This window comes from Balaenoptera acutorostrata, chromosome 19 (assembly GCF_949987535.1).
Source record: "Balaenoptera acutorostrata chromosome 19, mBalAcu1.1, whole genome shotgun sequence".
In the NCBI taxonomy this organism is placed as follows: Eukaryota; Metazoa; Chordata; class Mammalia; order Artiodactyla; family Balaenopteridae; genus Balaenoptera; species Balaenoptera acutorostrata.
In genome coordinates this window covers 51599268-51743446 of record NC_080082.1, presented here as the reverse complement: position 1 = coordinate 51743446, position 144179 = coordinate 51599268, and the positions used below count along the sequence as shown (strand labels likewise).

The window sequence follows — 144179 nt, the reverse complement described above, 5'->3', positions numbered from 1 at the left end:
TCGCTGGGACCCGCACGCTGCCTTTGGGTTGGAGCATCCAGAAGGAAGCTCTTATAAGGTGCTGGGAATACCGGTGTGCCGGCCGGGGCTCGGTGCTGACAGGAATCGAGACGATCCTCGCTCTGGACTAAGTATCTCCAACTTCGTAGCACTCAGGTTAATTCCTTACGGAAGTCGGCCTTGCCAGTGCGGAGTGGCTGTGCCTTTCTCCGCTGGTCGTCGGCCGCTTCACTTCGGTTCCTAGCGGCGGAGGCGTGGTGCTATCAGCTGTGTTCCTCTGCGCCGCAGGTATGAGTGTGCACTTGGCGTCGCTCTCCGCCGGCAAAAGCGGCGCTGTGACTTTGGTTCCCGGCCAACGGGAGCAGGGAGATGTTATCATGAACGTTCCACAGTGCTGGGTGTGTGAGTGTGCGCGCGCTTTTGTGGCCGCGTGACGGGCTCACCTGCCGCCTTCTAACGCACTTCGCTGCTGTGCCCCTTTAGTGACTGTGTACTCTCCCGCCGTGAGACAGGGACAGAGTCTCTCCAGTTGAGAATCGCGCGGTTCCAGGTGCCGCAGTTCCAGAGAACGAGGCTATTCTGAAGATGCCCCTACAATGAGAGTTTATGCCCCAGGAAGGCAGAAGACCACCCTAACAGGATGCCCCATTCTACTTTGAGAGCCCTATGGGGAAAAACTGATCCCTCTCTCAGCCTGAAGTTGTTGTGGGAATTGGTCCTAAACTGTTTGGTCGGCTCTGGGAAAGGCTTGATATCCTTTGATTCTTTTTTCTCTGTTCTACTTTTTCCAACAGAAGCGTACAGAGGAAAGGAAAAAAATATTGCACAGCTAAAAGTCTTTTCTAAAATATGTTGCCATTTTCTTTCTTCTCTCAAGTTTCTTCTTTTCAAGATGCTGCTACCTCCTGCAACATCTTCCTAAGGAGAAACCTTAGGAGAAACCAGTGACTGTCCTTAGGCATTGCTATCCCTGTGAATCATGGCGCTCCAGGGATGGCCTCACCAGTCTACTCTACTCACCAACCACACCTGCACCTCTCCTTTTCCACCTGATGACAAATCAGCCCTTTCTGGTCTAAGATTTTTGATGAAAGATAACTATACTTTCTGGAGGAAATGTAGACTTTTGTTTTAACTTTGTATGGAAATTTTCAAGCAGGGTAGAAAATAATATGACCCCAATGTGTCCAACGCTCAGCCGTAATTTAACACATTTGCAAATATCCTTATACCTATCCATCCCCCTTTTTTCTTTAGTATTTCAGTGTATTTTAATCACATGTATGCTTATGTAACCAAAAGGACATATTTTAAAATAACAACCATGATGCTATCTCAACTTTAAAAACTAAGTCATTCCATAATATCATATACCCAGTATATATTCAAACTTCCCCAATTCTTTGGAAGATAGATTTTTTTTACAATTGGTTTGTTCAAATCATGATTCAGATAGGTCCACACATTACATTTGGTTGTCAAATCTCTCTTTTTATTAAAAAAAATTTTTTTTTAATATTTTGGAGGACTGGCATGTGGGATCTTAGTTCCCCAACCAGGGATTGAACCCTGGCCCCCTGCACTGGAAGCATGGAGTGTTAATCACTGGACCGCCAGGGAAGGCCCTGTCAAATCTCTTAAGTTTCTTTAATCCATAACTCTTTTCTCTATTTTTTTGTTTTTATTTTATTTTAATTGTTGCCATTGATTTGTAGAAAAACTAGGTTATTTGTTTATAGAACATTGTGCATTCTCCTTTTGGCTAATTTCTTCCTTGTGGTATCATATAATTAGTTCCCCTATGCTACATATTTCTGTTAAGGGGTAGTTAGATCTAGAGCCTTGATCAGATTCAGATCATATTTTGCCTAAATCACATTTTCAGGCAAAAATAATTCATAGGGCATGTTGTGTACTTCCTGTGACATCACATCCTGAGGTTTTTAAAAGTCTGATGTCCCACTTCTGGTGATGCCATGTTGATTGGTGTTCAAGTGCTGTCCACTTAATTCTTCCTTTATAAAATGCCCTCTTCCTCTTTCACCTAAAGCATGCATTCTCAATGGCAGAAGGAAGGGTATTGCCCCCACGGGGGTGAAACTTGGTTCTTGGCAGGAAGGGAGACAAAACTCTTACTAAATATTATAATGGTTTGTGGACACAGTACATAAACACATATACAGTATATCTGTGGCATTAAAATTTCATAGGTAAGTGGTATCAGGAGAAAAGTTGTCTTAAAAGGCTTTGGGGGAACTAATAATGAAAAAAAAGGGTAAGAAACACTGACGTAGAGGTTATAACATCCATTTATGATTGATGCTGAGATCTATTATTTTATTAAGGGTTACATATAGTGATTTTTTAAAAAAATTCTCTCAATTCCTTCTGCATTTCTTAGCTGGAGTTCTATAAATAAGAACTTTTCTTCATCAACTATTTGGTTTTCCTAACTTAGCAAATTTCTGAGTAATAGGAGTGTCTTTTGTTATTCGTAATGAACCCCTTTTGATCACACCTGAATTTATGCTAATGAGGTGGCTTGGAATGTGGCCCCTAGATAGCTTCAGGATGGAGCTGATCACCAGAAAGACCAAATGATTAGAGGGTTGGAACTTTCCAACCCACCCACTGACCTGACCTCCAGGAAAGGGGAGGGTGGGACTGGTTAAGCCCTATAAAAACTCTCGAACTAGATTTGATGAGCTTCTGGGTTAGTGAACACCTTGAGGTGCTTTGAAGGTGGCAATCCCAGAGAGCACTGGAAACTCTAAGCTCCCCCTCCGCCATACCTTGCCCTATGCATCTTTTCCATTTGGCTGCTCCTAAATTGTATCCGTTATAATAAATTGGTAAACATAAGTGAAGTGCTTTCCTGAGTTCTGTGAGCCATCCTAGCAAAGTATAGAGCCTTAGGAGGGGATTGTAGGAGCCCCCAATTTATAGCTGGTTGGTCAGAAGTACAGTGGCCTGGGATTTGCGATTGGCTTCTGAAGTCAGGAGCAGTCTTGTGGGCCTGAGCCTTTAAGCATGGGAGCAAAGCATCCCACTTAGAATGTGGGCCGTGGGGAAGCGCTGCTCCCCAGGGCTCCCTGGGTACTCCCCTATCCTAGAGATGTAAGATGCCCATGGAAACTGGCAACCTCTGGGGTCCTGTTCAGCATCATGGGGATTAAGGAAAAGTCTGGCCTGAATTCCCTCTGCTCTATCTGGATTCCACTGGATTTGTAAGAGGGCTGAGATTTTCCCAAACTTCCCTCAAAGAGGGGAAATAAAGGTAGTTCCAAGGTGCTCATTTTGTGGGCTCTGAGGCAAGCTTGTTCTCATGGCTTTGTTTTCCTTCTCCAGCCCTGCTCTCCTCTTAGGACTCTGCACATCTCCAGGAGAGGAACCCAGAAATTTGATCAGTTCTGACAGTTCTCAAAACCATGCCTCACGTGAGTTGCTGTTTCTTCTTTCCTCCCTGAAGTGCAATCATTTTGTTGGGTTATATGAACACCAGATATATTTATTCCCATATTTTCTGCCTTGCTTAGTCCTGTAAAGGAACTGCTCCCAAATTTCTCCCATTCCAGTGAGTGATCGTAGCAAAGAGCTTCATTCTTCTCTAAATGTTTTTCCCTGCACCAGATGGTTTTCTGCCAGGAGCCCTGAGAAAGCAGAAATATCTCCCCTTAAGAGTAGTATTAGCACAGTGGTTTAGTGAGGTAGTTAAATGAGACACATGACAGACTTTTATCTCTACAAACCTCAGTTTTCCACTTGGAAGTGACAACATTTCTGCTGGTTGTTCCCAATCTCAGTGTGTGGTGAGATTTTTTTGTGAGGCTTTTGAAATTGGTTGGGGAACTGAGTCCTGAGAAGAAAGAGATCTTGCCTCTTGTACAGTTTCATGTTGCTGCTGTAACAAATTACTACAAACTTAGTGACTTAAACACAAACTTACTGTCATACTTCTGGAGGTTGGAATCTGAAATCAGTCTTATAGGGCTAAAATCAAGGTGTTAGTAGATCTGTGTTCCTTCTGGAGGTTCCAGAGGAAAATCTATTTTCTTGCATTTCCAGCTGCTAGAGGCTGCTCACATTCCTTGGCTCAAGGGTCCCCTCAATTTTCAGAGCCAGCAATCACATCATTCTGATCTTTGCTTTCATTATCACATCTCCTTCTCTGACTCTTCTGCCTCCCTCTATCACTTAAAATACCCTTGTGATCCCATTGGGCCCAACCAGAAAATCCAGGATAATCTCCCCAAGATTCTTAATTTAATCACATCTACAAAGTCCCATTTGCCATGTAAGGTAACATACTCACAGGTTCCAGGGATTAAGATATGGACATCTTTGCAGGGTCATTAGTCTACCTACCACATCCCTCTTGCCAAGAAACCAATGAGAGGCAAGGCTTACCTTAGAGTTGGCCAGAATGTGTCAGAGTGATGCCTGTGTGCACCTAGACTGGCATCCATCAGCCTGCTGTAGCCTAGGAACACAGAAAGTAGGAGCAAATAAAATCTGCCAGATGTATACTCTTTTGAGAATTTTAGATTCCTAGAGGTAAAGACATTAAAGAACATTAAAGACATTAAAGAATTTGTTTTAAATACTCCCAAATAAGCAGATCATTACATCCATAAAATGAAAATACTATATGTCCATTATATTTGGTGACATAATATAGTGACTTAATGAACTTGAATCTTCAAAAAGATTCTAAGTTATATCCAAATTCTATGTTCCAGTCCAGAGGTTTGTTAAAAAATTGTTTGGAAAGATTTCATCAATTTTGTTTATCCTTTTCTTTAAAGAGAGAAGATAATTTCGGAAAGAACCCATTCGTTGAGAATTTATTTATTATTTATTGAGAATTAGAAAGCTTAAAGTGCTGTGTGATTGCATACAATATTTCATTTAATTGGGAAACTGCAATCATCTGGCCTTTTGTATTCCCAGACCTTTCTGGATAATGGAATTGTCCTAGTATACATAGGAATTTTTGTCTGTGGCAATAGCAGTGATCAAGGATCATGTTGACACTACAGTTCAGGCACCCAATTTCCTTCAATGTTACAGGGGTTCGGCCATGGCATATTGTTTATTATATCACCCCCTTCCTTCAATGCCCTCCTCCTTCTTATCTCATTTCACCTCAAAATCTTCATCATATTTTCACAAATAATAAATGGATTTGTTGTTTCAGTGGTTGGTAACTTTCAGGGATGTGGCCATCAACTTCTCTCAGGAGGAATGGGAATGCCTTGACCCCATTCAGCGGGATTTGTACAGGGAGGTCATGGTGGAGAACTACAGCCACCTGATCTCACTGGGTAAGATCATTTTACACAGTTTTCAGAATTTGTCTCCCATACTTTCTGCCTCCTTCATTGTGAATTTCTGATTTCTATTCCCTAAGGAAATGTTTGAGTTTTTTAAAAAGTAGAAGTAGATAGCCCCACTGTGTACCTTTTTATTTCTCACCCTTCGGACCTTCACATCTTCCTTCATCACTTCCTGTCAATTTCTCTTCTTTGATGACCAATGGACTGGATTTGAATCTGGGACTCTTCATCCCATGACCATGTCCCATTTCTTTTCTTTTAAGCTGGATGTTCGATCCCTAAGCCAGACGTGTTTTCCTTACTGGAGCGAGGGAAGGAGCCCTGGATGGTGGTGAGAGCCATGACAAGATGGAGCTCAGGTGAATAAGAGCTGGCCACACAGGATCAGCTATTGCTGATAATAATACAGCTGCTTTATGAAGTGACAACACTTTGCGATGTTTGTGTGAAGCTCCCTTCAAAGGCCTATGGAAAGAAGACCTGAGACCTAGGGAGAGCAGGAAGGTGATATCGACATGAGTTCCCAAAGGAACTTCCTTTCCAACTCCCATTTACCGCTCTTCCTCCTACATTCACCCCACCCTTTTTTTAAAATTTATTTATTTATTTATTTATTTATTTATCACTTTTGGCTGCGTTGGGTGTTCGTTGCTGCACGTGGGCTTTCTCTAGTTGCGGTGAGTGGGGGCTACTCTTCATTGCGGTGTGCAGGCTTCTCATTGCAGTGGCTTCTCTTGTTGCAGAGCACGTGCTCTAGGCGCCCAGGCTTCTGTAGTTGTGGCGCCCTGGCTTAGTTGCTCTGCGGCATGTGGGATCTTCCCAGACCAGGGCTCGAACCCATGTCCCCTGCATTGGCAGGCGGATTCTTAACCACTGTGCCACCAGGGACGTCCCCCCCCCCTTTTGCTTTAATGAGGAAACTACCTTTGGTTTCTTCCAAGACAGTCCTTTTTTCTAGTTCTTGATTGAGTTTTTTCCCAGTTGTTCTTTTTTATTTAGCTAGGTATCTCCAACCAGCAAACGTTTGTTGAGAGCTTATTGTGTTCTTAGATTAGGATGGGCAGGGATGATCTCTCAGAGGAGGTAACGTTTGAACTGAGACCGGAAAGAAATTAGCTGTGTAAAAATAAGGCAAGTGTGTGTTCAGGCAGAGAGAACAGAAGTGCAAAGGCCCTGAGGAGAGGCTGAGCTTCCTTTATTTGAGGATCAGCAAGAAGGTCAGTGTGGCTAGAACAGAGTGAGTGAAAGTGGAAATTAGAGATGAGGTCAGAGAAATAGGCAGAGATCAGATCATATGAGGCCTTGTAGGCCATTTCAAGGAGTGAGGTTTTATCCTAGGTATGATAGGGAGCCCTTGGAGACTTTTGTGCAGATGAGTAGGGGACTATTGTTTAAAGATCACTCTGGGTGTTATGTGTAGGAAGATGGTAAGAATGGAAGCAGAAGACCAGTTAGAGGACTGGTTCAAGAGTCTATATTAGAGATAATAGTGGCTTGGAATGGGGTTTAATATGTGGAGGTGATGAGAATGGGTTAAATTCTGGTTATGTTTTAATGGTAGGATTAATAGGATTTGCTGAAGGATTGCAAATAGAAAGAGGCATCAGAGTTTGGAAGCCTGCAGATGGAAGTCAAGAGTTACGCATTTGAGATGCCCATTAGATATCTCCATAGAGAAGTTAGACATACATTTGAAAGCCTGCAGGAGGGTAGTCAGGACTGAAGAGATAAATATAGGATTAATCTCTGTATGATGGGACGAGATGAGATTATGGAGGGATTGGTTTAGATGGAAAGCAAGGTAAATAAAGTCCAAGGGCTAAACCATGGGGCATTCCAACATTTAGTTGGGAAGAGGAAAATGATCCAGCAAAGGAAATTGAGGAGCTTCCTGAATAACCTGTGATCTAGGAAGTAATTGGGAATTCAGTGTACTGGAAGCCACGACAAACACAAGGAGAGAGTGGTTAACTGTGAAAGATACTGCTAAGAGCTCAAGTAAGATGAAGGCTAAGAACTGACTATTGGATTTGGCAAGATGAAGGATATTGGTGACCCTGACAAAGTAGGTTTGGAAATGAGAGGAACAAAACCCTGATTGTAGAGGATGAAAAAGAGAATGAAGAAGAAATAAGTCAACAGTAAAAACTACAGTGGGATAGTGAGTTAACTCACCAGGCAGTGTGGAAGGCCCATTTGAGGAGCTCTCAAAGGTACAAACAAAGTTTTTAAATGCTTTAGAAGTTTTAAATAACAGTATTATAATAGTGAGGAAAAAGAAGTATGATATAATAATGAGGAAAAAGAAGTTTGATTCAAGTTTGTATATGTAACTACATAAAAGTGCAGGGAAAAAACCTGGAAGTAAATACAGCAAAATGTTAGTTATGAGGGGAGTAAAGGGGAATACAAAGTATAGACAGGAAGTATGACAACTCTTTTGAGAAGTTTTGCCAGGAAGGAGTACAGTAAATGGATAGGAGCTGCAAAGTGAACCAAAGAATCAAAGGAGAGGTTGTTTTGTTTTGATTTCAAAGGAGAGTCTTTAAGATGGAGATAAATAATAGAGAGATGGTATAAGGTAAATGAAATATGGGTGGTAGTGGTCAAAAGGATGATTGCTCGAAACTGAACTTTTAGAGGTGTTGTGATTATTGGTAACAAGAAGGTCTATTATATCTGCTATGGGAGAGGGTAGGTGGAATGAAGTGAAGGAAAACAGTGTTTCAGGGGAAGCAGTGTGCTCAAGGTTTCAATCAGAGCAAGAAGGTGAAGAGGATAATCAGAAGGGAGGCTGAGGTTAGAGTACTTCTGGAAAGTATACTGTGAGTTCCAGAAGGTCTGTTGGTTAGCATGCAGTAGAACATTGGGTCATAACAGAGGATGTCCAGACCTGGATTGGGATGAGAGTCTTAGTGATGACCAAGGACCCAGGAAGCCAGGGCTTTTCAGAGGTAATTGGATACCCAGAGATGTCAAGCATTACAGGATTGGTCCTGAGTGGTCTCTTTGGGGAAGGTGGGTGCTTATTTCTGTTACAAACTAAGAGTGATGGGACTGTCACACTAAGAGTTTATGGAAATCAAGACCTCCCAGGAGAAACCAGCCTTAATAGCAGGATGTGGAGGTCTTACCAGCACCAAAAGCTATGGGGGCCTTTCTTATAGGCTGCAGTGAGTGGAGTGGTTGTCTTAATAGAAGAAAGAATTGTAGGGGCAGTGTTGCTAGAAGTCTGGGTTTGGGGAAGGCTTTTCAGGAATTGCAAAGGTCTGTGACATTTCAGATGAGCCCTGAAAGGATGGAAAGCCAGTAGGGAGGCTGAGGGTAGAGGGAAGAGCATTCCTAGCAGAGGGAACAATGTACTGAAGGCTATAAGAGGATAGAGCCTGGTGTATATGAGATATTCAAAGAAGACCCTTGTAGTTGGAGCCTAGTAAGGGAGAGGTACCAGGTGTGAGTTTGGAGAAGCTGGCAGAAGCCAGGCCAGGCAGCACCTTCTAGGGGTTATGAAATGACCTGATAGGCTGTGAGCAGCATTTGTTTTTTGTTTGTTTGTTTTTTAACATCTTTATTGAATGTGAGCAGCATTTGTTTTTATTTTTTGGTTTAGTTTTGTTTCATAAATAAAATAAAACAGAAGAGAAAATAAAATAAAATATTAGAATGCATCACATGTAAAAAAGATAATTTCATGACCTATTTGTCTTGTTTATGTTTGTGCATGTGTACTCACAATATAACATGCATAATAATATAACATGCATTTCTTATTGTGAGGTTGCAGTCAAAAGCAGTTTGAAAAATGCTACTAACAAGTTTGAATTTTATCCCAAAAGCATTTGCAAGCTTATGAAGAATCTTATATAGGACAGTGACATAATGTGATTTACACTTTTAATATATTACTCTGACTGCCAGATGGAGATTAGAAGGATGGGTCTCATGACGTTACTGAGTAGGTTATTGTCGTGGTTCAAATGAGAGTTGCTTTGGGCGTCCTCGGAGTGTTGGCAGTGGTGTTGGGGATAAGGAAACAGATTCAAGAGCTATTTAGGAGATAGACTCAGTAGGACTCGAGGGGGTAAGAGTGAAAGGGGCCTTTCAATATGCCTTCTGTTTTTCAGACTCCATTTTGTTGTCTTCAGCCATCACCCCTTTTGCAGTTTTCCCAGTTATTCTTGCATTGATTTAATGACAATAAAAAGAACTACTTACTTGAGTACCTTTTCATACATACTCCTCACCCTCAGAAAGGTTTTAAGATTTGGGTATTCTTATCTTCACTTTCTTTATCCCACTAGGTTGTCATTTAGCACCTTACCCTGTGTGGTCTCACAGTGCTTCCCACCCCAGAATCATTAGATTTATATTTCTTCCCATTTTTATTATCATGTTACTATAACATGGAGAGCAGTTTGGAATCTAAACTGGATTTATCTGGTTCCTTACACTGTTCCGTTAATCACCATATTCCAGTTGGTTTCTTTCCTACTGTCTTGTAAACCATATTGTGCTTCTCTGACAGAAAGTAGAAGCCAGATACTCTCATCCCAGTACATTTTGCTGACGAGTTGGTGTTAAATTGAGCCGTGTGGGGGTTTTTGTTTACAGTTTGCAGTTTCATTGTACTTTACAGTTTGCAGTTTCGTTGTACTTTAGAGTTTACAGTTTCATTGTACTTTTTAGCAAAAGCACGTTTTCCTCAGATTTCTGACTCATTTCTAAAAGACCGTTTGAACTTGAATTTACTGATATATGTTTATTTTCTTTCCCACTACCATCCTCTATTACACTCTACAGCCTATATGCAGTGTTGCCAGAGTGTGCCTGGGGCTCCAGTCACAGTGGATAGTGTTCTTCTACATTTGAAAATTTACACCCATCTCTCAACTTTGTTCAGAATAACATAAATTTTTCTTTAGTGTATGAAGTTGTCACTATTTCTAGAACATTATAGAACCTTATGCTTTTCTGGGAAATATGAGAACATTTGGCCTTGAGTAGAAGATACTGGAAAGAAAGACCTGAAAAAATACATGAAGGGAAAAAGAAAACACTGTGTTTGCTTTCTATGTTCTGGGGAATAGCTATAAAGAGGCGTATTTTTCCTACACTTGAAGCTTGAGGAATAGGAGGATCAACATAAATAAAGAAAATGTAATTCTAGAATTGCAAAGATTGAAACAAGAATGAAGAAGAAGGTGCAGATATAGAGAATAAGGACATGGCATGGACCCAATTAGAGTTTTCAGTGATAGTCTTTCTGAGCAGCTGGCATTTAAGTTAGTACGTTTTAGACGAAAAGAAACTGGCCTTGCAGAGAGCATTCGTGGCAGATGGAACAGCATGTGAGGGAGTCTAAAATGCATAAGAATTTGATAAGAGGCTATTACAGTGAGAGATGGGTGGCTTGGCCTAATGTGGTTGTAGTGGATGTGGTCAGATATTTGATAAATTTTGACAGGAGAGCTAATAGGATTTGTTGATAGATTGGCTATCCACCCAGGCATTTGTTTGTTTATTTCCAGGGGTGTTTTTGTGGTAATTTTATAAGCTTCCTTGGTGATTCTAATCCACTCCAAAGTTTGAGAACCACTGACTTAATCTGGTTTCTTAATTAATTTTCCCCCTATAAATTCCCCTCATTCTATGTTCTCTCCTTGTGCCTTTTTTTAAATTGCACAAAATTTTTAGCAATGTTTAAGCCATTCTGTTCTTATGAGAATTATCATTTTATCTGCCATTTTTACCTTAGAAGGTTTATTTTTTCTTACAAACAAAAACAGCAGGAATTTGCTTTCTTGTTATTTTACAGACTTGAAATACAGCTGTGAGACCAAAAAGTCATGTCCAGAAAAGGGAACTTATGAAATAGAATCACTGCAATGGGAGAATATGAGGAAACCTATCAGCCATAACCTTGAGTGCAATGATCTTGGAGAAAATACAGAGTGCAAAGGCAAGTTTGAGGATCAACAGAGAAGTCAGGAAAGACCATACATGCACATGAAAATTACCTGTAAAGAAGAGGCCACTCAAAGCCATTCCATGTCCCCTATTCTTCATCAGATAAATCCTACCAAGGAAAAATTGTACAAATGTAAAGAATGTAAACAAGCTTTCAGCTACTTGTCATGCCGTATTCAACATAAGAAAAGTCATAATAAAGAAAAACACTCTGACGTTAAGAAATGTAGGAAGATCTTCAGCAAAAAGCCAACCTATATTCAACATCAGAGGATTCAGAATGGTGAGAAACCTTATGAGTGTATGGAATGTGGAAAGGCCTTTGGTCGTAGTTCTGATCTGATTCAACACCAGAAAATTCATACTAATGAAAAACCTTATCAATGTAAAGCATGTGGGAAGGCCTTTATTCGTGGTTCACAACTCACTGAACATCAGAGAGTTCATACAGGAGAGAAACCATATGAATGTAAGAAATGTGGGAAAGCCTTTAGTTATTGTTCACAATATACACTCCATCAGAGAATTCATAGTGGTGAAAAACCTTATGAATGTAAGGAATGTGGGAAGGCCTTTATTCTTGGCTCTCAGCTTACTTACCATCAGAGAATTCATAGTGGTGAGAAACCCTATGAGTGTAAGGAATGTGGAAAGGCTTTTATTCTTGGTTCACACCTTACTTATCATCAAAGAGTTCATACTGGTGAAAAGCCTTACAGATGTAAAGAATGTGGGAAGGCCTTTTTATGTGCCTCCCAACTTAATGAACATCAGAGAATTCATACAGGTGAGAAACCCTATGAATGTAAAGAATGTGGAAAGGCCTTTTCTCGTGGCTCACAACTTACTTATCATCTGAGAGTTCATACAGGTGAGAGACCCTATAAATGCAAAGAATGTGGGAAAGCCTTTATTTCTAATTCTAATCTTACTCAACATCAGAGAATTCATACAGGTGAGAAACCTTACAAATGTAAGGACTGTGGAAAGGCCTTTATTTGTGGCAAACAACTTAGTGAACATCAGAGAATTCATACAGGTGAGAAACCCTTTGAATGTAAGGAATGTGGAAAGACCTTTATTCGTGGTGCATATCTTACTCAACATGAAAAAATTCATGGTGAGAAGCATTATGAATGTAAGGAATGTGGGAAGACCTTTTTTCGTACCACACAACTTACATATCATCAGAGAATTCATACAGGTGAAAAACCCTACAAATGTAAGGAATGTGACAAAGCTTTTATTTATGGCTCACAACTTAGTGAACACCAGAGAATTCATAGAGGTGAAAAACCCTATGAATGTAAGCAATGTGGGAAGGCCTTTATTCGTGGTTCACACCTTACTGAACATCTAAGAACCCATAATGGTGAGAAACCCTATGAATGTAAGGAATGTGGGAAGGCCTTTAGTCGTGGCTCAGAACTTACTCTACATCAAAGGATCCATACTGGTGAGCAACCCTATGCATGCATCCAGTGTGGTAAAGACTTTAGACGTCATTCACAACTTATTCAACATATGAGGCTTCATAATTGAGAAAGATTTATATATGATTTAATATAAGAAAGCCTTCACCCATCTTCAGCAGCTCTGGAATATTAGAGAACTCATATTATGTTTGTAATGAATATAGGACATCCTTTTGATTGTGTTCAAAATCAACTCATTTTTAGAAAGCTTATATTAACTTCATGAATGCAGAAATAAATGACTTCTGGAACCCATTAAACATTTTAAAAAATCTCTATAACCCTGGAATGTAATGCTGAATTATATCCTTTATTGAGCACCATCTCTATTTTAATATTTCCTAACTGTGAAATTGGATAGGTTACTTAACTTCTCTGTGCCTCCATTTCTTTATGTGTAAAATACTATAATGGTATAATAATGATCAAATTGTAAGTGATTAAACACATGTAACTCCCTTTGGACAGTATCTGATATTCAGTGTTATTATCGTTATTATTATTATCATTATTATTATCATCATTATTAATGCTATTAGAGAAGTCAAATGGTGGAATATTTTATAAGTGCCATAGAAAGATGTAAACATTCTATTACCATCTATCCCCTTTTGAACCCAAATAATTTATTCTATGACAAGAGCTTTAGAACATAATAAGAGTATGAAGGCCTCTATTTTAGAGCTCATAAATTTTGCTGCACCAGAGAATTCATACTGGAAAGAAACTCTATGGAAGAAATTTCTTTATGGTTGTAGAGCTTTTTTATAAAATCAAGGAGAGGTGATTTTTCTACAACAAATTACAAAAGCAGAAGTCATTTTCCACATTTTCTAATTACTACTTTAAGGATAAAAGAATTTACCAACAAAATGATAGCCAAGTTAATGCCATTAAAAAAAAACCTATAAAATATTGTCTTAAATGAGAAATCAAAGCAAAATTTACCAACTACAGTTTTTCCTCATTATCTGAACCTAATCTATTCCTGATAACATGTTGAACAGTAAATTTTCTGATGCCCAAACTTCAGAGCCTACCTACATCCCATTACTTCAAATGGGAAAAATAATGTTTCCAACCCATTCAAGTACCCTAACCAATTTTCCCAAACATAATTTAAATTCAAGTTAAACCACTTACATGACTTCTCTCAGGGATTTCTGAATAATATAAAACATTTAAAACCCAGTTAACAAGTAATTAATTAGCAGACATGTTTGTGCATGCAATTATTTTGAACATTATAAAGTATGAATTATGTTTTTCTTCTACAATTCAAGGAACAGATACTATGATGATATATAATGAAATGTATTAGTACATAATGGAAATAAATAACAATTAGTAAAATAAAAGAAAATAATAATAAAAGTAAAATAAAAGACATTGATAGAAGAATTGATACAAAATTTCCCAAGACAATGCTTTTCCATATGCGAGGCACTCTGCTGTTTTCTATTACATAGTCTGTAATGAACACTGCAGCCCACTTAGTTGTCTTCACAACTTAATATTGTTCATTATCCCCACTCTAAAAAACACTGGTTTTACATATATATTACAAAATTATAATCTAAATGTTAATCCACCATTTTTTAAACAACAACAAAAAGATAAGTGTGATTGAGAACCATTAGAACACTCTGAATCATTAGTGTAACCACAGTGATGCCAATGCAGTCATGCATTCTCCGCTCAGATTAGACAAACTGTGCCATCATTGTTTCCAATTCAGGGACTACCATTATTGCCCAACTAAATTTAAAGAAAATGTAAATAATGGAATGTAAGTAGAATGTTATGTGCTACAATGATAATAAGTTATTGATAATACCTCTGACAAGTAATATATATGCATGTTAGCAGCCTTTTGTAGAAAATACCCAGAACCAGATTTTCCTAAGATACATTCAAGAAATAATAATCTCCAAAATACCGTTGGAGATGAAGTGTTCTGCCTCATTGCATATAAGGCCATGCATAACCAAATTTTCTTATTGGCTTAATGAATTCCACTTTGAAGAAGCCAAATTAAAAAATTGTAAGAAGTCCCGCAATAAAGAAAATATTACCTTGTTTAACCCATTGTTTCCCAGTCCTGACCATGAATCCCTTCTATTCCATAATACTTAATATTTTGTGTTGTGAACACACTTCGAGAAATCTATTCTTGACCAAAAGGAATAATTATAAGAGGAAATTTAAGGCATAATTGCAGTTATTTAAATTTAGTGGGTGGCATAATGCTTTTCTGTTCTACAATCAGTCACTAACCTATACAGGGACAATCCTTCTAGCTTAAATTTTCACAATCGTTTCCCTACTCTGTCATCTTAGATCAATTTAGTAAGGTTTTTATTCTTGATGCTGTTGTTACAAGATTGTTTAACAGGAGAAACTTGAATGAATGCTAATTATTTCAGCACTGTTACGTTTATTTCATAAATCAAATTTTTAAACTTAGGGTTTACCTTTTAAGGTAGTGGGAGGGGATAGGAATGTACACTAATCAAAGGATTATTAAAGACAAATGGAAGTCGTGGCTGCAATACTGGTTTAGTTGCTACTTTAAGATATATTGATACCATCATAACTGTTCAAAATTAAGCTTTATTTCCCTTACATGCATATAATTCTTTTCAAAAGTCATTACATTCCTCTTACAACATTCCATATTAAAGTTTACGCCAGGGCTTCCCTGGTGGCGCAGTGGTTGAGAATCTGCCTGCTAATGCAAGGGACACGGGTTCGAGCCCTGGTCTGGGAAGATCCCACATACCGCGGAGCAACTAGGCCCGTGAGCCACAACTACTGAGCCTGCGCATCTGGAGCCTGTGCTCTGCAACAAGAGAGACCGCAATAGTGAGAGGCCCGTGCACCGTGATGAAGAGTGGCCCCCACTTGCTGCAACTAGAGAAAGCCCTCGCACAGAAACGAAGACCCAACACAGCCAAAAAGAAATATAAAAATAAATAAATAAAATTTAAAAATGGGCCATGGATCTAAATTTAAGGAAAAAAAAAAGTTTACGCCATACCAAAGAAATAGTGCAAAAAATTAAAAAATAGCTGAGTAATATTCCATTGTATATATGTGCCACATCTTCTTTATTACTCAGCTATAAAAAGAAATGAAATGGAGGTATTTGTAGTGAGGTGGATGGAGTTAGAGTCTGTCATACAGAGTGAAGTAAGTCAGAAAGAGAAAAACAAATACAGTATGCTAACACATATATATGGAATCTAAGGGAAAAAAAAAAAAGGTCATGAAGAACCTAGTGGTAAGACGGGAATAAAGACACAGACCTACTAGAGAATGGACTTGAGGATATGGGGAGGGGGAAGGGTAAACTGTGACAAAGTGAGAGAGTGGCATGGACATATATACACTACCAAATGTAAAATAGATAGCTAGTGGGAAGCAGCCGCATAGCACAGGGAGATCAGCTCGGTGCTTTGTGATCACCTAGAGGGGTGGGCTAGGGAGGGTGGGAGGGAGGGAGATGCAAGAGGGAAGAGATATGGGAACATATGTATATGTATAACTGATTCACTTTGTTATAAAGCAGAAACTAACACACCATTGTAAAGCAATTATACTCCAATAAAGATGTTAAAATAAATAAATAAATAAATAAAAATTAAAAAATAAATCACCTTCACTATCTCCCAACCATCTACTGTTAAAACTTTGGTTTTTATTTTTTGTTGTTTCCTTCTGTTTTCAAATATGGTCCACAGCTGAATGTAATAAGAGTATGTTTTAATGGGATAAGTACCCATTTATCTGTAACTTGCTTTATTTTGTTTAAACTTAAAAAAAATATTTATTTATTTATTTATTTAGTTGCACCAGGTCTTAGTTGCAGCAGGTGGGCTCCCTAGTTGCGGCTCACTGGCTCCTTAGTTGCAGCATGTGGGTTACTTAGTTGCGGCATGCATGTGGGATCTAGTTCCCTGACCAGGGATCGAACCCGGGCCCCCTGCATTAGGAGCGCAGAGTCTTATCCACTGCACCACCAAGGAAGTCCCTCTTTAAACTTTTTATTGTAGAAAATTTCACATGTATACCAAAATAGAATAGTAAAATGAACAGCCATGAACTTACCACATATTTTTAATAATCACCCATTTTTTGCCTTTCTTGTTTCGTCTTCCAAATATTTTTGGCTAGGATATTTTAAAGCCAATCCAGTATATTATGTCATTTGCCCTCTACATATTTCAGTGTGTATCTTGAACAGCTGACTCATTTTACAAATTTTATTAATTATAGTTGGTTTATTTGAGTAGGATTTAAATGAGTTCTGCACATTGCATTTGGTTGGTATGTCTCTTGTGCACTGTGCTTTTCTTATTTAAAATGCCTACAATAAAACAGGAACATTGTAACAGCAATGCCATGATATATCCTACCCATTCCCCCCAAGCTGGGTATTCAGGTTCTTTCTTTCTTTTTTTTGTTTGTTTGTTTTCAATGTACAACCAGGAGATTTTTAAATTCATGGTCATTTTTGGGGGTTTTTTGTTTGTTTTTTGTTTTATGGTGTGTGTGTGGTTTTTTTTTTATTGGAGTATAGTTGCTTTACACTGCTGTGTCAGTTTCTGCTATACAGCAAAGTGAATCAGCCATGCATATACATATATCCCCTCTTTTTTGGATTTCCTTCCCATTTCTAGGTCACCACAGAGCACCGAGTAGTATTCCCTGTGCTATACAGTAGGTTCTCATTAGTTATCTATTTTATACATAGTAGTGTATATATATCAATCCCAATCTCCCAATTCATCCCATCCGCCCTTCCCCCTTGGTATCCATACATTTGTTCTCTACGTCTGTGTCTCTATTTCTGCTTTGCAAATAAGATCATCTTTAACATTTTTCTAGATTCCACATATATGCATTAATATACCATATTTGTTTTTGTGACTTAACTTCACTCAGTATGACAGTCTCTAGGTCCATTCCCATCTCTGCAAATGACACAATTTTGTTCTTTTTTATGGCTGAGTAATATTCCATTGTATATATGTACCACATCTTCTTTATCCATTCCTTTCAAGTTATTTCTTTGTTGCTGCAAACCAGTGCAATAAATATCCTTATATGCTTATTTTTGCATGTTGGTTTTTTATTTCCATAGAATATATTCCTACAGATTAGACTGCTAAATCAAATTATGTGTACTTTTTTTATATTAACAGATTATGCCAAATTTTAAAACAGTAAATTTACATTCTCATCATTAATGTATGAGAGTATTTGTTCCCCATAACATCAGCAGGGGCAAAAAATATGGAATTCCTTTGGAGTCATGATGGAATAACAGGTTTGGACAGGACCTGATCCCTGATTGAGAGAAACAAATGAAGTGAGCAACATGATCACACCAACTTTCCACCTAGGGACACATTCTGGATAATGAGAAAGGCGGCCCCAAATAGAGAGCATCCTGCTGTTACTGTGTTGAGAAGATGAGGACCATGAGACTGACATGCCTGCAAGTTGCAGGGCAGTTAGGTTAAGGAGGGAGCTATGCAGAGAAGAGTTTCAGAAATGTACAAAAAAGTACTTTTTAATCTTTCCTAAAAGAAGTAGGGTGTGATCCTACAAGACCGGGCAAAGAGTAATTAAGGAGCTGCTAGTTGTAAAATGCCCAGAGCTGATACAGAGCAAAGATATGTTCTAATTCTGACCCTGATGGGATGGTCACCCATACTATTTATTAGGTAGCCCAGAAGAGTTATGTATTAGGAGTAGAGCTAAACTATCTGTAAAGCAAACACTTCAGACCTATCCTAAACTGCTTTTTAAAGGCTTCAAAAGAATCAAGCCAACTTGCAAGTAATGTAACTGCCTGCAGAGCAAAGCTCAACACTTTAAAAGAATAACAATAACCACCATTTAACAATGTAAATTTAACAATGTCCAGTATCTATATGATGAAGTAGAAAAATGTGACAAAAGACCAGGAAGAATCAACCAGTTGGCCCAGACTGAAATGGCAGGGAAAATGGTATTAGTATAACATTATTAAAGAAGCTGTTATACTCGATATACTGAAGACTTTTTAAACCATAAATATAATGAAAACAGAAATGGAAGATATATAAGAGAACAAGATGGAACTTATAGAAAAGAAAACTATCCAAGAAGAAAATTTTATTGGAGATTAAACACAAGAGAAGAAAAAAATCAGTGAATTCAAAAACATGCCAGGAAAAATGAAGCACAGAGAGAAAAAGACTGAAAGAAGAGATCCCCAGTGACCTTTGGGAAAATGTAAAGAAGTTTAAGATACATATAAATGGAATGTCAGCAATATGGTGGAACAGGATGTCCTGGGCCCTCTTTTCCCCAACAAACCCACTGATTCTGCAATTCATGGAAAAATTCTCTTTGTGAGAAATCTAGAAACTAATTGACAGGCTTCTGCACACCAAGAAAATGCAAAACCCGACTGACCAAAACTTGTAGAGAGGTATGGGACACCATCCCGCCAAAGTCTCAGTCTCTGGTGCAATACCAAATGATCAGTGAGAAACCCCCTAGCTACCAGCCTCACACAGGGAAGGAAAGCAGATAGTTCATACATCCTGCATTCTAGGGAGCTCCCCAAAATACTGGCTACTGTCTTGCCAGTCATGGAGCTCCGACAGGTCCAGCAAAGTCTAGTCACCCAGTGGAGAATGGAGATCGTGGCTTTGGCTGGTAGACACCATAGATCATTGCCTTTGTTCAGCAAAGTGAGCAGATGTGAAATACCAGCCCTCAACTTCACTGTGGGGAAGGAAAGAGTTGATACATGTGTTCAGTACTCCAACTTTGCTGGGGCTACCCAAAGAACTGGCATCTTACATAACAGTCTTAGAAGTCTGACAGGTATGACACAATTATCCAACTGGGGGAAAACAGACACTGGTTTGTTTTGGTAGATACCATAACTCCCCATCCTCAGCTCAAGAAGAGTGAGTGGGCGAAAATCACAGTTGTCTACTTCTTCCTTGGGAGGGAAAGAGTATGGAGAGCCTCCCCCAGAATATCTGGACAGGCTGATTGATAGGGGTCTTCTTTTCCAAAGAAGACATAAAAATGGCCACAGGCACATGAAAAGATGTTCAACATCATTAATTATTAGGGAAATGCAAATCAAAACCATAATGAAAGTTTATCTTGTACCTGTTATAATGGTTTTTATCAAAAACACAAAAATTAACAAGCGTTGGAAAGGATGTGAAGAAAACGGAATTCTTGCACACTGCTGGTGGGATTGTAAATTGGTGCAGCTGCTATGGGAAACAGTATACAGGTTCCTCAAAACTTTAAGAATAGAACTGTCATATGATACAGCTATTCCACTTCTGGGTATTTATTTGAAGGATACAAAAGCATTAACTTGAAAATATATGTGCACGCTATGTTTACTGCAGCATTATATACAAGTCAAGATATAGAAATTACCTGTCTCCGTTGATGGATGAATGAATAAAGAAGATATGGGGTACATATATTTATAGGAATACTACTCAGTCATAAAAAAGAATGAAATTTTGCCATTTCTGACAACATGGATAGACCTCGGTGGCTATTGTGCTAAGTGAAATAAGTCAGAAGGAAAAAGACAAATGCCATATAATTGTTACTCATATGTGGAAACTCAAAAACAAAAAGCAAAACAAAAAATGAACAAAACAAAATAAAAACAAAGTCACAGATACAGAGAATAGATTGGTGATTACCAGAGGAGAAGTGGGCTGGAGGGTGGACCAACGGGTGAAGGCAGGCAATTGTACCATGATGGATTGCGACTACATTTTTGGAAGTGACCACTTTTTAGTGTATGGAGATGTTGAATTATAATGTATACCTGAAACTTATATAATAATTTTTAAAAAGAAGATGAAGAGAGAGAACAGGGCAGAAAGACTATTTCAAGAAATAATGTTTGAAAATTCCCAAATTCAGTGAAAAACAAATCTACACATTCATTAAAGAGATCCACATTCAGAGACACCATAAACTGTCAAAAGCTAAGACATAAAGAGAGAATCATGAAAGCAGCAAGGAAGAAGAAATTCAACATGTACAAGGGATCCTCAGCAAGACTAACAGCTGTTTTCTGATCACAAACAATAACTGCCAGAAGGCAGTGTGATGATATATTAAAAGTGCTGAAGGAAAAATACTGCCAACCAAGAATTCTTTATCCAGTGAAAGGTAACTACACAGGCAAATATAAAAGACAAAATAAATGTACATTTTGTTTGTAACTCTTTTTTTCTCCTATTTCATGTAGAAGACAACTGCATAAAGCAAGAGTTACAAATACATTTTTGATCAGCATGCTATGTATAAAGATGTAATTTGTATGACAATAACAGCACAAGAGAGAAAGAAGAAAATGGAACTTAAGAGAAGCAAGTTTTTAGATACAATTGTAATTAAATTGCAATTAATTTGAAACAGACCATTATAAATAAAGATATTTATTGCAATCCCCACAAAAATAGCTGAATAAAAAGTACTAAAAAATGACAATGGAATTATAATGACACGATAGAAAAATGTCTAACACAAAGGAAGGCTGTAATGGAGGAACAGAGGGGAAAAAAGATGTAAGACATAGAAAACAAATAACAAAATGGACGTTCTTTCTCATGAGTATAGTAAAAGTCATTAGATTAAGCACTCCAATTAAAGGTAGAGGTTAGCAGAGAATTTAAAAATATGATTCAACTATATGCTGAATACAAGAGACACTTAAGATTCAAAGATAAAATTTCAGAACTGAAGGACAGAAAAAAAGATATACCATGCAAACAGCAGAAAAACAAAACTGGAGTGGCTATACTACTACCAGATAAAACAGACATTAAGACAAAATTATCAGAGACAAAGAGGTACATTCTATAATCAAAAAGTGTCAATCCAATCAAGAAAACATACAATTAGAAGCACATATGCAGGGACTTCCCTGGTGGTCCAGTGGTAAAGAATCCACCTTCCAATGCAGGGGACGTGGGTTCGATCCTTGGTCAGGGAGCTAAGATCCCATATGCCACGGGGCAACGGGGCAACTAAGCCCACGCGCCACAACTACTAAGCTCGTGCACCTCAACTAGAGAGGCTGCGTGCCGCAAACTACAGAATCCATGGGCTCTGGAACCCATGTGCCATAGCTACAGAGCCCACGTGCCCTGGAGCCTGTGCTCACAACTAGAAAGAAGCCCACGTGCCACAACGAAGAGCCCCCATGCCTCAACAAAGATCCTGCGTGCTGCAACTAAGACCTGACACAGCCAAAAACAAAACAAAACAAAACAAAAAAACCATATATGCACATAACCCAGCAACCCAAGTGTCCAGCACTAGATCAATGAATAAACAAAATGTGGCAGATACATAGAATGTAATATTATTCCGACTTTAAAAAGAAGGAAATTCTGACACCTGCAACAATATGGATAAACTTAAAGACAAAATGTCAAAATATATGAAGCAAAAACTGACAATTAAAGGGAGAAATAGATAATTCAACAATAATACTTGGGGATATCAACAGTTCACTTTCAATAATGGATAAAACAACTGGGCAGAAGACCATCAAGGAAACAGAAGATTTAAACAACATAACCAACTAGACTTAACAGACATATATAGAAAACTCCAACCAATAAGAGCAAAATACACATTTTCCTCAAGTATATATGCAATTTTTGCTAGGATAAACCATATTTTAGGCTAGAAAACAAGTCTAATTAATTTAAAAGGATTTAAATCATACAAAGAATGTTCTCCAGTCATAACGGAATTTAAGTTAGAAATGAATAACAGAAGGAAATGTGGGGAATTGACAAATATGTGGAAATTAAACAATAGTCTTAAACAACCAATGGGTCAAAGAAGAAATCACAAGAAAAATGAGAAAATACTTTGAAATAAATGAAAATGTAAACCCAACACAACAAAACTGGGAAGCAGCTAAAGCACCATAAAGAAGAAAACTGACAGCTGGTAAATGCTCATGTAAAAAAAGAATAAAAACCATATGATCCAGCAATTTCACTTTTTTAAAAAAAAATGTGGTATTATCTTTAATTAAGTACAAAGACTTTTCCAATCATGTCACCTAGAGATCATTTTATCCACTGCTCTGTTTGGCCACCAGTCTCGTCTCTCTCCTCAGCAGTGATAAGGCGGATACCCTTTCCACGGGGAAGAGAGATCCATGGTTTGTTGCCTTTGCCAATAACAAAAACGTTGCAGAGACGGGTGGCAAAGCTGTTGCCATTGGCGTCTTTCACATGAATTACATCAAAAGAACCAGGATGTCTCTCTTGGTTAGTGATCACACCAATTCTTCCCAGGTTAGCACCTCCAGTCACCATGCACAGGTTACCAGTGTCAAATTTGATGAAGTCAGTAATCTTGCCAGTCTCCAAATCAATTTGAATGATGTCATTCACCTTGATGAGGGGATCAGTGTAGCAGATGGTGTGAGTATCATGGGTCACCAGATGAGGGATTCCTTTTGTCCCCACAAAGATCTTTCTCACTTTGCACAACTTATACTTGGCCTCCTTAGGTGTAATACGATGAACAGCAAAACGACCCTTGGTGTCATAGATCAGACGAAAATTCTCTCCAGTCTTGTCAATGCTGATGACATCCATAAAATCAGTGGGGTAGGTTATATCAGTGCGGACCTTGCCATTAATCTTAATAAAACGCTGCATGCAGAACTTCTTTACGTCATCTCCCGTTAGGGCATCTGTTCCTTAGGAAAATGATTAGGGGGAGATATTCCCTCAGCTTGTGGGGACTGGTAGATGGATGAGGAGCAAACACACCAGTCAGTTTATCCAGCATCCAATGCTTTGGAGCTGATATGCGCTTCAGGTGCTTCTTGGGACCATGAGCCATGGCTACGCTAGGCATGAAAAGAGCCAGCAATTTCGCTTCTGAGTGAAATTATAAGTGATGGTTAGGCCATTTATTTATTTATGTATGTATGTATGTATTTATTTATTTAGGAAATGTATTTAACGAAGAACACTTTTTTAAAATTTATTTTATTATTATTATTTTTGGCTGCATTGCGTCTTCATTGCTGTGTGCAGGCTTCCTCTAGTTGCGGCGATTGGGGCCTACTCTTTGTTGTGGTGTGTGGGCTTCTCATTGTGGTGGCTTCTCTTGTTGCAGAGCACAGGCTTTAGGTGCACAGGCTTCAGTAGTTGTGGCTCGTGGGCTCTAAAGCACAGGCTCAGTAGTTGTGGTGCACGGGCTTAGTAGCTCCGCAGCATGTGGGATCTTCCTGGACCAGGGCTTGAACCCATGTCCCCTGCATTGGCAGGCAGATTCTTAACCACTGCACCACCAGGGAAGTCCTGTACTTGAGAAGTTTTTAAACCATCTTTCTTCAAATATATTTTCAGCTCTGCTTTTTCTCCTCTCCTTCTGGGATTCTGATAAGAATGTTAGATCTTTCATTGTTGTCCCTAAGGTCTAAGAGCTTCCACTTTTTTTTTTCCAATCTATTTTCTCTCTATTGTTCAGAATGGATAATTTCTTTTGATGTATCTTCAAGTTAAGTGATTACTTTCTTTGTCATCTCCATTCTGCTACAGTGCCCATCCCAGTGATTTTTAAAATTTAGTTATTGTATTTTTCAGTTCTAATATTTATATTTCATTCTTTCTTGTATCTTTTCTTTCTTTCCTGGTATTCCCTTTCAATCTTTCTCTCTCATTTGATTCAAGAGTGTTTTCAAATGCTTGTTGCATTTTTACGACAGCAGCTTTAACTCATTATCAGATAATTACATCTGTTTGTTCCCACTCACATTTAGATTTTCCTGGTTCTCGGTATAAGAAGAATTTTTTAATTGTTTCCTTGACATTTGAAGTATTAGGTTATGAGACTTTGGTTCCTATTTATGTGTGTTTAACTTTTTAATTAAAACTGTCAAAATGTGTTCCAAAGTGTTTGTATTATTTAAATTCCCATTAGCAACGTATGAGATTCAGTTTTTCCTCATCTTTTGCAACATGTGGTATATTCAGCTTTTTAAATGCTAACTATTCTAATAGGTGGCATAATATTTACTTATCTGTTTTAATTTGCATTTCTTTAATGACTAATGATGTTGAATATCTTTAGATGCATTTATTTGACATCTGTATATGTTCTTTGGTTATATATTTGTTCAAATCTTTTGCTCATTTTTAAATTGGAGTATATTATTGGATTTTGAAAATTCTTTTGTTTTATAAATTTATTTATTTATTTTTGGCTGCGTTGGGTCTTCGTTTCTGTGCGAGGGCTTTCTCTAGTTGCGCCGAGCGGGGGCCACTCTTCATCGCCGTGTGCAGGCCTCTCACTGTCGCAGCCTCTCTTGTTGCGGAGCACAGGCTCCAGTCATGCAGGCTCAGTAGCTGTGGTGCACAGGCCCAGCTGCTCCGCGGCATGTGGGATCTTCCCAGACCAGGGCTCGAACCCGTGTCCCCTGCATTAGCAGGCAGATTCTCAACCACTGCGGCACCAGGGAAGCCCTGAAAATTCTTTTCATATTAAAATCCTTTATCAAGTATGACTGGAAAATATTTTTCCCAGTTGGTGGCTAATCTTTTCATTTTCTTAAGTGTCTGTTGAAGAACAGAAATTTTCAATTTTCATGAATTATTATCAAATTGTTCTTTAAATTTGAGTATAATGCCCAAGAAAGTTTGGCCTAACCCAAAGTTCTATAAGTTGTATGGTTTTAGGTTTTACATTTTATATCTATGATAAATTTTAGTTATTTTTAATATGGTGTGAGGTATAAACCAAAGCTTTTTTTTGAATATGCATATTCATTTTTTCTAGCACTGTTGAAAAGACCTTTATCCATTAAGCCACCTTTGCACCTTTGCCACAAATCAGTTGTCCATATACATGTTTGAGTCTATTTCTGAACTCTTTTCTGTTCCATTGACATATTTGTTTATCTTGATTACAATAACACACAATCTTGATTAATTTAGCTTTATAATAAGTCTCAAAGTCAGGTAGTCCATGTCCTTCAACTTTGTTATTATTTTTCAAAGTTGTTTTGCCTGTTTCATGTCCTTTGCATGTCCACGTGTATTTTAGAATCAGTTTCCACAAAAAAAAAAAATAAATAAAAAGCTAAAAGCTTCCTGATATTCTGGTTGGAATTTCATTTCATCTACAAGTCAATTTGGAAAGAACTGACACCTTAATAGTATGAAGTCTTCCAATCTCTGAACATAGTCTCTCTCTCCCCCAGCTTATTTAGGTCTTCTTTAAATTCTCTCAGCAGTGTTCTTTAATTTTCATGGTATATACCTTGCACTTTTTCTAGATTTGTCACTAAGTATCTAAGGCTCTTGAAGGTGTTCTAAGTGTCATTTTTAAAATTCAAGTTTCAGATTGTTCATTGCTAGTACATAGAAAATAATTTACATATACTAATCCTTATCCTGCAACCTCACTAAACTCACTTATTAGTTCTAGTAGCTTTTTTGTAGATGCCATCAGAGTTTTTTCATTTAGACATTCACATTTGTTAATGTAGTTTTATTTCTTCCCTTTCAATCTGGATACTTCCCCCATCCCCCTGCACTGGCCAGAGCCTCTAATACAATGCTTAGTATAAGTGTTGAGACCAGACATCTTTCTGTTGTTCCTGGTAGTAGGTCTTTCACCATTAAGTATGATGTTAGCTGTTGGCTTTTCAGATACTCTTTATTGCTCGAGGAAATTCCTTCCTTTCCTCTTAGCTGAGTTCTTCTCATTAATGGATGTTGGATGCCTAATACTTTTTTATTGGATACCAGACATAAATTTTGTCCTGTTAGGTGCTGCATATTTTTGTATACCTATATTTTTTATCTTTATTTGTGATGCCGTTATTTGGAAAGTTTGATTCTTTTGAGGTACACTTTTAAGATTTGTCAGGTGGCCTCAGAGTAGGGCTTAGTCTATGGCAAAATTTCCCCACAACTGAAGTAAAATCCTTTGAGTACTCTACTTGATCCTATGTGAAGTCTCAGGTTTTCCACTTTGGCTGTTGAGAGCAGGAATTATTCCTAGACTTCTATGAGCTCTGTGTAAGTTCCCTCCAATTCTTTCAGATGGTAATTTTTCCCTGGCTTAAGGTAGTTTTTTCACATAAATGTATTGATGAGTACTTAAGGGAAATTCTCTGCAGATCTCTGGAAATCTTTGTGTAATTCTCACCTTTTTGATGTTCTGCCCTGTAAATTCCGATGACATTGGCTTCATTGGGCTCCTCATCCCATTTCAACACTAAGAGATCACTGGGCTCCACCTTGGTTACCCCTCCCAGCTATAAATTGTGCAATGATAGGGGTCATCTCATTTCTTCTCTCAGGGATCATCATCCTTCATTGGAATTGAACATTTAAAAATGTTCAATGTCTTGAAAACCATTGTTTCACCTATCTTGTTCACCTTTTTAGTTATTTCAGCTGTACAAGTAAATCTGGCCAATTTTTCCATCTTGGTCAGAAGCAGTCAACTGTTCAGTCTTTTAATGGTGACTGTTGATTAACAGGATTAATAAAATTAATCCAAACATATCATACTTTTCCTTTCTGTTTAAATTTAAAATGTTTTGTTTAGGAACTATACTGTACTCTGTGGTTACGAAACATTCTCAGATGTTATGTTGTAAAAGTTTTATTTTGTCTTTTGCTTTTAAATCATCAATCCATCTGGAATTCATTTCCATGTATTATTCCATGACTGCTTGATTGCATTCTTATATGGATGCTCAATTGTTCTAGAACAAGTTACTGAAGAGGTGTTCATTCCCCAGAGCTCTGTATTGCCACCTTTATAACTAATTAAGTGGTCCTATAAGAATGGATCTATTTCTGACATCCTTGTTTGGTTCCATTGGTCTATTTATCCATATGCATGATACCATCCTGTATTACTATCTATACATTTATTTCTTAATATATGATAGGATGTTCTTCCCTGTTGTTCTTATTCTTTAAGTGTCTTTCTTATTCATGACCCTTTGCATTCCCATATAAATTTTACAATTAGCTGGTTAAGTTTTGAAAAATTCCTGTTGTCATTTTTTTTATTGGGTTTGCTTAAATCTCTAGGTCAATTTTGAGAACAAGCAACTTTACAACATTGATTCTTTAACATATTACTGGGGTAAAGAGCTCATTTTATCCAAGTCTTTGAAATGTTATCTTAATATGCTTTCATTGTTTTCTGTAGAGGTCTTTTGTTATACTTATTCCTATCAGTTATTTTTAATGCTATTGTAAATGTGTGTTTCTAAATTTTAATTTTCTTTCTTTCCTTAATAGGAGAACCAAGAGAAGAACCCTAGAATTTTGAAGCAAATATAAGACCTCTTCCAGATGCCTAATTTTACCCTAAGAGATATTGCATGGCTAACCAGAGGATAATACATGACCATACATGTCGAATTATTCACCATGAAGTTGGTATTATTTGTTCTTTCAAGACATCTGGGATGCATGCAGAAGTTCATCATTAATTTTTGAAGATACAGTTTCACAAGTAATTGGCTCAGACTCCCATGTGGCATCTATTCTCACTGCTACTTCTCCCACAGATAACATCTATAGCCCCATGGGCAACATGATCAGTTGACTAAGGAAGAAAACTTGAGCATGTTACGTTGGCCAAGCCATAGACTTCTGCAGCATTACATTTCTTCATAAGCACAGAGTATGAAGATATTTGTGTGCTATGTGAATGCTCACCAAAGTGCATCCATTTTAGAGAAGACTCCAGAGAAGTAGATAGAATGTCAGTCAACCTCTTTACCCAGCTCCACTACCATTCACTCAGTTGTAATGAATGGCAGGGATGGAGGTTATACATAGGAACATTGACTTCCTTTCAACAAGGCTAATCTGGATACTGCCACTGCTGAGTGCCCAACCTGCAAAAGTTTAAACAGAAGCCTGATGTCACTTTTCTCTAGAAAAGGCCAGTCACCCTTTTGGTGATATACTGACTACACTTTCATAATGGAGGGGGACATGATGGCCATATGGGGTGGAGGAGAAACAGGTGATTAATTAAGGATTTTCTATTACTATCCACCATTGAGGGACTTACTGAATGTATTATTCACCATCATTATAATCCCATGTAACAGTGGTTCTAAATGAATACATAATTTTAAAGCAAAATAAATAAGGTAGTGGTGACATGACAATGAGATTTACCTGTCTTACCATGGATCCCATCAACCCAAAGTAGTCTGTCTTAATAGAATGGTAGAATAAGTAATTGTAAACTTAAATATGGTGCCATCTGGCAGGAAAAAACCCTTGTTTAGGTTGGAGTACTGTTCAGGATGTTGCTCTTTCTCAAAAAACCAGAATAGATAGGTCTAGGAAACAAAGAACAGAGCAGGTCCTTTCATTATTACATCTCACCAGGCCCAGTAACTAGTGTTCATACCCAACCACTAATATTTTTGCTTTCCATTCCTATTTTGGGCTTTGCTATTTCTCAATTCTTAGTTCCAAAGGAACCTTCTGCTAGGGGACAGAATGACTCCAATGACCTTATAACTGAATCTGCCATTTTGCCATTTGGGGCTTTTATAACAGTGACAAAAAGGCAAGGGAAAGATGTCAAAGAATGACATCCACAGAAAATCATCCTGATTATCAAAAAGGAGGCAGGAAAGAGTATATTTGGAACCCAGAGAAATCCGCTGTGGTGTTTCTAGTACTTCCATGTTCACTGGTAAAAATTAATGGATTACAATAGCAACTCCAAAGAGACAGGATGAATAGCTCAGACCCTTCAGGAACAAAGGTGTCAACCCAACAATAACTCCCAGCTGAAAGTACAATCAAATGTTAATGGTAGAGTCTAGGCAGTGGGCATATGAGGTCTACTGTAATATTCTTTCAGCTTTTCTGTATGTTTGAAAATTTTATAATAAAATCTTGGACAAAAAAAGGGATGGAGGGAATATAATCTGCAATGCTGTTAGCAAAGGGAACATGAAATAAGTATCTGAAGGAAATATTAAATATCAATTATAGTCTCAAGACTTGCAAAAAGGAGAATTATAGTAGCTCTATATTCTTTCTTCCCTGATTTGTAGTGTGTGTGTGTGTAAAAATGATAAATGCTTACTTTTGTTCCTTTACTTATCAAATTTTCAGAATAAGCTGGTACTCTGGCAAGCTCCATAAAAGGTTCTATCAAAAAATTTTTCATTTTGAATTTGGAAGGCTTACCTACAATCACTGTTTCAGTCCACTGCAATAGCTTTTACATGCTCAGATTATCCTACCTTTGGTCAGTTCCTTCAGGTTGACATGATTCTACAGTCTTTGACAGCTTTCTTGCTTTTAGGCATAAAAGATATGTCAGGGTAATCATATATACATCTCCTACCCTTGACCTGTTCATATGCCATTTCTCCAAGGAGCCCTTGTTTCTTTTTATAGAAAACAGAATTTAGGAACCACAGATTGTACACATGAAAACATGGTGCTCACTGCTTCCATGTCACTAATGTTTTTAGACTCCTTCATTGGACAGAGGTAGGAAATGCACACTTTCAATTCACATGAAAGACTACAGGCATTTTACTTATTTTTTATTTTGCAAAAATTGAATCCTCATGAAATTGTTATGTACTTAATTTTGGACTCACCTACAATAATATCAATATTACCATTAACAAAAGGCTAGTAAAGCAAGCATAGATTTCTTTGTATTTCTCTTTGTCCTTGAGATATAGCTCTCCTACTATGTCAAAATATTTTAACATCATTTGAAATTATTCTTCTTTACATTGTTATGTAATAAGCTGATGGTGACTCAAATTCACTGGTTTTGATATTAGGATTGCTATTTCCCCTTTGACTTCTTTTTTAAAATAAAAGTCAGTATGTAAAGTATCTCCACGGATCCAAAGTAAAAATATAAAACAAGGTTCAACCAAAGATAACTACCTTCCATCCTTGCTCCCGCCCAACTGTTGTTTCACTTTCTTTTTGAAAGTATAGGTATATATAGTACTCCTCTCTTCCTTTCACAAATGTTAGCATAATATACATATTATTTTCCACTTACCTATTTTTTCATTTAACCTATCATGAAGATCACTCCATAGAAGTATACAGCTGCACGATATTCCACTGTTACATAAATATGTTAATTAAACCAGTTTATGCTGGACATCTGGATTGTTTCCAGTCTGCTGCACTTATATATAGTATTTTTAAAATTTTTGTGCATACCACATTTTATAATTTTACCAATGTATCTTTAGGATAGAAGCAAGGGTCTGGGTCTTATGGGATATGCATAGAGATTACACATGGACATTGCTCAATTCCCTCCTATAAGAGTTGTACTGTTTTACATTTTCAGCAGCAATGTGAGAGTCCTTGTTTTTCCAGTCTTGCCAATAGAACATTTTAATACCTTGTTGGATTTCTGTCCATCTGATTGGTATGAAGTGGTATCTCAATGTAGTGTTACTTATATTCTCAACTTTTAGACTCTTTATGGTTATTAGTTTGTGATATAGTTGCAAATATCTCCAATTTGTAATTTTCCTGTATCTTTGTTAATATTGCTTTAGTCCTACAGAAAATTGACTTCTTCCTCCTTATTTCTACTGGATTTTTGATTCATAGTTATTCATATCGCAATTCCAAGGTTATAAAGGAATTCACTCATGTTTTCTCACAGTACTTGTTAAGTTTCTCTTTTTTCCCCCCTTTTGGATATTTAGATCTCTTGATTAGCTGGGAATTTACCCTGCTTTACACTGCCAGGAATGAATCTACTTTTATCCCCTACATTTTATCCAGATGCACTAAGACTAATTATAACAAGTTCTTTTCCAACATGGTTGTAGTAAAATGGCTCCTGAGAAGAAAGGTGGTTAGGGAAAAACTAAGGGCTTTCTGTCATCTATAGGATAGGCTAGAGAAGACATTATCAATATTCACAAACATATCAATGGAGTGGAGCTCAAGAAGCATGTACCTCAGGCATTCAAGGTGATCCAGAAATTCACCATGAAGGAGATAGGAGTAGTAGATAATACACTCAACAAGGCAGTCCAGGCCAAAGGAAAACGGAATGTCTCATACTTATCTTTATATGGATGTCCAGAAAGTTCTAAATGTTATTTTTCTCAGTGTACTTGTCACCTTAAAAAAAGTTTAGTCAGCATGAATGAAATAGCTTATTAATAATAAAGCAATATAACAAAATAATTTTTCGTTTTTCCCATGAGTTGTGAAATTCCATAGAAGACAATAATTTGGAGGGAAGTACTGTTCCCTAATACTGTTTCTTTTTTTAAATAAATTTATTTATTTATTTATTTTTGGCTGTGTTGGGTCTTCGTTGCTGTGTGCAGGCTTTCTCTAGTTGCGTCGAGCGGGGGCTGTTCTTTGTTCTGGTGTGTGGACTTCTCACTGCAGTGGCTTCTCTTGTTGCAGAGCATGGGCTCGAGGCTTGCAGGCTTCAGTAGTTGTGGCTCTCAGGCTCTAGAGCACAGGCTCAGTAGTTGTGGCACATGGGCTTAGTTGCTTCGCGGCATGTGCGATCTTCCTGGACCAGGGCTCGAACCTGTGTCCCCTGCATTGGCAGGCGGATTCTTAACCACTGCGCCACCAGGGAAGCCCCCCTAATACTGTTTAACTACTGTTAAATAACTGAATTATAAACATGCTAAATATATGTCCATATATTCACTATTCCTTAATTCATGTAATACCAAAAGGTACCAAGAAAATGCACATAGAATAAACTTATTAAGTACTAAACTGAGAAGGTTACATTTTCATCATATTTTGCTGTTGTTTATACTGTAGAATTACCACCCATCCAGATCAGAGGTTAAACATTCTGAGTAAATATCATTTGACTATCATATTTTTTTTTTCATGTATGTTCATGAATGAAATTATTCTGGAATATGTTGTTCAAGGGCTACATCTAATTTTATTATCAGAATTATGTTATTTAGTCTTTTAGCATGAGTGAACAATTTTTCCATAGGATTTTCTGTTCCTTCAGGGGGTAGCCTATACAATTATCTGGTCCTCCATTTTTTTTTTAAAAGTTTTCTTCCAATTAGCCCTTTTTATTTACTCTCAAATTTTAATCACTTAAGATAATGTTTTCCTAGAAAATAAACTTTATTTTCTACATTTAAAAATTTGTGTCTAATAGTTTATATATATTTACATGACCTTTAAAAATTCCTCTAAACATATGGTTATATCACATTTCTCCTTTCTTAAAATGTGGAGGCATTGCCAAAGTCTAGTAAATAATAATTTTCTTCAAAGAAACATTTTGATTTAAAATAAAAATCCTTTAGTATTGTTCTTTATTTCATGATTTTTCCATTATTTTCATTAAATCTTTCCATCAATTCACTTGGAGCATTTGCTCTTATTCTAGCTTGTTTGAGTAATCATTATTTAACTTGATAAATATTTGGACCCCACAATATGACAGGCACTGTTCTAAGAGCTGGAGATACAGTGGTGACAAGAAATAAACTGCCTTCAATCTTCTTGGTTTTATACCCAGAGCAATTTCCATTGAGAAGTGCTATGGCCACATTCATAGGATTTGATTTACAGGAGTCTCATTATCATTCACATCTAAATTGCCTGTAATTTCACTTTTGATCTACTCATTAATCTGAGAATTGTTTATATATGCAGCACTAAACTTCCAAGAGGTCAGAATTCATTTGGCTATTTTCTAATTTCCAAAATTTAATTGTGGAGATAAAATGGATTATGCCATTTGGCTTTAGAAATTTCTTAGAAACAAATCCCTTCCAAATGCCTTAAAAAATGCTGAGCACTCAACAATCCCACTTTCATGAAAACCATAAGGCTTTCTTTATAGTATGAGTTTTTTTATGTAGAAAATGAAATTAATACTGAATCAAAGCTTTCTTTGCTTCATTCGATTTTACCAGTTTTTCTTCAGAATTAACATTCTGCTGTCCAATAAGACATACATACAGATGGCATATTTGTCTATAATCTCTTAAGGTCTTCCTCTCATAGAAATGGTCTAATACTATTATTAATGATGGTCATTAAGTCATTTAAATCCTCAAACTCATTTAACCCTTACAATCTAATAAGTAAGCAAACATAGTATTAAGTTACTTTCCAAAAAATTAGGAGGTAAGAGGTACTGAAACTAAGACATACCAAATAAGTTGTATGACACAGCTTAAGGCTTTTCCAGATTAATTACAAAACACAAATTCACCTTTGGTGTGATTTTGTGGAACTGCAACAAGATTTAAGTAGTGATGGAAGGTTTCCCTACATGAGTTAGACTTCAGTTCTATGCAGCATAATATCAATGATGTGGAGAATCTTTTGAGAATGATTCAGAAGGGATTCACACTATCATCTTACTTGTAGGACTTTACCCTGATAGTCTATAATTGATAACCAATCAGTAAAGCTTTCCTCTATTAATATAGATTGCATTAGGAATTCTTTGCTGTTGAGTGTGTTGCGTGCTCTGTCAAAAGGTCTTCCAATGTTATTTACACTACAGGCTTTCTCAAAAGAAGGAATTAACTGACATCAATTAACAAGTCATGAATAAAGATTTTTCCTACATTTTTATATCACAAGATTTCACAAGAGTGAAATAAAGTGAGAGTCTGGAGAAAATGCCCTCTCAAAATCTTTACGTTCATAGGATTTCTCAAAAGTGTAAACACTCTGGTGTTGAGCAAAGTATGAGTCATGACTAATGGTGTTCCCATAATCTTTCCATTGATAAAGATTTTCACCACTGTGAATTTTCTGTTCAGCAAAATAAGAATGGTGACTAAAGATCTGGCCACTTTCCTTACATTTATAGGGTTCTGCATCAGTATGAATTTTCCTATGTCGTGTTAGTTGTGAACCCCAGATAAAAGACTTCCCACATTCTTTACATATGTAAGGCTCCTCACCAGTATGTATTCTCTGATGTCGTGTAAGTTGTGAACCCCAGAGAAAGGCTTTTCCACACTCTTCACATTCATATGATCTCTTTCCAGTATGGATTTTCTGATGTCGATTAAGTTCTGAACCACGAAAAAAGGTTTTTCCACATTCCTTACATTCATAGTTTCTCTCACCAGTATGAATTTTCTGATGTCGATTAAACTCTGAACCATGAATAAAGGTCTTTCCACATTCCTTACATTCATACGGTTTTCTCTCATTATGAATTTTCTCATGTTGAGCAAGGTATGAGGCCCATATAAAAGTCTTCCCACATTGCTTACATTCAAAAGGTTTCTTACCAGTATGAATTCGCTGATGTCGAGCAAGGTGTGAACTCCAGATATAGGCTTTCCCACATTTCTCACATTCATAGGGTTTCCTACCAACATGAACATTCTGATGTTGAGCAAGATTTGAACCACGAATAAAGGCTTTTCCACATTCTTTACATTCATGAGATTTCTCACCAGTATGAATTCTCTGATGTTGAGTTAGGTGTGAGCCACGAGTAAAAGCTTTCCCACACTCCTTACATTCATAAGGTTTTTCACCAGTGTGAATTCTCTGATGTTTAGTAAGATGTGATCGCTGACTAAAGGCCTTCCTACAGTCATTACATTCATAGGGTTTTTCACCAGTATGAATTCTCTGATGTCGAGTAAGGTCTGAGCCACAACTAAAGGCCTTGCCACATTCTTTACATTCATAAGATTTCTCACCAGTATGAATACGCTTATGGACACTAAGTTGTGAATGAAATCTAAAGGCCTTCCCACATTCCTTACATTTAAAAGGTTTTTCACCAGTATGAATTCTCCTATGACCAGTAAGACTTGAGCGCAAACTAAAAGCCTTCCCACATTCTTTACATTCATATGTTTTCTTAGCAGTGCAAACTGTCTGATATTGAGTAAGTTCTGAATCAGGAAAAAAGGTCTTCTCACATTCCTTACCGGCACAAAATTTTCCACCAGTGTGAATTAATTGATGTTGAATACAGTCTGTGTCAGAACAAAATGCTTTCCTACACCCTTTAAATTCATTCAGTTTCTTTACTGTATTAAGTCTCTGAAGTAGATTAAAAGTTGTGTGCTGGTTAAATGTGGGAATTTTTTCACAGGTGAGTATCATCTGCTTAAAACATTCTTCCTGGTTTTCCTGTTGTGTTTCCAACTGACCTTTGCTTTCCCAATCACCTTTAAAACATATACATTCAAGGCTATGTTTTTTACAAATTTCCATTATTTCCCATTGAGGTAATCCTCTGTCAAAAATGCCATTTTTTGGTGATGTCTTGGTCTTACACCTGGATTGCATGTCTGAAAAATAAGAAAACAAATTCATACTGTTTTACTGTTCAAAAAGAACTAAAATTTCCAATGTAGATATAAGAAGTAAATCCTAAAATAAATAGAGCAGGGACTTCCCTGGTGGCGCAGTGGTTAAGAGTCCACCTGCCAATGCAGGGGACACGGGTTTGATCCCTGGTCGGGGAAGATCCCACATGCCGAGGAGCAACCAAGCCCATGCACCACAACTACTCAGCCTGCGCTCTAGAGCCCACGACCACAGCTACTGAGCCCATGTGCCATAATTACTGAAGCCCACGCGATCTAGGGCCCATGTGCCGCAACTACTGAACCCATGTGCTGCAACTACTAAAGCCCGTGAGCCTAAAGCCCATGCTCCGCAACAAGAGAAGCCAGCACAATAAGAAGCTGTGCACCGCAACGAAGAGTAGCCCCCACTCGCCACAACTACAGAAAGCCCACGTGCAGCAACAAAGCCCCAACACAGCCACAAAACATAAATAAGATAAAATAAAATAAAATAAAATAAATAGAGTATATGAAATGTGAATGGCTTAAAAATTCTCAAATTCTGGGCAATATGAAAAAAGGGCAAGAAATAAATAGAAATTTAAAGGAAGTAAAAAAGCTGAGGCAGGTGATTAAATATATGAAGTTTTGCTCAGGGACTTCTCTGGTGGTGCAGTGGTTAAGAATCCACCTGCCAATGCAGGGGACATGGGTTTGAGCCCTGTCCCAGGAAGATCCCACATGCTGTGGTGCAATTAAGCCCATGCGCCACAACTACTGAGATCACATGCCACAACTACTGCAGCTCACGAGGCTACAGCCCATGCTCCGCAACAAGAGAAGCCATTGCTATGAGAAGCACACGCACCACAACAAAGGGTAGCCCCCACTCGCCACAACTAGAGAAAGCCCACGTGCAGCAACAAAGACCCAACACAGCCAAAAATAAATAATAAATAAATTTTAAAAAATATATATATAAAGTTTTGTTCAGGTCAATTTCATCTGAGGAGTTCAACAACAACAAAAAAATAAGTGCAGGTACTACCCCAATCATGGGATATCAATTTAAAGACTTAAGAATGTTTTACCCAGTATGGTAAATCAACACTTAGCACATGTTAGGTATTAAAAAAAATTCTGTAAAAAAGAATACAGGGGCTTCCCTGGTGGCGCAGTGGTTGAGAATCTGCCTGCTAATGCAGGGGACACGGGCTCGAGCCCTGGTCTGGGAAGATCCCACATGCCGTGGAGCAACTAGGCCCGTGAGCCACAACTACTGAGCCTGCGCGTCTGGAGCCTGTGCTCCGCAACAAGAGAGGCCACAATAGTGAGAGGCCCGTGCACCGTGATGAAGAGTGGCCCCCACTTGCCGCAACTAGAGAAAGCCCTCACACAGAAACGAAGACCCAACACAGCCAAAAAGAAATATAAAAATAAATAAATAAATAAAAGATTACTATTAAAAAAAAATACACTACACGTCAAAAAAAAAAGCAAAGGGGGGCGGTTATAGGAGGGAGTAAAGGATAATATTACAAAAATCAGGGATCAGGAAGCACAATTGGCATCATGTGATAGCAATGTAATACACCTCATTGTCTAATCCCTTCCATATCTTCTGAAACGAGTACACATAATTCCACATTACTTTCTGTACAGATAAGAGGAAACAAAAGCATATCCATGCTAGCTCAGAGAAATGGAATCATACCTACTTACTCATTCTTCCATTTGCCTATGCACATTTAAATTCTTTGCCCTGCTCATTTTCTCCACTGTGCTTATTAGTCAAGTCATATTTTGTCAGATGATCCCAACCAAGGTGTTTTTGTTTATTTCTTGAGTTTATAGTATTGCTCATCCATTCGATTTTATGCTTTCAAGCCCTTTCTCAAGTGACCTTTACCAAATCTCCATGGGATATCAAATTTATTGGTAAAATATTTTAGAAGAACAAAGCAAGAAAATACTACAACTGCTACTATTTGAATATGCTGAAGGGCTTATCCAATTTCTACTATTGAAATTGTACTGGGGGGCGTTAAGAGGGAGGCTCAATAGGGAGGGGATATATGTATACACATAGCTGATTCACTTTGTTCTACAGCAGAAACTAACACAACATTGTAAAGCAATTATACTCTAATAAAAGAAAAAAAGAATTTGTACTGGTATTAGCATTTGGCTTAGAGACTGACAGAACATATGACATGTTCTCAAGGCTAAAGTAACAGAGATTGGTATCTAGGGTCTGTCTACAGGGGGAATCCTAAACATCTCTCATGATGAGTTATAACTGAAGGACCATAACCTAGGAATGTGGGTAAAACAGAGGTAGACCTACACAGGAACTACAGCTCAATTTCAATTTATCCCAGTGACCAAGGAGGGCAACGGATTGAGATAACAACAAAAATGCTTCAGAACTTGGTAAAAGTGAACAGAAATTCTCTATAAAGGAAGATATCCTAGTGATTAGTTTCACATTTTGCAAACAGTGTCTGGCACGAAATTAAAGAAATAACCAGACAACATGAATATAGAAACTACAGAAAAAATAGATAGCAGAACAACACCTATAAAGATTCTAGATATTGGAGTTATGAGACAGAGTTTAAAAATAACTATGCTCAAGAAGCTAAAACATAAAATTGATCATTTCATCAGAGAACAAGAAACCAATATAGGTCAAAAGAAAAAGTCTATGAGAAAAAGATTGGAAAAGTCATGAGAAACATTATGACATAGAAGATTCAGTTAGGAGATTAAACACAAGTGTAAGTGGAAACTTACACAGAGAAGAATGGAAGAAGCAGCAATATTTGAAAAGATAATGGCTGAGAATCTTAAAAACAATGTCCATGAACAGGTGTAAGAATAAATAAATTACAGCATACCCATGAATGGAATACTACAGAGAAATAAAAAATAAACTATTGATACACACAACAACAGATGAATCTGAAAATTATGCTAGCAAAAGAAACAAGGCCAAAAAGTATACACTGTATAAGTCAATTTATATAAAATTCTAGAACATATAAACTAACTAGAGTTGCAGGGAGCAAGTTAGTGATTTCTTTCGGATGGAGGTGGAAGAAGGGATGGATAACAAAGGGACACAAGGAAATCTGGCAATGACTGAAGTGTTTGTTGTCTTGATTATAGTGATAATTTAATGGATACATACACATGTCAAAACAGATCAAATTGTAACTTCAAATATGTGGAGTTTATTATCTCCAATTATACTTCAATTAAGTTGTAAAATAAAAATTTTAGGACCAAAATAAAAGAAAACTAAAATGCTAAAGAAAACAAATATCATTTTAGTCATTCTAACTAGGCACTAGTGTATTAGTGTTTTCTTTATGTGAATGCCCATTCACACTAAAAATAAAAAGTATTAAGCCAACAAGTGATATGGATAAATCAAGCACAGAGCAGACAGTTATCGAATAAATATGAGTAGCAAATCAGTAAACAACTCAGGGGAAATATTTGCCCTCACTAGAAATCAATAGCCTTTATCCTATTAAATTATTAGAAGGGGGCTTCCCTGGTGGCGCAGTGGTTGAGAATCTGCCTGCCAATGCAGAGAACGCGGGTTCGAGCCCTGGTCTGGGAAGATCCCACATGCCGCGGAGCAACTCGGCCCGTGAGCCACAATTACTGAGCCTGCGCGTCTGGAGCCTGTGCACGGCAACGAGAGGCCGCGATAGTGAGAGGCCCACGCACCGCGATGAAGAGTGGCCCCCGCTTGCCACAACTAGAGAAAGCCCTCGCACAGAAACGAAGACCCAACACAGCCATACATACATACATACATAAAAAGAATGTAAGCAGAAAAGAATATCATTAAAAAAAAAAAAAAAATTAAAAAAAAAAAATTAAATTATTAGAAGGTTTTAATTAAAAATGACCCATTTTTAGTGAGGCTACACTGAAACTTATTTTGTTCCTGACCTCCATATGAACCAATGCCCTCCAATCCTTAAGAAAACACAAGGATTAATGTCCACAATATACAAAAGCATTCAAGTAGTAGCTACCTCTAGGATGCCCATGTGCTTACCATGAATCAGCTGTTTGCTTCCAAACCTGTTTATACCAACTGTTCCTGATATTTTATTTATATTTTTAAATAACATTATGTAAAGAAATATGAGAGAAAGGTTGTCTGTTTTCATGAAAACTAAGCTGAATGCTCTACAAAAACTCATTCAAGAAGGCTACAAATTTTGTTAGTAGTTTAGAGACTCAATCATAAAGACTGGAAAAAAATCAGAGGGCAGCTCAAAATGAAAACATAGGAAGATCCTGAACTCACCTCCTCCCACAGACACATCAAATCTAGTTAAATACAGATACCCTCTGAAAGAGACCTGACACTTAACTGAAAAGCTCTTCCACAGCAAAGGATCAAAGGGCCACACTGAGACAGGCAGGAGAGGTAGACAAGTAGTCTTTCCAAAAACCCCACCCCTGGTGTGGCAACTCACAATTGGGAGGGATCTCACAAATACAGAGTTCCCTATGAGGAGCAAAGGGTTCAAGCCCCACATTAGACACCCCAAACCTTAGGACCTACACTAGAGAGATGAGCCCTCAAAATGCTTGGCTTTGAAAACCAATGGGCCTTATGTCCAGGAAAACCAAAGGGCTATAGGAAATGGGGCTCTTAAAGGGCTTGTGCACAGACTTATTCACCCCAAGACCCAGGGAAAAAGCAGAAGTTTGCAAAGTGCCTAAACCATATATGGAGATCCTTTTGCTAATATTAAAGTATCTGCTGGGATCTGTTGTAACTGTCTCCAGGGATGGAGGTGCTGGCAGGTGCCACTTTACACTCTCCCTCTACTTTGCTAGCACCAGTGGGATGTGCTCCCCACAGTCCCACCCAAGCTGGTGACTGGGCTTGCCCCAGCCTGGTGTGTCCCCACAGCCACACCCAACCCATTGGGCAGTCTTGCCCCAGCCTGGTGCCCTCTGCAGCCCCACCCAACACAAGTCAAGTCAACATGGGGGACGTCCACATACCCAAGCCCACATCCAAGGGGACATCCCTTGAATACCTGGCTCTGAGGGCCAGGCGGGGCTTGTGTTTCTGGGTTCCATGGGACTGAAACAATCAGAGAGTTCTTGGCAGGCTATTACCCCCAGGGTACTGCACAGACAGCAGACTGAAACACAGCCCCAGTCTTCCTATAACCACTCCTTCAAGACTGGGAGAGGTAGCTGTTTCACCTAATACATAGAAACAAAAAAAAAGAGTCAAGCAAAATGAGGGAAAAAGAAATATGTTCCAAATGAAAAAGCAAAATAAAATCCAAGGAAAAATATCTTAATGAAATGAAGATAAGTAATTTATCTGATAAAGAGTTCAAAGTAATGGTCATAAAAATGCTGAGGAGCATCTGACCTTGGGAGAAGAATGAACACTGAGAGAACTTCAACAAAGATGGAAATATAAAAAAGTACCAAACAGAAGTAACAGAGTTGAAGAATACTGAACTGAAAAATACACTAGAGGTGTTCAACAGCAGACTAGATAAAACAGAAGAAAGGACTGGTGATTAGAAGACAGGGTAGTGAAACTCACCCAAACAGAGAGCAAAAAAAAAAAAGTTTTTAAAACTGAAGATAGCTTGACAGACCTATGGGACAACATTAAGCAGAACAACATTCACATTATAGGAGTCCCAGGAGAAGAGAGAGAGAGAAAGAAAACTTATTTTGAAAAATAAGGTTGAAAACTTCCATAACCTGGGGAAGGAAACAGACATCCAGATCCAGGAACCCCAGAGAGTTCCAAACAAGATAAACTGAAAGACATCCACACCAAGATGCAATATAATTGAAATGTCAAAAATTAAAGATAACAAGAGAACTTTAAAAGCAGCAAGAGAAAAAAACTTGTTACACACAAGGGAACCCCATAAGACAATCAGCAGATTTTACAGCAGAAACTTTGCAGGCCAGAAGGGAGTGGCATGATATATTCAAAGTGCTAAAAGCAAAAAACTTACAGTCAAGAATACTCTACCTGGCAATGTTATCATTCAGAATTGAAGGAGAGATAAAGAGTTTACCAGACAAGCAAAGGCTAAAGGAGATCACTACAACTACACCAGCCTTACAAGAAATATTAAAGGGACTTTTTTAAGCTGGGAAAAGGGCACTAATTAGGACACTATAACATATGAAAAAAAACCTCACAGGTGAAGGTAATATCTAGTAAAGGTAGTGGACTAATCACTTATAAAGCTAACATAAAAGTTAAAAGACAAAAGTAATAAAAATAACTATAACTACAATAGTTAGTAAAGGGATACACAAAATGAAAAGATGTAAAATATGAAATCAGAAACAAAATGTGGGAGGAGAGGAGTAAAAATGTAGAGTCTTAGAATGCATTCAATTTAACTTGCTATCAACTTAAAGTAGACTGTACATATACATACACACACACACACACACATGGTAACCACAAAGCAAAAATCTATAATAAATACAGAAAAGATGATGAGAATGGAATCTGAAAAAAAAAAAACTAAAGAAATTCATCAAATCACAAGGGAAGAGAGCAAGAGAAGAAAGAAGAACCACAAAACAGCCAGAAAACAATTAACAAAATGGCAGTAAGTATATCCTATCTATAATTATTTTAAATGTAAATGAATTAAATTCATCATTCAAAAGACGTATAGTGGCTGAATGGATAAAAAAGAAGACCCATCTATATGTTTCCTACGAGAGTCTCACTTCAGGTGTAAGAATACACACACACTAAAAGTGAGGAGATGGAAAGAGTGTTCATGCAAAAGGAAACAACAACAACAAAAAAGCTGGAGGAGCTATACTTATTTCAGACATAATAGATTTTTTAAAAAAAGACTATAATATAACACAAAGATGGGCATTGCATAATGATAAACAGGTCAATACAACAAGAAGATATAACACTTGTAGATATCTATGCAACCAACACTGGAGCACCGAAACATATAAAGCAAATATTATCAGACCTAAAGGGAGAAATTGACAGCAATACAATAATAGTAGGGGACTGTAATATCCCACTTACATCAATGGATAAATCATCCAGACAGAAAATCAATACGGAAACAAGTGCCTTAAATGACACATTAGACCATATTAACTGAATATATACAGAACATTCCTTCCAAAAGCAGCAGAGTATCCATTTTTTTCAAGTGCACATGGAACATTCTCCAGGATAGATCATATAGTATGCTACAAGTCTCAATAAATTTAAGAAGACTGAAATCGTATCAGCCATCTTTTCTGACCACAACAGTATAAAATGGGAAACAAATCACAAAAAGAAAACTGGAAAAATCACAAATATTTGGAGATTAAATAACATGCTCCTGAACAACCAATAGGTCAACGAAGAAATCAAAGGAGAGGGCTTCCCTGGTGGCGCAGTGGTTGAGAATCTGCCTGCCAATGCAGGGGACATGGGTTCGAGCCCTGGTCTGGGAAGATCCCACATGCCGCGGAGCAACCGGGCCCGTGAGCCACAATTACTGAGCCTGTGCGTCTGGAGCCTGTGCTCCGCAACAAGAAAGACCACGATAATGAGAGGCCCGTGCACCGCGATGAAGAGCGGCCCCCACTTGCCGCAACTAGAGAAAGCCGTCGCACAGAAATGAAGACCCAACACAGCCATAAATAAATAAATAAAAATTAAAAAAAGAAATCAAAGGAGAAAACAGAAAATACCTTGAGACAAATGAAAATGGAAATACAACATACCAAAAGCGATGTCTTGCAGCAAAAGCAGTTCTAAGAGGGAAGTTCATAGTGATACAGGCCTACCTCAAGAAACAAAAATATCTCCAATGAACGATCTGACCTTACACTTAAAGGAACTAGAAAAAGAAGAACAACAAACTAAGCCCAAAGTTAGTAGAAGGAAGGAAATAAAAGATCACTAAAGAGACTAATAGAGACTAATTACTAACAGAGACGTAAGAGACTAATGGTGAGACTAGTCTCACTAATAGAGACTAAAGAGATATTAGAGGGAGTTCCTTGGTGGTCTAGTGGTTAGGATTCTGGGCTTTCACTGCTGTGGTCCAGGTTCAAACCCTGGCTGGGGAACTGAGATCCTACAAGCCATGTAGTGCAGCCAAAAAAAAAAAAAAAAAAGATACTAGAAAAGATCAATGAAACTGAGAGCTGGTTCTTTAAAAAAATAAAATTGACAAACCTTTAGCTAGATTCACTAAGAAAAAAGGAGACAGGGCTCAAATAAATCAGAAATGAAACAGAAGTTACAACTGATGACAAAGAAATACAGACGACCATAAGGGACTATTATGAACAATTATTCACCAACAAATTAGACAATCTAGAAGAAATGGATAAATTCCTAGAAACATACAATCTTCCAAGACTGAATCATGAAGAAATACAAATCAGAATAGACTGATTACTAGTAGTAAGGAAATTGAATCAGTAATAAAAAACTTACCAGCAAAACAAATCTCATAGACACAGAGAACAGAACTGTGGTTGCCAAAGGGGTGGGGGGTTCGGCGAAATGGGTGAAGAAGGTCAAGAAGTACAAGCCAGTAGTCATAACATAAGGTAGTCATGAGGATATAATGCAAAGCATGGTGGTTATAGTCAATAATATTATATGGCATATTTTGTGTATGGGGATAGAGGATATCTAGACTTATTGTAGTGGTCATTTCACAGTGTATACAAATATCGAATCATTATGTTGTATACCTGAAACCAATATAATGTTGTATGTCAATTACAGCTCAATAAAAAAAAATTTTTAAAGGTTGGGAAAAATAAAGCATCTACAGTTAGACTGCCTAAATTCCCACTCCCTTTAACAAAACAGAACCAAGAAATTAGGAGAATGAATTATTGGAATGGTTGATATAAGAAAGAATAGGCAGAACTGCAATTAGGGAGAACATGTCATGGCCCTCTACTGAAACATGGATGAAACAGTTATGGGTTATAAATAAATAGCACAGGTTATTTAAAGTATTCATATAATTTTGTATGATTTAAAATAACTTTTTTCAATGAAGTATCTTAAATTAGTTGGGCACATGATTTTCTAACTTTGAACCCTTTGGCTAAGGAATCTCATATCTGAAATATAAGTATCATCTAATGCAGAAAAATCCCAGGAATGACTGATGTGTACCAAGAGTGGTAACTTCAGTAACAAGAAATGTAGAACAACCTTAATATATAATAGTATAATCATAATACGTGAAAATAAACTAAAATTTAAAACATACGTGGTAGTATTTAGGGAATTAAAATACGAGAGAAAATTGTATATACCTTATAGAACAAAGTAAGTTTTAAAAGCATTTATTTTGAAATAATTATAGATTCACAGGAATTTGCAAAGATACTCCAGAGAGTCTTGTGTACCCTCTGCCCAGTTTTGCCCAATGAATACATCTTACATAATTATACTACAATATAAAATTCATGAAATAAACATTGGCACAATATATGTGTATAGTTTTATGTCATTTCATCACATATGTGGATTCCTGTAATCACCACAATAATCAAGATACAGAAATAGTCCATCACCACAAAGATGTTCTCTCTCATGCTATCTCTTTATAGTCATAACCACCACCACTACTGCTCCCTGCCCATTCTTAACCCCTGGCAACCACTAATATGTTCTCAATCTCTAACTTTGTGATTTCCAGAATTTTGTATAAATGAATTCATATAGTATGTGAATGTTATATGTCAATTACACTTTTGAGATTGGCATTTTTCATTCAGCATAACATCCTTGAGATTCATTCAAGTTTTTCCATATATCAATAGCTCGGAAAAAGAACAATTTTAAAACATCAATATAGGTTGTGGAATTTAGAAACATGATTCCAATAAGGGAATAAAATTTATTTTCTTTCCTTGATATTTCCAATAAAAAAGCAGCTCCAAGAGTAAGTTATTTCAACCTGACTCCTGCCCATAACAGAAAATTCATCAATTACCATCTAGTTGCCAAATATACCCCTTGCTTCCTTTTGACAGCCAGGACTTGTCTTCTATGACACTGTACTCTCTCCTCATTGTCTTCCAATAGCCCTAACCTCTCTCCTGCTATTTCCTCTTCACTGTAGCAAGAAACCATAAAAAAGCAGCCTATTAGGCCTTCTCTTAACGTAAAGCCTACTCTGCAGAAATTTATGAAAATGCTCCAGTCATAGGAGAGAATACCAAGTTTCTTAATTGATTACAGACTCTTTGTTAACCCTTCTTAACCTAAAATGAAATTATAAAATCAATAAATGTTGCTTAAAAGAGTTAATTAATGAAGAATATGCAGAAGCAAGGAGAAACTAGGCAAAATAAGAAAAATTCAAGAGATAGCAGGTAAAATGAAAAACAGGATCAAAAATTTTTTTTTAGACAGTGATGAAATTTACAAATATCAAAATGGAAAAAAAGAAATGGGAAGAAACTTAATCCAAACCATAGATAAACTGACCACTGGAGAAAAAGAATGGCATTTACATTTTCGTAACATGAAGGAAAAATGAGAGCACTGAAATGGAGTGGCATTTGGGGTTGAAGAGGAGGTTCAGTTGGAAATTCATGTTGAAAAGGGTACTTTTATTTCTAGGTCTCAGGTCTTTATCCACAGGCTTTTGGCCTCTGAGGAGGAAATTCTAGACCAATATTACAGAGATGTTACTGACTCACTAAACAGCTGGGTGTTATCTGCAATGATGGCCTCCTTGTGCCTGCTCAGCCCTCACTCACCTGGGCAAGGTCCTCTCGTCTCATCCTTCAAAACCATCCAGGGCTCTTTCCCCTTCTCCAGTAAAGAGAACACATCTGGCTGATAAAGGCAAAGTCCTGATCAGAAAATAAGAAATAGGAAATTACCACGTGGTAAGGGTTCCGTAAGTCCCTTAGTTATTAGAAAGGGCAAGAAAAATGCATAAAGGATGGGGAAGATGGAGTTTCCCAATGATGATGACTATTGCCAAATTTATAAAGCACAAACCATTTTCCCAGAAATAGGTCAGAAATCCCCCTAGACACTTGAAAGGCAATCCAAAAGTTCACAATGTAGGTATCAGGAATTTCTGGGGTCAAATTCTGAATCTTACCCAGTGAGACCATGTTGCTGTAGTTCTCCAACATCACGTCTCTGTACAGAGCTCTCTGTTCCAAGTCCAGGCACTCCCACTCCTCTTGAGAGAAGTCTACAGCTACATCCCTGAACATCATCAACTGCTGAAATGACAAACCCAAACATCAACAGTGAAGTTAAAAGAAATCTTTTAGATGGATGGGGAAAAGATGGTAAAGGGCACTGCAGGAAGAGGTCCATACGTTCAGCAAAAAACTGGAGTTGGCTGCCTGTAGTGTGGGGGGAAATGATATGGAAATTAGTGTCCCTGAAGCCAAGTGCCTATATGCTCTTAAAATCTCCTATTGCTCAGTCACAACATTGTTATGGCCTTCTTGTAACAAACATCAAGACAACAAGATGGCAGCCCAGAATAACAGATATCATATGAGTTCTTTGTTGATACCACCAAGAGGCTATAACAGCCTGGAATAATCAACTCTAGATTTACTATGTGAGAATAGTTTTCTTTTTTTCTTTCAGCTTCTTTTACTTGAATTTTCTATTAGTTGAAGTTGAAAGGATTCTTAAGAGATACACTCTCTAACTGAATACCATTTTCTGTGGAGAATGTATAAAATCTCTAGGCTGTCAGCTGACTATCAGCGCATGTCTTGTTAATGATATTACTCTCTCATTGATATCCTGGCAAAATCCCAGATCTCTCTGAACTCAACCTCCTCTTATATTCTCTATCTAAAAGCATGACAAAGTGCCACTACCAAAATGAATACCAACTAACACCAACTCCCATCTTTCTTAATTGAAACACCCCATTATATAGAGTAAATAAAAGCTTTCATGCAGTGGGTCCTTTTTAGTCACACAATTCCACCTTGTTGAGCCACAGTTTTGATTTTTAAAAGTCTCTACTATTTCCTTTAAACAATATCTTTTCCTTCAGTGCTCTGCCAAAGTATTAGGTCACAGGAGGTATTGAATGCCATGTTGGAGAGAAGAGGGACATCTAGGGAAGGCACCGAACTGTTTCACAACTATCACTTACTACGTTGAATAGTGACTCAGGTAAGCAGTTTAAGGGTAAGGAATAAAAATATTGACATGATGTGATATAAATGGTTATATTTTTGGAAAAGAAATTCCATCTCACATGGGCCATAACTTAAAATTCCAAGAGTCGCTCAGTCTTCTAGATTCCTCTCACGGTGAAGCAGTCTTGAGAAAGCAGAGCTAGAGGGAAGGAATAATGAGAGATCAGGCTTTCCTCAGAGCTTTCAAATGGAGTAAGAATACCATCTTATTCCTTGAAGGAAGGTCAGAGGGAATCTGCAGAAATCCTGGCCCTATCCAAAACCCAACAGACTCAAATACAGCAGGATGAAGTTTCAGTCCAATCAGTAATGCTAAATCATGACGTGGATCAGGATATTCGGGATATGAGATAAGGCCATTCTGACTTGCTCTGAATAACCCCTTTAACAATAAGGACCCAAAGTTAGACATCCCCAGGGAAACTCTCCAATCTGGGAGCCCAGTGCATTTGCCCAGGGCTCTCCTGTGTACTTCCCTGTACAACAGTGGCCTTTCATCTATCTCCTCTATGGCCCACAAAGTGTATAATACTTACTGACTCATTTTCATCTAAAGCACTCATACCACAAAACTAAGGGCAACCATAAACAAAATGAAAAGATAACCTACAGAATGGGAAAAAATATTTGCAAACAATGCAACCGACAAGAGATTAATCTCCAAAATACACGAACAATTCATACAGCTCAATATCAATAAAACAAACAACCCAATCAAAAAATGGGCAGAAGCTCTACATAGACACTTCTCCAAAGAAGACATAAGAAACATTCATTCCTATGAGGAGTAGACTACACCCTGAATGAGTGCATGTGAGCAGGAATGCTATGAAAAGGTGATTGATGGTGGAGATGGTAAAAGGAGGCATAGAGATGTCAGGGGAATTTAAGGTGGCAAAACACATAGGTTGCATTCTTTTATTTTTTAAGCAGTTTTACTGATATATAATTCATATACTCTACAATTAATGCATTTAAAGTGAGCAATTTTTTTTTAGCAAATTAACATGTGCAACCACCACAAGTCAATTTTAGAATATTTTCATCACCTCAAAAAGAAATCCTGTATCCTTTAGCTATTACTCCCTGTCCCCTCAACCCCCTACACTCTCCCTCCACCTCTCCCTCAACCCTAAGTAACCACTAATCTACTTTCTGTCTCTACAGATTTCCTGTTCTGGATTTTCATAGGAATGGAATAATATAGTATGTGAACTTATTGTGACTGGTTGTCAAATTTGTAAAAACATTTAGTATAAAGTTTTCAAGGTTCATCCAAATTGTAGCATGTATCAGTATTTCACTCCTGAAATACTGGCTGAATAATATTCCACTGTATGGACAGACAACATTTTGTTTACCCATTCATCTGTTAATGGACATCTGGATTGTTTCCACCTTCTGGCTATTATAAATAATGCTGCTATGATCATTTATGTACAAGTGTTTGCTTAATACCTGTTTTGTCATTTTCAGAGTATGAGTTTCACCTTCAGTTGTTAAATTTATTCCTAAATATTTTATTTGTTTTGGTGCTACTGTGAATGGAACTGCTTTCTTAATTTCATTTTTGGATTGTTCATTCCAAGTGTATAATATACAATTGATTTTATTTATTGATCTTGTATCCTGAAACTCTGTTAAACTTATTTATTAGTTCTAACAGTGTTTTGGGGTACGTATTCCTTAGAATTTTCTATAGAAAAGATCATGTTATCTGCAGATAGAGATGGTTTTACTTCTTTTCCAACCCAGATGCTTTTTTTTTTTTTTTTTTGTCTAATTGCCCTGGCTAAAACTTCCAGTACAACATTGAATAAAAGTGGCAAAGGCAGACATTCTTGTCTTATTACTCATCTTAGGGGAAAAGCATTCAGACATTCACCATTAATAGTTGTAGGATTTTTATAGATAACCTATATGAGATTGAGGAAATTCCCTTTTATTCCTAGTTTATAGTGTTTTTATAATGAAAGGGTATTGGCTTTTGTCAAATGCTTTTTTGGTGTCTATTAAAATGATCATGTAATTTTTGTTTTTTATTCTATTGATATGATGCATTACATTAATTGATTTTTGGATGTTCAGATAACCTTGCATTCCTGTGACACATTCCACTTGGACATGTTGCATAATTCATTTCATACGTTGCTGGATTTGGTTTGTTAGCATTTTGTTGAGGATTTTTGTATCATATTTTTATGAGATAAGCTTTGTTTGGTTTTGGTATCAGGGTAATACTAGCCTCATTGAATGAATTGGGAGCTTGACTGTATTCTTTAATTGCAGAAAAGAAGACACTGTGGCTCTCAGAGCTGATAATAGGGGTCTTCCTGAACCAGGTTAGGTTCTGAACAACAAAGAAGGCCTGGATATTCAGAGGGGTTATCTTTTAAAGAAACTGTGTTCTATTGTAGTAACAGAGGAACGAACTCTTGAGCAGAAGAACCTAAAAAACTACCTTTGCCCCGTTCACCTTTTCATAGGAAAGTGCCAGTGACAGGTATACCAAAAAAAAAAAAAAAAAAAAATCACACTCCAAAAGCAAAATTAGAAACACCATGTCCAAAGATATTGTTAGATAAAAGTTTGAAAAGAGTGTCCAAATTCCCCATGTATAAAGAAAACTCACTAAAAATTTCAGAGAAGATTAAAATTATTAGCTAACATTCCAATATGAATTTTTAAAAGTTATGATACAATCACAGCTCAGAAGCAAGACTACATGCACAAATGGTACAATGATCTCAGGAAAGGGGAGGAAGTGATAGGCAGACCACATATGAAAGCTAGTACAATTCAAGAATGAAAGACAACCACTTCATAGGCAAAACCACTTTAGAAATGAAGAATAATTACAAAGAGCACAACATATGACAAATACTACAGAAAGTACAGCATGGAACAAAAAATATAAAAGTTAGCAAATGGGGCTTCCCTGGTGGCACAGTGGTTTAAAATCCACCTTCTAATGCAGGGGACACGGATTTGAGCCCTGGTCCGGGAAGATCCTACATGCCGCAGAGCAACTAAGCCCGTGTGCCACAACTACTGAGCCTGCGCTCTAGAGCCTGTAAACCACGACTACTGAGTCCGTGTGCCACAACTACTGAGCCTGCACTCTAGAGTCCGTGCTCTGCAACAAGAGAAGCCACTGCAATGAGAAGCCCATGCACCGCAACAAAGAGTAGCCCTGCTCTCCACAACTAGGGAAAGCCCATGCACAGCAACGAAGACCCAATGCAGCCAAAAATAAATAAATAAGATAAATTTTTTAAAAAAGTTAGCAAATGGAACAAAATGAAACAAAGAGATGACAATTATTATAAGAAAAAAATGAAAGTCAGAAGTGGTCCAACTTGCTGGACAGCCGCATGTAAATCAATGAAGTTAGAACACATCTTCACATCATACACAAAAGTAAATCCAAAATGGCTTAAAGACTTAAATATAAGACAAGACATCATAAAACTCCTAGAAGAGAACATAGGCAAAACATTCTCTGACATAAATCATACCAATGTTTTCTTAGGTCTCCCAAGTCGGTAGAAATAAAAGCAAAAATAAACAAACGGGACCCAATCAAACTTATAAGCTTTTGCACAGCAAAGGAAACCATACACAAAACGAACAGACAACCTACAGATTGGGAGAAAATATTTGCAAATGATGCGACCAACAAGGGCTTAATTTCCAAAATATACAAACTTCTCATACAATTCAATAACAACAACAAACCAACCCAATCAAAAAATGGGCAGAAGACCTAAATAGACATTTCTCCAGAGAAGACATACAGATAGCCAATAGGCACATGAAAAGATGCTCATCATCGCTGATTATTAGAGAAACGCAAATCAAAACTACAATGAGGTATCACCTAACACCAGTCAGAATGGCCATCATTAAAATCCACAAATCATAAATGGTGGAGAGGGTGTGGAGAAAAGGGAACCCTCTTACACTGTTCATGGGAATGTAAGTTGGTGCAGCCACTATGGAAAACAGAATGGAGGTTCCTCAAAAAACTAAAAATAGAGTTGCCATATGATCCTGCAACCCCCACTCCTGGGCATATGCCCAGACAAAACTATAATTTGAAAAGATACATGCACCCCTATGTTCACAGCAACACTATTTACAATAGCCAAGACATGGAAACAACCTAAATGTCCATCAACAGATGAATGGATAAAGAAGATGTGGTAAATATATACAATGGAATACTACTCAGCCATTAAAAAGAATGAAATAATGCCATTTGCTGCAACATGGATGGACCTAGAGATTATCACACCAAGTGAAGTAAGTCAGAAAGAGAAAGATAAATACCACATGATATCACTTATATGTGGGATCTAAAATATGACACAAATGAACATATCTACAAAACAGAAACAGACTCACAGACATAGAGAACAGACTTGTGGTTGCCAATGGGGGCGGGGGTGGTGAGAGAGGATAGAATTGGGAGTTTGAGATTAGCAGATGCAAACTATTATATATCGGATGGATAAACAAGGACCTACTGCATTGCACAGGGAACTACATTCAATATCCCATGATACTACCAAAGGTAAAATAGATAGCTAGTGGGAAGCAGCTGCATCACACAGGGAGATCAGCTCAGTGCTCTGTGACCACCTAGAGGGGTGGGATAGGGAGGGTGGGAGGGAGATGCAAGAAGGAGGGGATATGGGGATATATGTATACTTACAGCTGATTCACTTTGTTATACAGCAGAAACTAACACAACATTGTAAAGCAATTATACTCCAATAAAGATGTTAAAAAAATATCCTGTGATAAACCATAATGGAAAAGAATATGAAAAAGTATGTGTATATATATATATATATATATATATATATATATATATATATATAACTGAGTCACTTTGCTGTACAGCAGAAATTAACACAACATTGTAAATCAACTATACTTCAATAAAATTAATTTTAAAAAAAAGAAGTGATCCAACTTGCAACTAAGCAGAGCCTCTAGAGATGAAATCCAAATCAAGAAGAGAATATTACAAACTACATTTTTAATATTTAAGAATAATTTTCTGAAACAATGCATGAATATGCATAATGAAAATACACACTATATTGCTGGAGAAAATGACTCAAATTGTCTGTACCAAAACATTTCCTAATAAAATTATTAGAATAAAATCCATGGGGAATCAAGATAAAAATATCACGTCACCTATAAGAAAAAGGAAATTCAGTTGTCATTAGACTGCTAAATTCAGTGCCCCAAATAGTGAGGTAGCTCCTACAATATACTTGTGGAAAAACAAATGAGGGAGTCAAAGAATTGACATGCAGCCAAGCTGTCCTTCAGGTACAAGGGACATAAAGAGTTCTAAATGTCTATCAACTGTATGACAACTGTTGAATGGACAAATATAGTTGGTATATTCATGCACTGGAATACTAGTGCATTTAGCAATGCAAACAGTAAGCTATATTTACATACAATATGGATGAATCTCACAAACATAATGTTGCACAAAAGAAGCCAAAAGGTTATATACTATATGACTCCACTTACACATAAGTTCAAAAACAGATGAAACTGATGTATGGTGGTTACTTTGGGGAAGCTACTGACTGAACAGGAGCACAAGAGGGACTTCTGGAATGCAGGCAATGGTTTATTTCTTGATCTGGGTGCTTATTACATGGGTGTTCCCTTTGTGGTAACTCAAGGTGTACAATTTTGATTGTATTGGTTGTTTGTATCCTCATGTATACACTTGTCTCTATATATGATAAACTTCAAAAAAGGTTTATTTTACAAGTTATGGAGAAATACATACAAGGCAAAATGCAAACAAACAAATAAGCAAGGGCCATGATCTTGAGGATGCTAAAATACTAAAGTCTACCATTCACAATAAACATATAACAATTATGAATATCTATATATCAACTAACAGCAGGAAGTTTCATGAAGCAGAAGTTACAGGTTGTACAAGATAAAATTTCATTAATAATAGAGAATTTTAACACATTTCTCTCAATCCAAGATAAACCAAGTGCAAAACAAATAACTATAGACTGACCATATGTTAGATCACAAAGAAAAATTCATTAAATTCCAGTGTTAAAAAATATCACAATGCAGCAAAACTAAATTACAAGAGGGGGCCTTTGTGCTTTACCTAAAGTCCTAAATTTTATCAATAGGGATTGAGTTCCCCTCATGTCACACGGTTCAAAACCCTTCCACAGAGCTGAGGCTAAGAAACTATACCACTATATTAGTTTTCCACTACTGAGAAACAAATTATAAATGCAGTGGCTTAAAACAATACAACTTTATTATCTTACTGTTAGGTAAAAGTCTGACACGGTTCTCACTGGGCTAAGAGCAAGGTGTCGGCAGGGCTGTGTTCCTTTCTGCAGGCTCTAGGGGAGGATTAATTTCCTTACATTATCCAGTTCCTAGAGGCCATCAACACTCCTTGGCTCAAGGCTACCTTCCTTTATCTAACCAGCAACTTTGCATCTCTCTGACCACTGTTCTGTGATCACATCTCCCTCTGACTCTAAACTCAGCTGGAAAAGATTTACTGACTTTAAGGACCCAGGTGATTAGTTTGGGCCCAACTGGATAATCTAGGATAATCTCCTCACTTCGAGGTCCTTAACTTAATCCCATTTGCAAAGTTCCTTTTGCCTTGTAAGGTAACACATTCACAGGTGTCCAGACATCCTTGGAGGGGCATTATTCTGCCTACCCCAACCACTCTTAAATGTTCCATCCTCAGCTTCCCTCTTTCGGAGGGAATTCTCAAAAGTCCACCTTTCTAGCCCAACACTACCTCTCCAACACTGCTGTGAATCCAACCAGAATAAGCATCTGTATCCCCTGCATCCATGTTTATGTGCATCATAAAAAGCCCTAGGCTCCTTGATCATCTCTCTTTTCAGACACTCTACTCCCCATCAGTTGGATGTCCCATTTTCTCACCCCTCCTCAACTCCTGACACTTTCCTGTATGCCCTCTGGAATTCACAGTCATAAACCCCTCTTTTATCCTCAACCACCTCCCTGAACACTGCGTTCACCTTTGGATCTAACAGAAACCTGGCTCTCTCCAGAGGACTCTTGCAGCCCTCTCTACGTTTTTTTAAATCCCCCTACAGCCTCTTGCCACTGGGTCTGGAAGTGGGGCAGGTGTCCTCCTTGTTCTTATTACTCTCAGACCTCTCTCCCTTCGTCCTCCACAAAAGCTCTACCTTTGAATTTCATGCCAAGATATCATATATAACTCACCACACCTCACTGTTGCTGACATCTACCAAACACTGCATATTTCTTTCCCCTTGTTTTTTCAAAACTTGAGCTCCTGGCTCACTCGCTGCAATGCTACTACCCTTCTTTTATTCTTGCAATTTCAGTACACACCACACAGATGAGCCTGGCTTACTCACACTTACCTGTACTTCTTTTCCTTCTCTCATGGCTCATTCCCACCAGCATACTGATAGGTCACTTCTCCCACACCAACGGCTGTTCCATTTTCATATTTACAGGAAAACTCTTCGAATATGTGGTCTACACTGTCTCCCATTCCTCTCCCCTCATTCTACGTTACCCTACTTCAATCCAACTAATAGCCCCACAGAAACTGCTCTCCACACATTCACGAAAGACCATGAATGTTACTAAATGCAATGCTCAATTCTTTGTCTCTGGCCCCACAGTTGCTGCTACCATATTTACACACACGGTCACGCACATTGTGACGCAGTCACAATCATATACATGCACAGTCACACCTAAATTACAATCACGTACTGCTCCCGTCACCATCGCACCGTCCACACACACACCTCTACGGTTCCCGTGCGATCACTCCCACACCTTGCTTCTGTATCAATTTCACACAAGCACCCAAGGTTCCCTGTCGCGATGGCTAGCGCGCGCGGACACGCATACTCAACTCCCCACAGTCTTCCTTCCCACACCTGCTGGCTGGTAAAGCCTCAGACTCCGAAAATGTTAGCCCCTCACTGCCCTCCTCCGCGGCCTCGGCCTCTCAGGGGTCATTCCGCTTCCGGGTCTTAGACTCACTCGACTTTGCGGTTCCCTCAAGCTGTGGATGTTCCTCAGGGACTCGCGCACGACCCCTGCTATGGTCCTGAAAGGGCCGGTGTGCGGACGGAACTTTGCCTCGGATACGGCGGACACTGGGAAATGTAGTCTGGAGCCGGGACAACCTTTAAGAGCCCAGAGCCCAGTGGTCTCAATTCACAGGCCTCGGTCTTGGACCCTATCACTTGGCTCGTCAAAGACCATTGTCCTCACACCACTCTATCTTTGGCAAAGCGTCAACGAATTCCAGGCCGCGTTTAGAACGCAAGTCTCAACTGACGACTCCACGCTACTCTTCCTCCGCAGATGGCCCTCTGGGAACTTGGACCATAAGCCAACTCGGTCTTTCGACGGGAAGTAGCCGTGAACGCGATGGCCCCTGGGAAATGTAGTCCAGAGCCGTGGAAAATACCTCTGGAAGGAGCGTGTAATTCTTTTCTTTGCAAGCTCGCCGCCTGGGCATGTGACACATATGATGTGGCAGAAAGGTCTTGAGTCTCGGCCTGGCCGGGTGGATACCTCTTATCGCACAAGCCCCGGCTTGAGGGTAGGATAAAGGGGAGGATCTATGGGGCACCACTCGGGAGAGGGGGAGGGGTGTCCCCTGTCTGTGAAGCCATTGGAGCTCCTCCTTGAACCCAGGTGTAATATCCTTCGCATCAGCAGACAAATACCTTATTCCAATTACCCTTAAGTGGTTTAAATTAATGTTCATGGTTACATTAGTATTGTGTAAATGTTATTCATGTCTGAGCCATTCTTTTTGCTGAAGTTAATACTTGCCAGCTTTTCTCATTTGCGTCCTTTCCTATGTGCTTGTCATTCAGATGTATATCTAAACTTTCTGATGGAGGAGTAATTTTTTCAATATTTTCAAAATCATCAGGTAACCTTTAAATATTTTTTCTTAAAATTTTTTTTATTGTGAAATAGAAAACACCTGAAGAAAAATGCATAGAATGTGTAAGTTCAGTGTAACGCCATACAAGGGAAGAAACAGTACATTGTTGTGGTGCTCCAAGGACAAAGAACAAGATAAACTCAAAGGGCCAACATTGCCGGAACAAAGAGTTACAGGACTCTTATCACTCTGTCCCACTGCGACCATTACGATCTCCCAGAGCCCTCCCAAGCAGCATGCTCTGTCCCTTTCCCATCCCATATAAGGAAAGATATTTGTCCCGTTCTTCTCACGCTCTGCACACTGAAAGTATACATACCCTGCCCAATCAGCAGATGACTCGCAGGTTCTTTGTTCCCTGGCTATAAAAACAGACCAGTAACCCTTGCTCGGGGTCGACTCTCCCTGGCTATCAGGAAGTCGGCCCGCTGTTCTGGCAGCGCCCCTTCCCTCTAAAAAATTCCATCTTCTTTTCATTCTGCCTTGTGTCTGGAAATTCTTTTCCAACCCGCGTTCGTACCATGAAAATTGTGGGTACCTCAAGAAGAAACGCCCATCCCATATGATCATTTCTGACCCCTCAGACCCCAGCTGACCACTATCCTGATTGTTAATGTAATAATATCTTGGTTTGTCACTTATCTATCTTTGACATTTACATAAATGCAATCAAATTGTATGACTCTCTTACCTTGCTTAGTTGTTAAAACTCCTAACTGGATTAACTCAAAACTCCACACTAAAGACTTTGCAGAAGTAAATGTATGCCCCCATTCAGGCATAAAAACTATTTTCCTCAGTTACTATGGTGTTGCAGGACCCCAAGATCAACCCTCCCTCCAAGGTTCAACGATTCACTGGGAGAACTCACAGCAAAACAATACAAAGCAAAATCAGCAAAAAAAGAAAAGGTGCATTGGGCAAAGTCCAGGAAAAACCAGCCACATGTTTCCAAGGATCCTTTCCCAGTAGAGTTACACAGCCCATTAATTCCCCCAGCAATGAGTTGTGACAATACATGTGAAATGGTACCAACCAGGGAAGCTCATTAGAAATTCAGTACCTAGGGTTTTTATTGGGGCCTGGTCACATAGGCAGTCTCTGCCTGGCACATACCAGAATTTCAGACTCTCAGAAGGAAAGCAGGTATTCAGCATAAATTATATTGTTTGCACAAACACTTTAGGCATAGTAAGCCATCCTTATCAGTGAGGATAATGGGAATCTTCTCAAAATCCAAGTTCTAGTTGCAAGCCAAGGGCCAAACTTCAAGCAGGCCTTTCTAAGGATAAGAAGTCTCAGGTCTGCTATGTTAATCCTTTTCTGCACACTACTGTCCTAAACAAAATGTCTGGCTTTCAACAACAACAAAAACTTTCAAGGCATATGAAAAGGCAAGAAAAATCAAGACGCTCCCAAAACACAAAGCAACAATCAGAACTAGACTCAGGTGTTCTTAGCTTGTTGCTGCATAACTTCAATCTCTGCCTCTGCCCTCACACAGCCTTCTTCTCTATCTTCTCATCTTCTGTCTATTGTAAGTGGATTTAGGTCACATCCAGATAATTCGGGATAATCTCAGCTAGCGATCCTTAACTTAATTACATCTGTAAAGACCCTTTTTTCCAAATAAGGTCACATTCACAGGTCTATGGGGGTTAGGATGTGGACATATCTCTGGGGTGTCACCATTCAACCCAGAACAACCTGTTACTATATTTAGTTTTATCCTAATAGATTTCCTTAGAATTCTCCTCTTATCTCACTGATCTCAGTGGTTTAGCAGAGCAAAGACCAAACTCTTGATCTACCCAATAAAACTTGCTCATTCTATAGTTTTATCTTAGTAAATGACAATTCTGTTCTTCTAGTTTCTTGGGCTGCAATATTTGGGTTGGCCTAGGTTCCTCTCTTTCTCTCATATCACACATCAAATCTATTACCGGATCCATTTAGCTCTATCTTCAAAATATATCTAGAATCCAACTATTTCTCCTAACTACCACTGCTATCACCCTAGACCGAGTCATCATTATCATCTCTTACCTGGATTATTCCAACAGCCCACTGGCTAGTTTCCCTGCTTCCTTTTTTGTCCCCCTACACCCTACTCTCTACTCAGCACCCCAAATGATGTCTTTTAAATATAAGATCATGTCACTCTTCTGTTCAAAACCCACTGTTGCTTTTACATCTTGCTAAGACTAACCAAACTTCTTAAAATATTCTCCAAGGCCTTAAATAATCTGTCCTCTCATTAGCTCTTTCACCTCATCTACTACTCTCTACTTTGTCACGCTGGCCTACTTGCTGCTCCTTGGATACACCAGGCTTGTATCTAACTTATGGCATTTATGTTTAGCTGTTTTCTCTGCTTATAATGATCTTTATCCAAATATCTTCAAATGTCACTGCTTCTTCCTTTTGGTTTTGCTCAAATATTTTCTTCTTAGGAAGGCTTTTCCTAACCATTCTATTTAAAATCACAACTCCCTTGTCCCTCACTATCCTATTTCCAAGCTTCATTTTTCTCTACAGATCTTACCTTTATCTGGAACATTATATACTTCATTTACACGTTCACTGGTCACTTTCCCAGACTAGAATGTAAACTCCTTGAGGACAGGAAATTTGGACCATTTTGTTCACTGATGCTTTCCTAGGGCTTAGAACAGCACCTGGCACAGATAAAGGGCTCCATAAATATCTGCTGAATGAAGAAATACATTTTGACAGCAAAATAGGCAGGAAATAGGCACTTTCATAAATTTTTTGGTGGAAATGGAAAGTGATTCATCTTTTGTGGACTGCAAATACTTATACATAACCTCTGACCCAGCACTTCTTAGAAGAAATCGAAAGATGCACATGCACATCTGTGCAAAGCTGAATATATAAGGATTTCATTCCAAAATTGCATAAACCTGAAAACATCCTAAAAATTCACTAACATAGTATTAGTTAAAGTATGACATTTCCCCAACCACAAGGCATTATACCATCATAAGAAAGAATAAGGAATATATATTAATATGGAATGTCTTCTAAGAAATAATAGTGAGTAAAAAACAAGGTGCTTTATACTATACTAACCTTTGTGAAAAATAAAGATGTTATATATACAGATATGTTGGTATAATCATAGAATAACTCAAAGTAGTTAACATAAGAAACTAGTCACCGTAGATGCATGTGGAGAAGAGAAATACTGAAAGGGAGACTTCTTTTTTCACGACCATATTTAAATTTTTAAAATCGGTGAGATGATTCCTTTAAAAACAATTATGAAATAAAAAACTTGGCAGAGAGGGGAGCTAAGAGGAAAGTCGTAATGATTTCTAAGCTAGCAGCTTCTCATGGTAATGGAGATTCCTGAAATATGACTGTGGGAAGTCAATGGTAAACTATGGTAAACTATAACCCTGAAGCTTTTAGCAATGGAAAGATAGAAAATGGAATGTAATAAGAAGAAACAGCAGCGTGAAACAATAAGAGTCTTCAAAGACTGCGGATGTATGAAGGACTGACTGCATATGTAGGCTATGAGAATGAAGAGAATATGGTCCTCTAGGATCTGCTTAAATAAAGAGGGCACTGATAGAGGAAGAATGATGAGTGAAGGATTCACATCAACTAAAACTCAAGAAGAGTAGGGTCTATATAGCAAAACCTGGAAAACATTTTATGGTGTAAATTCCCTCACTGAACATCTATCTGTGCTCTCCCTTGTCCCAGGCACATCTGCCTGGCTCCCACTCACTCACTTGTACAGAAAAGGCTCCCACTCCTTTTCATTTCTTCTACTCACCACCCATGGCCTATCTTCTTGTCCCAACTTGAAGATTTCATGCAGTTTGGTGACATGAGAGCCTGTATATAGGAAAATCACAAAAGGCTTGAATTCAAGCACCATCTCCAAACTCAGACTGACCTTGGGCCTTTAAGGAAGTTACCATATAAAGAGGAACAAAGTAAATAACCTTTTGCCTTAAAGGTTGAGCATATACAATCATGTCACAGAGGGCTCGAGAATATCTGAAGCCTACATCTCAAAGCTGAAACCATTATGCCATGTAAAAATTCTAAATATATCAGAGATGTCACTTTACTTTCAAAAGTTGGATTATACGGAGAAGCTATCCATACCTAATGTGGCTATGTTGCTCTAGTTCTCCAGCATCATATACCTATACAACTTCCTCTAAACATCTTTTAATTGTGGCTGAGCCTCCTGGTTGAACTGAACAATCACATCTCTGAATATTTACCTCATCAATGTCTCCCAAGGAACAGAGAAGAGAAAAACGTCTGGGGATAAGTTTGTGGACATAACCCAAAACAGGCACCCCCATAATAAAATACACCCTGTTTAAAAAGCCATATTGGGGCTTCCCTGGTGGCGCAGTGGTTGAGAATCTGCCTGCCAATGCAGGGAACACGGGTTCGAGCCCTGGTCTGGGAAGATCCCACATGCCGCGGAGCAACTGGGCCCGTGAGCCACAACTACTGAGCCTGCGCGTCTGGAGCCTGTGCTCCGCAACAACAGAGGCCGCGATAGTGAGAGGCCCGCGCACCGCGATGAAGAGTGGCCCCCACTCGCCGCAACTAGAGAAAGCCCTCGCACAGAAACGAAGACCCAACACAGCAAAAATAAATAAATTAATTAAAAAAAAAAGCCATTCTGATTCAGTATTCTATTCCAGAACAAAATGTTTGGAATCTTAAGTGTTTATATTAAAATGGTATAAGTTATTTATTATATCAACAGGGAGCTTTTTCTCCTTAAAATTGAATCTACGGGAAGACATATCCTATTATCTCAGTTTGAAGAGGAAATGAGGCTGAGAGGATTCAGATTCCTCCACTATCTCAGCCACCCATGCAGTGGCCCACAATCACGTGATGACACACATACTTTCATACACACACAATCTTGCCCTACCACGCGCACACACACACACACACAATTACTCCCAACCACACAAGCCCACAATATGACCCTCCATCCTCACAAAGCCACTTATAATCTTGATCCCACCTCTCTCTCACACTCATCAATTTTACCTGCATGCAGTCTCTCTTCCGTTCAACTAACCCCTAAATGTAGGCACACACGCAATCTCATCACGGTCTCACATTCGGGCCCTCCTTCACCCACTCTCGCATACGTGACTGGGCTTGTGGATTTCTCCCCTTCAAACTCTCTAGGCTGCTTTGGTCCCAGACACTCACATTCGCATTCGGTTTCGCCCTTCTGGCTCCCCGACACTTTCCGCAGCAGCTTGCCTCTAGGCATCTGCACGCTCCCAGGGCAAAGCGTAATTCTTAGCAGCCTCCTGTGCCTTTAACTGAGGCCACGTACCGCCTCAGCGCCTAGGGAACGCAGTCTATCTTGGCCGGGTCCACTCCGCCGCTGGCAAAGTCCTGGACTACATTTCCCAGGAGGCCGTGAGGCCCAGGATGTTGCAGGGTGAGCGCCAAAACCTGAAAGAACCGCAACCTGAGGCTGGGATGTGTCAAAGAAGTTGCACCAGACAAGGTAAACAGATAAGGAAGACTTTATTATAAAGACTAGCGCAATAGGGAAGAGAGATTGAACTCAGCTGGGTATGTAACAGTAGCTGGGGATTTATAGCCACTGGGCAGGGTGATGGAGTCAGTGCAGTCGACTTGACTAAAGTTTGGTCGAGGGAGTTCTTGTCAGCTGAGACTCGCGGAAGCCTCAGGTGCGCTGCCGGATCCAGGCTTCCGCGGCCAGGGGGAATGAGGATGAAGAGGAGATAGCTTTTAGCAGCCTGTCGCTTTCTGGACTACATCTCCCAGAGGCCTCTAGGCCTAGTGCTCCCTCCCGCGAGAACTAGATCTTCTCCTGAGGAGTGGACGGGATTTTCTGACGGGCTGGGGCAAACGGCCTCAGGGTGCTGTGCGAGGTGTTGGGCTCTATTTGTTTCAAGTAGAGTGAAGCGGTGCTGACCAGACCGGAGGAGTCGTAGGTGAGGTGGCCTGGAGCCCGGGGTTGGAGCCGGGCGTGTCTGGAACCTTCGGCCTCTACGGGAGCCAGCTGGGAAGGGGAGATCGTGAGAAGTGTGTGTCTGATTGTGGTTGTGTCTCTGTGTCTGTGTGACCTTGTACCAAACTGTGAGGGCGGGAGACGGGCTTGATTGTGGTTTTGATTGTGCAAGTGTGATGGGGGTTTAATTGTGTGACCGGGTGTGGCACTGTTTGCGAGTGTGAGGTTCCTTGACCGCGGTTGTAAAACTGTGTATACACTTGGTGTGTGTGTGTGTATTTATGATCATTTGCTGAGCCGTGGGTGTGGGATGGCTCAACTGTGAGATTTGTGACTGTTTCCCCTTGGTGTGTGTGTGTGTGTGATATTGTTGGTATGCGTGTGAATTTGTCATTGTGCCACCATAATGTATGTCACTGGGAATGTGAGTACGTGGGGGTGCCTATGACTGCGATTGTGACTGACTGTCCCCGGGGTGTGTATGATTGCGTGGCCGTCTGCAGCCCATTTTGTTGAGGTCTGTGGTGCCTGTGTGCCCGTGGTGTGAGTTCCTATGATTATGTATCCATATAGCACTGTAGGTGTGGGGCGCCTTTGTCTGTGCCTTTGTGACTCCAGCGCTCTGTTACCAGGAGACCTCTGTGAGCTCAGGAACACATTCTGCCCAGAACTGCAAATGACCGTGCTTGTCTGTAATGCTGGTATTGAGCAGGACGCCCAAGACTTGTCTGACCTAATATCTGTAGGTGGTGGTTGGTAGGTTGACTTGGACTCTCAGAAGAGCCTGGTTTTTCCTGACTCCTTTCTCTTTCTCCAGCTCTTCTCTGCTTGCAGAGTCTTCCAGAGTGGAGTAAAGAATGGCTGTTGAACATCCACAAGGCACCTGCAAGGTAGCTTGTCGTTTCCCCTTGTTTCCTGAAATCCTCTTTTCTATGTCAGGATATGACTTGTTTTCCTTCTCTTGAAAATTCTTGCCTGTCAGGTGACCTGATCTATGGAATTTTTCCCTTGAGAAATGTGATTTGCTCCAAACCCCAACCCATACACGTGACTTTCTCTTCCTAATTTGACAAATGGTTTAATTTTTCTTTATGCTCTCTTAAAAAAATATATTTTATTATAAAAGTGAAATTATCTTAAATAATTTCAAAAGTACAGCAATTCCTAATGAAGAAAATTTAAATTCCCAGTTAAAACCAATGCTAACTTTTTGATAATTTCTTCCCAGTATGTTTTATGTACATATATAAAGTGTGATATTTAAAAATTGATTTTATTCAGCATTTACCATTTTATAGCCTACATTTTCACATAAAATTATATTTAAGTATTTCCCCACATAATTTAATATTGGAAACATTTTTAGAGGTGCATATTTATTTGAATGCCTATGTCTTTTTTTTTCTTTCAAATTAGATACAGAAATGGCATTTAACACCCATTTGTGCAAATAATTATAAAGACCGATGTAAGGAATACCCAGGTCAAGAAAAAGAATACAGCCATCTCTAAAGCAGCCTCTGATGTACCCCTCCACAATCACAAACAATTATGCTCTTCTGGTGATAACCACTGTGATCATTTCTTTGTCTTTCATTAGAGCTTTGATATGAATTCCAAAACCACATAGATTTAGTTTTTGTCTGTTTTCTATCTTTGTATGAATAGACATTATTTTGTGTCTTTTTTCATGAAAAACGTTTGTGAGCTTCATTCATATTTCCTATAACTACAGTTCATTTTTTTTCCATTGCTCTCTATATACTATCTTGTATAATAGTATCAATTTACTACTTATCTATTCTACTCTTCATGGACATTTGACTTCTAGTTTTTGGCTGCTATAAGCAATGTGACTACAAATGTTTTGTGCACATATTTTGGTACACATGTGCTTGTATTTCTTTAATATATATACTAAAATTGTAATTAAATTGCTGAGGGATAGGGTTTGCGCATCTTCAATTTTACTAGACAGTGCCGGACTGTTCTCTAAATATACTATGCAAGTTTTTTACTTGAATCAGCAGTTTAAAAAGGCTCCTTTTGTTTCACAGTCATGCCAGCTCTTGGCATCGTCACACTTTAAAATTTTTGCCAATTTGGTAGATATCTAGTGTTATCACATTTAATTGATATGCCTGTATTATCAATGAAATTGAACACTAATTCTTGCCCGCCTGGATATCCTCTTTTGTGAAATGCTTGTTCAAATATTTTGCCAATTTTTAACTGGGTTGTTTTTCTCTAACTGATTTATAGCAGTTGAATATATATATATAAAATATATATATACATAACATGTATCTTCTATATTTTAGTTTACTGTCAGTTGCACATGTGACAAATATTTTCTTCTACTCTGACTTGGTTTTTCACTCTGGTGTCTTCGGGTGAATAGAGGTTTTGGATTTCAATGTGATGAAATCTTTTTCAATAGTTAGTGCTTGTTTAAGAAATTTTCTGCTACCTCAAGGTAATGAAGATTTTCTTGTGTTCTCTTCTAAAAGCTTCCTAGTTTTTAGCTTTAACATGTATGTTTTTACACTACCTGGAATTGATTTGTGTAGGGTAGGGATTCAATTTCATTTTATCCCCCATGTGAGTATCCAGTTGCTCCAGTATCATTTATTGAAAAGTTCATCTTTTCTACACTGAGCTGCAGTGCCATTGTAGTCAAAAATCAAGTGACCATTATGGCTACATCTGTTTCTGGACTTTATGTTTTGTTCCATTGCTCTGTTTGTCTCCCCTTGCAGCAATACTCTGCTATCTTATTCACTGTGACGTTATAATATTTGGAGCAAGTCCTCTTACCTTCTTGTTCCTCAAGAATGTCTAGGCTGTTTGTGTTTCTTTGCATTCCATATACATTTTTGAAATAGTTTGGTTCCACTCAAACATCTTTTGGGATTTTGATTGAATTGCATTGTGTCTATAATTATGTGAGTAGAAATTTGGGGAATCTTCTAATAACATGAATCTCTCAATTGATATTACATTTTCTGCATGTTTCTCATCAAGGTCTTCATTATCTCCTGGAAATAGTCTTTGGCAGGGACTTCCCTGGCGGTCCAGTGGTTAAGACTCCGAGCTCCCGATGCAGGGGGCACAGGTTCGATCCCTGGTCAGGGAAGTAAGATCCCACATACCGCAAGGCGCTGCCAGAAAAAAAAAAATAGTCCTTGGCAAATAGGAATAATTTAATCCATCGTATATAGTATTTCCCTTTTGCATTGACTGCCAGGAATTTGAGCACTTCAGAAATGATCAATTGTAGTAATAATCTTAGCCTGGGTTTTTGACATTGAATACCTATGATGTATGACCTTTGTGTATGATTTAAAATTTTTTCTTTATTCTTAGCCTCCTCAAATACATTTTTGGAAGTGGGGGATATAAAAATGAGATATAGACTTAGATACAGATGTAGATATTTATTGTCTAATATTTTTATTTTAATAACATTCTTGTCTAATCAAGTCAGTTTTGTATGGTACCTTTTGCTGTTCTCCCTATATTATATTTCTTTTTTAACTACTCTTTCCACTTCTCTTCCCCAGCCCCCTCAACCCCCTCCCCCACACTATCCTCCATCAGGCAGTTTCTGCCTCTGCCTCTTTGCCATCTATTCTAACACTTTAGTTTAAATATTGGCTCCCTCAGAAAAAAAAGAAACAAATCATCCCTCAGGTTATTTTACCTACACTACTAGTCTCTGTAACATGGTATAAAAATTAGGGATTCTAGTATCAAATGTGACATCTGATCTCAGCTACACCACCTACGAGCTGTTTAACCTGTAAACAAGAGGTTCTCATTCTCAATGTTGTTGAGAATGAAATAGGATATGTAGAACACTTGGTACACATCAGAAATTCAATAAATGTTAGCTCCCCTCTCCTTTATTTCCCATTCTTGGGACCTCTAAATCAATTATGGTATAAAGTGGTTGCCTAAAAAGTCTTTTGGTGGGTCCCAGAGTCTTTTGGTGGGTCCCAAAAGATCTTTTTTTTTTTAATTGCTGAGGTATAATCGACATATAACAATATATTTGTTTCAGGTGTACAATGTAATGATTCAGTATTTGTACATACAGTTGACCCTTAATGTGGAGGTTAGGAGCGCTGACTCTGCACAATCAAAAATCTTCATATCACTTATAGTCGGTCCTCCACATCCATAGTTCCTCTGTATCTGCATTCTCGGATTTAACCAACCACAGATCCTGTAGTACTATAGTATTTACTACTGAAGTAAATCTGCTTATAAGTAAAACTACTCAGTTCAAACCCATGTTGTTCAAGGGTCAACTGTATTGCAAAATGATCACCACAGTAAGTCTAGTTAACATCCATCACCATACATAGTTACAATTTTTTTTCTTATGAATTTTAAGATTTACTCTCTTAGCAACTTTCAAATGCAATTCAGTATTATTAACTCTACACCACGCCGTACATTATATCCCCAAGCTTTATTTATTTTATAACTGGAAGTTTGTACCTTTTGACCCCCTTTACCCATTTCACCCAACCCCACCCCCTCACCCCCTGTCTCTGGCAACCAACAATCTGTTCTCTGTATCTATGAGCTTGGTTTTTGTTTGCTTATTTGTTTAAATTCCACATATAAGTGAGATCATAGGGTATTTTTCTTTCTCTGTCTGTCTTACTTCACTTAACGTAATACCCTCATGGTCCATCCACATGGTTGCAAATGGCAAGATTTCATTATTTTTCATGGCTGACTAGTATTCCATTGTGCATTGCCTACCTGTTGTTATGTTATTTAAATAGTTTGTATTATGTATTTGAATTTTTAAATTTTATGTCTCTGTGCTTGTACCTGTGCCATGTTTAGATCATTTCTTTTTTAAAATCTTTGAATACTTGGTCAAATATGTCACTTTTCTGAAGATAGCTGTATTCTCTATTTCTTTCATTACAAAAAAATTATTTATTACAACAAATTTGTAAAACACAGAGAAGCACAAATAAGTAACAAAAGTTATCTGTAATCCTGTCAGTTAAAGACAACTGCTGTCAATACTGAGAATTTATTTCTAAATGTGATCATACTATGGCCACTGACCTGTAACCCGTCTTTATCATGCCAAAATATCAATACATTGTAAACAACTGTCCATGTCTTTACACATTTATCTTTACCATGAGTTGCAATGGCCTTATCATGTTACCATTTTACCAAGCCCCCTTTTTTGAACATGGTTTGCTTACAAATTATTGCCATTATAAACAATGAGCATCTCCTTAGGCCGAATGCTAGTGCTTTCCTTTTTAAATTTTTTTTTTTTAGTTAAATTATATTTAGTTAATAATTATAATTTTGTTATAAAAATAATTTGTATGTTATGAAGGGGTTCAGGTTTGATGTAACTACAATCCCCAATCCAAGGTATCTACCCAAAATACCCAAAGGTAGCCACTGTTTTCAGTTAATTATTTATCCTTTTTAAATATCCTTTTACATGCATACACATGTAAATGTGTATGTGGTACTGTTTTGTCACTTAAAAATATTTCTATATAAAAAGGATTATAAGTGTATCCTGCAAAATGTGGAAAGTAACTGAATTACAGAGTGGGTCCAAGGATTGAGTTGGTTTACATAAAACACTTAAAAGAGGACCTGCCCATTTACTTAGTGTCAGTTAGTAGTCACTCTGTAGTTATTGTTACTGTTTGTGCTTTTTATTCTGTGTGGAGAATTGTTCACTTAAGTATAGAGCTCATTTTAATTGCTTCATGTAAGGCCATATTTTATAATATGAAATCATGGAGATAATAGAGTACACATTTTCTAAACTTCAGTAAACACTTCCAGTACACCCAGCTCACTCTGCTAGAACCTGTGTTTCCACTGCCGTTAGGTTACTTTTGGCTGCATAAGGCAGAAAAACACAACTGCAACAAACAGAACAGAGAGTTAATTATTTCATTTAATTTAAGCTGGTTATTCTTAACCTTACTGATGTTACTGATGTCTGGGTCCCACTCCCAGCGATTTTGATTTAATTGGTCTGGGATATAACCTGGACATCATCATTTTTAAAAGATCCCCAGGTAATTCTAGTGTGCTGCCACAGTTGAGAATTAATGACTTAAAGTCATACAAGATGACAAGAAAAACATTAAGAGTTAATTGGTCTGCAGTGGGGTTCAAGCTTTAGAATTTTTTAAAAAGCTACCTAATTGATTCTAATAGCAATCAATTCAGAACCACTGGCCTAGGCAAATCATGATTCATTTTCTGGAGCTGATGAAAAAAAACTATGGAAAAAAATTCTTGTAGCAAGGAAGTAGGGGAGGGATGATTTTGAGGGGGGCAGTCAGTAGTATCTGTCATACCTGTGCCCTTACCAGCCATTAACAATAGGAAAATATCACCGTTTGGTCATTTTAGTGGTGTTTTGGGATAAAACCTAAAGGAGATGGTATACATACGTGTTTAATCAGCAGTCTTCATTTTTTTTCAAAAGCAAGGTTTGACTTTTGTGAATCTTACATATTTTAAATCTTCATTAATTTTTTTCTGCTTTTTTTGAGATTCTTTTGTTTCAGTATTGAATTCAAATCAGTTTTATTTTTTAAAAGGAGTTTAATGTTATTAAATTTTCTTTTTGGGGGGTAATTTTCTTTCCTGTGCCCAGGTTTTTTACATGTATTGATCTCCTTTTCACTTCATTTCTAGGTATTTTATATTTCTATTTAGTTTCATATTTAACATGAGAATTATTTAGGAATATGTCTTGTTTTGGGTAACTTTTAAATTTTGATTAAGTTTCAAACTTGCAGGAAAGTTACAAGAATAGTACCAAGTATTCTTGGGTACTCTTTGCTCAGATTCACCAATTGTTTACATTTTGTCCCATTTGTATTATCATTCCTGTGTGCACTTGCAATTGTTCTGTGTCTCTATATATGCATGTGAGGACACACACACATACACAATACATACATTTTATCTGAACCATTTAAGAATAAGTTGCAGACATTTGCCTCTTTACCCTTAAACACTTCAGTGTGTTATTTCCTAAGAACAAGAGTATTCTCTTACATAGCCACAGTACAGTCACTAAAATAAGAAATTTAAACAACAGTGCAATACTGTTATGTAACAGTCCATATACAAAATTTTTTGCTAGTCTCAATAATATTCTTTGTACCAATTCATCCTACTTACATCACACCCTCTCTCCCTGACTTGCTATCCAGGATACAGTCTAGGATCACACATTGAATTTAGTTATCATGTCTCTTTTTAGTCTTTTTTTTTTTTAAAGATTTAATTTTATTTATTTTTGGCTACCTTGGGTCTTTGTTGCTGCGCACGGGCTTTCTCTAGCTGTGGTGAGTGGGGGCTACTCTTCGTTGCGGTGCACGGGCTTCTCCTTGCTGTGGCTTCTCTTGTTGCAGAGCACAGGCTCTAGGCGTGCGGGCTTCAGTAGTTGTAGCGCATGGGCTTAGTTGCTCCGCGGCATGTGGGATCTTCCCGGGCCAGGGCTCGAACCCGTGTCCCCTGCATTGGCAGGTGGATTCTTAACCACTGCACCACCAGGGAAGCCCCTTGGATTCAGTTTTTAATCTGCTCCTTCATTGTGGTTATGTTATTCATTTCAAATACTTTTAGGTTCATTTATTCCCTTTGTATTCTGTTTGATTTTTTAATTAATATTAATCCATTCTTGTTCATTTGATTTTATGAACATGGTTCCAAATGTTAAAACTATACAAAAAGATAGAGTAGTGTCACTGTGCTCCCATAACCTTTGTTTTAGTGAATATTGTGCCAATATTCTTGTTTATTTGATTTTATGAACATGGTTCCAAACGTTAAAACTATACAAAAAGAGTAGTGTCACTGTGCTCCCATAACCTTTGTTTTAGTGAATATTGTGCACTGAATTGTGTCCCCCACCAAATTCATATATTGAGGCTCTAACCCCCCAGTACTTTACAATGTGACTATATTTGGAGACAGGGTTTTAAAAGAGATGATTAAAACGAGGCTGTTAGGGTGGATCCTAAACCAATCTGACTGGTATCCTTATATGAGAGGAAATTTAGACACACAAAGAGACACCAGGGATGCTCACACAGAGGAAAGACCATGTGAGAACACAGTGAGAAAGTAACCATCTGCAAGCCAACGACAGAGGCCTCAAAAGAAACCAAACCTGCTGACACCTTGATCTTGGACTTCTAATCTCCAGAACTGTGAGCAAATAAGTTTCTGTTGTTTATATCACCCAGTCTGTGGTATTTTGGTTTGGCAGCCCTTGTAAACTAATAGTTAGTTATTTCCTCCTGGCTCATAATATCTACTTGTTCCTCCGGAACATGCTGAGGTTGGACCCTTGTTACAGGTCTAGTGGCAACAGAATGGTTCTGGTGGGTCATGAGGAGAATTAGCATGCCTTTTCAGGTACTGCTCCAGGTGATGTTATTATAGGGTTTTCAGTCAGAGGAAAGCTAGTCTCCCAGATACTGGATTGCAAGCTTCTTCCACTGGTAAGAGAGGCCCAAAGCAAGTTGGAGGTTCAAGATTGTCAGTTTCATCTGGGTCCCAACTAGATGTCCCAGTTCCATATTTAAGGATCTCATTCTTTCCCAATCAAGTCTCTACCTTTCACATGGAAATCATGGCAAGACTATGAACTCCTATTTATTTCCTTCCTGTTTCTTGGTTTACTCCAAGAAAACTCCAGATATCAAAATGGGTTTTTGATGTAGATGGCATGTAAGAAGAGATAAATGTGTTAAATTTGTTGTGAGTTCTAGCATATCTGAAAGGGCTGTTTGAACCAGTGCATTGGTTCTTTGGCAGGGCATGGGATTCTAATTATTATTTTCTCTCAGAAATTTTAACTTAGGACTTCTGGCTTAGAATATTTTGGGGAACTCCAAAGCTATTTTCATTCCTAGTCTTTTATATATGCACTGTTTTTTTACTGTTTGGATTCTTTTAAGGTATTTTCTTTGTTCCTACTGTCCTGGAACCTAATGAAATTATATCTTAGTGTGAATAATTTTTATTCTTTATACTAGGTATCAAGCGAGCCCATTTATTGTGGAGATTTGTGTCCTTCAGTTCTGGAAAATCTTCTTAAATGCTACTTTTAAAAACAATCTGTTTCTGATTTCTGTTTTCTTTGAAAATTTTCCAACATACAGAAAATTTGAAAGAATATTCAGTTATTTGCCCCATATAGCCATCAGCTAAAATCACCAATTGTTAACATCTTACCACATTTGCTTTATTTTTCTAAATACACACACACACGTGTGTGTGTGTGCGTGTGCATTTTTTTCCCCTGAATCATTTGAAAATAAGTTGGGGACATCCTGACATTTTACCCTTAATACTTTTAGCATGCATCTCCTAACTATAAGGACATTTTCCAAACAATAACAATGACATATCAAATCTATGAAAATTAATATAAACTCGCTAGTACCACCTCAAACATTTCATGTTCAAATCTCTCCAGTGGTTCCCCCAAATGTCTTTTTTTAGCTGATGTTATGTTTTTGTTTATTTACTTGGTTCTTTGCTTGATCTCAGATCCAATCAGGATTCATGTATTATTTTGGTTGTTGGGCTTCATTGGTCTCTTTTAATCTAGAACAGCCTCTCATTTTTGTTTGTTTTATATGACACTGAATTCAAGACAGTTGCCTTATAGAATGTCTCACAACCTTCATTTGTATGATGGTTTTCTTATGGAAATAGGAGGCTTAGATTCAGCTTACCTATTTTGACAAAGGTGGTACGGTGTATTCTATTGCATTACATCAGAAGGCAGAGTGTCAGGTTGTTCCACTGTTGATGATACCAAGTTTCATCGTTTAAGGTTAAAGGTACTGAGTACCAAACCTTTCCAGTATAGAGGTACATGTTTCCCTTTTTAGTTAGTAAATCATATGTGGATTGATGCTAAGAGAGTAAGTGAATATCCCTTATCTTGACCATTCACTTTCTGATTTTAGAATCCATTGAGGATCCTTGCCTGAATCAATTATTAGATTGGTGATTTCAAAATGGCAATTTTCAGATTCCTTCATTCCTTCTAACATCCTGCCTGATACTTGGCAGATGCTTAGCACACTTTCAAGAATGATCTCCTCCCATTAGATGTTGACCTGGCTTGCATGACCTTCCAATGTCTTTCCTATTTTCTGTTTTTTTCTTAACTGAAGTATAGTTGATTTACAATATTGTGATAGTTTCAGGTGTACAGAAAAGTGATTCAGTTATATATATATATATATATATATATACATATGTATATATTTCAGATTATTTTCCATTATAGGTTATTACAGGATATTGAATATAGTTCCCTGTGTTATACATTTCCTGTTTTCTACTTCCATATTTTTGTACTTTTTAAAGAGATTTTTCATTTATCTTTTAACTCTTCTAATGATATGTTTTAATTCCCACTTTATATTTTCATTTTCTAAGTATTCTTTTTTGCCTCTTATTCCTTTTATGTTATCCTATTCTTCTATCATGTGAAATGTCTTCTCATATCCCTTTGAAGATATTAGTGGTGGCTTCTGGAATTTTGTTTTCCTATGTGGTTTCTCTTCTAAGTTCCTTTGGGCTTTGTTTAATCTATTTTATGTTACAGGATTTCCTCAAATGATGATATTTGTATCAGTATTATAGAGTGGACACTGAGAAGCTGATTTAACTTTTGTATGCCAGTTAGTAGACCTTCTTAAGTATGTAATGCTCCCATTTCTTAAGCCTTTCTGGGGTTTGCAGCATAAATCATCCCCTTCCGGGTTTTCCTTACATTTGGGTCAGGTTTCGTCTTTCTTTGTTAAGTTGTTTGTCATTTCTCTTCACGCTTTCCAGCTTCAAAAGTTTTGTTGCTGCTATTTCCTCTTCAATTTTCTTTGACTTTGTGGGTTCCTTTTGTTAAAAAGCCAGTTCATTCCTTTTAATGAGATTTTTTTAAAGGACAGGAATAACCACATGTGATTCACTTTCACTGTTTGAGAGAAAGTATATCCTTTTCTAGAGAAATATTGTTTTTAGAAGTTTATTTTTAATAATAATGAATTTTGAGACTAACTTATTATATTAGCCATTCAGTAAATGTATTTTGATCTTTTTGTGTGTGCCAGGGTTCAATCTGACTAAAGTAACAGACATTACCCTTGCCTTCCTCAATCTTGGCTCTATGGTAGCAGACAGACATTAAGCAAACACTCAAAAAAATACGAAATTTGCTGGGGACTTCCAGGCGGTCCAGTGGTTAAGACTTCGCCTTCCCATGCAGGGGGTGTGGGTTTGATCCCTGGTCGGGGAGTTAAGATCCCACGTGCCTTGGGGCCAAAAAACCAATACTAAAACAGAAGCAATATTGTAACAAATTCAATGAAGGCTTTAAAAAATATAGGAAATTTGCAATTGTAGGGGATAAATGTGTAATCATTCATTACCAAACAGTAAACACAAAGAAAGGAAGAAAAAAAGAAAAGTAAAAAAGTGCTTTGAGAAATAATGGCGAGATGTGCAAAATTAAGACTGAGTATTCAGAAAAGATCTTTATTAGGGTATGCCAGTTAGCAGACATTTGAACAATGACCAGGAACTTGCAGGTGAAGAGTGGGGGCAGTGGGAAGGGAGGTATGGAAGAATATTTCAAGCAGATTAAATTGTTGGGGAGGGGCATGTTACAGTTTAGTGCATTTGAAGAACAAAGTAAGGCCAGTGTAACTAGGGCTTATTGCTGATAGGAGAGAGGTATCATCTTGAAGAGGCAGGCAGTAGGCAGGTCTCTGAGGAATTTTAAAGACCAAGTTAAGGAGTGTAGGTCTTATCCGAGGGACAGTGGGAAACCATTGAAGCATTCTGAGCAGAACAGTGCCAGACTGAATATCACTCTGGCTGTTAAGGGTGCAAAACTGGAAATGCAAGCAGCTAGATAAAATACTGCTTTCATATCCAAGTAAAAGATAATTTTGGCTAGAATTATCTACTGACAGTGGGGATGGAAAGAACAATTTCAAGACATATTTAGGCCGAGTCTAAACAAGCTTGCTGTTTGAGTATTGTAGGAAGAGAATGGAGCTGAAATGTTTTCACCTTTTGTGGCTTGAGTTATTTATTTGTTCAGGGTCTTAATTGATGTCTCTGAATCCTTTTATTTTCCTGGTCACTTTTATGGCATATAAGTCTTCCAAAATAATAGCTACCAAACACTGTGGCGTTACTTTACACAACTGTGTAAATATCAATACATTAATGTGATTTCAGAATTATTTCAATAATCATCAGAGCTAGGGTTCAGAGTACTCATCTATCTGCATCCTCCTTGTAATTTTCCAGAAGTATCACATTACCTCCTATCTTCTTGTCCCTTTTCTCTGATTTTAAAACTACATTCTCAATTACTCTGCTTTTGGCCTTTGCTCAGTCCCCTTTTTTGTTCTCCCAAGGTTCTCCCAAGGTTAGCCTCAAGACTTCGGATTTTACCAAATGGCATAAACAAACTATATTCTAACCACAACAGAATCTTCACTCTCTATTGCTCATTCCAGATTTACTCAGTTCATTAATCTTTCATCAAGATACTGCTACATCTGAAGTAACTTTCTCTTCTATCTCCATCAGATTATATGTAATTTATGACCATCTAGCCTAGATTTTTCCTTCCTGGTGTAGTTACTTAGAGCTCCAAACAACCCTAAGAAATGGGTTAAATGATAATTATACTCATTTTTAAATGTATATGACACTAGTTAACAAAATTGAGTTGGGGCCTGGACATCTTTATATTTATTGAGCTCCCCATGTCTTTAGGGTATTTTTATCTAAATCACTATTTAGGAACAATTGACTTACTCTCTTTTCCTAAATAACTCCTTCACCTTCTAGTGTTTCTTCTCATTCTGTTTCCTTATCTGTTTGTCAAAATGCCCAATCATATATGAGAACTGTATAAGCCACTCTATATGAAAATGAGTTTCAGTTAAGTCTTTTCCTATCTATTATAAAAGTTTCATTTCTCCCAGAACACAAAAAAAGTGAATGTTTTTATATTTTCTTTCAGACTGTGAATCAAGGTTGAGACCAAGAATTATTTCTGAAAAAGGATATTTATGGAATAGAATCATCCTGATGGGAGATAATGGAAAGACTTATAAAAAACAGCATTGAGTGTTCAAGTTTCAGAGGTGATTGGGAATGTAAAAGCCAGTTTGAGAGAAAACAGGAATCTCAGGAAGGACATTTCAGTCAAATGATATTTACTCCTGAAGACATACCCACTTTCAATACCCAGCATCAGAGAATTCATACTGATGAGAAACTCCTTGAATGTAAGGAATGTGGGAAGGATTTTAGTTTTGTATCAGTCCTTATTCGACATCAGCGAATTCATACTGGTGAGAAACCTTATGAATGTAAAGAATGTGGCAAGGCCTTTGGTAGTGGTGCAAACCTTGCTTACCATCAAAGAATTCATACTGGTGAAAAACCTTATGAATGTAATGAATGTGGGAAGGCCTTTGGTAGTGGCTCAAACCTTACTCACCATCAGCGAATTCACACTGGTGAGAAACCATATGAATGTAAGGAATGCGGGAAAGCCTTTAGTTTTGGATCAGGCCTTATTCGACATCAGATAATTCACAGTGGTGAAAAGCCTTATGAGTGTAAGGAATGTGGGAAGTCCTTTAGTTTTGAATCAGCCCTTACTCGGCATCACAGAATTCACACAGGTGAGAAACCTTATGAATGTAAGGATTGTGGGAAAGCCTTTGGCAGTGGTTCAAACCTTACTCAGCATCGAAGAATTCATACTGGTGAGAAACCTTATGAATGTAAAGCATGTGGAATGGCCTTTAGTAGTGGTTCAGCTCTTACGCGGCATCAAAGAATTCATACTGGTGAGAAACCATATATATGTAACAAATGTGGGAAGGCTTTTAGTTTTGGATCAGCCCTTACTCGACATCAAAGAATTCACACTGGTGAGAAACCTTATGTATGTAAAGAATGTGGGAAGGCTTTCAATAGTGGCTCGGATCTCACTCAACATCAGAGAATTCACACTGGTGAGAAACCCTATGAGTGTAAGGAATGTGAGAAAGCCTTTAGAAGTGGTTCAAAACTTATTCAGCATCAAAGAATGCACACTGGTGAGAAACCCTATGAGTGTAAGGAATGTGGGAAGGCCTTTAGTAGTGGTTCAGACCTCACTCAACATCAGAGAATTCATACTGGTGAGAAACCCTATGAATGTAAGGAATGTGGGAAGGCTTTTGGTAGTGGCTCAAAACTTATTCAACACCAGCTAATTCACACAGGTGAAAAACCCTATGAATGTAAAGAATGTAGAAAGTCCTTTAGTAGTGGTTCAGCCCTTAATCGGCACCAGAGGATACACACTGGTCAGAAACCCTATGAATGTAAGGAATGTGGGATGACTTTTGGTACGGGCTCCAGCCGTACTCAACATCAGAGAATACATACTGGTGAGAAACGTTATGAATGTAAGGGCTGTGGGAAGGCTTTGGAGAGGGGTTCAGAAATTCAGCAACATAAGAAAAGTCATGCTGGTAAGAAGCTCTGTGAATGAGAAACTCTATAAATTGGAATTACGTAGTTAAGGAACCATACAATAAAGAGAATTCATACTAGTGAGAGTCCCTACAAATGTAACTAAGGTACATATACTTATACTTTACCAGTTAGTCAGTCTGAGAAAATTCATACAGAAAATAAACACTCTGAATAAAATATTTGAATATTTTAATCTAAATTCATTCCTTCATTACTTTCAGAAAATTCATACTTGTCAATATTATAAGTTGAAAAACCTTTTTATTGTATATTGCATTTATTTTAAGCATCGAAATTTATTTGGGGGCTAACCCTGCTACTTTCTTTTTAATGTTCTTAATTTTTTGTGAAGTATACAGAATTACTGATGCATTTTAAAATTATTTTAAATTATTGAGGGTCTAATTTACCCTTTTTCTCCCTCCCCCATTTCTCATACTAACACCATTTATTTAATAACCATATCTATTTTTATATATTTTTATTGCATGTTTGATGGTAAGTTTATTTTTATACATATAAAGCTTCGATATCAGGTCAGTCTTTGTTTTTAAAATTTGCATATCTGTCTGTGTATCTGTGTGTCACCCTGTTTGTGTTAAGTTACTGTTACTTTTACATATCCTTTAGTATCTTATGGATATGTACCTTTGGGAAGATTGTTTTATTTTCCTTTTAGAAACTTACATTATTCTTTTTGCAGAACAATTTTCCTCCATAAAAATGTAGATATGAGTAAAAAAAAAACAGCTACAGTTATCTGTAATCTTACCAGTCATAGACAGTCACTGTCAAATTTTTGGAGCAAATCCTGTAAGATTACATCTGGCATTGCTTTTGAGAGAAAGTGTGATTATGCTATAACCAGCCTTTAATATTCTTTGTCTGTGAATATATTGTTACTATTCCATTGGCTTAAAAGTATTTACCTGTTTTTATCAAACCCCCATTTTGTCAAATACTGAAAATTTTGCCATTATAAAGAGTTACCTTGTTGGCCCCTTTTGAATGTGTCTGCTTTATTTATTTGTTGCTCATTTTAGAGATAATATGTGGCTCTCTTCTGCTTTTACTGATTTATACATTATAGGTAAAATTGTACTTCCCTTTGACTAACATCCCGACCTTAGTTACTTCCCCAACATAACCAACTTACTTATTCTTCCAGATCCTTTTGTATGCATATATGATGTGTTTATGGTAATGTGGGCCTAATTAGTGTACTTCAGAGGCTGGTTATGGGGATTCTACAGTTGTGCCCATCACATAATAAATACTTGGTTAGTTTAGCCATCATCATTGTTATCTTCTCAGTCTTTGTTATTTATGGAAAAACTTTTAAATGTGATCTATACCTTACTCAACATCAAAGACATTATCACGGAAAAAAGACATCTACGTAAGTGAATAAAGGAAAAGTTTGATTAACATTTATTCCTTATTGAACAAGGAATAATTCATCTTAAAGAAAAATAAAGACTGTAAGTGTAAGAAGGCAAAATACCTCATGAAACTTATGCTTCTAAAACTTAAAAAATAGGATAGATCCTTCATAAAAATCTGAACACTGAAGAATAACATCAGCCTCATGGTGGCATAAGATGCCCATCAATTTTGCACACACGTCCCCTTTTAAAAACTTGGCATACATCCACAAATTGCCTCTGTGGGTGTTGTGGGATCCAACACTATATACCAAGGGACCTGGGAGGAGTCTCAACCACCTGTGTATCAAGTAATAGGTGGACAGTCCTTGGTATGGGCTGTTGAACCAGCAGGAGTCTGTGAATCAGCCCTAGTCCCTCTTGGCTGCAATTAAGGTAAACCTGGAGACTGCTGATTTGAGCAGACACCCACAGATGAGAGAGCCTTTTAGAAGTCCAGGTTTCCTGAGGAGAGATTCCAGCACTCTGTTGAAGCAGTAGAAAAAAAAAAGTTTGAATGCATTAGAAAGAGTAAGGTGAACTTTGCCAGCACTCAGGGCCGCATCTGAACAGAGCAAGGGAAGCAACTGCTGGTGTCTGCCTGGGCAGCACACTGGAGACAGCTCAGACCTCTGTCTATAGCTGACATGGGCTGAGCGCCCATGCAGGCCCCCCCCTCTTGCTTCAGCGCCCCCCACCTGGGGCAAGGGGCCTGGTGCTGGGAGAGGGGAAAGCACACACCTAAAGAAAACAGAGCCAGCTTGGGCCTGATCCTCAGGACTTCTGCTCCAACAACTTGGAATCAGACCCCGCCCCCAATAGAGCAGTGACAGCTACTGAGCAGAGAAGTCCCACCTCACTCCTAGCTCCAGCTCTAGCCCCTCCATCTCCAGCCCCACCTCCTACCAAAGTGATAGCTGCCAGCACACCCTGAGGAAAGATGTGATTGTGTCCACAACAAATCCAGCTCTCCCACCAAAGGCATCGGGCACCTGCAGTCTGTATAGGGACACTCCCACATAAGAACATCCCTTCAGGACTGCAATAGGTAACTTTCATCCAAGTTTATAGAGGCAGAGAAAGTTAAGCAAAATGAAAAGTCAGAGGGACTTCCCTGGCAGTCCAGTGGTTAAGACTCCATGCTTCCACTGCAGGGGTCATGGGTTAGATCCCTGGTCAGGGAACTAAGATCCCACATGCCATGTGGCACAGCCAAAAAAAAAAGAAAGAAAGAAAGAAAGAAAAATTCAGAGGGATTGGTCTCAACTGAAAGAGCAAAAGAAAGCTCCTGAAAAAATAATGAAACAGAAATAATTAACCAGATAAAGAATTCAAAGCACTGGAAATAAGAATGTTAACTGAATTAGGGAAAAGAATAGATGAACACAGTGAGAATTTTAACAAGGAACTGAAAATATTTAAAAAAAAACAGAATTGAAGAATTAAGTAGCTGAAATAAACACACTAGAAGGAAGAAATAGCGACTAAATGACAAAGAAGAATGCATAAGGGATCTGGAAGATAGACTAATGAAAATCACCCAATCAGAACAGCAAAAGTGTCTACAGCCATACCACCCTGAATGTGCCTGATCTCAGAAAGCTAAGCAGGGTCAGGCCTGGTTAGTACTTGGATGAGAGACTGCCTGGAAATACTGGGTGCTGTAGGCTTAAAAAAAAAACACACACAGCAAAAGAAAAAGAAAAATTTAAAAATGATAACCCTTTATGTGATCGTTTTTTAAAAATATTTATTTATTTATTTATTTATGGCTGCGTTGTGTCTTTGTTGCTGTGCACAGGCTTTCTCTAGTTGCAGCAAGAGGGGGCTACTCTTCATTATGGTGCGCAGGCTTCTCATCGCGGTGGCTTCTCTTGTGGAGCACAGGCTCTAGGCACGCAGGCTTCAGTAGTTGTGGCATGCAGGCTTCAGTAGTTGTGGCATGCAGGCTCTAGAGTGCAGGCTCAGTAGTTGTGGTGCATGGGCTTAGTTGCTCTGTGGCATGTGGGATCTTCCCGATCCAGGGCTTGAACCCGTGTCCCCTGCATTGGCAAGTGGATTCTTAACCACTGCGCCACCAGGGAAGTCCCCATTTATGTGATCTTTGGGATAACATTAAGCATACCAACATTTGAATTATACAGGTCCCAGAAGAAGGGGGAGAGATGGGGATTGAACATGTATTTGAGGGGCTTCCCTGGTGGCACAGTTGTTAAGAATCCGCCTGCCAATGCAGGGGACATGGGTTCGAGCCCTTGTCCAGGAAGATCCCACATGCCACGGAGCAACTAGGCCCATGCGCCACAACTACTGAGCCTGCGCTCTAGAGCCCGTGAGCCACAACTACTGAGCCCACATGCCACAAGTACTGAAGCCCGCATGTCTAGAGCCTGTGCTCTGCAGCAAGAGAAGCCACCACAATGAGAAGCCCGTGCACCACAAGGAAGAGTAGCCCCTGCTCGCCGCAATTAGAGAAAGCCCACATGTGGCAACAAAGACCCAACACAGCCGAAAATAAATAAATAAAATAAATAAATTTTTTAAATAAATAAATAAAAATTTTAAAAAAAGAAAGAAAATATATTTGAGGAAATTATGGCTGAAAATTTCCCAAACCTGAAGAAACATATCCAAGTAAAGGAAACACAGAGGGTCTCAAGATGAACCCAAACAGACCCACATAAAGACATAAAATTAAAATGGTAAAAGTTAAAGATAGAGGGACTTCCCTGGCAATACAGTGGTTAAGACCCTGTGCTTCCACTGCAGGGGGCATGGGTTCGATCGCTGATCAGGGAACTAAGATCCCACATGCCTCGGGTCATGCCCAAAACAAACAAACAAACAAACAAAAAAGATAAAGACAGGATTCTGAAGGGAGCAAGAGAAAAACAAGGGTCATATATAAGGGAATCCACATAAGGCTAGCAGCCAATTTTTCTGCAGAAGCTTTGCAGATCTAAAGGGAGTGGCATAACATATTCAAAGTGCTGAAAGGGAAAAACCTGCAACCTAGTATACTCTACCCAGCAAGATTATCATTTAGAATCGAAGGAGAGAGAAAGAACTTCTCAGAAAAGCAAAAAGTAAGAGTTCATCAATACTAAATCTACCATAAGAGAAATGTTAGAAGGTCTTCTCTAAGTGGAAAAGGAGTAAGAATCTATAGGAACGGGGAAATCCCACTAGGAAAAGCAAATATATAGTAAGGACTGAGGATCAACTACTTAACTAAGCCAAAATGAAGATTAAAAGACTGAAAATTGTAAAAGCAAATATAACTACAATAAACAGTTAAGAGATAAACCTGGAGATGTTAAATATGACATTAAAAATACAAAATGGGGACTTCTCTGGTGGCTCAGTGGATAAGGCTCTGCACTCCCAATGCAGGGGGCCTGGGTTCGATCCCTGGTCAGGGAACAAGATCCCACATGCATGCTGCAACTAAGAGCTTTCATGCCACAACTAAGGAACTCATGTGCCACAGCTAAGGAGCTGGCAAGCCGCCAGTAAGGACCCCCACCTGCCACAACTAAGGAGCCCACCTGCTGCAACTGAGGAGCTGGCAAGCCACAACTAAGGAACCCGCAAGCCACAACTAAGACCCAGTGCAACCAAATAAATAAATATTTTTTTAAAAAATACAAAATGTGGTTAGGGGAGTAAAAAGTTTAGATCTTTTAGAATGTGTTTGAATTTAAATGACTATCAGTTTAAAACAAGTAGATATAGTTATAGGTCAACATATATGAACCCCATGGTAAGCACAAATCAAAAACCTACAACAGATACACAAAAACTAAAAAGAAAGAAACACAAGCATACTACTAAAGAAAATCATCAAATCACAAGAGAAGAAACAAAATGAAGAAATGAACAGAGAACGACAAAAACAACCAGAAAACAAGTAATAAAATGGCAATAAGTACATACCTATCAATAATTACTTTAAATGTCAATGAACTAAATGTTCCAATCAAAAGACAGGGTGGCTGATTGGATAAAAAACAAGACCCATCTATATGCTGCCTACAAGAGACTCATTTCAGAGCTAAAGACACACACACAGACCGAAAGTGAGGGGTTGGGAAAAGATATTTCATGCAAACGGAAACGTCAAGAAAGGGGGAGCAGCAATTCTCATATCACAAAAAACACTTTAAAACAAAGTCTATACCAAAAGACAAATAAGGGCATTATATAATGATAAAGGGATCAATCAGAAGAGGATATTACACTCGTTAACATATATGTCCCCAATACAGGAGCACCTAAACATATAAAGCGAACACTAACAGACAGAAAGGGAGAAACTGGTAATAATATAATAATAGTAGCGGACTTTAACACCCCACTTACATCAATGGGCAGATCATCCAGACAGAAAATCAATAGGGAAACAGTGGTCTTAAATGACACAATAGACCAGTTGGACTTAATAGATATCTACAGGACATTACATCCAAAATCTGCAGAATACACATTCTTTTCAAGTGCACATGTAACATTCTCCAAGATAAATCTCATGATGAGCCACAAAACAAGTCTCAATAAATTTAAGAGGATAGAAATTATATCAAGCATTTTCTTTGACCACAACAGTATGAAACTAGAAATCAACAGAAAAATGGGAAAAGAACAAATATGTAGAGACTAAACAACATGCTACCATAAAACCAATGGATCAATGAAGAAATCAAAGAGGAAATAAGATAATACCTCAAGACAAATGAAAATGGAAACACAAGTCTCCAAAATCTATGGGATGCAGCAAAAGCAGTTCTAAGAGGGATGTTTATAGTGATACAGGTCTTCCTCAAGAAACAAGAAAAATCTCAAATAATCAACCTAACCAACTATCTAAAGGAATTAGAAAAGGAACAAACAAACCCCAAAGTGAGCAGAAAGAAGGAAATAATAAAGACCAGAGGGGAAATAGATAAAATAGAAACAACACAACAACAACAAAATAATAGAGAAGGTCAATGAAACCAAGAGATGGTTTTTTAAAAAGTTAAACAAAATTGATAAACCTTTAGCAAGGCTCACCAAGAAGAGAGAGGACCTAAATAAATAAGACATGAAAGAGGAGAAATAGCAACTGATACCTCACAAAGATACAAAAAATCATAAGAGAATACTACGAAGAATTATATGCCAACAAATTGGACAACATAGAAGCAACAAATTTCTAAAAACACAAACCTGCCAAGGCTGAATCAAGAAGAAACAGACAATTTGATCAAATTGATCACTTGTAGTGAAATTGAATTTGTGATAATAAAACTCCCAGCAAACAGAAGTCTAGGACCAGACAATTTCACAGGGGAATTCTACAGAACATGTAAAGAACAGCTAATACCTATCCTCCTCAAACTATTCAAAACAATTGAAGAGGATGGAACACTCTCAAATTCATTCTATGAGGCCATCATTACCCTGACACTGAAACCAAACAAAGACACTACAGAAAAAATTACAGGCCAATATCTTTGATGAATGTAGATGCAAAAATCCTCAATAAAATATTAGCAAACTGAATCCAACAGTATATAAAAAGGATCATAACACCATGATCAAGTGGGATTTGTTCCAGAAATGCAAGGCTGGTTCAATATTCACAAATCAATCAATATGATACACCACATTAACAAAAGGATTGTGTCAGTAGATGCAGAGAAACTGTTAGATAAAATTCACATTCACTCATGATAAAAACACTCATCAAAGTTGGTATAGAGGGAACCTATCTCAATAAAGGCCATTTAGCACAAGCCCACAGCTAACATCATACTCAACAGTGAAAGGCTGGAAGACTTCCCTCTAAATTCAGGAACAAGACAAGGATGCATATTCTCATCACTTCTATTTAACATAGTATTGGATGTCCTAGTCATAGCAGTCAGACAAGAAAAAGAAATAAAAGGCATTCACATTGGAAGGGAAGAGGTAAAACTGTCACTATTTGCAGATGACATACTTTGGGTATGTAGAAAACTCTAAAGTCTCCACCAAACTTTAAACTTCAAGTATTGTCATGTAGTTTCAGCCTTACTCCCAAAAGGCACTTACCATCAACTAATGGCATTTGCTCCCATATTTCCAATTATTTTCACATTGTAACTTATGAAGCAATTGAATATATATTTGAATATATATTTTTCTTTCTGCACCATTTTCATCACCAATTTTTCAACCTTATTCGGGCTCCTTGTTATCTTATAAGCTTTAAAATAAATAGCACACATACAAACTGCCTTAAGGCAAAATACAGGGTAAGCATGACAGTGTGTTGAAACAGTACATATGCATAACATTCCAAAGACTGCTGGACAACACTCTCTCTTCACTCTTCTCACCTGCCAAAGTATGCAACAGAATAGTTGAAGTTCATCCAAATGTCACAACATTGTAAATGTGTTCCATATGATGTTCTCTAACTGAAAATGGTTGTATAGAATAAATTGATGTTTGACTTTGCCTAAAACCATATAATGTTCTCATATCAGTTCTTATAATGTATGTATTTAGTGTGTTTTGGAGTAAAAGTCACTATTTTGAAAGAAGAAAAGCATCATTGTAGAAAAAGTGCTTTAACTTTTGAAAGCTTTTGAAGCAAAAAGTCATTACTAAATAGTCATCTTGTGAGATGTTTGTATAAATTTTCATTTTTTTCTGAAGTTAATTTTCTGGGTGGATTTTTTAATTTTAATTTTTTGCCTAGCTTTCTAGTAAGTATTGTTCAAAATGTAACAATGTTCCTAATATATTATTAATATTTATATATAATATATTAATAGCATTTTAACATTTATATTTATGTTAATTACATATTATATGTTATATATTATTTTTTTTTAATTTTTTTATTGAAGTATAGTTGATTTACAATGTTGTGTTAGTTTCTTTTGCTTTTTTTGGGGGGGGCTGCATTGGGTCTTTGTTGCTGTGCGTGGGCTTTCTCTAGTTGCAGTGAGCAGGGGCTACTCTTTGTTGCAGTGTGTGCACTGCATTGCCATCTTCTCATTGCGGTGGCTTCTCTTGGTGCACAGCATGGGCTCTAGGCACATGGACTTCAGTAGTTGTGGCACGTGGGTCAGTAGCTGTGGCTTGCAGGCTCTAGAGTGCAGGCTCAGTAGTTGTGGCGCACAGGCTTAGTTGCTCCACAGCATGTGAGATCTTCCTGGACCAGGGCTTGAACCCGTGTCCCCTGCATGGGCAGGCAGATTCTTAACCACTGCACCACTAGGGAAGTCCCTATGTTATATATTATTAATATGTAATATATATTAATAGCAATTTTCACATAGTCAAACATTATTTCCTGGAGAGTCTCTCATGGTCTTCCACATGCCCACTGCTTCCATCTGGACAGATTTTTCTTTATCTCTGTTTCCTAACTGATGTCCTAGTTTTCCTGGTTTATATTTACACTGAGACCTTCTCTTGCCCCTCTGCCATGTTGCTTTTTTCCCCCTGATTCCTTGTGTAACTCTTTGCTCTTTTAGTACTTGATCTTAATATAACACAACCTCTACTACTCTCTTAGAAAAAAGAAGTCCACAGAAAAGGCTGAAAGAAAGTATTTCCCTCCCAAAGCCATTCAGTAAAGACTGGAGGAAGAGACTCCTTCAAATGTGAACATGACATAAGACTTCAAGGAACACACACAAAAAATCAAGGAAACATGATACCACCAAAGGAATACAATAATCTTCCAGTAACCATCCCCAAAGAAATGGAGATCTGCAATTTGCCTGATAAAGAATTCAAAATATTTGTTCTTAGGAAGTTTGGTGAGAAAAAAGAAAACACAGAAAGACAATTCAATGAAATTTTAAAAATGTACAAAAAGTTTAACAAAGAGATAGAAATCATAAAAAAGAACCAAACAAATTTTCGAGCTGAAGAAAGCAATGAATGAAATGAAAAATGCAATAGGGAGCATCAACAGCAGACTTAATCCAGCAGAAGAATGAATCTGTGAGGTCATAGATAGGTCATTTGAAATAACTCAGAGGGGAACAAAGAAAAAAGAATGATAAAAAGTGAAGAAAATGTAAGGTCTGAAACCGTAAAACTATTAGAAGAAACTATTAGAAAAAAACCATAGGGAACAGCTTCTTGACACTGGTCTGGGCAATGATTTTTTGGATATCACACCAAAAGCACAGACAACAAAAGCAAAAATAAACAAGTGGGACTACACCGAACTAAAAAGCTTTTGCACAGCAATGGAAACAGTCATCAAAATGAAAAGGCAACATACAGAATGAGAGAAAATATTTGCAAACCACATGTCTGATAAAGCTATTAATATCCATGATATATAAAGACTTATACAACTCAATAGCAAAAACAAACAAAAAGTGAATAACCTCATTAAAAAATGGGGAAAGGACCTGATTAGACATTTTTCCAAAGAAGATATATTAATGGCCATCTGGTACATAAAAGGGCTCAACATCACTAATCATTAGGGAAAAGCAAATCAAAACGACATTGAGATATCACCTCATACCTGTTAGGATGGCTTCTATCAAAAAGACAACATATCACAGGGAACTCTACTCAATACTCTGTAATGACCTATATGGGAAAAGAATCTTAAAAAAAGTGGATATATGTATAACTGATTCACTTAGCTGTACAGCAAGAACTAACACAACATTGTAAATCAACTCTACTCCAATAAAAATTAATTTAAAAAAATGCAACAGGGACTTACCTTGTGGTCCAGTGGGTAAGACACCGCACTCCCAATGCAGGGGGCCAGGGTTCGATCCTTGGTTGGGGAGCTAGATCCCACATGCGTATCACAACTAAGAGTCCACATGCCGCAAATTAAGAAGCCCACGTGTCGCAACTAAGACCTAGGGCAGCCTAAAAAAAATAATAAATAAATAAATAATTTTAAAGAAGACAACAGATAAGTGTTGGCGAGAATGTGGAGAAAAGGAAATCTTTGTACACTGTTATTTGGAATGAAAATTGGTAAAGCCATTATGGAATACAGTATGGAGATTCCTCAAAAAATTAAAAATAGAACCCTTATATAATCCAACAGTCCCATTTCTGGGTATATATCCAAAGGAAACAAAATCAGTATCTTGAAAAGTTATCTGCACTCCCATGTTCATTTTTATTGCAGCATTATTCACAGTAAGATATGGAAACAACCTAAGTGTCCATTGATGGATGAACAGATAAAATGGATATGAGATATTCATCACTCACTGGGACCTTCTCTTGCCACTCTGCTATGTTGAATCTTTTTCTTTTTCTTTTTCTATTGATAGATAGCTAGATATACATACATATAATGGAATATTATTCAGCTATGAGAAGGAAGGAAATTCTGCCATTTGCAACAACATGGCTGTATCTAGAGTACATTATGCTAAGTGAAATTGGCCAAAGACAAATACTATATGGTTTAATTTATGTGTATATCTAAAAAAAAAAAGAAAAGGTCCAACTCATAGAAGCAGAATAGAATGATGTGGTTATTAGGGGCTGGAGGGTGGAGGAGATAGGGATATGCTGGTCAAAGGGTACAAGCCTTCATTTATAAGATGCTCTGGGAATCTAATGTACATTGTGGTGACTATACTGTACTTGCAATTTTCTAAGAGAGTAGACCTTAAGTATTCTCACCCCCCCCACCCCACAAAAAAGAAAGGTAAGTATTTGAGGCAATGGATATGTTAAATAACCTTGTTGTGGTAATCATTTCACAAAGTATATGTATGTCAAATCATCACTTTGTATATTTTAAATATGTACAATTTATTTGTCAATTATATCTCATTAAAGCTGAAAAATCTGTTTTAAATAAAAGGAAAAACAATAAAAGAGGAAAAAGAAAGAAAAAGTGTTCATAGGAGATACATATTTGAGCCTTTGCTTATCTAGAAATGTCCTATACAACCCTCACATTAGTGTGAATTTTGGCTGGATAAGTAACTCTAGTCAAGAACTCATTTCTCTCTTATTATTGAAAAATTCATCACATTTTTTTGGTTTTTCTTCTTTTGTTCACTTGTTTTTTCATTTCAGGGTACTATTAAGCAGGCCATTGTGTTTCTGTTTCCTGGTGCCTTCATGTGACCTGTTTTCTGATTGTTGAAAATGTTCGGGTCTTCTTTATATTCCTATTATTGTAAAATTCTATCCTTTGATACCCTGCCAAGGGGCTACCAATTATTTATAACTTGAGTTTTCAGGGGAGAGGAGGAAGCAGGAGGGTACTCCTGTTTATTGAGAATATACTATATGCCTGTTGGCTTTTTAATTGGGATATTTGTCTTAAATGAATTTAGTATACTTTTAAATCAGAAAGGGTCTCAGAATCCTCACTGTGCACAGGAGTTTTTGTCTGAAAGAACTGGGTTGTGTGAGACCTGCTCACTGATTAACACTAACTCTCTATTCTTCACTCACATCACAGGCATTGACCCCAAACTGTTTGCTTTCCATTTCTCTTCTTTCCTGTAAAATTCTCCTGTACGTCCTCTACTTTTGTCTTTTTTTTTGTCTTTCATTCCATCTTGAAATCATTTATTTTCATTACACAATTTTCATTTCAGGAATTTGTGATATTCAAGGATGTGTCCATAGACTTCTCTCAGGAGGAGTGAGAATGCCTGGACTCAACTCAAAGGAATTTGTACAGATATGTAATGTTGGAGAATTATAGCAACCTGGTCTCAGTCGGTAAGCACAACTATCTACAAAAAGTCTTAGTTTGCCCTCTGGATTATGTGCTTCCCCCAAGAAGAATTTTTCAACGCCTTTCATATATCCTATGCATTTCTTCTCCCTATTCCTAAAGAAATGGCTTGAGCTTTGCAGAGTCTGGGCAGCATCGTTGGGCCTAAGGCCAAGGTTCCATCTTCTCTGCTTTTTGTGGCCCTTGCAATAGTGACATCCTCCTTTATTTGCTGATCACAGGACAGGATTTGAGTGCTGGAACATCTACAACATAAAAATCTTTCTTCTCTCATGAGTAGGACTTTCCATTGCCAAGCCAGAAGTGATTTCTTTATTGGAGCAAGGGAAGGAGCCTTGGGGTGTTTTTGACAGTGAGCTGACAAGGGGCCTGTATCTAGGTAAGCGACTGATGGTCATGCAAGAGGAGAGGAGTGCAGGACATAACTTAGCTGTTCAATGAGGAGACCATGTCTTTGAGATATTTTGGGAAATCTCCCCTCAGAGGTCCACAACTATATAGAAAAGTAAACCTCACTATGAGCTTCCAAATGCCCACACCTCCACTTCCAAGATAACCCTATCTCTGCTTCTTTTCTCTCATTTTTCCCTCCTATTCATAGCAGGTGATTCTGATGACAAGCTTCTACCTTTATTTGGGATCTTATTCCTTCTTATTGGTTCACTCTCTTTTGTCTTTTGGTTTATATATGTGTCACTCCCTTGAACGTTTTGGTATTTAGTATATTTAGTTTTTGGATTCATTACTTTATTATGTATTCATTCTGTCAACCGACACTCCCTTATATTCTATGTTGTGGAGGATATTTTCCTAGGAGACATAGAGGTTATAAAATAATATGAGCTATTAAGAAATGTATAGCCTGAGGATTGGGAAAATATCTTTTCAAATTATTCAAAAAGTACAATTAATTGTAGAGGAGTTCACATATTGCAACCAGAAGAAATGGCTAAGATTGAAAAGTGGAAAAGCCTCACAGAGCTATAATAGTTGGAGCCATGGGAGTGATTGCAGTCACCTTGGTAGAGAGTTTGGGGTGTAAAGGTTATGTGCTTGTAATGGGAAGGCAAAGATTGCAGATGAGAAAAGATTGAGGTAAAGGTTGATGATCAAGCAATCGCATTAATACATTCAGTCAATGTAATAGAGTGGGAGTGAAGGATGATTTAAGGCAGAGGGCACAGTAACTACAAAAGTCCTGAGGCAGGCAGGCTCATTGTGTATGAGAAGCACCAAGGGCCAATCTGTCTAAGACAGAGTAAACAAGGAAAGGAGTATGAGATGTGATCAGAGAGGTGTATGTTGGAAAGAGTCAGTTTATGGTGACCTTGTAAATTGTGGCTGAACTTTTTCTGAGTAAAATGGGACATAAATAGAAGATTTTAAGCAGAGCTATGACATGATTTTTATTTTTTTCAATACTTTTTTTCCCCAATTACAGAAGAGGAAACTGAGGCACAAGGACTTGAAGTAACTTGTCCAAGGTCAACAGCTAGTAAGTTTTGGAGATAAGGTCTGAACCCAAGCTGTACGTGTTCCAAGGTCCTAAGCTATGTTGCCTCTCCAAATCAAATCAAAAGGGTGTAGACATAATGGACATGTTTTTATCTGAATTATAGGTGAACAGATAGAAGTTAAGTTTAAAAAATTAATTTGAAAATGAGTTTTTACAGTCCATAAAGAAATAGCTAGCTATAGAACACATATTACATGCATTTATGTATGTGTGTGTGTGTGTGTCTCTCTCTCTCTATATATATACACATTAGATGTATATAAATGCATCATGAATTTCCTCTAAAATACTATATCATATGCCTTCCTATCCCAATAAACTTTTATATATTATATCAGTATTATAATATAGATACATTATAATATATCAGTTTATGAATAATTAGGTTGCCTTCCAAATCTTCCAATTTCAATTTCTAATTAAAATTGCCATTTTTCTATACCTTTTGTTGTAAATGGATTTTCCCCCATAATTTCTTGATTTTTTTTTTTTTTCCTTTGGCCACACAGTACGGCTTGTGGGATTTCAGTTCCCGGACTAGGGATCGAACCCAGGCCCCCGCAGTGAAAGCACTGAGTCCTAACCACTGGACTTGCCAGGGAATTCCCTTTTGCAGGAAAATTCTAAAGCTTTTTCCCAGCAATTCATATAATGCCTGTGTTCAATTTTATTACATCATCTTCTGGAATGTGTACCTTTTAAAAAAATAAATAAATTCTATGTTTTTCAAAATAAGAACATTTTATTTTAATATTTATTTATTTATTTATTTGGCTGTACTGGTTCTTAGTTGCATCACGCAGGATCTTTGTCTGCTGCGTGTGGGATCTTCGTTGTGGCATGCGGGATCTAGTTCCCTGACCAGGGATTGAACCCAGGCCCCCTGCATTGGGAGCATGGAGTCTTAATCACTGGACCACCAGTGAAGTCCCCAAAAGAAGAACCTTTTAAAGTGAAGGCCAAACTGTCTTAGAGTGTTTTGCATTCAGGATTTATCTAATTGCCACCAATGATTACATTCCCATTAAAAAATTTTGGGTCTGATCTGATACTCAGGTAGGGTTGTGTACTTCTTAATTCATCTTATTAGGAGGCAAAGTGAAGTGTTCTCATTGCACTGATGGTAATTTTGATCAAGTAGTTATGGAAATGACTGTCAGATCTTTGCATTGGAAGATACATTTCCCCCCTTATCACTACTGAATAATCTCTGTGCTTGGAATTAGTCAGCTCATTAAGAAGCTTTAGTTTCTTTTAATAGGGAATGGTGTTCATCAACCAATATCTGAGTATCACTACTACTGAGCTGTCATTGCTTCTATACCCATTCAGTGGAAAGAGTCAGGAAAGATGTTTTTGTCATTGAATCATTCTAATAACTCTAATTCAGATCCAAAAGACAAGGTTCTGTCTCACTTTCCTGCATTTCAATTTTATAACTTTCCCTTGAACAGGAAAAAACCCTATTTCCCACAACATGAGTATATTTGCTCAAATCTTCTCTCCTAAGTGCCACAGAATACTTTCAGAATTAGAATACCAACACAACTACTGACCAAAAAATGTAAGTCACGTTCAAGATTTCTTGCTCTTTTGTTTTTTTTCTTTTTTCTTTTTCTTTTGTTTCTTGCTTAGAATATGTTACACTAAGGATTTCCAGAGTACAGTTTGAAAACTTATTACATTAATACTTTTCTCTGCATTTTCAATTTAATATACAGTTTAATTGCTGAGTTTAGATTTTTTTAGTTTATATTTGGAATATATAAAACATATATATGGTTCAAAAGTGAAAACTAGGGCTTCCCTGGTGGCACAGTAGTTAAGAATCCGCCTGCCAATGCAGGGGACACAGGTTTGAACCCTGGTCTGGGAAGATCCCACATGCCACGGAGCAACTAAGCCTGTGCGCCACAACTACTGAGCCTGTGCTCTAGAGCCTGTGCTCCACAACAAGAGAAGCCACTGCAATGAGAAGCCCATGCACCACAACGAAGACCCAATGCAGCCAAAAACAAAAAACAAAAATAAAACATCAGGCCTGACAGGAAAATGCTGCTGTTATGGCCATAAAAAAAAAAAAACAACAACTCAAAACTATATAAAAATTATACTTAGAGGAGTCATGCTTGAATACTTAACTGCTTCATCCATTGCCATCCCCACTCTAGTTAACCTTTTGTTGTATGTCTAGTCAGATTTATCGTTTTTGTTTTGTTTTGTCAAAGCATGCTCACATTTATATTCTCAATTCTTCTTTCCTCTTTTACATGGGATATTATTCTTTCTGCATCCTTTTTTACTGTCCTGGTTTTCTTTTTATTATTATTATTATTAATAAGATGTGTAGAAATCATTCCATATATATTCAGTGGCAAATTTTAAAAAGATATAAAATTGACTTTTCTTTCTTGGCATTATATATGTTGATTTTTGTCACAACTCATTAATTAGTAGAATAATAAATAGTAGAGTTTTCACTAATCGTGAAATTTGCAAATATTTTCAGTTTTTTTCTTGTTTTCCTATGCTTCTAACTTGGATGCTTCTTTCTAGTCTTACTACTGCAGTGGTAACACCTTCCAGGAAATGTTCAACAGAAGTAGTGTTACTCAGAAATATCTTGCATTCCTATACACTAACCACCAAAGATCAGAAAGAGAAATTAAGGAAACAGTCCCATTTACCACTGCAACAAAAAGAATAAAATACCTAGGAATAAGCCTATCTAAGGAGGCAAAAGACCTGTATGCAGAAAACTATAAGATACTGATGAAAGAAATCAAAGACAACACAAACAGATGGAGAGATATACCATGTTCTTGGATTGGAATAATCAATATTGTGAAAATGACTATATACCCAAAGCAATCTACAGATTCAATGCAATCCCTATCAAATTACCAATGGCATTTTTCACAGAACGAGATAAATTTTACAATTCGTATGGAAACACAAAAGACCTCGAATAGCAAAAGCAATCTTGAGGAAACAAAAAACAACGGAGCTGGAGGAATCAGGCTCCCTGACTTCAGACTATACTATAGGGCTACAGTAATCAAAGCAGAATGGTACTGGCACAAAAACAAATATAGATCAATGGAACAGGATAGAAAGCCCAGAGATAAACCCACGCATCTATGGTCACCTAATCTATGACAAAGGAGGCCAGAATATACAATGGAGCAGACATCCTCTTCAATAAGTGGTGCTGGTAAAACTGGACAGCTACATGTAAAAGAACGAAATTAGAACACCATACACAAAAATAAACTCAAAATGGATTAAAGGACTAAATGTAAGGCCAGATGCTATTAAACTCTTAGAGGAAAACATAGGCAGAACACTCTATGACGTAAATTGCAGCAAGATCTTTTTTGACCCACCTCCTAGAGTAATGAAAATAAAAACAAAAATAAACAAATGGGACATAATTAAACTCAAAAGCTTTTGCACAGCAAGGGAAACCATAAACAAGACGAAAAGACAACCCTCAGAATGGGAGAAAATATTTGCAAACGAAGCAACTGACAAAGGATTAATCTCCAAAATATACAAGCAGCTCATGCAGCTCAATATCAAAAAAAACCCAAACAACCCAATCAAAAAATGGGTGGAAGACCTAAATAGACATTTCTCCAAAGAAGATATACAGATGGCCAACAAACAAATGAAAACATGCTCAACAGCATCGATTATTAGAGAAGAGCAAATCAAAACTGCAATGAGATATCACCTCACACTGGTCAGAATGGCCATCATCACAAAATCTACAAATAATAAATGCTGGAGAGGGTGTGGAGAAAAGGGAACGCTCTTGCACTGTTGGCGGGAATGTAAATTGATACAGCCACTATGGAGAACAGTATGGAGGTTCCTTAAAAAACTAAAAATAGAACTACCATGTGACCCAGCAATCCCATGGCTGGGCATATCCCTAGAGAAAACCGTAATCCCAAAAGACACAAGCATCCCAATGTTCATTGCAGCACTATTTACAATAGCCAGGACATGGAAACAACCTAGATGTCCATCAACAGAGGAATGGATAAAGAAGATGTGGTACATATATACAATGGAATATTACTCAGCCATAAAAAGGAACGAAATTGGGTCATTTGTAGAGATGTGGATGGACCTAGAGACTGTCATACAGAGTGAAGTAAGTCAGAAAGAGAAAAACAAATATTGTATATTAATGCATACATGTGGAATCTGAAAAAATTGGTATAGATGATCTTATTTACAAAGCAGAAATAGAGACACAGATGTAGAGAACAAACGTATGGATACCAAGGGGGAAAGGGGAGTGGAATGAATTGGGAGATTGGGATTGACATATATACACTATTCATACTATGTATAAAATAGATAACTAATGAGAACCTACTGTATAGCATGGGGAACTCTACTCAGTGCTCTGTGCTGCCCTAAGTGGGAAGGAAATCCAAAAAAGAGGCGACATAAGTATACATGTACTGACTCACTTTGCTGTACAGTAGAAACTAACACAATATTGTAAAGCAACTATATTCCAATAAAAAATTTTTTTTAAGTTTAATATAAAAAAAAGAAGTAGTGTTACTGTCTTCATCTTTTTTCATGATTTTTATGGTCATAATTTTTCTTCTTTTTTAAAAAACTTTAAATTTTGGAGTAATTTTATATTTACAAAAATGTTGCAAAAATAGTGTAAAGAGTTCCTATATATCCCTCATCCAATGTCAGTTTCCCTTATATTGTTGTGGTATATTTGTCAAAACTAATCAAAACTAAGAACCCAAGATTTATACATTAATTAATTAATTAATTAATTAATTAATTTATGGCTGTGTTGGGTCTTCGTTGCTGTGTGCAGGATTTCTCTAGTTGCAGTGAGTGGGGGCCACTCTTTGTTATGGTGCACAGGCTTCTCATTGCGGTGGCTTCTCTTTTTTTTTAAATGAACTTATTTAATTAATTTATTTATTTTTGGCTGCATTGGGTCTTCATTGCTGCATGCGGGCTTTCTCTAGTTGCAGTGAGTGGGGGTTACTCTTCGTTGCAGTATGTGTGCTTCTCATTGCAGTGGCTTCTCTTGTTGTGGAGCACGGGCTCTAGGTGCGCGGGCTTCAGTAGTTGCGGCACATGGGCTCAGTAGTTGTGGCTCCTGGGCTCTAGAGCGCAGGCTCAGTAGTTGTGGTCCATGGGCTTAGTTGCTCTGCAGCATGTGGGATCTTCCTGGACCAGGGAATGAACCCATGTCCCCTGCATTGGCAGGTGGATTCTTAACCACTGTGCCACCAGGGGAGTCCAATACATTATTATTAACTAAACTGTAGAACATATTCAGATTTCACGGTTTTCCATTAATGTCTTTTTTCTACTGTCATGTCTCGTGGTCTATGACAGTTTCTTAGTTTTTTATGACCTTGACAGTTATGACAAAATGCTTGTCAGGTATTTTGTAGAATATATCTCAATTTGTATTGGTCTGATGTTTTTCTCATGATTAGATTGGATTTGGGGGTTTTTGGAAAGAATACCACAAAGATGAATTTGGGCTTGATTTTAAGCTTTCATTGTTATGTGTATTTTTGCTGTATTTTTGTGAGGATATACTTCATTGGTATAAAGAAATTCTATTTTATTCATAACTTATAAGAGTTTACTTTATGACTGGATGCTGAATTTTGTTTACTTTTTTTGTTAATGACCTACATTAACAAATTTTCTTATGATTTAACTTGATACTCCTAGAATGAATTCAATTTGTCATGATGATTTGGTGTTTTTAATTAAATTACTAGATCCAATTTGGTAATATTTTGTTTAGAATCTATACCCATCTATATCCATTAATTATATTGAATCATAATTTTTTTTTCAAATACTGTCCTTGTCTCATTTTATACCCAGCCTCATCAGATGAATTGAGACTATTCCCCTTTGTTCCTCTTATTTTTTTCAGTATATTTTTGGAAAATGTACATAAAATATACTGTACATTTTAAGTAATAAGAATACTCAGATCACTACCATGCAACATTTTCAATAGTGTTTGGTAACCCACTAGTAATGTACAATCAAATCTTGTATTTCAGCAGCATTAGAATTACTTTCTGTCTCTGCTTATGGCACAACCCAATGGCACAACCTAACAAGGTTCATCTATTCAATTTTGGTTTTTATATTTTTGTATTTATTATTTAATTTTGTTTTACAAATTTATTAAAATTTACAGTTCCAATGTCAGACCTACAAAACAGCATAAATTCATAGATGCCTAGCTTCCATTCTTCTCCCCTTCCACTGTTTTCATTCCCTCCAACCTATGAAATCTTTTATAAATTTTATGGTTTATCCTTTCATTGTTTTTTCTAATGTGAACACATATGTATATATCTTCATGCATTCCCTTTCTTATATAAATGGTAGCATACACTAGATAGTTTATTCCACCTTGCTATTTCACTCTAAAAAGATACATCATGGAGATCACTCCATAGGAATACCTAGATGATTCTCATTTCTTTATGCAGTTGCATAGAACTCGATTTTGTCCATATACTATAATGAGTTTGAGCAGTACCAAGCTAGTGGCTATTTGGATTGGTTCTAATCATTTGCTCTTACAACAAGTTCTGTGGTGGATATGCTTCTGCATAAATATTTTCAGTTTTTTCCCGAGAGCACCTGTTTGGGTTCCTAGAACTGGGATTGCTGGGTCAAAGGATAAATTTTGCTAGAAATTGGCAAATATCCCTCTATGGTGGTTGTATCATTTTTATTTGCTACACTGAATGTGTGAGAGAGAAAGGCTATGTTGTCAAACTTTTTCTTTTGCCAAAATATACTTTGAATTTGTTCCAAAATTTGACAATCACTGATTTAATCTTTTCCTAATCACTTTCCCTCTTACCTTCCTATATCACTTTTCAATTTCTACATTTTCTTTATTTTTCAAATTGTACCACCATATCAAAACTACGTATTCTATTCACATTTATAGACATTAATGTCACTGTAAATCTCCCTTTTTTATTCAAAGTTTTGTATCTTCCAAGAAAAAAAAGTGAATGTTTTTATTTGTGTTTTCTTTCAGAATATAAATCTAGGTTTGAGAACCAGAAGGTATCTCTGAAAAAGGATAACTATGAAATAGATTCATCCCAACGGGTTATAATGGAAGGGTTTACAAAGCATGGACTTAAACAGGGATCTCAGGAAAGACATTTTAGCCAAGTGTCATGTACCTCTGAAGACATTGCCACTTTCTTTCAGCATACATCTCTTTCTCTACATAAAACATTTAATACTAAAGAGAAATTTTATGAATGCAGAAAACATAAAAATACCTATGGACAAGACTCACAACTTACTACAAATCAAGAAAGTCATACTGACAAAAAATTCTATGATTATAAAGAATACAGGAAGTCCCTTAGTAGCACTTCAGAACTTAGTTTATATTACACAGTGCCTATCGGTATGAGACCCTATGAATGTGAGGAATGTAGAAAGTCTTTGAATAGTGGCCCAGACTTTATACAACATCAGATAATTTTAACTAGGGAGAAATATAATAAATTTAAGGAAAGTCAGAAGGCCTTTACTAATGCCTCACGTTTTTTTCTACATCAGAACATTCATACAAGTGAGAAGTCCTTTAAAGGTAATTATTGTGTTAGAGAATTTAATAATGGTACAGCCCTTATTCGTCATCAGATAATTCATACTGTTGAGAAACCCTATGAATGTAACGAATGTGGAAAGGGCTTTAGTACTAGTTCAATATTTAGAGTACATCAAAGGATTCACACAGGTGAGAAGCCCAATGAATGTAAAGAATGTGGAAAAGCCTTTCATCATTCCTCATACCTTAGTCAACATCAAAGAATTCATACTGGTGAGAAACCTTATGAATGTAAGTATTGTGTTAGGGCTTTTAGCAATGTTTCTGCCTTTATTCGGCATCAGAGGATTTATACTGGTGAGAAACCCAACAAATGTAAGGAATGTGGAAGAGCCTGTAGTACTGTCTCAATACTTACAGCACATCAAAGAATTCATTCAGGTGAGAAACCCTATGTTTGTAAGGAATGTGGGAAGGCCTTCACGTCAGTCTTCAGAACTTACTCAACATCAGAGGATTCATACTGCTGAGAAACCCTACAGATGTAAGGAATGTGGAAGGGTCTTTTGTTGTTCATCAGAGCTTTCTCGACATAAGTTAATTCATGCTGATGAAAAGTTGTGTGAATGTAAGGAATGTGGAAAGACCCTAAGTAGAGATTCAGTACTTACACAACATCAGAAAATTCACACTGGTGAGAAAGGCTGGGAATGTAATGAATGTGGGAAAGTTTTAAATTGTGTAATATACCTGACTTGGCATCAGTGAATTCATACTGGTGATAAACCATATACTTGTAACAAATGTGGGAAGGCCTTTCTTCATTCTTCAGACCTTATTCTGCATCAAAGAATTCATGCTGGTGAGAAACCTTATGAATGCAAGGAATGTAGGAAGGCTTTTGCAAGAAGTTCAAATCTTAATCACCATCAGAAAGTTCATAATGGTCGGTCCCATATTGAACTCAAGTTGGAAGAGGCAAGTCCGGTCTCAAAATGGAGGTAAAACCGCCACCCGGTCGCCTCCAGCCCGACTCTGGCCGTCGCCGCCGGCGCCGGGGGGAGGAGGGCCATGATCCAAAGGAACCAGAACAGTTGAGAAAACTGTTTATTGGTGGTCTGAGCTTTGAAACTACAGATGATAGCTTAAGAGAACATTTTGAGAAATGGGGCACACTTACAGATTGTGTGGTGATGAGAGACCCCCAAACAAAACGTTCCAGGGGCTTTGTTTATGTGACTTACTCTTGTGTTGACGAGGTGGATGCAGCAGTGTGTGCTCGACCACACAAGGTTGATGGGCGTGTAGTGGAACCAAAGAGAGCTGTTTCTAGAGAGGATTCTGTAAAGCCTGGTGCCCATCTAACAGTGAAGAAAATTTTTGTTGGTGGTATTAAGATATAGAAGAATATAATTTGAGAGACTACTTTGAAAAGTATGGCAAGATTGAAACCATAGAAGTTATGGAAGACAGGCAGAGTGGAGAAAAGAGAGGATTTGCTTTTGTAACTTTTGATGATCATGATACAGTTGATAAGATTGTTCAGAAATACCACACTATTGATGGGCATAATTGTGAAGTTAAAAAGGCCCTTTCTAAACAAGAAATGCAATCTGCTGGATCACAAAGAGGTCGTGGAGGTGGATCTGGCAACTTTATGGGTCGTGGAGGAAACTTTGGAGGTGGTGGAGGTAACTTTGGCCGTGGTGGAAACTTTGGTGGAAGAGGAGGCTATGGTGGTGGAGGTGGTGGCACCAGAGGTAGTTATGGAGGAGAGGTAGTTATGGAGGAGGTGATGGTGGATATAATGGATTTGGAGGGGACGGTGGTAATTATGGCGGTGGTCCTGGTTACAGTAGTAGATGAGGCTATGGTGGTGGTGGACCAGGATATGGAAACCAAGGTGGTGGAGGTGGCAGTGGTGGAGGATATGATGGTTACAATGAAGGAGGAAATTTTGGAGGTAACTATGGTGGTGGTGGGACCTCTAATGATTTTGGAAATTATAGTGGACAACAGCAATCAAATTATGGACCCATGAAAGGGGGCAGTTTTGGTGGAAGAAGCTCGGGAAGTCCCTATGGTGGTGGTTATGGATCTGGTGGTGGAAGTGGTGGATATGGTAGCAGAAGGTTCTAAAAACTCAGGAGAAAAGGGCTACAGTTCTTAGCAGGAGAGAGAGCAAGGAGTTGTCAGGAAAGCTTCAGGTTACTTTGAGACAGTTGTCCCAAATGCATTAGAGGAACTGTAAAAATCTGCCACAGAAGGAACGATGATCCATAGTCAGAAAAGTTACTGCAGCTTAAACAGGAAACCCTTCTTGTTCAGGACTGTCATAGCCACAGTTTGCAAAAAGTGCAGCTATTGATTAATGCAATGTAGTGTCAATTAGATGTACATTCCTGAGGTCTTTTATCTGTTGTAGCTTTGTCTTTTTCTTTTTCTTTTCATTACATCAGGTATACTGCCCTGTAAATTGTGGTAGTGGTACCAAAAATAAAAAAGGAATTTTAAACTTTTCAATATTTGTGTAGTTCAGTTTTTCTACATTTTAGTACAGAAACTTTAACAAAATGCAGTTTTGAAGGTGTTTCCTTGTGAGTTAACAAGTAAAGAAGATCATTGTTAATTATTATTTTGTATGAATTTTGCTAAAGTTAACTGTAAAGAAACACCTGCTGACTTGCAGTTTAAGGGGATCTATTCTCCCTATTTCCAAACCATGAAATGAATGGGCTCTGACATGTGGAGAGAATAGATATTTGTATGTTTGCAAAGTGTGTTTTAGATAATAGAATTGGGTATTTAAATTAGCACATTTGTGAATTTAATAGCATTAAGATTTACTTCAAATGAAAAATCTCAAAATTCCTATTTGGTTTTTGTGCATTTTCTTTCAAAATGTAATCATATGATTTTAGTGTATTAGCTTTGCTGAGAGTCCTAGCTGTGTTTAGAACATCTCCATTCTACATTCACCTTGGTCACATGTGAACTGCTGCCATAGTTTTATTTGGGTGTAAAGAATGTCTCCTGCCCTCTGTTTAAATTCTGGAAAGGGATAGTGAATGTTTTCGTTTCCTCCTACCTTAAGAAACATTCTTAAAATCTTCAAAATACAGGACAGTGTAAGCCTGCTCTGTCTGAGCGAATTAGTGGCTACTTTTTTATTTTCCTTTTTAAAGCACAAAAGGCCCATAAATCTTCAGTTATTTTCCTTGGCTTAATATATATTTTTTTGATACAAGCTCTCAGAGCAAGAGAATAAAAATCATGCATTGTTGAACCCTTAACTGGCAGGCATGCTTTCCTGTTTGTACCCTCTGCATTTTACTGGATGAAACCAAGGATAGTCTAGATATAATCATCCCAAGTGATTACTTCAGTAGAAGTGTACCACACTTGCTTAGTACAAACAAGCTTTTCACTTCCTCAAGACCTGAATTCAAATTTGGATAGTCAGAGTTTGTACTCACTTAAAATCCCAAAGAACACACTGTTATTTCCATGTGTATGCTTGAACCTAAATCATGCTGGTATGAGTTTACAATTTGTTTGGAAGACCCTGGTTGAGAAGAGTTTTAGATAACAAGGTAATATATACATATATACATATATAAACCAATGTCTACTGTTTTGCTCCAGCTAGTGCTTAAAATTTCATTCGAGCCCTAAGTATGTGCCCTGCTGTTATTATTTCTTCGGTAGTTGAACGTTAAATTTGAGATTCTTATTTTTGTTTTGAGAAGTACTAAGCAAAACAAGCAATAAAAGGGGGGATGGGGCGTGCTAGTGTTTGAATATGCTCTCGTTGCTCTAATTCTGTGCCTCTGTGCATTAATATTTGGATGCATGCAATGCCAGCATGGAAATCGGTCTTCACAGACACTGCAGTTTTCCAGAAAACACTCACAAACCAATAAATGTAACAGGCAACATTCCATTTGTTAATGGACATATGTGAATAAGCAGTGTAGAAAATAGGCTAATTATTAGAAAACGGTTAAGTCTTTAACAACTTCAAGTATTGGTTATATAAATGGACACTGTCAATGTTCGTAACTTAAACCTGGGTACCTGGTTAAAATAATGCTTGGGAAACATTTTATTAAAATTAAGCTAAGGCTTCCCTGGTGGCGCAGTGGTTGAGAGTCTGCCTGCCAGTGCAGGGGACACGGGTTCGAGCCTTGGTCTGGGAGGATCCCACATGCCGCGGAGTGGCTGGGCCCGTGAGCCACAACTACTGAGCCTGCGCGTCTGGAGCCTGTGCTCCGCAACAAGAGAGGCCGCGATAGTGAGAGGCCTGTGCACCGTGATGAAGAGTGGCCCCCACTTGCCGCAACTAGAGAAAGCACTCGCACAGAAACGAAGACCCAACACAGCAAAAATAAATAAATAAATAAATTTATAAAATTAAGCTAAATTGTCAAAAAAAAATTTCATAATGGTAAAAAAATATTATGAAAGGAAGATCTGTCAGACTTTTAAGCATGTCTTTCAGGTAACAGACATGAGAGATAAACCCTAGAAATGTAATTAATAGGGAAAATCTAAGGACTTCATTGGTGAGAAAATATAGATATATAATTAATATGAGAATGCCTTATGTGTTTCACAGTGGACTACCATAAGAATAACATTAATATTGGAAGGCCTTTATCCATTCATTCCTGTCTAAATTTCTAAAACTTTCTAATCATGAGTGTAGAAAGTGAAAAATCTTTTTTGTTGCATTTTTTATTTTAAAATACTTTAAATCCACTTTATTTTTTATGTACCTATCATTGTAATATAGCTATTATAATTATGTAAAATTACAAGATATAATTACAATTGCATAAAATTGTAATAATTATGATATAATTATGCATAGCTAAAATACTATATAATTTTAAGTTGTGCATTAAATATTAAAATTTATTTTGTTCTCACCAGAATTCTTATTCCAATACCACTTATTCAGTAACTATTTCCTGATACTTTTTATATGCAGTTTGATGACATTTTATATTCTTATTATTATAAGCTTGGATTTAATGACAGCCTTTTTATACCCCAACATCCAATTTGGAGACTCTTCAGTTGATCTTTTTAAAGTACACTTCTACCTGTATATATCTTTGCATCTGAACCATTTTATTAAAAACATCACTACTTTAAGATGTATATTTTAATATTGATAAAACTACATCTTTATTTGTATATATAAATTGATATTTTTAATAAAATGATTTTATTGTAATAATTTTCTCTGAATTTTTTAAGAACTACTAAGAAGCCAACAAAATTACCTTTAATCCTCCCAAGGAGATATAACTATTGTCAAATTGTTGGAACAAATCCTTTCATAAATTATTATATTTATATTTTATGTAAAATGGACAAGGCTATATTCACTAGCATATGTTGGTTTTGTAAGGATTAAATGAGTTAATATATTTAAATGGCTTATAATTAAGAGTGTAACATACTCAGTAAATATAATCCATTGTCAAAATTATTTTTTCCTTTGGCTGTTTTATTATTTATCGAAAGTCTCTTAACTATGGTGCACATTTGACTTAATAGCATAAATTTAATATTGGAGAAAAACTTTAAACTTCTAGTTAGTGGAAGCAAAGTCATCATCGTCACTCCTTCTTAGTCATGAGATGATTTAGCCTGAAGGAAAAACCATAAACATATTATGAATAATGCCTTCATTCAAATCTAATCCTTTATGCTGAATCCTAAAATTCATATCAGCATGAAACCCTGTTGATAATATTACTGCCCACATTATCTGGCTAATTAAAAATAATATTTCATTGTGGGAACATCTGGCTCTTGATCCAATGCATGTTTAAACTCACATTTGGTTAAGGATGAAATAAAAGCTTAAAGTACAATTTCTTTGGAAATAATGGATACTGAGTATCCTACACAGCAACACCTGTGGGAAGTGGGCAAAATTACTCATAGAAGAATTTATAGCTCTAAATCCAGACATGTATTGCAATATCAGAAAAAAATGAAAATAAACTAAGCAAAGATTATATAGGTTATACATATAACTACTTGGTAATAATTTTTATAACTTTCTTTTTTAAAGTTTAAATTTATTTATTTATTTAATTTTTGGCTGCGTTGGGTCCTCGTTGTTGTGCGCGGGCTTTTTTTAGTTGCAGTGAGCGGGGGCTACTCTTCGTTGCGGTACGCAAGCTTCTCATTGCGGTGGCTTCTCTTGCTGTGGAGCACGGGCTCTAGGCACGAAGGCTTCAGTAGTTGTGGCACGCGGGCTCTAGAGGGCAGGCTCAGTAGTTGTGGCGCATGGGCTTAGTTGCTCCGCGGCATGTGGGATCTTCCCAGACCAGGGCTCGAACCCGTATCCCCTGCATTGGCAAGCACATTCTTAACCACTGTGCCACCAGGGAAGCCCCAGTAATAATTTTTAAAAATAAAGAATGCATGTACAAAAATTCTAAGTCTCCAGCATTAACTGTAGAAGATTTAGAAACACTAGTAGTGCAGTGAAATTAAATTAGAGATGGATGGTTACCTATAAAGAAAACTATATCCAGACAGTCTACACAGGCAAAATTCTCAAAACATCAAGAACTATTGTATATCAAAAGATAAGGGACTTCCCTGGTGGCATCTTCTGTCTCTGACCTGTAGACCTTCTCTTAAAAGGCACATCTGGTTAGTTCCTGCTGATCTAGGATAATCTCCCATTTAATTAAAGTTACCTGTTTAAGGACCTTAATTTCATGTGTCCAAAATCCCTTCACCTTTGCCACGTAACTTAATATAATTATAGGAGTGATATACCATAATACCATCACCTTTGCTGTACTTTATTGGTTAGAAGCAAGTTACAGGTCCTGCCCTACAGTTAGGCATGGGTCCTTGGGAGTCATCTTAAAATTCTGCCTTCTTCTTCATCTTAAAATTTGCCACACAATGCAAAGAAGCATTTCTGGGCAGTGAAACAAAGAATAGTTACCAATATAGAAAGGGGAAGCAAAGAGGAGTGAACCAGCCAGCCTCTTTTCCCTCCTTAATCCTGCCAGTTTTCCTCTGGTACTCCATATTAGCAAAGCCTAACAGGAAACCAGCTGGAATACTAGTATTTAGTTTCAAAATAATAAACAGTGTATAAGGGTGTTAGAATTGAAGCTAAAGGTCTCATTGCTTGTTTTTGAGGCAAGAGGAAAGCAACCCATCTTTTCCTCCACAGGGGTAGGAATACACAGCACAAAACAACTCCTTTTAAGTAGTTATTTACCCCCAACCAATCCCATTTCTCAGCTTCTATGATATCTTTACTCTGCAATGTCCAATAATTAGCCAGTAAGCCATATGAGGCTATTTAAATTTAGATTTAAAATAAATAAAATTTAAGATTAATTTCCTCTGTCTCATCAGGCACACTGCAAGTGCTCAATAGCCACCTGTGGCCAGTGGCCATTGTATTGGACAACATATTATAGATCATTTCCATCACTGCAAAAAAATTACACCACACAGTCCTATAATGTCAACAATCTGTTGGAGTTATTGAATTATAAGAGAAAACTTAGTTTTCTTTGACTCTGTTACATATCCTGCACTGATATTCACCGACTTATTTTGGAAATCAGGGAGAGTTGAGACCATTACTTTGTGGCTTCACTTAAAAGAAAAAAGTTATATTTTATTATCCTTTTAAATTATGAGACCAGTCTGAAGTTGCCTCGGTAGAAAGTTAACATACAGAAATTGGGACTTCCCTGGTCATGCAGTTGTTAAGAATCCGCCTGCCAATGCAGGGGACATGGGTTGGAGCCCTGGTCCGGGAAGATCCCACATGCTGCGGAGTAACTAAGCCCTTGCACCGCAACTACGGAGCCTGCACTCTAGAGCCTGGGAGCCACAGCTACTGAGCTCGCGTGCCACAACTACTGAAGCCCACGTGCCTAGAGCCTGTGCTCCACAACAAGAGAAGCCACCTTAATGAGAAGCCCGTGCACTGCAACAAAGAGTAGCTCCCACTCACCACAATTAGAGAAAAGCCCGCGTGCAGCAGCAAAGACCCAACGCAGCCAAAAATAAATAAGTAAATAAATTTATTTTAAAAACATACAGAAATCAATTAACTCATGTACAGATATTCTTAAGAAATAGAAGATCCAATAGAAAAAAAAAAGCTTTTTCAGTAGTCACAAGAAAAATCTGAGCTGTCATGAAATAAAATTCAACAAAAAATCTATGATCATTATTTTTTTTGTTTTTTATTTTTGGCTGCATTGGGTCTTTGCTGCTGCGCGCGGGCTTTCTCTAGTTGCCGCGAGCAGGGGCTACTCTTTTTGGTTTTTTTAACATCTTTATCGGAGTATAAAGGGGCTACTCTTCATTGCGGTGCATGGGCTTCTCATTGTCATGGATTCTCTTGTTGTGGAGCACAGGCTCTAGGCACGCAGGCTCAGTAGTTGTGGCGTACGGGCTCAGTTGCTCTGCAGCATGTGGGATCTTCCTGGGCCAGGGATCGAACCTGTGTACCCTGCGTTGGCAGGCGGATTCTTAACCTCTGCGCCACCAGGGAAGTCCTGCTGTTGGATTCTTTATGCTAGTACTTTGTTGAGGATTTTTGCATCTATGTTCATCAGAGATATTGGCCTGTAGTTTTCTTTTTTTTCTGACATCTTTGTCTGGCATTGGAATCAGGGCCTCGTGGAATGAGTTTGAGAAGGATAGGTGTTAGCTCTTCTCTCAATGTTTGATAGAATTCAACTGTGAAGCCATTTGGTTCTGGCCTTTTGTTTGTTGGAAGATTTTAAATCACAGTTTCAATTTCAGTGCTTGTGATTGGTTTGTTTATATTTTCTCTTTCTTCCTGGTTCAGTTGCAGACGGTTGTGCCTTTCTAAGAATTTGTCCATTTCTTCCAGGTTGTCCATTCTATTGGCATATAGTTGCTTGTAGTAATCTCTCATGATCCTTTGTATTTCTGCAGTGTCAGTTGTTACTTCTCCTTTTCCATTTCTAATTCTGTGGATTTGAGTCTTCTCCCTTTTTTCTTGAGGAGTCTGGCTAATGGTTTATCAATTTTGTTTATCTTCTCAAAGAACCAGCTTTTAGTTTTATTGATCTTTGCTATTGTTTCCTTCATTTCTTTTTCATTTATTTCTGATCTTATCTTTATGATTTCTTTCCTTCTGCTAACTTTGGGGTTTTTTGTTTTTTGTTCTTTCTCTAATTGCTTTAGGTGTAAGGTTAGTTTGTTTATTTGAGATTTTTCTTGATTCTTGAGGTAGGATTGTATTGCTATAAACTTCCCTCTTAGAACTGCTTTTGCTGCATCCCATAGGTTTTGGGTCGTTTTGTTTTCATTGTCATTTGTTTCTAGGTATTTTTTGATTCCCTCTTTGATTTCTTCAGTGATCTCTTGGCTATTTAGTAGCATATTGTTTAGCCTCCATGTGTTTGTATTTTTTACAGCTTTTTTCCTGTAATTGATATCTAGTCTCATAGCTTGTGGTCGGAAAAGATACTTGATACAATTTCAATTTTCTTAAATTTACCAAGGCTTGATTTGTGACCCAAGATATGGTCTATCCTGGAGAATGTTCCATGAGCATTTGAGAAGAAAGTGTATTCTGTTGTTTTTGGATGGCATGTCCTATAAACATCAATTAAGTCCATCTTATTTAATGTATCATTTAAACCTTATGTTTCCTTATTTATTTTCATTTTGGATGATCTGTCCATTGGTGAAAGTGGGGTGTTAGAGTCCCCTACTATGATTGTGTTACTGTCGATTTCCCCTTTTATGGCTGTTAGCATTTGCCTGATGTATTGAGGTGCTCCTATGTTGGGTGCATAAATATTTACAATTGTTATATCTTCTTCTTGGATTGAACCCTTGATCATCATGTAGTGTCCTTCTTTGTCTCTTGTAATAGTCTTTATTTTAAAGTCTATTTTGTCTGATACGAGAATTGCTACTCCAGCTTTCTTTTGATTTCATTTGCATGGAATATCTTTTCCCATCCCCTCACTTTCAGTCTGTATGTGTCCCTAGGTCTGAAGTGTGTCTCTTGTAGACAGCATATGTACGAGTCTTGTGTTTGTATCCTTTCAGCCAGTCTATGTCTTTTGGTTGGAGCATTTAATCCATTTACATTTAAGGTAATTATCGATATATATGTTCCTATTACCATTTTCTTAATTGTTTTGGGTTTGTTATTGTAGGTCTTTTCCTTCTCTTGTGTTTCCTGCCTAGAGAAGTTCCTTTAGCATTTGTTGTAAAGCTGGCTTGGTGGTGCTGAATTCTCTTAACTTTTGCTTATCTGTAAAGGTTTTAATTTCTCCTTCGAATCTGAATGAGATCCTTGCTGGCTAGAGTAATCTTGGTTGTACGTTTTTCCCTTTCATCACTTTAAATATGTCCTGCCACTTCCTTCTGTCTTGTAGAGTCTGCTGAAAACTTTGCTGTTAACCTTATGGGGATTCCTTTGTATGTTATTTGTTGCTTTTCCCTTGCTGCTTTCAATATTTTTTCTTTGTATTTAATTTTTGATAGTTTGATTAATATGTGTCTCAGTGTGTTTCTCTTTGGGTTTATCCTGTATGGTATTCTCTGCGCTTCCTGGACTTGATTATTTCCATTCCCATGTTAGGGAATTTTTCTACTATAATCTCTTCAAATATTTTCACAGACCCTTTCTTTTTCTCTTCTTCTTCTGGGACCCCTATAATTCAAATGTTGGTGCATTTAATGTTGTCCCAGAGGTCTCTGAGACTGTTCTCAATTCTTTTCATCTTTTTTTCTTTATTCTGCTCCCTGGCAGCTATTTCCACCATTTTATCTTCCAGTTCACTTATCCGTTCTTCTGCCTCAGTTATTCTGTTTTTGATTCCTTCTACAGTATTTTTAATTTCAGTAAATGTGTTGTTCATCACTGTTTGTTTGCTCTTTAGTTCTTCTAGATCCTTGTTAAATGTTTCTTGTATTTTCTCCATTCTGTTTCCGAGATTTTGGATCATCTTTATATCATTATTCTGAATTCTTTTTCAGGTAGGTTGCCTATTTTGTCTTCATTTATTTGGTCTTGTAGGTGTTTACCTTACTCCTTCATCTGTAACAAATTTTTTTGTCGTTTCTTTTTTTTTTTTTTTTTTTGATGTGTGGTGCTGTGTTCCTGTCTTACTTGTTGTTTGGCCTGACACGTCCAGCACTGGAGTTTGCAGGCAGTTGGATGGAGCTGGGTCTTGGTGCTGAGGGGAGGACCTCTGGGAGGCCTCACTCTTACTGATACTCCCTGAGGTCTAAGGTTCTCTGTTAGTCCAGCGGTTTGGACTCAGAGCTTCCACCACAGGAGCCAGGCCCGACCTCTGGCCTGGGAACCAAGATCCCGCAAGGTTCGTGGCATAGTAAAAAAAAAAAAAAAAAAGGAAAAAAAAAGAAGGAAGAAAGAAAAAAAGCAGTACAATATCAAAGAATAAAAAACAAAATAAAATTAGAAAGATAAAAAATATATTAGGAAAAATAAAACTATAATTGAAAGAACTGCAACTAGGTAAAATAAATCCACAACAGAAAAAAGAAAACAAGAAAAAAAAAAGTGGGGGGGAACAGGCCAAAACGAGAGATCACTAACAAAGTATAAAGAATAAAATAAAAGGAGAAAAATAAAAGACTTATTAGGAAAAATAAAAATATAAAAGAATCAACAACAATGAATCAACAAGGTAAAACAGAACCCCAATCTAAAAGAGGAAAAAAGAAAAGAAAAAAGCCTTGGCTATGGGGGGGAGTTTAAGCCGGGGTGGAACTTAGGCAGAGGTGGGGTTTAGGGTGGGGTGGGACCTAAGCGGGTGGGGGGGTGATGTTTGAGCGTGGGGCTGGGCCTAGGCAGGGTGATGTTCAAGCGTGGGGTGGGGCCTATGCTTAGGACCTGTACAGAGGGGGACAGGCAGCATGTAGAAAGGGGGGCCTCTGGAGTGTGGTGTTCCAGAGTTTGGAGGTGGGTCCCTGAGTGAGGGTGTGTGGGTGGTGTTTAGGCCCAGCGCGTTGGAGGGTGTCTCCGAGTGTAGAGGTGGGGCCCTGGGTGGGGGTGTAGGGGCGGGGCTTGGGCTCTGCGTGGCACGAGGGAGGCTCCAAGGGCAGAGGATTAGGCCTGGGAGCCCAACAGGCTCCTTGGTGCCTATGTGGACAGGGAAAGCACTGGCCTCATTCCCTTCAGTTCCTTCACACCCCTCCCCCACCATCTCCCCCAGGGTCTCCCCCATCCCTGCTGGACCCCTAACCGTGGGTGGGTCCTGCTGGGTGTAGGAACTCCTTCCCTCCCCCAGCCACCCCTCAGGGGTGCTGGTCCCAGAGGTCCGGCCTTTACTTTTGCTCCCTCTTCCCTCCCTCCCACTCCCTCAGGACCCGCACAGCTGGAGGCGGCCTAGGTGGGCAGAGGATCAGGCCCAGGGTCTCAACAGGTTCCTGGGGACCCAAGTTGGCAGGGAAAACCTGGCCATGCTCCCTTTTTATCCTCTGCCCTCCCAGTGGTTCCCCAATTTCCCCCTTTGGGCGTGGGATCCCTTCCCCTCCCCCAGCCACCCCTCAGGGGCACTAGTCCCCTCCTGCCTCCACTTCTCCTTCCCCTTCTCTCCCCTCATGCCCCACGTCCTACCCAGTCGCTGGGGGTTCCTCCCATCCCCTTAGGTGTCCATGGTCCCCCACCGGTGCCTGGTAGGTGCCCTAGTTGTGAGGAGACGTGAATTCTGTGTCCTCCTAGTACACCATCTTGACTCCTAATTGCAGTTTAATTCCCGTTTATACCATAAAAGTTCCATTTCTTCCAGGAAAAAAAACAGTGAATGAAAAACAAAAGTGACTGTTTTCTATTGTGCTTTCTTTCAGACTGTGGATCTAGGCCTGAAACCAAGAAATTATCTCTGAAGAAGGAAATTTATGAAATAGAATCACCCCAATGGTTTATATTGGGACATCTTACAAAACATGGACTTGAGTGTTCCTGTTACAGAGATGATTGGGAATGTGAAAGAAAGACTGGGAAAAAACAAAGATCTCATGAAAAAAAATTAATCAAGTTATTTTCAACTATGAAAATATACACACTTTCAGTCAGCACACATCTTTTACTCTATATCAAAAACTTTATATTGAAGAGAAAGCCTGTGAATGCAGGGACTATGAGAAAGGTTTGGTGCATGACTTTCAACTAACTGCACATCAGAGAATTGATACTGGCAAGAAATTCAGTAACTATAAGGTATATGGGAAGGCCATTAGTAGAGGTTCAGAACATACTCAGCCTCAGATCATGCTTCCTGGTGAAACCTATGAACATAAGGAATGTGGTGGGGCCTTAGAGAGTGTACAACATCAGAGCATCCATACTGAGGAGAAAATCTATGAGTGTAAAGAATGTGGAAAAGCCTTTAGTACTGGTTCAATATTTAAATCACATCAGAGAATTCACACATGTGAGAAACCCTGTCTAGCTAAAGAAGGTGGGAAGGTTTTTCATCATTCCTCAGACCTTATATTCACCAGAGACTTCACAGCAGTGAGAAACCTTATCAATGTAAATTATGTGGAAAAGCCTTTAGTAGTACATCAGCCATTATTCTGCATCAGAGAATTCACACTGGTGAGAAACCTTATCTATGTAAAGAATGTGGTAAAGCTTTTCATTATTCCTCAGATCTTAAAAGACATCAAAGAATCCATACTGGTGAAAAACACTATGAATGTAAGGAATGTGGCAAGGCCTTTAAGAGTGCATCATATTTTTTTAATACATCATAGAATTCAAACTGATGAGAAGCCCTATGAATGTAAAAATTGTCCTAAGGCATTTAGAAGTAGTTCAGCCCTTAATTGACATCAGAAAGTTCATACTGGTGAAAAACCCTGTGTATGTAAGGATTGTGGAAAGGCCTTTTGTAGCAGTTCAAAATTTATAGAACATCAGAGAATTCACACAGGTGAGAAGCCCTATGTTTGTATGGCATGCGGAAAGGCCTTTCATAACATTTCTATACTTACAGAACATCAGAGAATTCACACTGGTGAGAAACCATATGTGTGTAAAGAATGTGGAAAGGCTTTTTATCACCCTTCAGGCCTTAGCCAACATTGGGGAATTCATATAGGTGAGAAACCCTATGAATGTAAGGAATGTGGGAAAACCATTAGCAGTAGCTCAGCCTTTATCCAGCATCAGAGAATTCATACCGGTGAGAAACCCTTTGAATGTAAGGAATGTAGAAAGGCCTTTCATCGTTCCTCAGATCTTTCTCAACATCAGAGAATTCATATGGTGAGAAACTCTATGAATGCAATGAATGTGGGAAGGTTTTTGTACGTAGTTCAAATCTTAATCAACATCAAAAAGGTCATGCTGGTAAGAAACTGAAAGGTATCTGTGGGGAAAGGCATTCAAGTATGTATAGTTACCTAATTTGAGATAGGACTTCATGCTGATGAGGTATCCCATAATTAATACAAAGAGGCTTTTATTTGCTTTTCACAACCTAAATGCGTAAGAATACAGTAAATGTCAGAAGACCACAGTTCATTCCTTACTTAATATCAGAATTTATAACTGTGAATGAGGAAAATAAAAACTTATTTTGTGCCAGATCAACCCTAAACAACAGAGAACTTATTAAGGAATAACCGTGGGATTTCATTTTATTTTTCCTAATTTAATTCTAAGGTATTTTTGTCCTATGTATATTTACTGATCATTAAAATTAATTATTTACCGGTCAATATTAATTTTTAGTTGTGCATTACAGTTCTGAGTTGACTTCTTTTTCTCCAAGATTCTGAACCCATCACTACTTATTCTCTCTAGTTGCTTTTCCTACTGGTTTGGTGATTTATTCTTATTTATATAAACTTAAGTTTCAGGACAACAATTTAAGTATTCATATGTATATGTGTGTGTATGTATATGTATATACATATATATATCTGTAACTGTACCTGTACTTTTTTGTCTTAATTATTTTTACTTTTTATATATCTTAATATAAATAGAACTATACCACTTTTTTTAAGAGAGTTCCTTTTAATATTAATATTTTATTAATTTTATTAATTTTTTTCAGAGGAATTCAGAAGGCACAAAAGAAACCTTTAATCCTATCAACCATTATAATAACCACTCTCAACTTGTCAAAACAAGTCTTCTCAGAAAATTTTTAAAGAAAATATCATATTTCATAAACTACATTTTCTATGACAGAATACATCATGAACAGTTTTCCAAGTCAGTAAATATCATATCATTATCCTTACTTGAATGGAGTTAGTGTTTATCTGTGTGGCTCTACTATTATTTTACTAATCTGTTGATAAAATATATTTACCTTCTAAATTTTGCCTTTATAAACAATTCTTTCAATATCCTGTTTGCACATTTTGTATACTTGTCTGCTTTATTTTTTATTTCTGAAATTATCCATGGGTGCCTTATACTTAAAAAAAGTTTAAACATTACAGATAAGCTAAACTCCCTTTTGTCTAGTTCCCTTACCCTAGTTTCTTCCCTAAATTTACCACTGTTGGCAGTTTCATTCAAGATCCTTTTTATTTTACTTTATTTTCAAGAGCCTTTTTACGCAACGGCACACACACATATATAAGTATATATGTATGTGTGTGTGTGTATATATATATATATATATATATATATATATATATATATATACACACACATACCGTTTATAATCTGTAGAAATGTAATATTGCTTTCAATCTTATGTATTATACTTCAAGTATGGCAAAATGGAGGTGACTATAGTAACTGTCAAAGAGTGTAATGAGGATTACATGAGTTAATGAACCCATGTATGTAACTGGTGACTTGTTCAGTAAATGTTAGCAATTATAATCTTCATCTCTTTCATTTATGGAATGGTGTTTAACCACAATATATACCTTATGCAATAACAAGACACTTCATATCGGAAATAAACTTAAAACCAAAATTAAATAAAGATGTTAAAATGTAGTAAAGCCTTCCTGTAGAACTCAGTCTTTATGCTGAATCATGACATACCAGAGTAAAAATGTCCATAAATGTGTATGGGGTGGTTGAGACCACAACTATCAGAATAATGAGAAGTGTACAAAAAATAGTAATATTATAGAACACATTATCTAACTTAGAACACATTGGGTAGCCAAAATATCCAAATACTAATTCAATTCTCATCTAAATTGCCCTTTGATTAAGGGTGAAATCAACACAAATTACAATTTCACTACGAATAAATAATAGTGGGTATTCTACATAGAAAATGGTGCCTGACAAAACTACATGGAAGAAAATTTACAGCTCTACATTCATGGATGTATTAGAATACTAGAAAATTTTAAAATAAGTATATAGTTTTGAGAAACTAAGAAAAATCCCAGAAGTATCTAAAGACAATGGAATGCATTTGTAAAAATGAAGGTAAAAATAACTGAAATAGAAAAATGAAAAGTCTAAATGGATGAAAAGCACAAATGGTGTTTCTTGAAGAAAACAATTTTAGAAGTTCTGGTGAAAAAAAGGGAGATAAGCATTATGACTAAGAAACTGACATTACTACAAATTAGAGATTTTATGGGTAGCATATGTACCCTTTTTGCCAGTAATTTTGAAAAAGTAAAACGCTTATTTTTCAAAAATAGAAATCTCCAGAATTGAGTCAAGAGAGATAGGAACACTCAGTCCAATAAAAACTGAATAAACATCTAGCCATTTCTAAAGAAATTGCCTGATACTTTTTATAGGCAAGATTACCAAAGCTTTAAGGATCTCCTCATAGAATATTTAAACATGAAAGTTTGATATTTAATTCTATGACTCTTGCATAACCTTAATTTTAAAGTAGAAGGGGAAAACAAAACTTATGGTACCAATTATGAATATTTGTGTAACATCCTAAATAAATCAGTAATTTAAATTTCCAAGTGTATTCAGTTAAATCTAGATGATTGTTCACTCCAAAAAAGCTGAGCAATATTTCTATAGTTTACACAAAGTCCAAAAATTTCTTTGAAAAAATGTTGATCCATCTGGCATAATTTTCCTTCTACATCAAAAATTTCCTTTAGCAGTTATTTTAGTGCAGGTACACTGCCATTAAATATCTCAGCTTTTGTTTGTCAGAATATGTATTTTATTTTAATTTTTCTAGATATATTTAGAATTCCAGGTTGACAGAATATATATATGTTCTGTTTTTCTGGAGAACCCTAATATATCCAGGCTATGAACATCATTGGGGGACCTTATCCTGCCAACTACCTGCTGCCAGTTTTGCAAAAGTGGCTATGCCATTTTGCATTCACAGTAGCAATGTATGAGATTTCTATTCGGTCCACATCCTCATCAACAACTGATATGGTGAGTCTTTTCAATTTTAACTATTTTACGGAGCATGTAGTAGAATTACACTGTGGTTTTAATTTGCATTTCTCTGAGAAGTACTGACTTTTGGCATCTTTTCCTATGTCATTTGTTAGCCATTTAAATGTACTCTTTTGTGAAGTGTCTGTTCAAGCCTATTGCCTATTTTTATTGGGTTGTCTGTCACTTTTTCTCACCAAATGAGAACTCAGGCCAGTTAACACCTTGTTTAAGCCTTATGAAACCCTGAGCAGAAAACCAGTCATGTCATACAGGACTTCTGACCTACAGAACTGTGAGCTAATAAATGGGTGTTTTCTTTTATAGCAAAAATATTGAATTTATTACCAAATGCCATGTACAGGAAACAATGGCGTGATGTCTAATTTAATCATGATTTACATCAAGAGAAAAAAAGGCCAAAAATACTCAAATGCAAATGATCAAAAAACACCAGCTATTAAAACTTAGAGAAAGGGACTTCCCTGGTGGCACAGTGGTTAAGAATCCACCTGCCAATGCAGGGGACATGGGTTTGATCCCTGGTCCGGGAAGATCCCACATGCCGTGGAGCAACTAAGCCCGTGTGCCACAACTACTGAGCCTTCACTCTAGAGCCCATGAGCCACAACTAATGAGCCCACGCACCACAACTACTGAAGCCCACGCGCCCTAGAGCCTGTGTGCTGCAACTACTGAAGCCTGTGTGCTCTAGGGCCTGTGTGCAGCAACTACTGAAGCCTGCACACCTAGAGCCTGTGCTCTGCAATAAGAGAAGCCACCACAATGAGAAGCCCGTGCACTGCAGTGAAGAGTAGCCCCCGCTCACCTCAACTAGCAAAAGCCTGCGTGCAGCAATGAAGACCCAACACAGCCAAACAACAAAACACAAAAACTTAAAGAAGATAGGGGACTTTTCACACGCATTGCTATATCCCCCAAGGTCTCTATAGATGCTTAATAACTGTGAGTGGGTTGAACTGAACCAAATTTAAGTGGGTGCTGTTTTAAGATGCTAAGTTTTTGTTAATTTATTATGCCATAATAGAAAACTAAAATAGATTTGGATACCAGAAGTGAAGTGCTGCTGTAACAAATAACTAAAATGTGGGAGTGGAAATAGGAGACTGGAAGAATTGTAAAGAGCATCATAGAAAAAGTATAGATTGCTTTGAACACACTGTTAGCAGTTCTTAAAGATCTTTGTCAAGCTCACGTACACAAGACAAGGCCTGACTGTTTCAACCAGTAAAATACTATGAACCACTCTTAGACTTGGACAGTTAGTTTATTACTTATGTATACAATGAAAAGACACCAAGCTCCCTATGATCCTTGTTCTAGATGCCGAAAAGGATGGCACTGAAACAAAGGGGCTGGATGAGTGCATTGTGAGTTGTGGGATACTAACTTCATTGCTGAGAAGTCAGTCCCAGACTGCAGCTAAGCAGTTTAATATTCAGCAGTTCTATTCTCTTGTTGGTGGTGTGTTGTTTTGTTTTGTTTTTGCAGCTCTGTTCAGGGTGGGGGGGCGGGGCGGGGCAGGCGGTGTTGGGCAGAAAGCCCCATACTTCACCAGAACCTGAAGGTGATTAGAAACTATCTCAAAACAGCCTCCCAAGTTCTAACACAAGGAGGCAAATGGGAGATGGCCTGGTACAGCTCCTTACTGGTCTCCCACCTTTCATGTTCTAGGAGAATCACAAGGCATTCTGCCAAGACGCAGGTAAGCTGTATTTCAAGCCTTCACCTGCATGGGTCCATGCAACTGTAGCGAACAGTGGAGCTGTTCCCCACAATTGCACGCCCCAACCGTTCAGTATCCAGCTAAGAATTCTCAGGATCATAGGCTACCCCATCTGATACTCTAATTAGTTGTATAGATAGAGGCTTGGACCAAATATGTTCCATTGCCTTAAGAAACATAGTGACCACTGACCACAACTATGACTTCTAGTAGGCCCAATCTGGAGCCAAGTCAGCTAAATATGTCCCAGCTGCCATTGGGATCAACCTGAGAGAGCAACACACTTTTTTTCCAAGGTGAAAAATGGGTTGCTCTGCTTTCCCTGTTTCAATGATCCAAGTGTGGCAAGAAATGTTTGCAATGTATGCACATATACATCACCTGTACTGGCCAGTGGGAAGTCCAGGGCAATACAATTGTCTATTACCACTCATCCTAGAGAGTTTAGAATAATTAACAGTTTGAAAAACAAGAGAATAGGCTAAAGAAAATCCTATCAGTGTCAAAAAATAATCTTGTTCTATCATTTCAAGTGGAGGCTGTTCCTTTCTGAAGTCAGCAGCTCTTGGAAGGTTTCTGATTAGGACTATTTGTTGGTCAACAGTTATGTTGACGTGATGGTGACAGTTTGGGATAAACTGGCCAGGTGCTGGACAGGGATAAGAGTTGAGAGAGATTAATGGTCCCTCCCTCTACCCTCACCTCAAAAGGTCTAAATGTTCTATACCCAATGATCAGGGTTGTTCCTCTTCTACAGCCATATGATCGGTCTCCAACCAGTCCCTGCAGCAATCACTTCATTCTTTTTCCAATATCCCCCATGTCTTTTTGATACCATATGGCATAACTCATCCCTAGATGCCTCAGCAGTTTCTTACTACACCTGTACTATCCTAGAACCTCCTCCACTCCTGTTGTGTGGACCATGCCAGCACCACCTTAAGAGTCATCACCTCGTGGTGATCGTTTTGTAATGTATAGTAATATTGCATCACTATGTTGTGCACCAGTAACTAATATAGTGTTGTAGATCTATTATACTTCAATGACAACAACAAAAAAACAAACAAACTCATAGAAAAAGAGATCAGATTTGTGGTCACCCCAGGCGGTGGGTAGGAGGAGGGGGAATTGGATGAAGGTCGTCAAGAGGTACAATCTTCCAGTTATAAGATAAATAAGTACTAGAGATGTAATATATAACATGATTAATATAATTAATACTGCTGTATGTTACATACAAAAGTTGTTAAGGGAATAAATACTAAGAGTTTTCATCACAAGGAAAATTTATTTTTTTCTTTTTCTTTTGTATCTATTTGAGATGATGGATGTTCACTAAACTTACTGTGGTCATTTCATGATGTATGTAAGTCAAATATTATGCTGTATACCTTAAACTTATACAATACTGTATGTCAATTATAGCTCAATAAAACTGGAAGAAAAAAAAAGTTAGATGAGGGAAGGGATGGGACAAGGAGAACCCTGAAGGAGTCTAGCTTGCCCCTGCCCCGATGTGAGGATCAGAGTTACAACTGGTCTCAGCACACAATTTTGCCCCAGCCAAGGGCCCAAGTCTAAAAAACAGGAAGGGCTGAGAAGCTGTGGGAGACAGCTAGTACTGACTGCTGGACCTTTACTTCATGTCAGATTTCACGTTATCCTCACAAGCACTCTTAGAGAAAGGTGCTATTAGTCTATTTAAAAATAAAAACTTAGGGAAGGAGAAATGGGGAGGTAATAGTCAAATGGTTCAAGTTTCAGATACACAAGATGAGTAAGTCCTAGAGTTTACTGTACAGCCTAGGGCCTGTAGTTAATAATATTGTATTGTATACTTGAGCATTTGCCAGGAGGGGAGATCTTACAGTCTGTGTTATCACACAAAAAATAATAATAAATAAAGAGGGTGGGAGGAGACTTTTGGAGGTAATGGATATGTTTATGGCATTGATTCTGGTGATCATGATCATGATCATGATGTGTACTTATCTCCAAACTCATCAAATTAATGTATTATCAGTTTTTTGTATTATATCAATCATACTTAACAAAGTGGGTTTTTTGGGGGGGTTAAATATTTATATTTATTTGGCTGCACTGGGTCTTAGCTGCAGCATGCAGGATCTTAGTTGCCGCATGTGGGATCTAGTTCCCTGACCAGGGATTGAACCTGGGTCCCCTGCATTGGGAGTGTGGAGTCTTAACCACTGGACCACCAGGGAAGTCCCAATGAAGTGTTTGTTTGTTTGTTTGTTTTAAAGATATTAATGTAGTAGGCAGAGCACAGGCTCTGAACTCAAGAGAGAACTGGTTTTGAATCTCAGTCCTTGCCTTAGCTAACATGAATAAAATTTAAAATTCCTCCACTTTGAGGATTTTGGGGGGTTACAAAACATAGAATTTGGGGAAGCATATAGGTGATAAAAGGTGATAAACATTATTTTTCCCCTTAAAAATAAAACAAAAATTTAAAACATCACCTCATATTCATGATCATTATCATCAATATCCATAATTGCTAAATTCAGCAAGTACAGCCAGGAGACAAAAGAAGTACTAGGTTAGAGTTTCCCAGCCCCCTTTTCTCCAAGGGTATGTGTGGAAGGCAAAAAGGTAGAGTGAGAAGTTAATTATGTAGATTGGGTTTCTGACAGCAGTCTGGGCCTCTTCCATCCTCTCCAACCTCATAATTAAACATTCTATTTAAATGGAAGGTTATCATTTTGGGAGAATTGCCACATTTAGTGCCCAAACTGCCTGTCTTAAGTATGTGCTCCACTGGGAGCTGTCTCAGTTGTCCAATTATCTTTTCAGTTTCTCCATCTTTCCATTTTCCATCTTTAAATGGCACTTGCTGCCTGCATTTGATACAGGGCATAAAAGGTCCAGTGAATATCCCATGTAGCTGCCTGTTGCAGCATATTTTTTTGTTATAAGGTGGCACTATTGTCTGATTGGATATGTTCAGGGAATCCAAGTGGATAACAATGTAACACATCTATGGCTTAGATGACCATACTATTCCATCTAAGAGTCTTTGAAAAGTATGGCCCCCATCTGCTGTGTGGACAGGATGGCAGTGCTATACACTGAAAGGGTGTTTATTGCAGTCAATTCCCACCAGTACCTTTGGGTGGAACAGAGAGAGCCTATATGGTCTATTTTCCAGGACTGGCCAGGTCTGGTACCCCTGGCTATGTATCCAAGAGTTCTCTTTGCTACTCAACTGCATAGCTGACAGCCTAGGCATATTTGCTGGGCTTTCCTGACCTCTTGTGTTGGAATCACTATGTCTCATTTTGGGGCTCAGTCCTGAATTATAGATGGATCATCTATACACGCGTGATTGTGAATCCAGGTGGCCATGGCCCTTACCTGGGTCCTTATCTGATGATCTCATAGATTCCATTCCAATAAATTTCTGTTGTTTTAATCCACCTAGTTTGTGGCACTTTGTTGTAGTAGCCCTAGGAAACTAATATACTGGTTGACAGTGTCAGGAATGTGCTGTGTCCAAAACCCAAGGGGATGTCATTGCCTAGTGGATTTTTTGCCATAGGCTCCAGTCTGCATATTGTCAGTTGCTGACACTTGGTCCTCCTAAAACCCTTTTCCATGGGCATCCACATGGTTACAACCAAGGGATGTGGGTCTTGTGCAATCTCTTGCCATAATGCTTCATCCTCACAGAGGCTGAAACTTAATTATCCAGTTGTCCCACCGCCAGGTACAACACCACATCGCCAGTGCACTGGCTCCTGCCCATGAGTCAGTGAAAATGTAACAAGGTACATTTTGAGGGATATTTTCCAGGGGAAGCATCGCAGCCTGCAGTTCCTCCCATTAAGCAGAGTTCTCTTTTCCATGCACAACTTTAAGCATTTTTCTTTGAGGCTGCACAGCAGCAGTGGTCTAGTACATCCCACCTGTTTTTAACTTAGCTGATATGTCCGTGAACCAGGCCCAGGAATACTCAGGAATCTTACTGTATTGAAGCTCCCTAGAAGCTCAAGGTGCTGGAACAGACACTGCATCTGACATAACTGCATCTGGAGAATGACTAGTCACTTATTCATGTAGATGTGAGATGCCACGAATGACCAGTTTGCTTCTTTTCTGGATATTCCACTTCCACTTAAAAATGAATGCTGTTATGCAATATTCACTTTGTTGGTATTCACATTTCTAACCCAGGATAGGGATGTTTGTGTAACACAACCTGCTATTGGTTTGTTAGTCTTCAGTATCCAGTGACTAATAATGAGCCAGTAATTGTCTCTGAAACGGGGTATTTTTTTGTACTGGCTTGAATAGTGTCCCCTACAAATTCATGGCTACCTGGAACCCATAAATGTGACTTACTTATTTGGGAATACAGTCTTTGCAGATATAATCAAGTTAAGATGAGGTTACACTGGATTAGGGTGGGCCCTAAATGCAATATGACTGTTGTCCTTATTTTTTAAAAAGGCAAATTTGGACACAGTGACATGGCCATACGAAGAGAACGCCATGTGATAACAGAGCCAGAGATTGGAGTGATGTGTCTACAGGCTAAGGAATGCCAAGAATTGCCAGAAACCACCAGAAATAAGGAAAAAACAAGGAAAGATTCTCCCCTAGAGCCTTCAGAGAGAGACCAACACCTTGATTTCGGACTTCTGGCCTTGAACTGTGAGACAATAAATTTCTGCTGTTTTAAACCACCTAGTTTGTGGTACGTTGTTGTGGCAGTCCTAGGAAACTAATAATACTCGTTGACGGTGTCAGACACGTGCATGTCCAAAACCCAAGGGAATGCCATTGCCTAGTGACCACATCTTTTTGCTACAGGCTCCAGTCTGCATAAATGTCAGTTGCTGACACTTGCGGCTCAAAAGGCTTGTTAGGGCTGACTGGCCAGAATGGAAGGGCAGCCTGTACAGCTTGTTGGATAGTTTCTAAGGCCTGTTATTGGACAGTGCCCCTTTTGAGTGATCTTATATAGTGAGTTAGGAGGATCCTCATGTGAGGTATGAAGTGCCTCCAACACCCAAACGTGCCTATATCACATGTTGTGCCTCATTTTGTTTGCTGGAGCTTTTAAGGCCAACAATTTTTCTTTAAAAAGTTCAGGGCTTTTTCTCTGAGCAGCCCACATGGTTCCCAAGAATCTTCCTTCAGTGTTTAGCCCCTGTATCTTATTGGGATCTTAATCTTCCAGCCCTGGTTCAGATAATTGACTCATCTTATGAAAGGCAGTCTATATGCTGTGCTTAGCCCTTCCAATCGGAATAATGCCATCAATGTAATGGTATCAGGACATCTCTGGTAATATTTCAGCCTTTTTAGATCCCGGCCTATTCACTAACGATGAATTGTGAAGAGTTTAGGTAGCCTATGACAACATGATAAAATAAAGGTAATTAGAACCTTGGGAAGGCAAATTGGCACTGATTTGCAGAATGCAACGGGATGCTGAGAAGGTATTAGCAATGTCCACCAACCACTGCAAGACAGACTCCTTCAGTCTGCATCACAGACTCCGTGATTGTTAATACTGGAACTGCACGTGTGAGAGAGACTACTGCCACACTGAGCTTCTGGTAGTTCACAGTCCAGAGCCAGATAACATTGTCTTTTTCACTGGCCACTGAGGGCCATTATGTGACATAGTTTCTTTAAGCACCTCCTCTTCCACTAGCTCCTTGATCAGTATAGTGACCTCTGACCTCTTCTACTCCCTCTGTCCTCCTTCCCCAGTATCCTATACTGCTTCACAGTAACTGCATGACTATGCTGAAGAAGTCTAGTAAGCTCCAGGTTGGGTACTTGCATCACTACCACTGTTCTAATTGTGGCATTTCGCCATTGGGAACATCCCTAATGGTCAAGAGAATTATTACCTATAATTAATACATCTGTTACCACAACACATTCAGCAGTATCAGTTACAACCACTTGAGTGGGTATTGCTCCAAAAGAGTCCACCTATAAAGTTATACCAGTCTATTGATCAATCTGGAAATTACTTTCCAAATTATTTCTGGAAGTTATTATTAACCGCTTCAAGTAATTTTTTTGACCACACCCAAGGGTGCTTCCTAGCACCGCAGTAACTTATGTCCCAATGTCCAAAAGGGCTTAGAATGTTTGGCAACCTTGGTCACTGTCAAGTCCCCAACATACCTTGACCAGTGCAGGTGGCCTTGGGTCCCTCTTAGGGAAGGATGGACCTTTGCCTTTACTCCAGTCCTATTTGTTCTTAAAGGTGGTAAGGAAAGAGAGGCACTATTGAAGGCACTGGATCAACACAATCTAAACAGCACAGACCTCTACAAGAGGATCCAGATTCTCTTGGTCCTCTTCCTGTCTGCCCAAATTAATACTAAAGCTGGCAGTTATCGTCCCCTGTTACAGAAGATATACAAATGGACACATCAGGTAAATTCAAATGAAAACCACCATGCACCCACCAGAAAGGTTAAAAAGGAAACACATAAAGTGTGTGTTAGGATACAGAGCAACTGGAACTATAATACATAGCTGCAATCAGAAAACCACTTTGGAAAACCTTTTGGCAATGTATTACTAGAGTTAAACATATGCATAACCTATGACCCAGAAATTCCCCTCCAAGATGCACACATATACACAGCAAAATACACAAACGAGACTGTTCAAAAGCACTATTCCTAGTAGCCCCAAGCTAAAAACAAGCCAAATACCATCAACAATGAGAGTAAGTGAACTTTATCAATTAATCTCACAAACTGAATATTTGGCAAAAGAAGTCAGACCAAAGGGGTTAGAAAGTGTGCATACAATATGATTGCATTTATGTTAAGTTCAAAATCAGGCAAAACTAATCTGTATTGTTGTAAGTCATGTGATGGATATCTTTACAGGAGACCAGTAGGGGACTTCTGGGGTGCTAGTTATGAAACTGATCAGAACCCTGTGGGGGCCTCCTGGGCACAAAAACCTTTCTGTGTCCCCAGTTTCTTATTTGCAGGATAAAGGCTTCAGCCTCCTAGACCTTCCTGAATACCAAATAGCAGATTCAAACACTTACTAATCAAGGTAGTAAGGGAATGCAGAAACCAAGAATGACCAGTCAAGAAACTATAGTGTATGAGACTTCCCTGGCAGTCCAGTGGTTAAGGCTCCATGCTCCCAATGCAGGGGGCATGGGTTCATTCCCTAGTCCGGGAACTAAGATCCCACATGCTGAGTGGCGTGGCCAAAAAAAAGAAGAAACCATAATGCAACCATTAAAGCAGGATGCTGGTTCCTCCTCAAGGGATATACATAATCATATCTTTGCATTCTTCTGCAGGAACTAAGGCTCCCACCTAGGTGGAGGCTGGTAACTTCAGGCTGAGCACAAGAGTCCTGGAACACTGCCCTATTACCTCACCACCAATCAGAAGAAAGTCACACACCCTGCAGCCCTCACCCCAAATTTTGCCTGTTAAAACCAGCAGGGAGTTTGGGGTTTTTGAGCACAAGCCACCCGTTCTCCTTACTTGGCCCTGCAATAAACCTTTCTCTGCTCCAAACTCCAACACCTCAGTTTGGCCTCACTGTGCTTCAGGCACACGAACTTGTATTCAGTAACAGTTACTCTAAGTTCGAGCAATTTATGAAAATTCACCCATCTTTAACGATTTGGGCACTCTTTGGCATGTTACATTCATAAAGTGGACTTTAAACACTTAATTTTTTTTTTAATCATAAAAACTGTATCAGGAACAGCTGTACAACCACACCCCCAAGGTCACAAACTGAAGCAAATGCACTCACCAGCAGTAAAGGGTCACTCTCCTTACGTCCTCCTCCACAGGCCAGGCTGCGGTAACGGCCTGGAGATTCATCTCCTTTAGCCTCCTCGGAATCCGCTCTATTTTACCCTCCACCTGCCAGAGCCTTAGGACTCTGTGGCGGCACCCACCGCCAACCCGTGGTAATCTGAGGCTGAGAGAACAGGACGACCCCTTTTGGCCCTCTAGGGCTCTTAGTCCACACTACACGTCCCAAAAGTCCCCGCGGCCGGAAATAAGCTTCCCGCCAGAGCGCGACCGGAGATGCCAGAGCGCGACCGGAGGTGCCACATCACAGCTGGGACGGCAGACGCGCGGAGTGATTCGCGGAGTCGGCGGAGGACCCGCCGGTCGCGGATTGTACTCTTGGGAGGAGTACGTTCTGAGAGGGACTCGGAAGGGTTGGGTTGCTGGCTCTCTCGGATCTTTTGGGTACTGGACTACATTTTCCAGAAGCCTGCGGGTGTAACGTCACTTCCTACTAGGTTGCACGTCACTTCCTACTAGGGTGTCGGCGCTGTTAATGCTGGAACGACTTGAGCCGCGCAGCGGCTGAGGGAGCGCGGACTGTTGATCTGGACCCGGACCGCTGGGACCCGGCAGGACGCCGGAGAAGCAGAAGGTGAGGCGTTGTCTGAGCCCCGGGACAAAGGTCGGCCGTGTCTAGAGCCTCAGGCCTTAGCACTCCACTGTGTGTGTGTGTGTGTGTGTGTGTGTGTGTGTATGTGTGTGTGTGTGTGTGTGTGTAACGTGATGTGCCTGTGGGACTGCATGATTTTGTGTGTGACCACTTGAGAGAGTGGTAATTGTGTCTTCAGACGTGAGAGCGGTTGTGTTAAGCTGCGAGAATGACCAGATAAAGAAGCTTGTCTCCAAGTCACAGACCTGATCTCAGAATGAGAATTTTAGAGCCAGAAACAGCCTAAAGTTCGGGGGGCTGAGAAGAGAGGAGGCAAAAATCGAGGTAGTAAGATTCCAGTCTCCCCTCAGGAATCCACCTGGGGAGCCCTATGCGGATTCTCGACTTCCACTCTGGTTCCCAAAGAGGGAGGGCATCATTGCTCAGGTCACTCGCTGAGCTTCGGCTGAGTGTCTACTTTAACTCGTGGGGTGGGGGGCGTGGGGTGGGGCAGGGAAAGTAGAAGATGTTTGTTTCTAACAAATCAGTCTGGGTTCAAAGAAAGGCTTGGTGTCTCAAGATTAACTCTTACCAACTTCTCTGACACAGGTGACCAGAGAACAAAGGAAGAGTAGCTGTTGGACAACTAAGAGTTTTATCCAAGGTAAGTTGTTTTTCTCTTTTTTGTCTCTGAATTGCTTTCTGGATTTTCAGGATATATCTTTCTGCCTCTCGAAAATCTATAGCAAGGATCCTTTTAGTGATCTGGTTCTTGGGCGTTGCTATTCCAAAGAATAATGGGGATGGGGGGAGGTTAGAGGAATGGACCCAAAGAAGATGCTATACTCCATTTCTCTCCTTTTAACCTGAGGTACACATATTCATGTGCCAAATATTTTAATGCCGCCTGTATACTTAGTCCTTTGCTAAGATTTTTGAAGGAATAGAATAAATCCCACAGAGTGAAATTTGAAGCCTTTCTTTTAGTATTTTCTTCTCAATTTTATTGTTTAAGAGATGATATTGTAAGTATTTAAAAGGTTCAAAAGAGCATTCAGCGAATTCTCCTTCCCAGCTCTGCCCTTAGTCACATAGTTTTCCCACTTCAGAGGGCAACCAGTGTGACTAGTTTCTTGAGTACTTCCAGGGGGATTCTATGCATATATTAGTACATGACGGACTTATTCATTTTTTATAGCTGAACTATATTCCATACTTCCATGTTTAAAAACTGACCCTTACCAACTTTCAGATGACTGTCAGTCTTTTACTATTATAAACGGTGGTGGGATAAATATAGACGCTCATTTGATGAGTTTATTGGTAGGATGAATGCTACTTTCTGGGCCAACTTATGTGTGGACTTTAAATTTTAATTCTTTATATTTTCCCTCAGAGAGGCTGTATCATTACTTTACTAATCACTACTTTTTGGTTTTATGTTTTATTCAAGGTACTTTGCTAGTTGTTGGAAAGCTTAAGAAAATTATTAATATGCTATTGTAGAGTTTTTCAAACTATGGGGTTGTTACCTTATTTTTTGTGTGTGAGGTAAAATCAATTCACTGAGCCATGATCAGCATTTTTTTAAACTTTTTATTATGAAAAATTCAAACTGTACAAAAATAGACAAAATAGTAATGAACCTCTATGTACCATTCCTTATTCAGCTTCAATGATGACTGACTCATAGCTAGTCTTGTTTGATCTATACCTCTGCCCACCCCAGAATTATTTTGAAGCAAATGCCAGATGTTGTATTACTTCATCCATAAACATTTCAGTGTGTATGTGAATGATGGGTCTTTTAAAAAACTTAATCACAATACCATTATTTTCTCTCAAACAATATTTCTTAAATATTAGATATCCAGTTAGAGTTTAGACTTCCTCTCAGGGCATATCTTTTTTAGATTTTAAAATTTCTTTGAATCTGGGTCCAAATAAGACCTATGTGTTGCGATTGGTTTATAATGTATTTGTTGAAGAAACTGGGCGATTTGTTCTGTATAGTTTCCCACAGTCTGGTATCATTAACATGTTTTTCTGTATTTCCTATAGATTAAGAGGCTTAGCCTACATGCACCAATTTGAATTTCCTGGATGGGATCAGAAGGAGATCCCAGATTAATTTTCAACACCTTATAATCCAAATATTGGAGAAGGTTTCCTGGGTAGGGAAAGTTCAGGCTCAAATTGATCACATACCAGGTGGACAGTTGCTTCTCCCATGGGACAATATATGGTTAATGGGTCTGAGGAGAGTATGTGCCCTCGATCTGACCTACAGCCCTTATGAAATGGCAGCAGGATTGAAAATCCATAAAGATAGAGGGAGACATTATTATTAAAAGACCTCATATGTGATGAGTCTTCATGTGCATGGAGGGTGAGACATACTCCCTCTAAATATAGGAATAGTGATAAGGAGGTTTCCTAAAGTTTCTTTGAGATGTGAGTCAGACAAGGGGCCTTAAATTAAGAGAGATTAAGGCTTGAGGCAAGAGAGAGACACATGTAGGTGTCCTTTTGCCACTCTGCCATTTATTTATTTATTTTTCACATCTTTATTGGAGTATAAATGCTTTATAATGCTGTGTTAGTTTCTGCTGTACAACAAAGTGAATCAGCTATATGTATACATATATCCCCATACACACTGCCATTTAAAAGGGAGCTGTTTAAAGAGACCATTGTGTCTCTTAATGAAGCCAGCTGCCTGGGACCTATTGGGAGATGAAAGTTCCATTGAATGCCTTTCCCAAGAGCCCAGCATTGTGTGTTTTGAGAAGTGAAATGTATGCCTTGGTCACTACTAGTAATGTCTGGAACTCTGAAGGGAATAAGGATTGTCCTGGTGAGTCCTTGTGTATGTAGAGACGAGTGACTTTGATTTATATTTGAGTATCTGTAAGGCAAGAGATTCCCAGATTTCTTTACCCTTAAAGGAACAACTCTTAGGCAGTGGCCCAAGAGTTTGTAAAAATATGCAGATGGGACCATTTGTTTGTCAGGATATTTGTGCAAAGATGACTTCCTAAAGTCTGACCACTTGTTCTGATCCTTGGATCCTGTCCTTTATGGGGAACATCCTAGTTAAGGAATAGAAAGCAGCAACATTCCACTGAGCTCCATCACCTATGATGGTGGCAGTGCTATCCATAAAGTCTGTGAGCTCACATTGCTGTTTACTTAGTTAACCCCAGGGGGATTCCTAGTCAAGGGCTCTGAGGGAGGGGAGACCTCCTGTAGCACCATGGTATCTGGCAAGAGACTAAGGACAGGGAAGACCACTCCCTCCTGTAGATGGAACATTCCAGAGGGCTCAGGTTTGGCTGAGCCTATAGGATGTATCTGTGCTGAGTTTGTGGGGGTGCTGCCTCCATGATCCAAGGCATAGTAGGCATCTGGGTTCAGAGAGTCCCAGGCTTAGGGTCTTGGAAAGCCTTTATCCCCAAGAGATCTTAGTATATAGCCAGCCGTTGTCACTCTAATGGTGTATAGCATAGGACCAAAAGGGTCAGTTTCTTGCATCATAAGCCTTTAGGCACCTGGTGGCCGTCAGAGGGGGTCCAGAGGCATGAGAGGAGGTTGCTGCAGCCTCTGCAGAGAAGGAGTCTCTGAGGGCACTAACAGGAGTGACTGCTGATTTTAATTTGAACAGATTCTGGAGCCTTTTGTTGGAAGGGTTCCTTTCCAAGGTGGGATGACTTGTAAGTAACAGCTCAGTGAGATTAACTAAAATTTGTAAGTCAGGAATATGTTGCTTCCAGACCCAAATAAGACTGAAAGACATTATGGGTGCTGAGAGATTTTACTGTAGTTTCTTGACAGTGTCAGGCATAGAGTTGTCCTGTTTTTACCAATACTTTTCAGGAATTTAACCACGGTGTCAGGGCTTTGCATTATGTGTGAGGCAGTGGCCTATGCCTTTTTTTGTGAGCTCTTTTATGAGTATTTTTATGTTCTTAATGAGCATGTTAAATGAATCTCCTCAGAGGAGGATGTCGTCCATAGAATGTCATACCTGTGCTCCTGGAAAAAAGTGGATGCAGTTAAGATTGTGTACAATGGCAAGGCTACTGAGGTATCCGTGGGTAGCCTGGCAAAGGTCCATTGTGTTAGACCTTAGGGTGTGGGTTTAGCAAACTTCCTATGAAGAGGAATTGAGAGTTTTTAGCCATGACATCAACGTTGGGTCAAGACAGCACTTGTGAAATATTTTATCACGGGCTTGTACCTCATGCCACACACAAAAATTTACTCAAAATGCACCATCGACCTACATGTAAGAGTATAAGCAGCCAAAGGGGAAAAAATACATAAATTGGATTTCCTCAAAATAAAAACTTTCAAGTTTCAAGGGACACCACCAAGAAAGTGAAGATGCAGCCCACAAAGTGGGACCTGAAATTTGAAAATCACAAGTTCAGGAAGGGAATTGTATTTTGGAATATATAAGGAATTATTACAACTGAACAATGAAAAGACAAATAACCAAAATTTTTTTCTTTTTTCTTCCTTTTTTCTTTTGGCCACGCCATGAGGCATTCCCGACCATTGATCGAACCCGTGTCCCCTGCAGTGGAAGCACAGAGTCTGAGCCACTTGGACCTCCAGGGAAGTACCACCAAATTTTTTAAATGAGCAAAGAATTGGAATACACATTTCTCCAAAGAAAATATACAAATGACAAATAAGCACATAAAGATGTTCAACATCATTGGGGAAATGCAAATCAAAATCACGACATACCACTTCAAACCCACTAGAATGAATTTAATCCAAAAGATGGCGAAGATGTGGAAAAAATGGAACTTTGATATATTGGTGGAACTGTAAGATGATGCAGCTGCTTTGAAAAAGAGTTGGCAGTTCCTCAGAAAGGTAAGCATGGGCCTTCCCTGGTGGCACAGTGGCTGAGAGTCTGCCTGCCAATGCAGGGGACACGGGTTCGAGCCCTGGTCTGGGAAGATCCCACATGCCGCGGAGCAACTAGGCCCATGAGCCACAACTACTGAGCCTGCGCGTCTGGAGCCCGTGCTCCGCCACAAGAGAGGCCGCAATAGTGAGAGGCCCGCGCACCGCGATGAAGAGTGGCCCCCGCTCGCCGCAACTAGAGAAAGCCCTCGCACAGAAACGAAAACCCAACGCAGACATAAATAAATAAATAAAATTAAAAAAAAAAAAAGTAAACATGGAGTTACCATATGATCCAGCAATTCTGTTCTTAGGTGTATGTATCTAAGATAAATGAAACATATGTCCACACAAAAACATGTACGTGAATGTTCTTAGTAGCATTATTCTTTTTTTTTTTTTTTTTTAAATTTTGGTTTTTATTTATTTATTTATTTATTTATTTATATATTTGGCTGTGTTGGGTCTTCGTTTCTATGCGAGGGCTTTCTCCAGTTGCGGCAAGCGGGGGCCACTCTTCATCGCGGTGCGCGGGCCTCTCACTATCGCGGCCTCTCTTGTTGCGGAGCACAGGCTCCAGACGCGCAGGCTCAGTAATTGTGGCTCACGGGCCCAGTTGCTCCGCGGCATGTGGGATCTTCCCAGACCAGGGCTCGAACCCGTGTCCCCTGCATTGGCAGGCAGATTCTCAACCACTGCGCCACCAGGGAAGCCCAGTAGCATTATTCTTAGTAACAATAAATAAGTGAAAACAATGCAAATGTCCATCAACTGATGAATGGGGAAAATGTGGTGTATCCATACAATGGAACATTATTTAGCAATATGTATAAAGGCAAAAGTACTAATCTATGCTGCAACATATGCTAACCTTGAAACATTATGCTATGTGAGAGAAGCCCATCACAAAGACCACATATTGTATGATTCCATTTATATGAAATGACTAGAATAAGCATATGTGTAGATATAAAGACTGGATTAACAGTTGCCAGGGTCTGAGGGAACAAGAGTGGGAAGTGACTGCTAAGGGGCATGGGGTTTTGGATAATAAGAATATTCTAAAATTAGATGGTTGTGCATCTCTGTGAGTATACTAAAAACCGCTTAGTTGTATTTTTAAAAGGATGAATTTATGGAATGTGAGTTATATGTCAATGAAGCTGTTACGAAAAGAAACAAGTATAAGGAAGATTCTATAGCCAGTGGGGGCAGAGAGTGGTTAAATTCACAGACCTGTTTGCTGATCACGTAAGTGTTAATTGTATAAAGAATCTAGTTCCTAGTATGTGCTCTGTGGAAATTATTTGTTGTACAGCCACTTTCTCAAGTCATCCCCAGCCTTACATTTAGAGGCAGAATGATGTTCAGCAGGATAACAAGGGAGTGCTGCCTCCAGAATTCCTGAATTCAGCTGAGGCTATGATTGGATGCAACAGGCAGCCTTCTTCTTTTTTTGTTTTTAATTTTTTGGCAGCGCCACGTGGCATGCGGGATCTTAGTTCCCCAACCAGGGATTGAACCTGTGCCCCCTGCAGTGGAAGCGAGGAGTCTTAACCACTGGACCGCCAGGGAAGTCCCCAGGCAGTTTTCTGTTAAAGGATGCTTTGGGGAATTCCCTGGCGGTCCAGTGGTTAGGACTCCGTGCTTTCACTGCCGAGGGCCCAGGTTCGGTCCCTGGTTGGGGAACTAAGATACCACAAGCCATGCAGCCAAAAAATAAATTTATTAAATAAAGTTTAAAAAAATTAATTAAAAACAAAAAGAATGCTTTGGATTTGTTCCTTGGTTACTTGATGAGTCTAGTGTGACTTCACGTGGCCTGGATGAAGCCTACAATTTGAACTCAAAATGCTTCTTGCACCTTGGAATGTGAGAACGAGCCAGTGAGGCACCTGGAGCTATTTAGTGTGTTGGGCCTGGGGGAAAAAGGCAGATCTTAGTTGTGGGAAGTGTTTGTTCCAGGATTTGGCCTACATGGATACAGAGCACTTCTAGGCCTGAGGGCCCCATCATTGTCCTTGAAGCAAGTATGACTTGGATACATTTTGGATCAGAGGCCCCTAGTCTGAAAATGTTAACCACTCAGGACGGGTCAGAGAACCCTAAGAACATCCTAGGAATTGGGTACTGCTTTAGCATAAATTAATTCTTCATATCTATGTTTTTTGGGATTGGGGAAGGGATTTGATTGTTTATATTTCTGCAAATCTCAGTATATATATTGGGGCATGGAAGGGACCAGGTGCCATGAAAAGGGAAGGAAATATTTATCTTAACTTAGTCATTTAGAAGGAAGCCTATTCTCACGGTTTCCTTTTTCTTTCCTGACTCTGTATTCTCAGGACTCAGCACTTCTCCATGAGAAGAAGCCAGAGGAGGACTAATAATTTGCCCTTCTAAGCCATGCCCCATGTGAGTTGGTGTTTTTTCTTCCCCTCATCAAATAGTCATTGTTTTCTAAGATATGAATGCTCAATATTCTTATCTCCAGATTTTCTGCCTCACTAAGCCCCACCCCTCTCTTCTCTAGCCATATTTAGGGATCCATTCTGCAAATCAGGAAATGTATTAAGGAAAGAGTAGAACCTCTTGTGTCAGAATGTGGTTTGATGAGATGGGACTACACATGCAAAATTCAGTCTTTCTCATTGACCTCCATTTTCTGGTTGATTAGGATAGAAAATTGCTGTTTATCTCAGAATGTGGTGAAATCTTTGGTCTGTGAGGCTTTTAAGATTGGAAATGTGATCAAATGTAGGATTGAGAACAGAGAGGAGCATGTCATGTCAGTGAATACCTCAGAGGTGAATACCAGTGACAAGGTCCATTTCAAATTTGAATAGAATGTGTAAGTCAAGGGCCACATATGTGTGAGTTTAGCTCATCTTTCATTGGTTTTCCGTTGCTCAGAATAAGCAAAGTGTACAGTTAGCAATGATGAGTGGTAAAATGATCAGCCAGAGGGTTAGATATTTGCGAATTTTAGAAACAGAGCTGATGTTAGAGAAGGAAAACAAACTAAATACTGGAAAATAAGAAAATGATTACAGGGAATTCCCTGGCGGTCCAGTGGTTAGGACTCTGCGCTTTTTACTGCCGAGGGCCGGGGTTCAATCCCTGGTGGGGGCACTAAGATCCCACAAGCTGCACTGTGCAGCAAAAAGAAAATGATTATAATTATAATATGGAATATTATATACCTTATAAAAATGATGTCTATGAAAGGATTTGCTAGGACAAGGAAGAATATTATTGCTAAGTTATTCTGAGACTTGAGTTGGAAATAAATTCTTAAATTATATAGAAATCTTATTTTCTAAGATAAACATTTTAAAAGACATTTGGAATGGGCCCATCAGTTTTGTTTTTTTCTCTTTTTTCTCCCTCCCTTCCTCCTTCCATCCTCTCTTTCTTCCCTCCCTTCCTTCCTTCCTTTTTCTTATTTTCAATTCTTTAAAGGGAAGAGGGGAGGAAGGAATATGCAACTTATTTGAGAATTTGCATGTGTTATGTGCTTGCACACAGTATTTCATTTAATCAGAGAACTCCACTTACCTGGCTTTTGTTCATTCTTGTAATTGTTCACAAGAAGCTATGACAGAGTAATAGGAATGTTTAGAAACTATTTAGGTGCTCTGCATTTATCACACTCCCTTCCTTTCCATTATTTAGCCATATTGCAAGCTTCCAGCTTCAACGTATTTCTGTTTTGGCCACTGTATGTAATACTTTTCTTCTCCTCTCATTACTTCTAAAAAATATTTCTTTATTTTACCATTAACCCTGGGTTGTCATTTCAGAGGTTGGTGTTGTTCAAAGATGTGGCCATAGACTTCTCACAGGAAGAGTGGGAGTGCCTGGAATTGGAACAGAGGGATTTGTACAGAGACGTGATGTTGGAGAACTACAGCAACCTGGTCTCACTGGGTAATGTTGTCTGTTCCAAATAATTCAACTTCAGTCTTTGTGAAATTTAGAAAAGTTTCCAAGTGCCTAGCTGAATTTCAGACCCCTAGTCCCAAATAAATTTTTTGTGCCTTATAGACTTTGAAATGGACAGCTCCATTGGGCACTTTTATCTACTCTTTTCTTCAGATATCCTTTCTCTGAATCTTTCTGTAATTGACCTTCTTACTTGATGAACAGTGGACTCAATTTTAATTCTGGACAAGCAGAATGTAACCATATCCATTTCCATTCTTATAAGCAGGATTTTCCATTTCTAAGCCAGATGTGCTCTCCTTATTGGAGCAAGGGAAGGACCCTTGGAAGGTTGTACGGGATGTGACAAGAGGTCTGAGCCCAGGTGAGTAAGAGATGATCAGGCAAAGGGAGGCCGTTGTTAAATTCCTTAATAAGTTGGCCACACCTTTGAGTTATTAGCTCCAAAGCTCTCCTCACAGACCCAACCAAGGCCTTTTACTCCTAGGCCTGTGGAGTAAAATCCTGAGCCCTGGAGGACAAAAGTGTTTTAGCATCAGTTACCTAAGGAATCCCCTTCTTTGCTCCATTTACCACTTCCCTTGTTTTCTTTCATGTTCCCCTGTATTTTCAAGCAGGGAATAGCCCTCCTTTTTCAATGATAACCATTTTAACATTTTATATTTTTGATCCAGTGAAACCTGTATGAGTCTTTATCCAACAAATATTTTTAAATACCCTCTATATTCTAAGTATTGAGAATATAACAGTAAACAAGAAAAATTCCCTATCCCCATTGATCTTTCCTAGCAGAAGAAATAGTCAGTAACAAAAATATACAAAGAGTGATGAGTGTTAGGAAGCAAAACAAAAAGCATAGAGAATCACAAAGTAATGGGGGGAGGTGTTCTTATAGAAAGAGTGGTTAAGGATGGCTCTCTGAAGTGCTCGCATTTGAGAGGAGACATGAATAGAGTAAGCCATGCAAATTCTGGGAGAAGAGCAGGTTTTTGTTTTTTGGGGTTTTTTGTTTGTTTGTTTTTTGGCTGCCCCGCGTGGCTTGTGGGATCTTAATTCCCCAACCAGGGATCAAACCCAGGCCCTTGGCAGTGAAAGCTCAGAGTCCTAACTGCTGGACTGCCAAGGAATTCCCAAGAAGAGCAGTTTAAGGCAGAGAGACTAGCAGTTGCAGAGGAACTGAGGTAGCAGTGAGTTTGATCCTTTTGAGGATCAACAGATAAGTGTGGCTAGGGTGAGTCAGGGAGAACAGAAATAGAAGAAAGTAATGTATCAATATAGATTCATCAATTTTAACAAATATACTGCACCAATGCAAGATATTAAGTTATTACTGATAAGGGAACCTGGAGGGGAAGGAAAAGGGAGCATGTGGGAACTCTCTGGACTTAGTTCAGTTTTTCTGTAAACCTAAAACTACTCTAAGAAATAAAGTCTTAATTAAAAAACATGATAAACTATAGCTTGAGTTCATACCAATTCAATTCAGATTCTGAATTATAGGCTTTTTATTTAACCCTTTTTAAGATCTTACAGCTGCATCTATTTTCTCCCATGCCAGGAGTCCCAGTTATCAAGGACACTAAGAATGATGCAATTAGAATATCACATAATTACATATTTTATCCCACATTATACAAGAAGCCTCTAAAATAAGAAGATCAACACTACCACTAACTATATGATTACTCAAAACAGTTTGAGATAATTGTTTTGGCAGTTTTTTGTTCCCTTCATAGGGTATATCTCACAGTCAAATTACTATGTTTGAAAGTTATTTGAAGTAGTTTCCTTGTATGGTTATGCCACCAATTGTAAATACTGGTTCTTTTTTTTTTTTTTCAATTTTTAAGCTGTGCTTTCTTGTAATTTAATTTTGTTTTATAATTATTTAATATATTTATATACCTCCAAAGTCAAATCTACAAAACAAGTTATATTCAAAGAAATCTGACTTCTATTGCTGGCTCCTCCACCTGTTCCTTCCCTACCCTGTAACTATGGGGTTTATTCCTCCCCCTTTTGAAAATAAAAGCAAATGTGTATTATACGTTTATACTTCTTCCACCTCCTCTCCTTCCTAAGATAAAAAGAGCATAACTATACATACTTTTATTGACATTTCTTTTTTTTTTCTTAATTTATTTATTTTTGGCTGCATTGGATCTTCATTGCTGCGTGTGGGCTTTCTCTAGTTGCGGTGAGCGGGAGCTACTCTTCGTTGCGGTGCGTGGGCCTCTTATTGCGGTGGCCTCTCTTACTGCAGAGCATGGGCTTTAGGCGCACGGGCTTCAGTACTTGTGGCACCCGGCCTTAGTTGCTCCATGGCATGTGGGATCCTCCCAGACCAGGGCTTGAACCCATGTCCCCTGCATTGGCAGGCGGATTCTTAACCACTGCGCTGCCAGGGAAGCTCGACATTTCTTTTATAATTAAGTGTATTTCAATCAGCACTTCACATTAATATAAAGAGATATTCCTTTTTAACTGCTTCGTAGTACTCCATGATGTGGATATACCATGAATTATTTCAACCAGCCGCCTACTGATGGACAATTGGGTTATTGTTAATCTTTTTCTGTAACAAATTATGCTTCAGTGAAAACTTTCTGCATCAGAATTTTTGAAATTTGCTGGTGCAATTAAAAAAAAATATTTTTTTTGCTTTATTTTTTTGTTTGTTTTTTGGCTGTGCCATGCAGCATGTGGGATCTTGGTTCTCTGACCAGGGGTCGAACCTGTGCCCCCTGCAGTGGAAGCACGGAGTCTTAACCACTGGACCACCAGGAAAGTCCCGCTAGTGCAATTTTGAGATAGAGTTCACATAAGTATAGATACCTATACATATCTATTTTTTCCCAGCTTGTCCTTTTACTTTCCTTAATGTGTTTTTGACATGCTAACCTTTTCTTTTGTTTTTGTTTTCTACTGTAACATCATTTTTTTTATTTATTTATTTATTTATTTATCTTTGGCTGTGCTGGGTCTTTGGTTCGTGCGAGGGCTTTCTCCAGTTGTGGCAAGTGGGGGCCACTCTTCATCGCGGTGCGGGGACCGCTCTTCATCGCGGTGCGCGGGCCTTTAACTATCGCGGCCCCTCCCGTCGCGGGGCACAGGCTCCAGAAGCGCAGGCTCAGCAGCCGTGGCTCACGGGCCCAGCCGCTCCGCGGCATGTGGGATCCTCCCAGACCAGGGCTCGAACCCGTGTCCCCTGCATTAGCAGGCAGATTCTCAACCACTGCGCCACCAGGGAAGCCCCATCATTTTTTTTAATTTTACTTTTTCTACATAGATAATTAATCCAACATTATTTTTTTTTGGCCCCACCGCACGGCATGTGGGATCTTATTTCCCCAACCAGAGATTGAACCCATGCCCCCTGCAGTGGAAGCGTGGACGTGGGAAGTCCCAGTGTGGTCATTTTTATCAAGTTGTGATTTGGAAAAATTTCCCCATTGCTAAGTTATAGAAGAAGTCACCCAAGTTTTATTCTAGTTATTTCTGTGTTTTCATTTCTCTAAGTAAGGGTATCTGATCCATTTGGAATTTACCCTACTGTAAGGTCTAAGGTACTAATGCAATTTCATCTTTTTCCTGTATGTTTATCCTTATGTCGTATTGTTTTTTTGTTTTTGTTTTTTTAAGGGAGAAGGAAGGTTTCATTATTTGCAGCAAGTAAGGAGAGCACTGGGGATCTTTCCCAAAGCAGTGTCTCCTATGTTTATCCTTATGTTTATCACTTTCATTTATTAAAAAAGAGTTCATCTTTTCCCTAATGGTTTTAGCTGCTACCTTTATTCTATGCTAAATTTACACTTATAATTGTGTCTATTTATGGATTTTTCTTTTCTGTTCCATTGATTGCACTGACATCTTATGAGTATGATATTCAGTTTGAGTCCACCATTTCTACCTTAGAAGTTTCATTTTTCCAGGAATATGAAAATAGCATTTGTTTACTTGTTATCTTACAGACTGGGAATCCAGGTGTGAAAACAAGAAGCTATCATCAAAAAGAGAAATTTATGAACTAGAAGCATCTCAGTGGGAGACAACAGAACAACTTACAGGCCGTAAGTGTGAGTGCAAAAGTTTTCAAGATAAGGATTGCAGAGACCAGTTTGGAAGCCATTTAGGAAATAAAGAGGGACTTTTTAGGCAACTAGTAGTTTATGAAGAAATGCCTAATTTTAGTCAAACCACATCCGTTACGTTACAACAGAGAATTCATTCTACTGAGAAATTCTGTGAATGTAAAGCATGCAGAAAATATTTTATCCTTGGCTTTCAACAGACTGAACATCAGAAAAATTCTGATGAAAAATTCTATGAATGTAAAGAATGTGGAAAGGCCTTTATTCAGGACTCACAACTTACTTACCATCAGAGAGTTCATGTTGCTAAGAAACCCTATGAATGTAAGGAATGTAGAAAAGCTTTTATCTGTGCCTCGAAACTTATTTATCATCAAAGAATTCATACTGGAGAGAAACCTTATGAATGTAAAGAGTGTGGGAAGGCCTTTATTCGTAGCTCTCATCTTACTCAGCATCAAAGAATTCATACTGGTGAAAGACCCTATGAATGTAATGCATGTGGGAAGGCCTTTTTTCGTGGCTCACAACTTACTTACCATCAGAGAGTTCATACTGCAGAGAAACCCTATCAATGTAAGGAATGTGGAAAGGCCTTTATTCGTGGCTCTCAACTTACTGAACATCAGAGAATTCATACTGGTGAGAAACCCTATGAATGTAAGAAATGTGGGAAAGCCTTTAGTTATGGTTCACAGCTTACTCTACATTATAGACTCCATACTGGTGAAAAGCCTTATAAATGTAAAGATTGTGAGATGTCCTTTATTCGTGGCTCACAACTTACTGAACATCAGAGGATCCATACAGGTAAGAAACCACACGAATGTAAGCAGTGTGGAAAGGCCTTTAACTATGGCTCACAGCTTATTCGACATCAGAGAATTCATACTGGCGAGAAACCATATGAATGTCAAGAATGTGGGAAATCATTTATTCGTGGCTCACAACTTACTGAACATCAAAAAATTCACACTGGTGAAAAACCCTTTGAATGTAAGGAATGTGGGAAAGCCTTTATTCGTGGCTCACATCTTACTCAGCATCAGAGAATTCATACTGGTGAAAAACCCTATGAATGTAAAGAGTGTGGAAAGGCCTTTATTTATGGCTCTCAACTGTCTCAACATCAGAAAATTCATACAGGTGAGAATCCCTATGAATGTAAGCAGTGTGGGAAGATCTTCATTTGTGCTTCACAACTCAATCTACATCAGATTTTTCATACTGGTAGGAAACCATATGAATGTAAGGAATGTGGTAAGACTTTTATTCGTAGCTCACAGCTAACTTACCATCAGAGAGTTCATACTGGTGAGAAGCCCTATGAATGTAATGAATGTGGGAAGGCCTTTATTCGTGGTTCACATCTGACTCAGCATCAGAGAATTCATACTGGTGAGAAACCATACAAATGTAACGAATGTGGAAAGGCCTTTAATCGTGGATCACAACTTACTCAACATCAGAGAATTCATTCTGGCGAGAAGCCTTATAAATGTAATGCATGTGGTAAGAACTTTAGACGTCATTCACACCTTACTCAACATCAGAAACTTCATAATGGAGAAAAACTGTATGAAAAAATTAATTTAGTAAATCCTTTACCTGTTTGCCCATGACATTCAGCTTTGGGATATCAGAAAATTCAGATTATGAATGTGAGAATCCTTTTTTACTTAAACTCATACGTAACTCACCTTCAGAGAATTCACATTTAAGAAAGGCTAGATTAATATAAGTGCAGAATTACTTTCCATCATATTTCAATCCTAGTTAGACATTAGTGAATTCATATGAGAGCTCAACCCTAAAATGTAGGGTTCTCTTGTACAGTATCATCTGAGCTCCACCGTTTACTATGTGGGTGTTCCTTTGCAAAAGTTACTTAACCCGTTTGTTTTAGTTTCCATTAATATCATACGTTTCATCATAGTGTTCTGCAATTTAAAGAAGTAAATACATATACCGTAAAGCCTTAAAGCAATGTGTACTACATAGTTAATGCTTAATAAATATTAGCTATTATTGTAAACATTACTTTTATTTAGTGTTTTAATCATATACTATTACAGAATTCAAATGAGAAGGAAACTTTACAAATACAATACGTACAGTAAATCTTTCATCACTCTTACTAAGCATCAGGTAAATCCTTTTGGAACAAAACATTCTAATATTAATGTGAGGTTATACCTCGTTCTGAATCAAAATTCTTACTAAAACGAAACCCTAAGGGGAAAAAAATGTTTTGCCCTTACAAATAAAGCTGCTTGTGAACATTTTTGTATAAATTTTTATGTGAACATAAACTTCCATTTCTCTGGTCTAAATGTTTAAGAGAGTAGTTTCTGGGTTATATAGTGAATGAACATTTCTCTTATAAGAAATGGACAAATCATTTTCCAAAGTGGCTTTTCCATTTTACATTCATACCAGGAACATGAGTGACCCAGTTTCTCTGTATCTCTACCAGCATTTTGTTTTTTCACCACTTTTTATCTTAGCCATTCTGATAGGTGTGTAATGATATCTCTTTGTGGTTATAATTTCCATTTCCCTAGTGGCTAATGATGGTGTGCTTATTTGCCATCCCTGTATCCACTGTGGTGAAATGACTGTGTCTTTTACTCCTTAATTTTGAATTGTATCTTTTTTTTTAACTGTTGGATTGTGAGAGAGTGCTTTCTTTATTCTAGTCAGTACTAGTCCTTTGTTTGGTATGTAGTTTGCAAAAATTTTCCCCAGTGCGTAGCTTTTTATCCTTCTAGGCAGGGTCTTTTGAAAAGCAAAACTTTTTAATTTTGATAAGGTCTAGCTTATTACTTTTTCCTTTTATGGATCTAGTTTTTGGTGTCAAATCTAAGGACTCCTTTTCTAGCTCCAGATCCCAAAGATATTCTCCTACATTTTTGCCTGAAGTTTTCATGGTTTTATGTTTTGCATTTAAGTCTGTGATCCATTTTGAGTTAATATTTGCATACATTATAAACTTTAGCTTCATGTTGTTTCTTTGTTTGTGTTGCCTTATGGGTGTCCAGTTGTTCTAGTACCATTTGTTGAAAAGGCTACCTTCAATAAATTGATTTTGTGCCTTTATATTTGTGTATGTCTATTTCTGGATTTTCTGTTCTCTTCTGTTGATCTATGTGCCTATCCCTCTGCCAATACCACCCTGTCTTGGTTACTGTCCCTCTGTAGGATGTCTTAATATTGGGTAGAGTGATTCCTCCCACTTTACCTTTTTAAAATTGACTTAACTATTCTAGGTCTTCTGCCATTTCATATAAATTCTAGAATAAACTATCCTATATGTACAAAAAAAGAGTTTGCTGAGTTGTAATAGAATTTCAATTTGGGGATAATTGACATCTTTACTCTCTGAGTCTTCCAGTCCATGAACATGATATGTCTCTCCATTTTTAGGTCTTTATTGTGGGTTTAATTGTGTTCCCCAAAATATTCAAGTCCTAACTCTCAGTACCTGTGAATGTGATCTTATTTGGAAATAGAGGCTTCGCAGATGTAATCAAATTAAGGTGAGGTCATATTGGATTAGAGTAAGCACTACTCTAATGACTAGTATCCTTATAAGAAGAGGGAATTATGGACACAGACACATAGGGAAAGCCATGTGAAATCAGAGGCAAGGTTGGAATGATGCATCTACAAGCCAAGGAACACCAAGGCTTACTAATAACTACCAGAAACTGGAAAGGGCAAGAAAGAATCATCCCCTAGTGCCTTTAGAGAAAGCATGACCCTGCCAATACCTTGATTTTGGACTTCTAGCCCCCAGAACTGTGAGAAAATAAAGTTAAGTTGTTTTAAACTAAGTTTGTTGGTAATTTGTTATGGCAGCCCTAGAAAACTAATATAGTCTTTGATTTCTCTTATTAGGATTTGTAATTTTTGGCATACAGATCGCATACATGATTTATAAGTGTATATCTAAGTGTTTCATTTTCTTTGGAAAAGTTGTAAATGGTGTTGTGTTTTTTCTTTTACCTATTAATCACTAGTATACACAAATTATATATGTACATATATGTATATACAAATCAATATACAAATTATATAATTTGTGAGTTCTACAGCAAAGTCATAGACTGTAATATCAATATAATTTGTATATGAGTTACAAGTAACTTGTATATTGATCTTGTAATCTATTATCTTGCTGCAGAACTCACTAATTAGTTCTGGAAGTTTTTGTTTTGTACATTCCTTGGGATTTTCTACATAGATAATCATGTCAGCTATAAACAAGGACAGTTTTTTTCTTCTAGTCTATATGTCTTTTGTTTCTTTTCTTCCCTTATTATGGTGACTATTACTTCCAGTGTTATGTTGAGTA

The 144179-nt window shown here is 38.1% G+C and overlaps 5 protein-coding genes and 3 pseudogenes across 23 annotated transcripts in view; 6 read left to right on the top strand and 2 right to left on the bottom strand.

Annotated features, from left to right (window-relative positions):
* The window catches only part of ZNF571 (zinc finger protein 571), a 14144-nt gene extending 39 nt beyond the window's left edge, over window positions 1–14105 (top strand). Inside the window, exons 1-5 of one of the 2 annotated variants that reach the window (XM_028161893.2) lie at window positions 1–288; window positions 3349–3437; window positions 5198–5324; window positions 5600–5695; window positions 11152–14105. The exon at window positions 1–288 is cut by the window's left edge and continues 39 nt beyond it. In XM_028161893.2, the coding sequence (XP_028017694.2) occupies window positions 3429–3437; window positions 5198–5324; window positions 5600–5695; window positions 11152–12845 (1926 nt within the window). In that variant the 5' untranslated portion in view covers window positions 1–288; window positions 3349–3428 and the 3' untranslated portion in view covers window positions 12846–14105. Of the gene's footprint in view, window positions 289–3348; window positions 3438–5197; window positions 5325–5599; window positions 5696–5779; window positions 5841–11151 lie in introns of those variants that run through there. The other variant, XM_028161890.2, reaches the window with a different exon arrangement.
* Window positions 14106–22922: 8817 nt separating this feature from the next.
* LOC103003229 (40S ribosomal protein S4, X isoform-like) lies at window positions 22923–23704 on the bottom strand (annotated as a pseudogene).
* Window positions 23705–32022: 8318 nt separating this feature from the next.
* Window positions 32023–126488, bottom strand: ZNF790 (zinc finger protein 790). Of its 10 annotated transcripts, XM_057533304.1 has the most exons (7): window positions 126231–126488; window positions 88169–88323; window positions 59942–60074; window positions 48443–48522; window positions 47309–47435; window positions 46956–47051; window positions 32023–36152 (listed from the first exon to the last, which is right to left on the bottom strand). In XM_057533304.1, exons 4-7 carry the CDS (start codon window positions 48449–48451, stop codon window positions 34474–34476), a joined length of 1911 nt encoding a protein of 636 aa, XP_057389287.1. In that variant the 5' UTR covers window positions 48452–48522; window positions 59942–60074; window positions 88169–88323; window positions 126231–126488; the 3' UTR covers window positions 32023–34473. The 10 variants fall into 10 exon arrangements, with proteins under 10 accessions (XP_057389287.1, XP_057389286.1, XP_057389290.1 ...); XM_057533303.1 differs by lacking the exon at window positions 59942–60074; XM_057533307.1 differs by lacking the exon at window positions 59942–60074 and having other exon boundaries at window positions 47309–47432.
* ZNF345 (zinc finger protein 345) lies at window positions 62844–91667 on the top strand. Of its 9 annotated transcripts, XR_009005994.1 has the most exons (4): window positions 63258–63389; window positions 64224–64296; window positions 90030–90156; window positions 91614–91667. XR_009005994.1 is itself a non-coding variant. In XM_057533343.1 (3 exons), the coding sequence occupies exon 3, from the start codon at window positions 76578–76580 to the stop codon at window positions 78027–78029; it is 1452 nt and encodes a 483-aa protein (XP_057389326.1). In that variant the 5' UTR covers window positions 62844–62935; window positions 64224–64296; window positions 76500–76577; the 3' UTR covers window positions 78030–79538. The 9 variants fall into 9 exon arrangements, 4 of the variants coding, with proteins under 4 accessions (XP_057389326.1, XP_057389325.1, XP_057389327.1 ...); XR_009005998.1 differs by lacking the exons at window positions 63258–63389; window positions 90030–90156; window positions 91614–91667 and adding exons at window positions 62844–62935; window positions 86990–87696; XR_009005996.1 differs by lacking the exons at window positions 63258–63389; window positions 90030–90156; window positions 91614–91667 and adding exons at window positions 62844–62935; window positions 64823–66152.
* On the top strand, window positions 99159–100290 carry LOC130705684 (zinc finger protein 345-like; the record flags this gene model as incomplete). The annotated part of the gene is given in 2 exon segments (XM_057533711.1): window positions 99159–99787; window positions 99957–100290. Coding segments are annotated over 2 exon segments (963 nt in total), but the record flags the coding sequence as incomplete, so codon positions are not given.
* On the top strand, window positions 100299–101789 carry LOC130705651 (heterogeneous nuclear ribonucleoprotein A3-like; annotated as a pseudogene).
* LOC130704530 (zinc finger protein 345-like) lies at window positions 112601–114917 on the top strand (annotated as a pseudogene).
* A 24-nt stretch (window positions 126489–126512) lies between the features above and the next one.
* On the top strand, window positions 126513–143628 carry LOC114235415 (zinc finger protein 345-like). Its single transcript, XM_057533293.1, has 7 exons — window positions 126513–126869; window positions 127476–127530; window positions 131414–131753; window positions 134132–134201; window positions 135590–135716; window positions 135997–136095; window positions 139703–143628. Exons 4-7 carry the CDS (start codon window positions 134193–134195, stop codon window positions 141442–141444), a joined length of 1977 nt encoding a protein of 658 aa, XP_057389276.1. The 5' UTR covers window positions 126513–126869; window positions 127476–127530; window positions 131414–131753; window positions 134132–134192; the 3' UTR covers window positions 141445–143628.
* Window positions 143629–144179: the final 551 nt, after the last annotated feature.

Excerpts from the sequence above, each read along its gene's own strand:
- LOC114235415 (XM_057533293.1), top strand. Across the intron at positions 135,717-135,996 it reads CAGCAACCTGGTCTCACTGG|CAGGATTTTCCATTTCTAAG; the intron begins GTAATGTTGTCT and ends CATTCTTATAAG. Across the intron at positions 136,096-139,702 it reads GACAAGAGGTCTGAGCCCAG|ACTGGGAATCCAGGTGTGAA; the intron begins GTGAGTAAGAGA and ends GTTATCTTACAG.
- ZNF345 (XM_057533343.1), top strand. The coding sequence starts at position 76,578 with ATGGAAAGACTTATAAAAAACAGCATTGAGTGTTCAAGTTTCAGAGGT.
- ZNF790 (XM_057533304.1), bottom strand. Across the intron at positions 47,052-47,308 it reads CAGCAACATGGTCTCACTGG|GACTTTGCCTTTATCAGCCA; the intron begins GTAAGATTCAGA and ends TTTTCTGATCAG. Across the intron at positions 36,153-46,955 it reads GACGAGAGGACCTTGCCCAG|ACATGCAATCCAGGTGTAAG; the intron begins GTGAGTGAGGGC and ends CTTATTTTTCAG.